The 121896-nt window shown below is 38.1% G+C and overlaps 5 protein-coding genes across 6 annotated transcripts in view; 3 read left to right on the top strand and 2 right to left on the bottom strand.

Annotated features, from left to right (window-relative positions):
- The first annotated feature begins 463 nt into the window (after positions 1–463).
- ak4 (adenylate kinase 4) lies at positions 464–10386 on the top strand. 2 transcript variants are annotated; one of them, XM_014992693.2, is made up of 6 exons: positions 464–829; positions 1016–1160; positions 1938–2057; positions 4541–4713; positions 6985–7103; positions 8596–10386. In XM_014992693.2, exons 2-6 carry the CDS (start codon positions 1019–1021, stop codon positions 8720–8722), a joined length of 681 nt encoding a protein of 226 aa, XP_014848179.1. In that variant the 5' UTR covers positions 464–829; positions 1016–1018; the 3' UTR covers positions 8723–10386. The 2 variants fall into 2 exon arrangements, with proteins under 2 accessions (XP_014848179.1, XP_014848177.1); XM_014992691.2 differs by having other exon boundaries at positions 465–829; positions 1013–1160.
- A 7251-nt stretch (positions 10387–17637) lies between these two features.
- On the top strand, positions 17638–48555 carry dnajc6 (DnaJ (Hsp40) homolog, subfamily C, member 6). Its single transcript, XM_014992695.2, has 18 exons — positions 17638–18262; positions 24156–24291; positions 30137–30186; positions 30443–30591; positions 32077–32199; positions 33296–33429; positions 33654–33848; positions 34072–34189; positions 34470–34549; positions 34682–34875; positions 36862–37227; positions 37899–38042; positions 38474–38575; positions 39296–39433; positions 39516–39851; positions 40354–40502; positions 40823–40999; positions 44083–48555. The coding sequence occupies exons 1-18, from the start codon at positions 18067–18069 to the stop codon at positions 44185–44187; spliced, it is 2892 nt and encodes a 963-aa protein (XP_014848181.2). The 5' UTR covers positions 17638–18066; the 3' UTR covers positions 44188–48555.
- Positions 41717–43428, bottom strand: LOC148159902 (endogenous retrovirus group PABLB member 1 Env polyprotein-like). The gene is made up of 2 exons (XM_088005227.1): positions 41951–43428; positions 41717–41758 (listed from the first exon to the last, which is right to left on the bottom strand). Exons 1-2 carry the CDS (start codon positions 43109–43111, stop codon positions 41717–41719), a joined length of 1203 nt encoding a protein of 400 aa, XP_087861353.1. The 5' UTR covers positions 43112–43428.
- An 18973-nt stretch (positions 48556–67528) lies between the features above and the next one.
- lepr (leptin receptor) lies at positions 67529–104280 on the top strand. The gene is made up of 20 exons (XM_088004826.1): positions 67529–67683; positions 72418–72470; positions 73972–74175; positions 76007–76133; positions 76517–76695; positions 81085–81245; positions 81319–81454; positions 83222–83382; positions 83520–83619; positions 90684–90783; positions 91340–91554; positions 92133–92278; positions 92986–93139; positions 94530–94612; positions 95216–95429; positions 98981–99184; positions 99272–99355; positions 99456–99549; positions 99884–99959; positions 102492–104280. The coding sequence occupies exons 2-20, from the start codon at positions 72431–72433 to the stop codon at positions 103362–103364; spliced, it is 3351 nt and encodes a 1116-aa protein (XP_087860952.1). The 5' UTR covers positions 67529–67683; positions 72418–72430; the 3' UTR covers positions 103365–104280.
- Positions 104281–114922: 10642 nt separating this feature from the next.
- lurap1 (leucine rich adaptor protein 1) overlaps positions 114923–121896 on the bottom strand; it is a 15444-nt gene continuing 8470 nt past the window's right edge. Inside the window, exon 2 of the mRNA XM_015005091.2 lies at positions 114923–120202. Within this exon, the coding sequence (XP_014860577.2) occupies positions 119345–120202 (858 nt within the window). The 3' untranslated portion in view covers positions 114923–119344. The remainder of the gene's footprint in view (positions 120203–121896) is intronic.

The following is a 121896-nucleotide window of genomic DNA, read 5'->3' as shown; positions in this document are numbered from 1 at the left end:
ACCACAAAATGGGAAACAAAATTACAAGACACAGAATGAGTTCAACTATCAAAGGGATTCTAATATTCAACATTTTAACAGTTTGATGCAGAAAGATGTGCATCAGTGTGATGGTTCTGCTGTTGATGTTCAGGGGGGAAATTTTACTCGACAAAAATCAATAACCTAGTGTTTGTCTCTATTATTGTGTCATTTCCTGATGTTGTTTTTATTCATTTTTCCCCCTGTAAACTATAATTTTATGAGTTGTTTTTAAAAAAAATAACTTTATTATTTTTCAAAAAAATTAAATTTATCATAAAATAAATGCTAGTTGAAACACCTGCGGTTACCTTCTGTATTACTTCCTGTTGCCAATACCGTGTGTGTTCCAGTGAGAGGAAGTGACACAGACAATACCGGAAATATTACAAAGTTGTTTTTTTTTCTGCCATTGTTTACATTTGATCTTCTCTCTATTTTGTCTTATTTGGAGCTTTCGCGTTCGATTTATTGTGTTGCTATGTTACATTCCCATAATTGATTAGTAAATATAATTCAATCACTTAACTCTCGTACTTACGTAAACTGTTTAAACTGTATTAAAAAACTACAGTAACCAGTTTGCCCAGCGAAGTAAACCCATCCGCATTTTTCCTGGATGATGCGAGCAAAAAAATAGGGCGTTGTGGAGACTCTCTCATTCATTCGCGGAGGACAACCTCTGTTCTTAAAGACGCAGGGAGCGACCCACGTCCACAGGAGTGAGAGAAGGAAAAGGAAAAAAAGGCGTTTTGACTTCGTTCCTGTCCAAAAGGGGAACAGTTCCGCTGCACGCAACGAGAAGGCAGTGCGTAAAGATCCACACGATTCCACTGACACGCTAAAATATAGTTCCAAACCGTTGTTTTTGTTGTTCAAGTGTGCAGCAGAATACAAATTACTGGTGCTTCTGCTGCAAACCTAAATCTGGAGCATCTCCTACACCTTAAATACCTTTTTTTTTTACATTGTGAACTCTTTGTTATTGTAGCAGGATATGGCCAAGCTTTTGCGTGCTGCTGTTTTGGGTCCACCGGGATCTGGAAAAGGCACGATCTGCAAGAGGATTGCACACAGCTTTGGCCTGCAGTACCTGTCCAGTGGCCACTTTCTACGCGAGGGTATAGCAGCCAACACAGGTAAGAAAGCCAAAACAACACTTAAGTGGTGACAACAGGAAGAGTCTACCCAAAATTAGCTATTTTCTCTGGTCTTTCGCAATGTGGGGGGGTTTCCACTACAATGATAACATAATTTGGGGAAAAATCGGGCAGATATTGTTAAAGAAAACTTCAAAAAAAAAAAAAAAAAAACTTTAAGGGGACATACTCGTTATTTGTTTTGCTAGTTTAAGAAGAAATGACTACTTGACTTAATAGCTGCAGCAAGTCTCTGGCACCACAGCAGCACTCAAAACAAGCACAAAAAAACCCCAAAACTGATCATTCTGGTGTTCACAAGACTTTATGGCAGTTTGTTAACTTATTTAAAAATGTATGCCTCTCTCATAATTTTCTCAAGTATATCAAATTAACTTTCCACCTATAAATGATTCAATTCCCAACAAGATATAAATAACATGACACAAAATTTTGGCATAAAGAACTTAAGAAAGCCCTGATCTTTTCTGTCCCCCCCCCACCCCCACCCAGTTCAGTTGAATGATGTTTTTGTTAAACTCTGGGACTCAGTGGAAGTATTTATGTAATAACCCACAGGAGACCCTGCAGCTTCCATCATAAACTTAAAAGGTTGCAGTGACAGTAACAGAAACTGGTGGTGATGACAAACCCAACAGGCTCCGCTCTATCTTTTCCTGCTTTTTTCCCCCATTTCTTTCTTTTTTGAAATCTTCAACATCAGGAAGCAGAAACAAACATGCTGTGCTCTATGTTTACTTGGCTGTCATGTGTCAGAGGCTGGCATGCTGGCGAAGACCTACATAGACAGAGGCATGCTGGTGCCTGACCAAGTGATGACCAGATTGATGTTGCCCAAACTGGAGCAGCTGCGGAACCACAGTTGGCTACTAGACGGTAAGAAAGCTTATGTTTTTGCCACTTTTGCTTCTGCTTACTCAATTCCACTGGTGCACAGGGGGGGGGGGGGGACAAAAGCAGAACTGTACATAACCGTTTCAGTTTTTAGTCATGATTCATTGTAATGGAAGATGTTTTCTGCCATGCACCCTGAAGGTTGTTGTGAGAACTGCCAGCTAACCCTTAAAGCTGATTGGCCCAACCAAATGCCACCCCTCAGAATCCTACAGTGAATTGCAAATTTATAAGCAGGACCACATGCAAACACTTCAAAAACAAGTCTGTCCATGGACATTACCACTGAATCTGAGTCATTGTGAGGAAAGGTTTATTCAAATTAAAATCTCAAAACCTTTAGCAGGTTTAATCATGTCTGTGCTTGTAAAAATAAGAGTAAACACTAACTGACTTAACTTAATTATGCATAGCCCCTCGTACCTTTGCTGTTTTGACAAAGCAGTAATCATTCACAGTGCTGGCTGGAAGAATATGTTTTAACAGAAAAAGTAGATCCATAGGAAAAGAAGAAAATAATGTTTGGCCAGTTTGATTTCAGCTGATATTTTATTTCCAAACCTTTTTTACTGAATTACTATTGAAATTAATTTGTCTCATATTGTACCCATTTGGTTGTTAATTTACTAGTTTTGGTTGTGTTGTTTCAGTCAGTTTTACCGGGTTATGGATTGCTGCACTTGTGACATTTTTTGAGCTGGATTTGAACTTCATGACCCCTCAGGAACTAAGCCAACCTTTAACTTTAATGGTTACTTTGCTGTCCTTCTCAGCTCAGATGAGGTTTTTCAGTAGACTTTGTTTCTGTTCTTTTTCTAACGGCTCTGCAACCTGCGGCTCTAGAGCCACATGTCCTTCACAGCAGCTCTTTGTAACTTTGCCCAATAATGTTATAAAGATTTGAGAAACGTTTTTAAGAAAGGCTAGTTCTAGAGGCATCGCTGTGTTTTCTCATGCTGTATATGTGAATAAGACTTACTAAATACACTAGAAGGACTTATTTTTAGTTTTTTTCATTTTGTCATCAGGTTGACAATAATATTATTCAAAAAATGATTTTGTTGTCTTCTTTTAAAGGTTTGAAAATATTCTTGTTGTAAAATCTAAAAGTAGATATAAAGTTGTAGTCATGAGCATATTAAATAATGTTACATATATATTAATAATATTCAGTACCGGTAAAATCCCTTTCTGTATCTGGTTCAGAGTTTTCATTTTTAGAGTCTGATTACTATTGAAATCCCATGAATCCATATTGACACTTTGTATTTATTCTTTTAAAATGGGCTAAAAAGAACAGTGTACTCTGGGAATTGTAGTCTGGAGAAGTATGGAACTTTGAATTTGGAAACCAACTCTGAAAGTATGTTAAGAAAACAAAGCAGATGCAACTCTTGAACTTACAGAACTTACTGACCTTAATTGTAACATCTAAATCCATGCAGCTTAAATAGATGTCAATAAATATATGTAAAAGATTTCTTGTTGATGTGTCACCATTCTTGTTAATTTGGGCTTGTCTGTAATGGCTGGGTGTGGCGGAACATCTGTCAACATGGCCATTGAGCATCAGTATTGGAGAAATAACTAGGCTCATTGTTTTTACATACTTTGCATGTGGAACCACACACACACACCCACACATAGACACAAAACACACCCAAAAGAAAAGAGGTTGCTGTGACATTTCCATTGTTAAACTTTACCCACTGTGGTGGAGAGACTTGATGAAATAAACTTGAATGTTGAAACATTGGATCTTGAATATAAACAAGTAAACAATTAGTCGAGAGACGACACAACTCCAAGTTAGAAAAGCAAAAATGAATTTTATTCATGAAGATGATCTGATTTCCAATGCCTGCAGGGCCATATCAGTATATTAGAACATCAAAGCAAAGTAAATGCATCTATATTTAAAAGCTCACAATATAAATTCAAAGCTATTCTTGTCATATGCACAGTAAGGAAAAATGTTTCCTTATAAAATAAAATTCTTACTTTCTTGACCACATTGGAAACCAAAAATATTACATTTAGGTATAAATTAGATAAGTAGTCAGATAAAATAGAAATATAAACTATGCAGAATGCACAGAGTGTACACACTTGTGCAGATAATGTGCTACGTAGATTAGTTTGAAACAGTGAGTAGTGCATTCACGAATTAGAGGTTTCTGTTGTTCTGGTTGATGGTCCATGAGCTTACAGGCCATTTCAGTGGAAATCAGCAAACATTGCAAGTTTCAAGTTTTGTTGGCAATAACAACCTATCATCATAGTTTGAAATAATAAAATTAGGAATTACTCGTACACAATTTGCCTGTTCAAATTGAAATCAGAAGTCAGAACTTGTCAAATGCATGTGTGTTTCGAGGGAAAATAAGCAAGGTGTGTGTAATCATAAAACACAGCTTGTAATGACAACTCAGGATTTCTTGCTTCTCCCTCTGAAATGTGTCCAGGTTTCCCCCGTACGCTGGCGCAGGCGCAGGCCCTCAACAGTCTCTACCAGATGGACCTGGTCATCAGCCTCAACATTCCCTATGAGACTCTGAAGGACAGGCTGAGTGACCGCTGGGTCCACCCTGCCAGTGGCAGAGTTTACAACATGGGATTCAACCCCCCTCTAGTTCAGGTACCAAACATGTGAAAGTGAGCCCTTGCTGGCAAAGATTCAAATCCTGAGCTCTAGATGTTGTGACAGCCTGTTGTTTCCTCACACAGATTGTACGGGCGTGTTTCAAAGCTGAAAAGAATTTAGGTATCATAGTGATTCAGCAAAAACGCTCAGTAAAGAGGGGTGTCGGGGGGGGAGGGGGGGGGGGGGGGGAGGAACACAGCCATAGTATCATTACTCCTGAAGTAATGCTCAAGCTTCTTTCTTTATATTGCAAAGAGAAATGGTTACTGTAAATCTATATTGCAAAGAGAAATGGTTACTGTAAATCTACAGGTGTTGATGGTCAGAAGTTTACAAGCTCATCATATTCTAACATGCATAAATATCTCGTTATTTGCGGGGCTTTGAATCCAGCGTTTGAGCATTTTGTTTTATTCAGAGTGGAAAGGTTGTGCAGCGTCTAATTTTAAAAGCAAGAATTAGTTACAAGGTTAAACTTTATGTGTCAAATATATTCATACCAACTCAAACATATACACATACCCACTAATAAAATTGAAATCAGATATTTGTATACACCCTACATAAGGACCCATTACCTTTGTTCCTCACAGTTTGAATATCTATATATATATATATATATATATATATATATATATATATATATATATATATATATATGGCAGGCCTCTGTTATATATATATATATATATATATATATATATATATATATATATATATATATATAAATAAAATACTTTTTTTTTTTTAAATAAAATAATAAAAAAATTTTTTTATTTTATTTATATATATATATATATATATATATATATATATATATATATATATATATATATATATATATATATATATATATATATATATATAAATAAAGCTAAACACCAGAGCAATAGAAGCTCAGATCTACCACACCAGACAAGACCCAAGGTGTAGGTTGTGCAAGGAGGCCTCTGAGACAGTCCAGCACATAACAGCAGGGTGCAAGATGCTGGCAGGGAAAGCGTACATGGAACGACATAACCAAGTGGCGGGCATAGTGTACAGGAACATCTGTGCAGAATATGGACTGGAAGCCCCGAGGTCAAAATGGGGGACACCCCCAAAGGTGGTGGAGAATGACCGAGCTAAGATCCTGTGGGACTTCCAGATCCAGACAGACAAGATGGTAATGTCGAACCAACCGGACATTGTGGTGGTGGATAAAGAACAGAGGAAAGCCGTTGTGGTGGATGTAGCAATACCAAGTGACCACAACATCAGGAAAAAGGAGCATGAGAAACTGGAGAAATACCAGGGCCTCAGAGAGGAACTGGAGAAGGCCTGGAAGGTGAAGACCACAGTGGTGCCTGTGGTCATCGGGGCCCTCGGGGCAGTCACCCCCAAACTGGAGCAGTGGCTCAAACAGATCCCAGGAACAACATCAGACATCTCAGTCCAGAAATGTGCAGTTCTAGGCACAGCCAAGATACTGCGCAGAACCCTCAAGCTCCCAGGCCTCTGGTAGAGGACCCGAGCTCAGAGGATGAAAGAGACCACCCACGGAGGGTGAGAGGGGAATTTTTATATATATATATATATATATATATATAAATAAAATACTTTTTTTTTTTTTTTTTTTTTAAATAAAATAATAAAAAATTTTTTTTATTTTATTTATATATATATATATATATATATATATATATATATATATATATATATATATATTTATTTATTTATTTATTTATTTGAGCCTGCATGTATAATTTTATCACGTATAAATCAGAGAAAATCCACAATAAATTTGAATTCTTACAGACACTTTTCAGGCTTTCAAGTACTAACATGTTTTTAATTTAAAGACACTCAAAATACACACAATAAATGCCAACTTTTTAAATAATATAAATCTAGCTGTCATGTAATTTAATGAGATTAGATTCAGCTATATACATATAGAAGGCGAAAGAGATTTGACTCAGAATCTTTTTATAAAACAACTTTTGGAAGTAAACGTAAAAAGTTATAAATAAAAAGGATTTATTTTGATGTTCAAAATTTGTCTTTTGGAATACAGAAATACCAACATTTCTGTTATGCAAATAACCTTGTAAATTTTAGTTAATAGATTTGTGATTATGGGATTTTTTCACTGGTTATATTTTGGTGTATAATGAGGAGCATTTTATGGGCAAATATTTTTCAATTTGACATAATTCTCTGCCATGGAGGATTTAATAGACTGTTGCAGCTTTAATTGTTGTGACCTTGGCTTGTCATCCTCAGGGTAAAGATGACATCACTGGGGAGCTGCTGATTCAGCACGATGACGATAAACCAGAGGCTCTGATGGCACGACTCCGACATTACAAGGAATTGGCAAAGCCTGTTATAGATCTGTACAAGTAGGTTAAAAGTTGCTTTTTATGCTGACCAATTTGAAATCAGAATATCTTTGATGCGAATTTTTTAAAGACACTCGTATTTTCTGAAAATACTTGTAAACTCTTGCTTTTCATATATCTAACTGATGGTGTCATTAACTTACAAGAATCCTTATCTTAAGTAAGAATTATGTGTTTATTCTACTTTTTTATCATATGATATAATTACAGGGAGTTAAAGTGGAAGTATTTTGTTTTCCAGATATATAGTGCCTTTTTCTAGCACACTCAAGTAATTATGTTAACACCAGTTGTTATAAAAATACCATATGAAATATGCCTTAAAATAAATGCAACTTCCTAATTTATCACCTTCAAACTGGGCCTCTGTCTCTTTAAAAACTTCTGCTCCTTCTGAGGCCATCCCAACATCGCTCCTTTATTAACTTTTTAACAATGTTTTTACCAGCATTTCACTGAGAAGTCGCTCGTATAATGAGCTCAGCTTATGCACAGTTCCACCAGGTGTTTTCTAATTGCTGCTGGCTGAAGGAGCTTAGTAGAGGAGACTCAGCAGAGGGCTGCTCTGCAAGGTGGAAGCTCGGTAGTTTGTAAACTGCAGCTCTGAGGAAGAGCTTTGTCTTCGACGGCAGTGCTATGTCCCCCCCAGGTGTTTTGAACAGCTGAAATGTTACTGTTTAGATTAAATGATTTCTCAAACATGCATGAAAGAATCAAGGTAATTTAACAATTTAACAAGATGTAAAGCTCAAAATAGTCAATTTTAGATAATACTGCCCCTTTTTAAGATGCATCAAGAAATCGACAGGTACCAAACGGATGATTTTCAAGGTGGTTCAGCCTGACCAGCAACTGGACAAAAACTTAAAAATATTATCCTTTCTGGATGAACAGTGAACGCACCACAGTAAGAATTACCAGGTCGGTCTGGCAACGACACTCTTCAGAATGAATGTTGTTACTGAGGGACGAAGACTCAACGTTAACAACTTAAAGTATTAGTAAGACGGTAGAAATGAAGTCAGGGGGAAAGACAAAGATGCAGAAAATGTTTAAAAAGGAAGATTTATTTGAGAAGTGGATATGTTTCTGCAATTTATTTAGGATGAATAGCAGACATATTTTAGCAGATAATGGTTCAATGGAGTCCAGCGAAGTTTTAATTTGTCACGCTTTCAGCTTCTGTCATAAAACATTCTGAAACATGCTAAAAGCATGCAAAGCTGGTTATGAGTCTTGACCAAGGAGACAACGGCTGAGACTGAGAAACCCACCGGTTACCGGACCAACTCCTACATTCCTGTTTTTTGTCTGTGTGTGTGTGTGTGTGTTTGTTTCATTTTAGATTTTAATGAGAAACCATAATTCCCATCTAAGTTTCTGTCAGTAAAAGTAAAAAGCTTAGATGTCAAGAAAATACTTTGTTTTTTTACTTCATCTGGAATATTTTGACAGCCATAACCAATTCTATTTTTTTTTAATCTTCACTCAGATCACAAGGAGTGCTGCACTCATTTTCTGGAACAGAGACTGACAAGATTTGGCCTTACATCAACTCTCTCCTCAGCACCAAGATGCACACACAGCCGTCAGGGGCCCATCCAATCCAAACGCCCTGAGAAGACACCACAGAGAAGAAAGAGGAAGGTTTTTTTTGTTATGTTCTTTAATTTTTTTACTACTTGCTCAAGTGAGATTCCAAGAAATGCACTAGGACACAAATCGACATGTTTGATTTTTATGAATGGTTGTACGTAAACATTTCCAAGGCTTTCTACTTAAGATTGCCATGATTTCCTAATTATCACTTTGAAAAATTTGGGTTTTGTCTCTATGGGTTTTGAGAGAACTGTCTTTTCTTTTCCCTATAGCTTGTGTGACTTTTTGTATTTTCAATCATACCTTTTGTAGAGACTTAAAAAGCAGAGCAAAAAAAGTCCATTTTTAATGGCAGCTCAAATATTTTCTAGAAACCAAAAATTGAGAGGTGTGATATACACAAGTTATATCAAACCCTCAAACAAAATGCTCTATCAAGGCAGATTTCCAAATTGAAAAAAACTGTTTCATTTCCTGATAGTTTTTAGTAACCAGGCTAATCACAATTCGCAAACTAAGCCAATAACTGCATATTCTTATTAAAACACTGTTGCAACATTTTTGCTGGCAGTTTAAAAAGAACTTTGTGGCTGATTTATTGAGGTACAGAAGCTGATACTGCAGCTCTCGCTGCCTTTCATTTGTTCAGCAGCCATATTGGATTTTGGGGTGATGACTTGGTGAGGCCCCTCTGACTTTCCAAGTAGGACTTCCATCTTCACTGAGCATTCCATATGATTGCTTCAAGCTTTAAACTGGAAAAATTATCTTCCATATTTGTGCCCCAACATGTGCCTGATGGCAGTTTGTTATGTAGCAAATTAGTTACAAGTGTACTGCCATGTTTTTCTGAAAGTTTTTGACCTAAATGAGCTCTGTGATTCTGTATGCAGTTGTTTCAGAGGTATTGGGAACTGGATGAACCTCTTTGGGTTGTTGATGAATTAGTTTCTCTGGAGGTGTTAAAACTAATGCCTTGAATGTTGTTACATTTCTTTAAATGTACTCTGGTGTTGCCTTACGATTTCTCTATAAAGTGTAACATTTCCCTGTTGGTGCATATATGAAAATGACTTTTTGTTATGATTCTGACACTGTTACAGTCTCTTCAGGGGCTCTTTTTTTTATTCTATATCAGTTGTCATTACAGAACATCTATCTTTGCTAGCTTTACTTTACAGCTGCTTGCCATAGAGAATAGCTTTGGTTCCATCAGTTACAGTTTGCCGTATGTAATAACTTGGTAAAGTATTCACCAATCTCTGCAGCTGACAAAGATAAGTTTGAATTGTTTCTTCAGTTCTGTGACCTTATGGTTCTGCTTTTAACCAAACTCTGAAGTTCCAGCTTGAAGCCTGTAAATAGCAGCTTTAAATCAATGACAGGCTGTAGCGGACACAAAATTTTACTATATGTTGTCTCTCTGTAGGTAGACCAAAGGAAAAGAAACTGTAGGATAAGAGCCACCATGGAGCAACTTACTTAAAGCATAGTTTTCATGCTTTAAGTAAGCATGCAAGCTATGGGATCTGAAATGAATGGTTGAGGAACTAAAGTGGTGAAACTACAACGCAGCGCTACACAGCTTTTATGTAAGGCCACAGAGACATTTCTGCCTTGTTTTCATATAACGTGGTTAAAACGAAGTTACATTCCAAGAACAATAAAACTATTGTCGAAAGCATGACTGCTTCTTGTGTGGTTAATCAAGTGAGTGTTGCAACTTGTGACATTGTTCCTTCCTTATGTACAGTCTGCACACCTAAGCTGATTGTATTCTCTAAGTAATACTCTACACACTCATTCATGCTGGAGTACAATAAGTGGAATTACGTAATTCTCATTCTTCAGTGTTGAAGAACCTGTTGATTTAGTTACAGTCCTATAAATTACAGTTAATTTGAATAATATATCAAATGTTGCTGTTCTGGTATGATTTGCATATCATTTGTGTCATTTAGCTACTATGTATTGGTAGAGAGGTTATACAAGATCAAAATCTTATAGATTATACGATTTCACAAAATTAACAGAGGTCCAGGGGAGTTATATTTCCCAGGTTCAAGGAATGGTTACCTGGTTCAGTTGCAGTATGTATCAAAAATAACTTTAAAAAGTTTTGGCTTTGCATCATAGCCATATTTGACATCTCAAAATCTAGAAAGATGAGGATGAAGAGGTCTTTCATATTTCAGTAATACATAGACTCCAAGCACACATCCCAGGGGTGCACCACTCCAGTGATCCAGATACTGTCCTTCAACTTTTAGATGCATACCTTTTCTCCATCTAATCAAATGAATGACTGGTTACCATTCCTCTTCAAAGTTGAATGACTGTAGAGGGAATTCAACCATTTGATTCAAGTGTGCCGGAAGAGGTATGCATCTAAAAGTTGCAGGATAGTAGCTCTCAAGGACTGGACTTGGGTACTGTTCATGTAAACAAACAAAAGAATGGCTGTGGCCAAGAAATTTCCTCATAATAGGATTGACTTTGTAAAACAAATGTGCAAGCTGGATTGGGCAATTCATGGAAAGACAATAAATTGATGCAAAAAAAGACAATATTAAAATTTCATCAAAAGCTGCTCCAACAAAACATTATTTTGGGGTGCACACGCTTTTGAAATCAGATTTTTGCAGCAGTTTTTACTTTTATTTTTCAGATTTGTCTGTTTTTCAGTTGAATTACCCATGAAGTAGGTCAGACTTAAGGTGGGAATAGTGTTTCTTCCTGAAGGCCTAACTGCCTGCCTGCCTGTCTGTCTGTTTGTCTGTCTGTTCCTCCTCTCCTAATCCTGGGGGATTTGTAAGTAAAGCCAATGTGCTTTAGAGCCTGGGTTAAACTCCACTCCACTGTCTGACACAGATTAAAGCTTCATCTTCTGTGTTTACCTTCCACATGAGGTGCAGCTCTGTTTGTGTTTGCAGGGCTCAGCTTTAGATGAACACTTTGCTCTAGCATGATGAATTTACTTCAATACATTCTTTCCAATGAATTCATCCATCTTTAGTGTTTGTTTCAGCCTGGAAATATGATGTATAGAAGTAAAAGACTCAACAGTTACAATGACAGTGAGCAATCAAAACAGCAAAGCCACACCAGCTAGCAAATCCTTTACTACACATAGTGGAGGAAAAGTGTTATTTCACTTAATAACAAACAATTATTAAAAAAAAGCAATTAAATAACAATTAAACAATAAAGAAAGCTATCACAATGGATCACAAGACAATCTGAACAAAAATATTACACATCAGTCAGACGTCTGACTTGCATTTATTGATGACATTCTTTCTATTTGAACATAATTTATCAAAAAATAGTTGTGTTAGTTTGGAAATGACCAAAAATAATACATTATTTTACTGAATTGTCTGCAGTTATGTTTTACAAAACTAGTCATCCCAGTTAAGCTTTATTTTGCTTAACACAGGCACAAACACAAAGCAGTCTGATTTGATGAAGTGAACTGGATAGTTGCAAGTCACAGATCTCCATCAAGAGTAAGTTTTATTTCAAATGTATGATGGAGCAACCAGAAGGTTGCGCTGGATTGTGTTTATGGGTATCAAGATACAAGGAGCTAAATACAAATGTATGCCATACTTGTCAGACTGCACAGCAATTTTTAAAAGATTTTTTTGCACTTCTCAAATATGCACTATTATGTGCTGGTCAGTCAAAATCTCATTAGACACACGACAAAACAATGGAAAAGTATCAGGGTATGAAAACTTCTGCGATTTGTCAGATTTTTTGTTTCTGTCACTAAAATCCACTCCATGTTTTCCTGCTCCAGTCAGGAAGCACAGAGCGCCGCTGCTGGACAGATCTATGAACACTCTAGCCAATGCTGCCCTCTTGCTTTCTCACATCCACATGCACTACAGATCTACCAATGGCAGTCCTGTTTTCTGGACCTACGCCAAAGACGCGTTTAGCGGTGTGATGATGCAGTAGCTCGGCACCTCCACGGCTTCACTGACAGGTGAAACTGGGATCTACCTGGAAATCCCTGCAGGGGTGCCCAGTTTTCACTGGGTTCTTGACGCCTTGACCCTTCAGCTGACAGTGAATGACAAAGCAAAGGTCAGTGCGTGTGCGCGCGCGCGCAGCCGGGATTCAAAGCGCATCTCCACAGCGGCACAAGACGGCGCTCCTGGGAGAATGATAGAAAGCGCTCTGAAAGGTAAAAGTCTCCTCTGGACTGTCAGTTTGTGGTCATCTCTTTGATTTTTCGATAGGTTTCTGTAAACCCCAGCTTTATTGTTTCGCATCATTTCAACAGAAAAGACGAGCACATCATGATCGGAACCTGGATGTTACATAATATTAAGCTACCCTTACAAATCGTGACCACTCACACTGAAAGCGCATCTTGCGCTCGCATGGCAGCCGCGTTATTTTAATGAACATGCACATATTTCAAGGTGACATTATGTTATTTTTCTCGAGGCATAGAAAAAAAAAAAAAAAAAAAGTTGGGTTACGTCGCCCGGGCCTGTTTGGGACGCACACAGCCGGGTTATGAATGACATCATTTGGGATATTTTTGTCACGAGTGTCGATCTTTCTAAACAAATAATCTATTCTCATAATTTTTGAACCCATTGTGCGGAAATTCCACATGATGTAATTTCAATCGATGACTTGGCTGAAAGAATAGTGGGAAGGCTGCTACTTCAGACAGTTGCATATTTTTGAACCCATTCGTGCAATCCATGTTTTCAGGGGAGAAATAACAATTATTCATACACCAGTTTCTATGAAAAATAACGACACGAAAGACGTCTATCTTTAATTAATCTTATCGTTACCGGGGAGATATACCAGTCGTTTTTCTGATTTATCAGAACCACCAGCCTTATTTATCAGGAAAAGCTTTATTCTAAGAGGACAGCTCCTCTTCCGCTGTCCAACTGCGCACCGTCACATCACTGCGCGTCACACACATCACGTGAACAGCTTAACAGCGCTTGGTTTAGCTCCATGTTATGATCATTACTCCGGGACGTGACAGGCTTTTTTTTTTTTTTTTTTTTTACAATAGTAATTACTTTCTTGTCAGAAACGAGGAGCTGAACTCCACTGAAGTACAATAAATCACAAAATGTTTAAATCTTTGAACATTTGACAAAAGTGCAGCAGTGAAACTATGAACAATTAGTTATAACTATAACTATATAAAAACTGCATGTATTTGTATTGATCCCCTTTAACCTGATACTCTATAGTTAAAATGTACAGAAAACACTGTCTATCATGAAGACTGCAATAACTCACCCATAATAGGAGTGTTTGACAGGCGTTGACCCTAAATGTACATCAAGAGGAAAAATGTAGTTTAGATCATTTAGCATTAGAATGGGACCAGACAAAAATTCAGCTGATTATCTATTGCAAAGCTTGCACTATTATGCACTACTTTTTATTAACCAGTCATGCAGAATCTCAGTGAAATACACTAATGATCATGGTTAAGAAACAAAATGTGAAAATGTTTTAATTCAATACTGCTTTATACTTTGACAGGACACTGTGGTGTCAATGCAAACTGTGAGTTAAAAAAAAAAAGATCCGAGAAGCTAATGCTACAGCTGCTCAGTTGAAGTTTATTCCTAATCCTTCAGCTGATCCAGCAGATTCCTTGATTTTGCTTTAACTGTTATGTGGATAATCATCAATCCTAAGTAAATACTAGAGGATGGTAGTAAAAACCAGTAAAGGCTGTGATGGATTCAGACTCATTCTCTGTCATGTGTCATAAAGCAATTTAAGTTTCTGCAGCATATTTAAAAGCACATAAAGATTTTATAATGCATGCCCACACTTCCAGGAATGTTGCACAAATAATTTGCAAATGATTTTCAGCACTTTCCTTAATAAAACAATGTTCTTTATGAAGGAGATGTGCAGAGAGAAAGACTTGATATTATGAAAGAAAAAAAAAACTAAGATCTAGAGCATGCTCTTTGTAAATTTGAGCCATAAAAACATATCTTAAAACATCTATCAGTGTGAAGAAAAGGCTTTTAAACACTGGAGAAGTTGCAAAATGTGCACAAATAAAGTTTAACATCCAATACTTGTTAGGATAACTTGCAGTGGACAAAGGATTATGATTAGCTATAAGAAAAAAAAGTAAAAGTAGTGACCTTACAACTAAAAATCTTAAAAGTGTGGTGTAAATTTGTATCCAACCCTTTATGAATGGTATGTAGTTTCCAGCTAAGATAAGACAGTGTTACTGTCCACAGTGTTGTTGTGTGAAAGCAGCTCAGAAACCAGTTTTTCTGTTTCTCTTACATGACAATAGGTCAGTAAAGTTGTGCCTTCTTATTGTTGACCGTCACCTTTTGTCACCCATGTTAGTAGCAAAGTTGTTGCTCATTCATTTGAGGGGACTTTTTTTATGTAGTGCCTTTCCTAAGTATTTATTCCCCTGCAACATTTTTCACAGCCACAAGCACTAATGTATTTAATTAAGATTTAGGATGAAAAGTCTGAAAATCTGAAAAGTTTGACACATTTTGTTGCAGTTCTACTGGAAGTCTTTGAGGCCTTTGTATTCAGCCCCTTTACTCTGTTACTACTAAATACAATACAGTGTAGCCAATTGGTTGCACTGGTTTACTATTAGCTGTCTGCTCCACAATAATTGTGTATTAACTTAAATACAGCATCTCCACAGTGAAGTACAGAGGTGGCAGCATTATGCTGTAGTGATTCCTAAGAAGAAACAGGGGAGCTGGTGGGAAAAAAGAAGGAACAAAATGCAGAGAAAGCCTGCTGAAGGCTGCAGAAAAGACTCCAAAAATTAAAAAAATGCACAAAGCACAAATCTAAAATAAATAAAATTACCTACATAACAAATGCATGTCTCCATCTATAATATACAAGCTCCATTCATGTCTAACAAAAACTAAATTTGGTAAAAGTAAAACATTATGCTAGCATTTTATTATTTAAAAAAAGTTACAACCTCAGGAATGAAAGATTTAAAGGGTATGATTACTTTTGTAAGATACAACAGCTGCTAAGTATTAGTTTATAAGACGTTTTCTAACCATTAGAAAAAATACCTCAAAAATTACTTTAATGCTTTTATCACAATTTGCACTTTACTTTACAGATATAAGTACACTCAAATACTTTTAGCTACAACAAAACTAAATGGTAACAATGCAACAGATGAAGGAAGGAAACTAATTATATTTTTCACCTTTCATAGAGCTGCTGCACATGTTTGTTGCCTGTTCCAAACATGCACAGTGGAAAAGAATAATGGCTACTGTTAGGCACGGTTAGTCACCGGACAGGAAGGTAATTTGCATCAGTGTAGTGGGAGCACGTAGCATCCGGTTATGGAGCGGGAATCCTCCGTTTTGCACATTCCGTTCCCGCTGTGCTTTGAGCCTCCCGTCCGCTCTCCTAAAAAGAGTTTCCCAGGCTCATGTCCTCTTTTCAGAACCATGCACGGTTTCTGTTGCCAGGGGACAGGGCACAGGAAGGAAGCATGCCATCTTTGGGCTCAGATTGGCTCTGAACTGACCTGGGGTCGGAATAGAAAGATGCACAAATTTACAGTGGCACGCTCTATTTTTCATTCTGATGCCTGACCACCAGAGATAAATTGTCTGTGGCTTAGATTTGAAATGTTCTTTTCTACTAATACAGCATATTGTTATTTTGCAATTTTATTCACAGAAGAAATGTTTTTTTTTTTTTTTAAGAAGTTCAGACTCAGAATTTTAATATATTAGAAATGACTACAAAAGAAATCTTGTTACCAGCTCATGGGCATTGCTGTAAATTATACAACCCACTGGCAAACTGTATAAAACAACAATTAGAGAAAGTTGTTCTGCAGTTTTTTTTCTACTTTAAAGAAAATATGAAAAACAAATAATGAACATAAAATACAGTCTATATTTCTGGCTTTGGAAAATTACTAAAAATATCAAATTTCATATTTGACATTGATTGCAAATTTCTTTTTAGATCAAGTAGAATAAACTATAGAAACATGAATATTGACAAAAAGATATTGTAATTTTTTTATTTTGTACTTTAGTGAATTTTATGACGCTTCAGTGGTCTGAACCTTTTAATGTTTGTTTTGCATAATGTACACCGGTGTGCCACTTGACCATGTCTCCCTTGAAAAAGAGATTTAATCTTTAGGGACTTTCTGGTTAAAATAAAAAAATACATCACATTTAGAACTTTTCTGGACCTTATTTTTCTGACAGCTTGCAGTTTTTATGACATTAGCATCACTAATAGGGGTACAGTTGGTAGAACTGTTGCCTTGCTACAGTCAGTTCTTGGATTCATATTGTGGTCTGGGGTCATTCTGCATGGAGTGTGCATGTTTTCGACAAGCACAAATGGGTTCTTTCAGCTTCCTCCCACAGTTCCAAAACATTACTGTTGTGTAAATTACCCCAAAGTTAATGTATGTTTGTCTTGTGACCTTCTATGTTGCTCTGTGATGGACTGGCGACTTCCAAGGATAAGTTAGTATAGATGATAAATAGATCAACTTCACTTTGGAAAAACAATATAGCAGCTTTGCATGGTGGAAGTTCGTATGTCAGTTTCCACAATACATTTTCAGTGTGAATGGATCTGAGTTTCCTGATTGAAGTTGCAATTTTTGCATCATCATCATTCTGGTACATTTAGGAAAACATACCTCTTGATAAAGTCCTTTTTAACCAAGTTTCTTTTTTAATTGGTGAAGTATTTTTAAATTTACATTCATGATTCCGTATTTTTTCTCAACTTTATCTGAGAAAAGATGGGAAATCGTTTAGCTGTCTAAAATATTATTTTCACAAGGTTGATATGCTGTAGCTGTTTTCTCTTATTGTTTTAATAAAAATAATAAAGCTTTGCATTGTTTGTTTGAAAATCAATCCGTAAAGCCACATGAAAAAGTGGGCTCATCCCAGCAGCTGATTGGGGGAATAACAAGTGCAGCGTTACCGTTAGGGGACCAGGAGCTGGGGTGGATTTCCCTTTAACTTGGAGAGCAGCAGCAGCAGCAGCAACAACAGCCGGAGCTGGGAGACGTAGTGAAATGCGGCGGTGAGAAATAGAAGAGGCGAAACAGAGAGAGGAGGGAGGAGAGGGAGCAGAGCTACCGATAGCATTTCATATTCTCAGAAAGCAGAGGAAACCGGTTGTCCTCCCATCCTCGGACATGTGCTGCACCCGGCAGCAGCAGCAGCAGGAGCAGCAGTAGCAACGCAGGCGGCGGCGGGGTGGTGTAGCAGCCTACTCGTCATTTTGAGGCTCCTCTGGTCTTTTTTTAAAATAATTTCCCCCGCCCCCATCCTTGCGTTCTTTTGTAATGAGCTTGTTGGGAGCTTACAAGAAAAAGACCAGTTACGATGGCTATGAATGTTTGCAGCTGGTCGATAGCGGCGGAGACAGCTTCGGCTTCGGCAGGGGCAGCAGCGGCGGCGGCGGCGGCTCCATCGCGGCCACCCTCGGACCGAAGGCAGGCCCACTGAGAGAGGAGGACTGCAGCACCATGGACAGCTCAGGTAGGAACCCTCGGCGGCCCCCCGGGCAGATTAGATGATGTACTCTGATATGAAGAAGGCTAGAGTAAAGATGTGATGACTTTACAGAGTGTTAATGCGGCCTGTCCCGGTGGAGAGCCAGCCGGGAACATTATTCTAGCTAACACTGAAGTACACACTGAAGCCAAATGTAGGCTTTTCAGTTGGCTGTCCTCTTGAAATTAACTTCACATTTTCATGATATCAAGATAATACATTGCAAGTGGAATTGACAATCTTTAAAAAAATAAAAATAAAAAAATAAAACTCTATAGGCTGAAAATCAAATTATGAATACACACTTTAAATAATATTTAGTTGACTTGTACTCATAAGAAATTATATGAATGTCAATATTAAGAATTGGTCTCAGGCTTCAGAATAGTATTTCAGGATGCAAATCGTTAGAAATTATAGATTGTTGTTCAATGAAGCAAATGAAAGCATCATCAGCTCTGAGAAATATGTAGGATTTAACTGTTTATATAATTATTAAAGTAAAAAATCTTTGATGTTTATGAGTGATACACTTTAGGAGTGTCTCTTATCTATTAGAGTGGATTCTCTGAGGTGGCAGGGAGAAGAGGTTATGCCAGTGGCCACACCAAATAAATTAGAGACGGACTGATCAGGCTTTTTGGCCTAATTACCCTTCTGATTTTCACTGATTTCCTTATTTTTTGATGGAAGGAACAGTTTAAAACATGAAAGATTTATCCTTAAGGTCATTCAAATTTTCACAATATTCAAAAACAAATCCATCACAGAATGTGTTGTTTATTTATGAATTTGTAGATAGCACATAGTGGTAGTTTGAGTTTAATTAATTTAATGATTAAGTATCTCCCCCCCAGATTTTCTAATGTTTTACCTGAACTGATTAAGGAAAAATCATCCAATTCTTATCTCTGGTCGATTGAGTGGTGCACCTTTACTAGAAATGTTGCCATTTGTACTTACAGGCAGTCTTTTATGCAAAAGTGTGATAGGACGAATTCAGAAAAGTAAATGACCAGTTTCAATTAGTATCTGTATATATTCAATTTATTTTATTTACATATTTGTCAATTTTAAATGTTCACCACCACCTGACTTTTTCACCTTACCCTTAATATGACAAAAGCAAAATTCTGCTATGGCTTTTAGTTTGGTGTACCACCTAAAAACTACTAATGACCCCCCGTCTGGACACCCCATTAAAGAACTAATCAGACAGGCACCCCGGATCTATTTGACTGACATTCTTTATTTGTAATTAAAATGCATGTAAACCTAAGTACTATCTATTGGTATTAGAAATGTGAATAAACTTTTCTTGTTTTTTTGTTGTATTCAGCAATTGCACAAATTGAAGTATGAATAATCATATGAAAATTGTACCAGATACATTATTTTTGAAATCAAAATGGGTTTAATTAACAATAATTCGAATCTAATGAGAATAACAATTGGAAAGAAAGTCTTTGCTTTAGCATCTGGTGTAGCATTTCTGCAGTGCTGTGTGCAGTGAGCCTGCCTCCAGGGAAAAATGTTTGTGTGAAACAAAAGAAGCTGCATGAGGAGAGTGGGAGGGTCAGTGTGGCGAGGGGAGTGGGAGTGGGGAGGGGGCAAAGGGGTCCCTCATGTCAGATGTGTGTTTGGCCTGGCGGGCCTTGCCCACTCACTTATACATAGTCGTTTTGATGTTTGTGTGCGCGTGTGTATGTGTGTGTGTTTCTGTATCCATCTGCCCCACTTTCACACAGTCGGATATTGAAAGCTAAAGGTTGGCTCTCTGGAAGGAGGGAAACACGTTCAAACAAGCCATTGATCTCTCTGGCAAAGCCAAGAGCTCTCAGCCGACCCACTCTCTTTCTGAGTGGACGGGCTTTTTTACCTGATCGAGTCGTTATCAGAGCCTGCTCCGGTGTCTGCATTAGCAGGCCTCGTCACTGTAAATGGCTCACCAGGCTGCAGACTCCCACATCCATCTGGACACAGAGGGGAAAAAAAAGGGACCAGCAAACAGAATAACAAGGAGCAGGCAGATTCAAACAGACGTGTCAGGAAATGATGTAGAGCAGAAAGAGATCAAGGTATAATTCCTTCACATTGCAGTCAGAAGGAGTTTATGTTATACTAAAGTTAGGGAAACAACACAGAGAAGACAGGGCATGTGGTTCAGATTCAAAATAATTCATACTATTTTTGAGCTTTTTGGTTTTTTTGTAGAGAATGGAAATCTTTCACAAATATAAGTGAATGTTTTTTGGTTATTTTTGGGCTTTACACCTCTAGACGAGGATAATTTTTTAAAACATGTACAAAATGTTCAAATTTGTGCATTAAAAACTATTTGCAATATGGAAAAATAAAAACTGAGCAGCTGGTTTGTGATGTTTTAAAATACTCTCATTGTATCTCCTTGCAGTTACAGTAACTCCTTAAAACTACTTAACTACTGCAACTCTTTAAAAAGCTGTTCTGACAGCTTTGGGATTAAGATTATTGGACAAAATGGCACAGTGAGCTGTGGTCTACACAGAAATCCTCCCTCAACATGATCCTGTCATGTTTCTGATAAGATGATGGAGCTACTGACATTTTCTCCTCCACAGCATGGCTGAAACTAACGGTGGAGGTGAAGAAACCTCATATATTTAGAGAGAAATCCTTCAGATTGTTATGGAACATCCTCGTGGAAGTTTTCCAAGTTAGCCATTAACAAGCGCCATTAGAATGGTTTTGAGTGTCCTCGATGTGGTCTGAATGTTGGCTGAAGTTTTTCTTTGGATTAGTGGAAGTACTGGAAGTACCCGAAGATCAGTATGTAGAGATACTGGAAAAACAATATATAGAATGTAGAATAACTTTAGACTTTTTCATGACATTGTATATGAACAGCTGCTATATTTTCTCTTTTCCTTGTTCAACAGAAGATAAAAATCATATGAAGGTGCAGAAAAGGGAACAAACTTTAATTAAATAAATCTCTGTATGCCAGACATACCGACAGCTTGGAGCTGCAGCTTATCAGATCTGTAATGCCGTTGTGTCATCCTTTCTGTAGCTTTTAATAACCAGGAAAGGAGAGCTATACCTCTGGTTAATCTGTACGGTGAATGACTAATAATGTGTCAACAGCATTATCTATAGTTAGGCCAATTACAATTTATTTGACAAGGCAGTCAAACAAAACCAGGCCTGGGAGTGTAGGAGCACTAAAATGCAATGAAGCTTTATTGTTTACCTCTGTTTGTGTCAATGACATTGGTCAGTATAATGAAACAAAAAAAATGGTTTGAGGCTTTCAGAAAAGGGCGATGCATTCAGAGAACCTGCTAATCTGACTAGAGACAACTAGTAACTTCTGTTTTCTTCTGTTTCACTTTTAATTTGAACTCCTCAGCCATTCAGTGATTTATATACTAAAAGAAGTATTTTAAAGACTATATTCTGAGCTAAAGGGAGACAGTGTAAGGACTTTACAACTGGGGTGATGTGCTCTATCGTCCTGGTTTTATTGAGAATGTGAGCAACAGCTTTCTGGATCAGCTGCAGCTGTCTGAGTTTTTACGCAGAGTTGTAAAGACACTGTTGCAGTAATCAATGTGTTTAAAGATAAACACATAGATGAGTTTGTCTAGATCTTGCAGGGACATTTCTCCTTTAATCCTGGAAACTGTTTTAGGTGATAGAAGGCTGACTTTGTAATTGTCTTTATGTGTATCTGAAGGTTCAGGTCTGAGACTTTCACTATACCCAGACTATGGGCTTGTTTATAGTGAGAGACTATACCCAGGCCTAACAATTACAGCTAGTTCCTAGTTTTAATAGTTGAATAACTTGGTCACTCTTCTTTAGGTCCAAAAATAATAACTTCAGTTTTGGTTTTGTTCAGCTGAAGAAAGTTATTTCACAACTACGCATTGATTTGTTCCATGCATCTGCTCAGTGCTTAAATGGGTTTGTAGTGACTTGATGACGTTAAATATAGAGCTGCGTATCATCTGCATAGCTGTGGGATTATTAATTGCTATAATCTGAGATAACAGGAGCTCATAGATATTAAATAAGAGGGGTATCTTGGGGTACCCTGAATGTGACTTCTGCCCGCTCTGACGAGAAGCTGCCTTTGGTCTGTTCTTTAGGTAAGACTTGAACCAGTCAAGTACTGTACCAGAGAATCTGACCCAGCTCCCTAGTTACTTCAGTAATACGTCATGGTCAACAGTGCTGAATGCTGCACTGAGGTCCAACAGAATCACTGCTGTGGTTCTTTCACAGTTGGAGCTTATTTGATGTATTTATGGTTGAGTTAGTAGAACAGGGTCATTTTGTTTTGCTTGGACATCACATTGATACTGGATTGGATTAACTCTCTACTATTTTGAATTTTCTCTGTAAAGCAGTTAGCAAATTTCTTACAGGTCATGATAGAGTGGAGTTCAGATGCTCCAATCAGAGGAGGGGCTGTTAGTCTGTCAGCCATCTTTGGTTACCCCACATATTTTAAGTCATCACCTACACAGTCAGACTGTCATCAGAAAATCCAATCCATGTTGTGCACTGATCATTCCAATCTGTCTTTTCTCTTGCTGTTTAAGAGAGTTGGCTCACACTTCCACAACAATAAACTGTAGCACTTGCTGAAGGCGATTTTTGCTGTTCAACAAGTTATTTTATTACGCTTGATGATGAGATGAGACCACCAGTTGTTAATTGTTAATATAAGTGGATTCCTTTCCACTGCCAGGATATAAGGAAAATTATGACATTGCTGTTGCTATGGTGCAGGTTGCAGATTGATGTAGGCAGGGACAGAAAGGAAAAGATGAGGGAGAGAAGCCCTCAGATCACCAGTCGGGTGCTGACTCAGATATAACAGTTGGATGTCTTCCAACATTCACCACAGATACACACAAGTGCAGATGGTGTGTAATTCATTGAGTGTCCTGTTTTTGTGCCCTTGTGGATCAATCCTTTACAAGCAGATGTATTTATGCTATGACTCATAGGCTCATCATTTCAAAGTGAAATGTTAGTGTATCTACAGGATATCGGCATGAAATAGGATGTAAAAATATAGACTATATTTGTACTGCATTTAATCTAGACAGTTTAACACTTTTATACATCTACACAACCTTTTGTAAAAACACAATATGTATACATGTTTACAAGAAAGAAAAAAAACTATATTTTCATTTATTTTATTTTCCCTCTTTATATACATTCACAATTAAATGTCTTTGTTGAGGACAAAGTGAAATCTAAATCAAATGTCTGTAATGTGTGGACAAACTTTATGGATAAAGCTGATTCTGAATAATTTATAAACACACAAAAACAAAAATGATCTGAGACATTAAATTCAATTCTATAAATAACATGTTTTTTTTCCATTGTTCACCTATACCCTTGCAGTAAAAAAAATGCAAATTAGCTAAGGCTATAAATATTTCATTGTTCAGTATTTGCTTATAGTTGACACTTCTACCAGTGCAAATAAATAAGTAAAGAAAAGAAATGAAAAAATAATCCGACTATCAAACAGCAGTAGACTTTAAGATGCATTTTGTTCAGAATTGTCTCTAGGCAAACCTTCAAGTTGATTAACAAGTCTAGTGGTTATAAATTAAACACTGTTAATTTCCTCTGTTGAAGGTTTGTAAAATGAGACACTTAATAAAAACTGGTTATTGCTGGTTGTCTCAAGTTTTTACCTTTAGACAAGATTAAGCTTTATTCTAATCAAGTTGTCGTTTAGATGTTTTGTTTTTCTCACAAACGGCCAGTGAGTTGCTTCTGAGCAAATTCACACCAGTTTGTGAGTCGGTCTGGGATTTATTTACTTTTACTGGATTCATGTTTGCTAAATGTTCTGTTTTTTCAGATATGGACGCTGGCTATGGAGGAGGGCTGTTGGACATGGTGAAGGGAGGAGCTGGCAAGTTCTTCAGCAACTTTAAGGACAACTTAAAAGACACTCTGAAGGACACCTCCACAAAGGTCATGCATCAGGTCGCCACGTAAGTGAACACATCACTCCTGATGTGGAGTAATTTTTCGACTCCCTGCATGAATATACAGATCTTCTGCCATTATTATAATCAAAGCATATATTTTCTCCTACTTTCAAGTCTTTCTGTTTTCATTCCGATTTTGTGTTATTTTTAGCTTTTGTGATGCTGCCGTACCACGCACCTAACAGAATACACAATCTATTTCAAGGAACTGAGGAAATTTCAAACTGAAAAGCCAATCTAGAAGACTTTTTGACCTGAAATTGTCTGAGGATTTTTGATAATCTTTGCTGTAGATTTCAGCTGGTTAGAATTAAATATTATTACATACATGAATAATGGGTTTCGTAGAAATCACTCTTGCTTAATTTCTACTCTTTATTTTGAAGACATTACTTTTCAGATTCATTACATCTGAAAATGCCTCTTTGTTTTCTAGATGAGGGAACATCCATCATGTTGGATATAAAATGATATAGTACAGCTGTAAATATCATTTAATACTGTTGATGTTGATTCTGGAAACTGTCTGAAGTTTTCAGTGAACAATGACATAAAAATACACATAGCTAAACTCTACTTTGCATGCATTGTTTAGTTGTTTACAGTAAGTGTCTGCGGGAGCTTTAAGAGTAGAAATGCTCAGTGTGGATGGAGCGGGGGAAACGAGAGGTTGACACGGCTGGGTTGTTCCAGTGTGTTTGTGCACAGGCATCTGCTCTGGGCAGCACAAAACAGCCTCTGTGTAATCACAAACATACACTCACATACACACGGATCCGTATGTGTCTTGACTCAGCACATTTTATGGTATTTATCCCCCTCTCGTGCTTCCCCTCCTCCAGTCATTCTGTCCTGTTTTCATCTCACCTCCATCTCTCTGCTTCTCTGTCTTTCTGCTGTCTTTTTCTCCTCTTCTGGCTGAATTATTCATGTGAGCCCATTGTGCCAAATGGCCTGTGCACTGCTGATACTAACGTATTCATTTCATTCAGGCCATGCGTGCAGCGGTGTGTGTTTGAGAGGAGTGTATAGGTATTTGTGAGTGGGCGGTCATAAAAATGGAGAGGCGGGTGCAGGAGAGACAGAGAACAGTTCAGAATATTACAGAAATTTAGAGTCACTTATCAGAATTGCTGTTGTTATTTTTGTCCCTTTGTGCATCTGAACGCAGGTTGTACACTTTGAATACCTGAGGACAAAATTTAATCCTGGACAAGACATCATGATGATGATGATGATGATGATGATGACTACGACGATGATGATAATGCACATTTTAACTCATTGGGAAGCCAAATGATACAGTCTTCAACTTTTGCACTTTTCTCAAGTTACAACAGCATTCTTTATGTGCTAGAGACCAACACAAAGCAGTCCATAAAGAAAAATGACACGTAGTTTTCTGCATTTTCTACAAGTAAAAATCTTTAAAGTGTGGTGTGCATTTCTATTCCCTCCCCCAGTGTTATTTGGGTCTACTGGTTTTCTGCAAGCATTTCTATTACACTTTGTGTATTATTGGCCAGTAACGTCAGTTTTGGTCTTCTCTGACCAGAACTACTTTCTTTCATGTCTGCTATGATCCATTCATGACTTGTGGCGATCTTTAATCAGGATGTACTTCTTTCATTAACAGCTTTCTTCTTGCCACAGTTCCACAGAGGATAGATTTCTGGAGGGCACGACTCGACAGGTTTTCTAAACCTGAGCCGTTAAACTCTGCCTCTTCTCTAGAACTACCATGACAAAACTGGTTTACAGTTTTATCATGCCGTTTCTTTTTTCACATTATGGATTCAACCATTTTATGTGAGATGTTCAAACCTTGGGATATTAGTCTAAGCCTGCTTTAAAATTCTAAACAGCTCCATCTCTTTCTGTCTGTGTTCATTGTCATTGTAATGCTGTTTGTTTACCAATGATCTAATATATATGACTTTACACTACATGACTCCTGAAGACAAATGGTGGCACTAGATTTTATTTTGGGGGTTGAGATTAAAGGGGGCTGAATACTAGCTTGCCACATTTTTCTGATTTTTACTAGTAAAAAAGTTTGAAAACCACTTATTGGTTTCCTTCCACTTCATAAATATACGCTATTTTGTGTTGTTATATTATATAATGTCCCAACAGAAAACATACAGTGTGCAGTTGCAACATGACAAAAGGTTGGGAATCACTACACAAATATACACAGCAATTCAAAACATTTCTGTGAAGTAAATGTTACAGAAATGTGAAAATTGTTTATACGTGAAAGGCATCAAAATCTAAACTGTAAATTTAAACCTGTTTCAAAATAAGAATATTGTTCTTGTACTTTCTAGAATTGTAATATTTGTATGAAATTAAGGAAGATAGTATCAACAACTGGACTATTACTGGACTGCATGGATAGTATTTGTTTTTAGTAGTAAATCCTCAAAGAGTTGACATTTGGTTTTAATTTCCCTTAGTTGTGTGCTGAAGATGTGTATTTTTAGAAGAAATTTCCCTTTGAATTCTGACTGAAAAGACATTCACTGGGAGGATCCATTCTCAGCGTGCCGTTTTTTTAAACCAAACTGTTTTGACGAAAAATGACATGTTCTGAAATAACCCAAGTCATTATATTGCTGCCTGTCTCCAGCAGCCATTGGGCAAATGGGAGGGTATACCCTGGACTGATGAATATTTAAACAAGTCTGAGAGAAAGCTAAACTAATCTGCACATTAAATATTCCTGTTCATATTTAAGCTGCACTGTGGGGACCTGTTTGAGACTCTTTCATAGTCCATCTACAAAGCAAAAAATCAATAATAAAAACAAAGACGGTAACTGACCGTCTGAATCTGAGTCCTAGTCTTCCTCTTTTTGCCCTGGATGCTCTTCTTCATGAATGACCTGCTGGCATCCAGGGTACTTCTTAGCAGTGCTTTTTATTTTTCAGTTTCTTCATGACGGTTGGCAAACTTATTGATGCATTAGCATCTCCCTTTGGTAACAGCTTTGCAATACAAGCCATTAAAATGTAGGACGTTTGCATACTGTTCCTAAAATTTTAATTTATAAAATAATTGGTCATCTTCTACTATGCAGAGTGTTTGTTACACTCCTGTAACATTATTGTGCATCTGCCTTGCTTGTGTACAATATATACCCGATAAATGACACTTCAGCATTGTCTCTCCTCTCATCTTACACTGTGGAGTATCGGCTGTATATGTAATATGATATTTCCTCCTGTATTTCTCATTAGGAATCATAAACCTGTTTTTTTGTTGATTGGCGCTCTATGGGTCTATGTGGCATCCTGTACAGACGCATTTAGTCGTCAATGCAGCTGAAAACACAGGAAATAAAAAAAAAAAACAATGCTGAAATGAAATGCAAATGAAATTCAAAAAAGCACAAGAAACCATAACTATTCATATAGCTGACTGTGTCACTAATTTTAGTAAAAGTTTAAAAACGTCTCTCTGGCAAGATATGCCCACACACCTCTGTTAGACATCTATCCTGTTTTTTCAGCGTTTGGGATTCTAGAAATATTTTCTAGTCACTGTCTGTCTCGGGTGCTTTTTTATTTTATTTTTGTACCTCCTCACGAACTCTGCCTGTGCCAATTTGCAAAAATAACATCCCTGCAACTGTTCAGAGAGAAGTCGTGAGCATATTTGAATAAAGTTAAACTTGTCAGGCTGCAGTCCTTACTCTGGCTCTCATTTGACGCCCCAGTGACGCTCTTTAGGTTGCTGTGGACCCCAGTCTCATCTATATTCAAAGCAACACAGCCTCTTTGTTTATGTACCTGCAAGAACAGAGACTCTGCTGTAGACTCAATCTGGGCCAAGTATTAAACAGTTTCATTTTGAGGAAACTTCAAATGAGTTGGGATGGAACACATTCATCCCACCAGACAGAAACGCATCAATCTTCCTCTAAATTCATGCCCGTTATTCTTTTATTTCGTTTTAACTTGTTTCTAATCATCCTGGTTTTATTGTCTTGTTTTTCTTTAACTCGTCCGACATAAACTGTTTGAATGCTTGGAGTTTTCAAAAAAGTGTGGTAAAACAGATTATTTGAAGCTAAAAATAGAACCGTGTTGACTTGAACCAAGGTTAGTTTTGAAAGAGAGGAGCTGTCTTTTTCTTTTGCACTCCATGTTTTGTAAATAGAAATTGGGTCACAGACTCGGAGTGCAAATATTCAAACAGTGTTTAGTTGTTAATGCATCACACTTGCAACAAAATAAAAAAAAAAAAGACAGACATTTTTGGAGCGGAGTAGAATGAAGGAACCCAGATCAAAGATGATATCTAACCCACTCTGTCTTAATTTGTGTTTCTCATCACTCTTTATAAGCAGCTTTCCAGATGTGCAATTTGTTCTAAAACTGTTTCATGCTTCAATGTTTACTTCCTAATCATAAAATACAAATTACAACTGCTGTATGAGTGGAATCATTTTTCAAATGGTGTCTTTGAGAAAGTTCACATCCATCCATCCTTCTGTACATACATCCATTCATACATACATAGATCCTTCCATCAATTCAGTCTTCGGACCATTTTTCCATTAGTCCATCAAAAATCATGTAATCTTTATGAGAAAAAGTTGAAACCTTGAATATACATCTGAAGTTTGAAAAAAAAAAGTTTTTAAAAGTGGAAATTCAATAATATAGATCTGAGTATATGATAATACAGCTTGTTGTGACATCATGCAGACATTTCCACTGGGTCCATATGTCAGCCCCATGAAATTAGAGAGGTGTTTGTTCGTGGTCATTCAGCTCCACAGGATTTTCTCATTATGCTACAAATGACTCAGTTATGCACATAGCTGGCACTCAAAATTTGTATTACTGTCCTCGTGTCATCTGCTGAAGTTAAAGCTCTATAATATCAAAGACATGTCAATCATGTCTCATTCATCATTATTGGGTCCATGCTGTTTACTGCAATTTCTCTAGTGCTGCAGTGGTAGATTATCTGTGTGTAAACAGTGCAGCTACTCCCAATTATAAAAAAAGAAATATTACATAGAAGAACTAAAATGAAAGGCAATGGTGTTTATTCAAAGAATTCCCTCATGGCGTCCCTTTGATGCTGAGTAGCCCGGTGAACTGTTGTAATACTAGAAAAAGTCAACTTTTATTCACCCAGACTCACATGTGCCTCTGCTGCTCATAAACCTATCGAATCTAAACGTTAAGATTTGAATTTCAGGCAACCCGATGCTCTGACAGTGATTAGCAGAAGCCCAGATAAACCTACTGAATGCTTAAAGTTTAATTCCTGACCTTGTCTTTGTGTACTTGCCAGTTTGTAGATGCGACATTTGACCTCCTCTATGGATTTATGGAATCGGTTACCATGTTTTATTATGACCATCTCACACTCAAAGTCTGATCATACCCAGAAACACAGGAATATAACATTTCATTCAATTAAGATGATGTAGAATGCAGGAATGTGCAAAATAATTCACACGCCATTTTTATGTTTTGTAATATTACAACCACAAACTTCAGTGTATTTTATTGGAATGTTATTTGGTAGACCAACACAAACAACAGAATTACTGTGAAAAATAATGGTCTATTGATGAAGAGGAGAACAATGCAATTTTAAAAAGTGTTTGCCATAAAAACACATTTATTTTAGGATTTGAAATCGGTTTTCAGGTAGGCTTTTGTCTTCCTATGAAGATTGTTTTTAACTGGACATCAGGTAGAACTGCATAACGTTTGCAATATTTATATTGCACACACATATATTGTGATGTCTATGTATATTCATTGTCCAATTCTAATTAGAAGTTTTAAAAAATGATTTTAAAGCCTTTTGTCTGTTTCAGGTACACTAAAGGAGAGCTGGACATTGCATATATTACATCAAGGATCATAGGTAAGATAAAACTGGTTTTTAATTAACTTACTCTTTGTCTTTGTTTGACCTTCCTTTGTAATAATGATTTACATAATCATTAATATGACGATGGAGTGCAGAACGAAGTCAGCAGAAAATGTATTGTGTCTAAACATGCATCAACATACCACTCATAATCATTCTCTAATGGTGACCTTTTTTATATTTTAAGTTTTAACCGTAATTATGCAAAATTGTAAAGTAAAAATTTTCTGAGCATCTCTTTTCCTTCCAGTCATGACGTATCCTGCTGAGTCAGTCCAGATTGGCTACCAAAACCATGTTGAGGACATCCGCTCATTCCTCGACAGTCGTCATGCCGACCACTACACAGTTTTCAACCTTTCGCAACGAAACTACCGTGGCGCCAAATTCTCGAACAGGGTTAGTGTGATTATGTCTCGTATGTTTTATATGCTTGTGTGTTTTGGTTATTGGTTGCTGTGGCACCGAGTTTCTTTGAATATAAACAGATTAATTTGCTTTCTGGATGGTGGCAGAGTGACACCAGCTGTTCAAGTCTGTTTATTTCTCCATATCAATACAGTTTCCTCACGATAATTGACACTTCAGGAAAGAAAGGTACAGAAACATTTGAATAAACAAAGAAATAAAAAGACAGTCTTTGCTGCAATTCCGCTTGTTAGACTCCCACTAAAGAGCAAAATGGCAAAAAGGTGTTACCAAGTTTTTAGTCTATATTTTCTTCCCAAAGTTTATGTATAAAATTTAAAATAACAATGAATACGTGTTACTGAAGTATAGAACATCCTTGTAACTTGTATTATTTTCGCAGATTATTTCTTAACATGAAACTTTTTTTCTAAACTTGATAAATATGCTGAAATTAAACACTGGATTTTTCTACATTTCTCAGTGCATTATTATGCTTCAACTATTAAATATGAATTTGTGGCAGTGGATATGTTTTTTTATATTTATGTTTTCCTGATTTATACTGTGATATATTAATATATTAGTATTATATATTGATATACTAATATTTCATATGTTACTAGAATCAAAGGACATGTGACAGCGCATTAGTTTTTTACACCTCTGAGGCGAGAACGTCGTCGTCTCCTTTCTTCTGATTTGTGAGACTGATGTTAAGATGACCAGCAAATGACCTGCTGTTACTGGGGACATGCTTTCTGCCTCCTAAAATGGAGCTGATTCAGGTCTCAATATGGGGAATGTTACCTGATTAATCCCTGTGCTATTGTCAGAGCACACTTTTAGTTAGATAAATTGACCTTTATTTGCATAAAGCTGTGCAAGATTCCTAAAAATGGCATTTGTTAATTAAAAAAACTTTGTATTTATACTTTCTGTTGCTTCATTGATAGTAATAAGAGAAGATTGTTGATTATTTTTTAAGGTGAATTCACCACAGCATTTTTTCTAAAGAACTTGTGTTATAGATGATATCCAAATATGACAACTGAGCCATTTTAATATGTTTTTTTTTTTTAGGTTTTTTCGTCTCTCCCCATGGGGTCTTTCCTAATGGCATGCAGCACTTTTGCACAGCTGGGTTTGAATTAAAAGTTAAAGTCTTCATGGGAGCTCTCTTAATAAAATACTGCCACCCTGCAGCAGATAAAAATCGAAATGCTGTGGAGCATAAATACTTGTAGCAGATGACTCATCATGGCAACTGTTGTGTTGTTTTGCTCTGTGCTGCAGTTTCTGACCTCCACCTCTCCCTTTCCCTCCCCCCATCTTTTCATTTTCCCAAACTGTTCATCTTCCTTCTGCCTCCCTTTTTGTTTTGCTTGATTTCATCAACCCTTTTTCTCCTTGTCTTCTAATCTCTCTCACTCTTTACTGCTCGTTTCACCCCCATTTTGTCAAACCCTTTTCCAGGTGTCAGAGTGCAACTGGCCTTCTCGCCAAGCTCCTAGCCTTCACAACCTGTTTGCTGTGTGCAAGAACATGCACAACTGGCTCAAACAGAACCCAAAGAATGTGTGTGTCATCACCTGTTCGGTAAGATGCTCAAATCTCTATGTACAACCAGACTTTCAGATGTAGTTTTGAGTAATACTAAATACAGTTTTTACTTCCATTGTGCACCAAAAGAGTAACTCTGAAAATCACTTTGGTTTTCTCATACCCTCACACACACACTGTGGTGTGTTTTGGTTCAGAGTGTGCAAACTGTCTCTGCTCTTATTTAGTGACAGAAACACTGGCATGTGGGGGGAGATGTTATTGCCAAGCTGCTGTGGTTTGGCAGTGGCTTGGCAAACTTCTCCCTCTTTGCATAATCTCCACCAAATTTGGTTCTCTTTGAAAACATTTCCCACTGCTTCTAGTCCCCAAGAGGTTTGTGCTTTACTGCGACCTAAAATAAACTGCAAACAAGTTATACTGGAAAGAAAAAAGTCAGGAATTTAAAACATATGTTAATATTTTATTAGGTGGGGATGTAATAATGCATTCAGCTTACAAGATGAGGCAATACAAAAGAGCCAAAACATTTTTTTACATAGATAAAATGTTTCATAATTACAAACTTTCTTAAAGAATCTCTGTCCAGTGTAGATTCAAAATATTTTTGGATTTTTAATTCGAGATAAACACACTCCAGACTCATCAAAAACTGTGAAATAGCCCTTTAACATTGCAACATCAGGAAGGCCAGCTCTGTCTTAGGAGACAGAAGAACTTTAGTTAAAATATGAAAACGTCTCCCACTTCATGCATCAAACTGTTGTAGAACTATAGAGATCCTTCAGTGACAGACTGCTGCATACTAAGTACACAAAGTAGGGTTATAAGAGATCCTTCCACCCATCAGCTGTAAGACTACATAACCAACAACACTATATTGTTTAACCTTCTTTATTCTAACTAAAAGTTAAATGTAAGGTAAGGTAATTTTATTTATATAGCACATTTTCAGCAACAAGGCAACACAAAGTGCTGAAACGTAGAAAAAAAGTGGCTCCAAATGATAGAGATGTACTGCTCTCCTTTCAGACTTCCTGTTATCTGCTAAAAGTCTTGCCCTCTCCAAATAAGTAAAAGTCAGTTGTAAAGGGCAATAATTGTGGAAGCTGTCTGCTTTGTGTGCACACAGGATGGCCGCGCTCCCTCCGGCGTTTTGGTCTGTGCCATGTTCTGCTTCTGCCACCTCTTCAGCCACCCAGTTCCTGCCATGCAGCTGCTCAGCGCCAAGAGACCAGGATCCGGACTCTGGCCCTCACACCGCAGGTTTGGATCCATGAGCTCTGAGACGGATATGAAATAAATCACTTTCAGTGTAATAAATCTGTGATTACATGAGTTTCACTTTTAAATTCAGTGGAAGGATATTGAAAGAGGTCACTGGAATCAAATTATTTAGGAACAAATAATTTGAATGAAATAAAGAATGATTTTAAGTTTTTACACTGTAAATCAAACTACATTTTTCTGTAACTTTTATTTCCATACAGGTACATAGGTTATGTATGTAGCATGGTATCAGAGAAGCCCACTCTGCCGCACTCCAAGCCCTTGGTGATCAAAGCCCTCACTATGAGTCCAATCCCCTGTTTCAACAAGCAGCGCAGCGGCTGTCGGCCCTTCTGTGACGTCCTGATTGGAGAGACAAAGATCTTTACCACAGCGCAGGAATACGAGAGGATGAGGTAAGAAAAAAAATAAAAATTCTTACTTTCTAAACAAGCTGACAAAAACAAAATTAAATCGTTTTTGGAAGAGTAATGTCATGACATGTAAGTGCTTTTGTGTCGTTGCTAAAAATTAATTTTATTTGACTCAGAATGGTTTTCACTGTCTAAAAATGTTCATCTATGCTATACTGTACCATCTATACTATCCCCAAACTGTTCCTGGTTCCTATTTCATCAGAGAGCACAGGATCCAGGAGGGGAAAGTTGTTTTCCCCCTCGGTGTGAGTGTTCAGGGAGATGTTGTGGTTTCTGTCTACCACATGAGGTCAACGATTGGAGGGCGTCTGCAGGCAAAGGTAATGTTCCTTAGATTCCTGCAGCAAGATCCATCATAGGAAACTAATAATCATAGTAAAGGACACTAAGGAGTGTAAAATCTTCAACAATCTAATCAGTTGTCAGTTCTGTTTTTAGGAGCAGTGTTTGTGTTTGTATGTCTGACTGCATGCAGTGACATACAGTAATAACCTTAAACTTATTTGCCAAAAGAGTCTGCAATGACTTTTTAAATTATTCTTGTTTCAACAATGTGGAGCCAGCTAAAAATTAATCCTTGTCTTGTTTTTTTTTTGTTAGGTGTCCAACACTCAGATCTTCCAGATCCAGTTCCACACTGGCTTTATTGCTCCTGGATTCACCATGTTAAAGTTTAACAAGTGAGAAAGAGGCTTCATATTTGTCCCACTTCTATGAGATAATCTAGTAAAAAAAAAAAAATCATTTTTATTATTTGGAAAAATAAGTGTGACCACTCATTTCCTTTGCACACGTCGTATAATTCTCCGTAGACCGGAGCTCGATGCCTGTGACTCCCCGGAGAAATATCCTCAGCTGTTCCATGTGATCCTTGATGTGGAGGTAGAAGGAGTGGACAAGCAGAAAGACTTGACGCCACCGTGGGAGCAGTTTCCCTGTAAAGACCTGAGTCCCAGTGTGCTCTTCTCCGGCCACCAGGAGCATCAGGACGCATTGGCTATTGCAGGTATTCAAATGCTAGTATTTAATCCATGCTACATGTGGATTAATAACAAAACTGAGACAACAATTACTCTGGCAACTAATTAATCTGACAACCTTTTAGAGCAGGAAAGTTGAAAAAAAAAGTAAAATGGTACTGTTTTTTTTTTTTATTTGAATTTATACAGTATCGTTTGTTCAGAAGTTGCTCTGTGTTCTTTAATATACTGCACACACTAAATAAATTGGATTTGATTGAAACAATTTTTTCTTCCTTTTTTTTCCTAATTTCTAATAATTATTTTGGTATCATTGGACATGATTTGAGTGCACTTTCAAATTAACTCATTTGTTTTGACTTTGAAATTACATAAAATTACAACCATTACCCCTGCTACAAAATAAAGCAACCTGTTCTATTTTACAAAGTCATATGAAAAGATTTGTCTAAAGCTGCAGCTTAAAATGAACACTGGGCTTGTTGCTAGTGTATCACATGCTTCTTTTAGCTTGTATTGTCAAAAGTCTATGGTGTACTTTTAAAGTAAATTCTTTTATGTTTTTGTCTTTTTCATTTCCATTTCTGTGTCGACTCAACTGTAACATCTGTTTATCTACGAGCAAAAATGCAAAAACAACTATCTTATATCACTACAGCTAATTAGTACCAATTTCTTATGTTAAGCTAATTTAATGCAAACCTGAATTTGATCCAGAAATTAGTGAAGAATGATTAGATAAAGTCTAAATCAATCTTCCAAAGTATTCTAAATTATCTCATTTTCAAAAATTCTACATTTGTTCTTTGCTGTGCACTTTCAACAACATATTAGTGCCTTCTTGTTTTAACAAAAATAAACTGATGTGGCCAATTTTTGTTCTTGCAAGATGAAATGGAGGGCTTGGATCTGGAGGGTAAGAAGGAAGCAGTTCGTGGATCTAGTTAAGGAAACACACAGTGGTCATAGTTAACGAGGGCCTGGTTCAATTCAATCCCACTCATCCAGGAACTAGATTAAAATATCGACACATACATTTTGTGCTAATGGAAACTCTGTTTGGCTCTTTACTTTTATGATGTGCATTGATTGAATTGAAATTAAGCCCATGTTGGTATTAAGCAATATATCACTTTGGTAGAAACGTTCAGCTACCTAAGGACTTAAATGGATAATGAAAAACAGTAAAACCCGTCCACTGAAAGCCTTTGTGACAACAGCAGACAGTATTTTTAGCTTGTATCCAAAGTCAGAAGCCCTAAAACTACATAAGTTCCCTCTAAAAGTCTCCTATGAAAGCAAAAAAAAAAAAATCTGTTTGTTATTCTACCAAGGTGAAATATTGCTCTTGGTTTACACTAGCTCAGGTCGACTTAATGTACGCCCCAAACCCAGCTAAAAGCAAATAGATTGAATACATTAAATTATTCCAAAGTAAAGCATGTTGTCTTCCTTTATTAGGTTAGCAGTTAGATAATCCTCAGTTGGTCCCCTTCTTTCCTCTTGTCAGAGTATTGGACTTGAGTGGTAACAGGTCCATGATAACGACGTGTTCTGGGCATCACAGAGGGTTTCAATGGGACCGAGCAATGGCTCTGCTCTAAGCGGAGGATAGAGCTCCTCGTCTTATCTCTAAGACTGAAATCTGCCTCCCTGTTATCCAGCAGCTTACTTCTACAGAAGAAACCTTAAGAGTCCTAAATCAGAATCTCTCCTCTATAAAACAACACTTTTTCCTACTGTTCAATCAGACCTTTTTGTACAACTGTTTAAGTGCACAGTAGATTAGCTGTTGCTTGTAGCAACTATAACCTTTGTAAGCTCCCATAGTTCTCCAGTTTATTTCTGCCTCAGTTCCTCTTAGCCTGCTTTTTGTCTCCGTCTGCTTTGTGTGGAGTTATTCCCCGTGTATCTGCTTCTATCTTGTCCACACGTTGCATTGTCTAACTTGAACAGATTTTCCTTAGGGCTTCCTACCTAAAGCGTTTTGTTTCTATCATATCCCACCGAAGAACCAAGTCGGCAACACGGAGAAGGTCGGGCCCATTGTGAGGAGAGTGAGCCTTCCGATGATGAAATGTTGTCGCTGTCGAGCCAGCGAAGCAGCATCAGCGCTGCCTCTCAGAAACCAGAACCTGCAGCTCCAGTTCCTGCCGCACCGGCACCCACTGAGGAAGTGGACCTTCTTGGCCTGAGTGGGGAAGCCATCAACCGCCCGTGTCCCTCTTCTCAGCCTGCAGCGGCTGCAGCCACTGACCTCCTGGGAGATTTGTTTGGGGCTCCGCCGCAGCCGGCCAGTGCGCCTTCATCCACCCAGTCCACTCCGCACAAAGTGGCCCCCAATTCTGCCTCACCGAGCCCGTCCCCTGCTCCACCAGGTGAAACACTTGAAAATACATTCAACTTAAAAACAAATTTTAGGGGGGAAAAAAAAACACATAAAAACCACAGTTATAATTTTTAATTTAGAAAATGTTTAGAAAACAGATTTGGATGTGAATGTTTTGATTCTGTTGGTAATTTGCCATTAATAACTTAATACATTTGTTCTTACTTGAACAAAGTAGGAAACTGAAACTTGATTTAACAATTTTCAAAGTCTGAATAAGTATGAATGAAAAATGTTGTAAGCAAACATTTTTAAGTTGCATCCTTTAAACATTTAACATTTTGTCTGGTTTAACATTTTGATCATTTTATTTTTGGACTTAATAAAACATGAAATGAAATACTCATCTTTTTGTTGGCCCATTGCTCCTCTTGAAAGAGTATTTCAAGCTGAATCCACTGATCTGGTTTAAATACTAATATAACTTTTGGATGATTCTAAATTTATTTGGTTTATCTAGTTTAGTCCGTCCAGTCATTCTAACTCTCCTTGATAACATGAAAACATGAAAAAAGTTTAGTTCTTATAATGTTTTGTTGTTTTTTAAATTACTTATTATTACTTTTTAAAAAGTTGCTTGAGTCCCAAAGGAACAGGTTATAACTTTAAAATAATCATTTGTCACAGAATTGGGTTAATGATTCGGGTTGTGTCCTGCAGCATTTCATCCTTTTGGAACAGCTCCTATCCCTAAGCCTCAGGAGATGATGGGCTCATTCCTCGGACCAGGTAATGTGGGGCAGCCAGACCCCTTTGTGCATGCTGCTCGTTCTCCATCACCCACCCTGCAGCCTACAAGCCTGGGTAAGGCATGCTTCTGCTGCTTTGCTGCCTTTTCACACACAAGTCATGTTAGGCATGTTTTATGGTATTGCTGTGCTGATTGCAATGTTATGCATTGTTCTGCTGCAACGCCTTTCTAGATTTTTTTTCTTGCATTATGCAAGAAATGTGGTGTCATTAGTTATGCAGTTTATGTTCTGCATTAAATAGTTTGCATGCTTACTTACAGTTCATATATTTAACTATTTTATTTCCAGCACTTTCCATTCTGCATAGCAACTCAACCTGAATGTATTTACATTTTGTGATATTGCTAATTATTAAATTAGATTACAAAAAAAATAAAAAAAATGTTTGCAAAAGCCTTATAGCAGCACATGTCATTTGACTCATTTTGTATTCTGGGTTCACTGTGTGCTCTTTCTACGGCCAACCTTTATGTGACCGTACAGGCAGAAGCTCCCCTGTCCCACCCGCCACACCTACCGTCAACATTCAGCAGCAAAATGCCATGGGAGGTTGGGACTGGAACAGACCTGCCACCACAAGCACAGGTACACACACAACCACTCAAAACACTGACGGACAAACCAGTTTTTTTGCTACTACTAAAATCCGTTGGCTAAGCAACTATCATATATGTGCACTGAGACATTTGTCTACATTTACATGAGACATCATGCTGAATTAGTGGAAAGTGTGCCTCTAAATATGTGAATTAAAGATGTAGCAAATGGCTTTTCAATCTCAAAGGGCAGCACTGTTTGCTGTCACCTGTTGAAACCACAATCTACGCCAGACAATTGTGGCGTAGATTGTCTGCTGAAAAATCTGGAATGTCAATCCTTTTTTCTTGAGGATTTTAATATTTCTCCAAACTGTACACTAAGCTGTCTGTTTAGTGTACTGTAAAGCAGTCTTGGGATCTTTGCTCTTCTATTTTAAATAATAAATCACTCATTGGTTTTGAAATAGCATCACAACATACTTTTTGAAGTCAAATGTTGATCGCTCCTCAAGTACTGGACAGTGGATTTCTGTTAATTCAAATATTTATTTTACCTCATTAATTGCTTCCACAATTCCTGTGCGTGAGTCTGAGAAGAAGAGATATGCAATCTGAGAAAAAACATTTGCAAAATATTTCCATCTGCTGGATTTGATTGGCATGTTCTGCATTGTTGAGTGCAACCTAAGAAATGGGAGGGAATTAAGGTTGCACAGTTTCATGAATTCTTTTTTTTTTTTTTTTTTTTTACAATTTTCTGATGTAGTGGGAGGTTTTGGTATTGGCAGTCGATCAGCCACTACCAGTCCGACAGGTTCAGTCCACAGCACGCCCACCCACCAAACTAAGCCAAACACCTTGGATCCATTCGCCGACATCGGAAACCTGTCTGGAAGCCTTGGAGGTCTGACTCCAAAGATTTGCTTTAAATTTTTTGTCACATTTTATACTGGCCAGTTTACCACCATTTCTGTCTTTACCCTCAGGTGCTTCTGGATTCTCCAGCAAGCCCACCACTCCAACAGGAACAACTCCGTCCTTCCCACCAATGGGTTCCCCGTCGCGGCCGCAGCCGTCCCCTCAGCACACAGGAGGCTGGCAGCCCCACACGGGAGCCAACTTCTCCTCCTGGCAGCCCAGCGCCGGAGGTGGCGGAGGCTGGCAAGCCCAAGGACAGGGTCCGACTGCCCAACCAAAGCCCAGCCCCAGCCACACCTCCATTCCTCACACATCGCCTCAGAATCGGCCCAACTACAATGTTAGCTTCTCGGCAATGGGAGGAGGCTCTCCGAGCGCGGGGGTCAAGCCACAGGCGGGAACGGGTAAATAAATCATGTTGACTCTTGAGCTGTACACGGTGTTGTTAGAGTGAGAGGTTGTAATCAAAGATTTATTTCTAGAAAACTTTCAAAATATAAGTTATAAAGGGTTTCGCTTGAAATGCAAAACAAAACCAAGCTGACAAAGAACTTTTCACCAGCTGGCATTTGAAATATATTTGACTGCTCTGTGTTATAATTACAAACACTGAGCCTTGTGGTACTCACAAAGTAAATGAGGTTTGTAATGAAAATGTATAATTATCCACTACCAGTCCCACAGGTTCACTCCACCTGACATGAGTGTTATTTTTAGTGTATTTTGACATTCATTAATTGTAATAAACTGAGACATGTTAGTCTTTGTGATGTTTTTAACATCTAGATTTCAGAGTTTTAATTAAATAAGATTCATATTTTTTACTTCTGGTTACTATATGACAACAGGTTGTGTTATTGTAATTGCAGGTGTTAAAAAGCTTTATTCCATGCTTTTGTGTTCCAGGTTGTAAGCCCAGAGCCTCGGATGCTAACTTTGATGACCTGCTGTCCGGTCAGGGATTTGCAGGGACCAAAGAGAAAAAAGGCCCCAGGACAATAGCAGAGATGAGGAAGGAGGAAATGGCCAAAGAGATGGACCCAGAGAAAATTAAGGTACGAACACCAACAAACATAAAAATATTCTTACTCCATCTTATTTCCTTTAAGGTCTGATATTTTAAACCCATTAACTTAGAAGTGAGTTGGTAAGTTTACAAAGCAATTGGCTGTCACAGCCTCAGAGTTTTTTCCAGAATTAATGAAGCAGTCAGTGTTGGTTTTCTGCTGCCAAACTTTGGTTCATCTAATTACTCCTTTTGAGATCCACCAGAGCCAGAACTGCTGAAAGAGGTTTTGTTAATAATTGTTTCAACTCTGGTCCTTACTGGCCAATGGCGCCTCCGTCTCTGCGCTCCCTTCAACTTGTGACCCAGATTTTGGACTGGATCGAGGGGAAGGAGCGTAACATCCGCGCCCTGCTGTCCACCATGCACACGGTGCTTTGGGAGGGGGAGACACGCTGGAAGCCAGTGGGCATGGCTGACCTGGTTACCCCGGAACAGGTCAAGAAGGTTTACCGCAAAGCAGTGCTGGTTGTTCACCCTGATAAGGTGAGGAACATGATTAACAGGAAAGAAAGACCCTGTGTGTGCATGAAAACCTTTTAAAATTTAGCTTAGGCCAAATTGTTTTCCTGTTAAGCTGTTTTACAATAATGTCTTATTTTGGATCTATGAAAAAAAATCAACTACTTTTACTTTCTTCAGATAAAATCAAGTTGACTTTTGGTCCTTTTTCAGCTTGATTTAATAAGACATCGCAAAATGAAGTGTTGGCATATTTTACTAAAAGTGGTTATTTTTGCAAATTAAAACATAAAATCTATTAGTTTTTTATACTAACAGCCGATTTTACAAACAAAAGTGGACATAGAATCATAATTTCATGGTGATACATGTTAATTTAGAAAAAGTAAAATCAGTTATTTCCATGTCCAGCAGAAAAAGCAACTTTAATTTGAAGATGTACTGCCAGTGGATTTTTATTAATATGTAATTTGCTGTTTTTCCGCTTTCTGCCTTGTACCTTGCTGAATATTTTATTGTGGATGACATTTTTCATATTTTACGTCATTAAAATACACACAGGAACCCATCAGAAAACCTGACTGACAAGTCAACTAAATATAAAAAGTAAAGCAATATAACTGTTGCAACTAAATTGCTATATACTTCAATCTTAATACAAATAAAAAGTGTAAATATTGAAAATTCACATGTTTAATTGTGATACTTATTAAACACCTTAAATAATTAAATTTTTCAGGATTATATGTCTCTAAACCTCAGAAGCAGAGGCCCCATCTCACCCTGTATGTGCAAGAGGAAGGATGGATTTTTTCATGATACTAAATATTTGGTGCTAAGACAAATTACCAGTTACTTCTTTTCACAAGACAGTGAGAATTTTATTATCCTTTTCCTTTACCTGCACAAACATTTTTTCATACATGACACAAAGAGTGACAACACGACAATACAAACAACCACAACAAGAAGTACCTGAATGACATTATGGCTGAGGGATTCAAATACTTGTTTTAAAAAGTCAAACATGGAGCTTCCTTCCTGATGGACGGATTTAGCTGTTTCTTGAAGGTGGTTGACTATTTCATGGATTGTGATGTTGTAATCAGGAACAAAAGTGCAGCATTCAGATCCGATGACAGCACAAGTTCCTCCCTGAGCGGCTAAAAGAAAGTCCAGGGCAGCTCGGTTTTGCAAAGCTAGAAGTCTAACGGAGGCGAGCTCATTCGACATGAGTGTGAGGGCCTTACCAGTTTCGTTAGCTATCACTTCTATAGCCTTGGACAGAGCAGCAATCTGATCTAAAGCAGACATGACTCCGTAAAAAGGAAGAAGTGTGCCAAGAGCATTTTTAAAAGGCGACTGATTGTGTGTTCCGAGAAAATCGGAAATTCCACGTCGTGCTCGCTTGAGAAAAGTTTTCTGTGGCAGGGAGCGCGTCACCCTCATTGCTGGGACCACATATCCCAGTCCGCAGCGTCCATTGTAGTCCACCGGAAGATAGGGGTAAGCGAGGGTCCCACACACCCAGTACATGCCAACAGGAGAGGAGATGGAGCAGGTGGCTGTGCGGGAGGCCAAAGCATTCATGTGAGTCGCTCCTGCTGCATCCAGACACTGATGGGGAGCGGCATTAAAAGCTTTCCAGTCAATTTCCCTCCGTCCTGAGCCCCACTTAAACGTGCGAAGGCAGTCCGATTGTCCCACTGGAACGTGGCCGTTGTTCTCCAAACACCAAGTGAACCTCTGAGGGAGGACAAAGATGGGAACCGGTTTGGGGGTTTGGAGACATCTGTTGCAGTTCCCACGTCCTTTTGCACAGTCAAGCGGTCTCATTTTCAAACTCGGGCAGTTGGGGTGAGAATAGGAGCTGGGCTGGTGAATGTGCATCAAGTGGCACGTGTCACAGTCCGAGGCGGGCAGGACCATGAGAGGTAAACCCTCGCCAGCAGTGTAGGGCATCAGGCCGCAGACGTAGCAGCTGGAGTTCGGGCGCAGGTGGTTGGCCACTTGCCACGCCATGGTCAGGAAAATGTTTCTGTCGTCTCTTTTTAAGTCTGGGAATTGTATGTGCTGCAGAGCTCTGGTGGGGGTTACCACCAGCATCAGTATCAGAAGCTCAAAGAAAAAATACATTTTTGTTGTGGAAGCAAAAGTCCTCCTCTGTTCATATAAAAGCAAGAACCTGGAGAAAGTCGAACATTAGTGCCACCAATAAAAGACAGATGATACCTGTAAGATAAAAAAAAAAAGAACAATTCACAGTTGGACTCTTGGAATAAACTGAGTTACATCTTAGGAATAAACAAAGTAAATGTACAGAAATTTGTCTTTACCTGCAGAGTCAGTCAGGATTTCTACTTTTGTTTCTGAAGCAACTGCTCCAGCATGCTTACATCGAGGAGAAAATGCAATACCTGCCTTTATCTTATCTGTCCTCTTTTTTTACTGGACAAAAGCAGAAACAAAAGACTAAGTGCTCCCAATCAGAGGGGGTAGTGAAGCAGTCACAAGACCCCTGATTGATCACTGGAAGAAATCGGGATATCAGGATTGTTCTAAAGGGTTAGTGACTGCTTCAGGCCAGATGGTATGAAAATGTCTGTTATACAACAGTCGTTCACAAACCCTTTCTATCATCTACCCACCAATTTTTACAACTGTTTTCCATTCTTTTGTCATAAAAAGAACAACAAAATATAATTCTTAGTGCACAATTAGTTGTAGGATATATATTTGTTCTATTTATGCGTAGAGGCTTAAAATGCCCGAGTTTGTGTGAATTGAAAGACATTTAAAGATAAACTTATTTTCCAAGCTCTGGAATAAATGGGAAAAATATATGAAGCAATATATGCCGGGAATGAATAAGATTAACAATAACACTTTAAATTGGAGTAAATGTAGAATTTATATGTGTAGTAAATTAAGTAAGATGAGAAGATGAGGTGGTGCTTCCCCGTCTTGCTCACCTTTTAGATTTATCTTGTGTCCAAGCTTTCATATTTAATATTAAAGCACCATGTTTGTGTGCCAAAAAAAAGAAAAGTAGTAGTAATACAGACTTTAAGATGTAACAGCTATATTCCTTTTCTCCTGCTTCACAGGCAACAGGACAACCTTATGAACAATATGCCAAGATGATTTTCATGGAACTGAACGATGCCTGGTCAGAATTTGAGAGCCAAGGACAAAAGCCTCTCTACTCCTAAAAGCAAGTGAAAAGAAGTGAGCAACGTCAGGATGCTCCTTCCAGTTCTGTGTTCTAACCCCTAAAAGTGTCACCACCTCTGAAATGACTCACCATGTAACATCATCTGCCTTTATACCTGCGCTTTCAGTCAGATTGCTCCTTTTGCCCAAAACTCCTAACATCGGTGACAGCAACAGACGACCAAACAGACAAAAGAAGCGTCGCTGAACACAGACGTATGCTCTCTGTACGTACAGTATGTGGTGCAACAGCAACAAAGCTCAATGACCCCTTCCCTGACCCCTCAGATCAATTCAATCAAACCAACAGAGACGTCTGGGACATGGAGCTGTTTGAAAACAGGATACCGCAGGATAAGAGAAAAACAAATCAGGGAGCACATTCAGCAAACATTTCATCGACTGCTCCTTGTCAGAGCTACAGAGATAGCAGATGCTCTTACAGTAAGGCACAACAAGCATTTATATACATTTATGTTAGCTAGAATGTAGAGTTTGCTCTGTGATCTGTGTGAAAATGCATTCAGGGTCTGTTGTGAAATCCAATCCATAGGAAGGATAAATTAAAAGGCAGCAACATCAAGTTACTGTAAAATTATCTGAAGGTAGGTTTTTATTCCACCAAACATTTTTTGTTCGTTGAAATACCATCAATATGTGTTCAGCAGAATTAAGATTTGATGAGTTTTCTGAGATTTTATTTTATTATTATTTTTTTTATCACTTTTGCCTTGTCAAGGTGTAAAGACATTCCTGGAGGATGTGTTGATGCCATTCTTTATTTCATGATGGTGTTCCCAGGCGAAACTGTGAGTGGACTAGAGAGAACCCCATCCATGAATGCTTTACTTAAAGCAGCTACCACCATGTCTTTTTGGAAAAGTTACTTTTCCAGATGTCTCAAGCAGTTTTAAATGAGGCTTCAGTCGATAAAATAACTTTACTTAATTCCTCCAGCCCATTCCCGGTACTTCATGTAAAACGTTGGTCTTTCCTTGATGTTTGTGTTCGCCTCCCATGGGAAAACACCCACACATCCCTGCTGCCATCCCTGAGTGAGCTCTGCTCTCATGGCAATTTCTTCTCCTTGAATTTGTTGATGATTTGACACATTGCTTGTTTGTGTGCATCCTTAATATGTGAGGCTATTCACATGCAAACCAATGATGATGGCCTGTGCTTCCGTGGAGATGATAATGACTGAAAAAATAAGATTTAGAGCTACACTCACTTTTAAAGAAACTATTGTGTTTTTCTAATTCAATCAGAGCCGTCAGCTGCCCCGTCCTTTGCTCTGAGCTGATTATAAAATCACTGAATCATTTTTGTGGCAGAACTAAAACACATCATGAGTTCGTTTTTTTTATTTTTTTATTTTATTATTATTAAATTTGCAGTAATTGGTTTTAATCTAATAAGAAGCAACTTTGAGACAGTAGCTGTCTACTTAGTGAAAACAACTTCTCTGAGCTTTTTGGCTGATTCCTGATGGGCTTTCATTTCTGCTAATTACATGATAATGGGTGTGTATGTTTAAAATAATTGGTTCTTAGATCAAAAAAATGTGAAAAGAAATAACACTTTTTTCTGACTACTGATTCTTTCTGTAAGCTGGGATTTGTACATTGTAGGACTGTAAAGCACCTCATGCGTAGCCTCATAAAGTAATATCAATTTGCAATTGAAAACCTGTGAAAGCACAAACATTTTTAATGTACTTAAAAAAGCAGCTGATGCACATGTTTGATCAAATTACAAAGCAATACGCCTGAATGACATAAATACATCTGTATGTTTGCTAAATGAGTTGTGCAACAATTAATCTTAGTTTTATAGCTTAATCATATCAGCCATGCTGTTTGAGTTCAGTTTGTCTTCAGCCAGACAGGCAAAATAAAAAAAAAACAATTTGCTCATATCAACACAACACATATTTGTTTCACTCAACTGATAATCCCACACAATGACTGCATTTACCTAGAAAAAGCCATGTGAGCAACCAGACGTTAATCAGGAGAAAGAAGCAAACCTAAATAGATTTTATTGGATAAATCTTGATTTATTGCACCATCCGTCAAAAAATTAAAGCAAAGATGTAAAACATTTTACACATTTTTACTGATTTTGTTTGTTTCGTTCATTATTTTGATATTACTCCATCACCTCTTGAAATTGGATTTTACCCTTAATAACTCATATCTTCAAAATAACGAGGAACTGAATTTTAAGAATTTTATTGTTTTCACTTCTTATGTGTTGTTTACTTTGATGAGACATTTGTTTCCATTTTGCACAGTTTCATATCAACGGTAAAGTGCAGGAGGCTTGACTTAGGGAAGTGTTTGAAATTGTTTCATTCCAACCTAACTTGTGTGAGATTTGTTCCATTAATATCAGCTACAATTGTTCTTCAGTTTGTTTTGGAGCTGTTTTTACTTATGATACTGTTTCCTCATATGGAAATTGTTTAATAATTATAATAATGTATATGAAAACTTAAAACACTGTAAGGCAGATTTAGACCAGGGTAAACCCGAACTTTTGGCCAAGCTGAGGTGTGACCTGATGGAGTTGGATGGACACGGCACCACAGAGATGTTGAGTTGGATTTAGGTGAGGTGTGTTTGGGCTCCAGGAACTGTCTGGATACTCTTGCCACATGAGGCCTGGCAATTTCGCACCCCAGGAGAAACCCAGGACCCAATGCACCAGTGTACATTCTTCAACTGATACCTGATGGTCATCTGATAGAGGTCAGAGTACCATCAGTGGATCTTCTACAGCCCCGCTCAGCTCTCTAATGACTACACCAGGAGTCTCCAACCGTAGTCCTCAAGAGCTACCATCCTCCAGGTTTTGGATGCATCAATTCTCCACACACATGAATCAAATGAATGACTCATTACCAGGCCTTTTCCAAACTTGATTACCACTCTGAAGAGGTAATTCAATCATTTGTTTCAAATGTGTTGGGTCAGGGATCTATCTAAAACCTGCAGGACAGCAGCTTTCAAGGACTAAAACCGGAGATTCCTGGAATCAGCTCCATGCTTTTGAGACGCAGCAAACCTTTTGTGCTGAGTTTCAACCTCTGCATGGTCCAGTTATTACTTCATTCAACCAGGAGCACAGCAACACTGTTTTTGCATTTGGTTTTTACACATTGGAACGCTTAACAAATCCAATGAAATGTCAATAAATTCCTGCACTATTTGACGTTTAACATTCTTAAAATGTGTTAATATTAGGATTTGGGTTTCTTTGTATTTTCCAGGTAGGGAAGAAAGAACATATGTACTTCAATTCTGATCCCAGATTGAATTTCCTTCTACGGGTTTTACAGTTTACATTTACAGTCTGACTGTTGCAGAAAAAAAATCTCTAATGCAGCGCTGGCCAAAGTCGGTCCTCGAGGGCCGGCATCCTACATGTTTTAGTTCTCTCCCTGGTTTAGCGCACCTGGATAAAACAATGGCTCATCAGAGGCCTAAGAAGAACATTGACATGCTGAAAACGTTGTTATTACCAGCAGGGAGAGAAGTAAAACATGCAGGATGCCGGCCCTCAAGGACCGACTTTGGGTACCACTGCTCTAATGGGTTCACAGTAAAGTTTTTTTTTCTTCCAATTTATGCAAACAACATTAACTGCAAATGTCTGGAAAAGTATGGTTTTTGACATGCATAGTGTGGAGGAATTGTTTTGCTTATGTAAAACAAGCTGTAAGTTTTATTTTATTCCCAGGTTAACTACCCGATAATTGGAAATCATGCTACTGTTTTACATTGCTCAAAAATACTTGGAAAAACAACAGATGCACCCAAATTAAGCATTACATTTGCATTCATGTCCTCATAAATAGATACCATTCTTGACGCTCATGTTGTCTTAATGTAATTGAGCGGTTAGATGAGAATTATACTTTACTTTGTGCTTTCCAGTCAGTTTCACCCATAGATAACTTTCATTCAGGAGGAAAGGTTTTGTTTGGAGTCCTTGGAAGACAGCAGGTCTCAGACTGAAACTAAACTTGAAGCTGATGTTTTGTGTTTTCTTTTATTTGAGTGTACCTGATGAAGAGGACCTAAATGTGAAACGACCCTTGCTAACCCCACCGCTGACTGATAGTGCAATCTTACAGCTAACCTCCGTACTGTAACCAGTCCATGTGTGTTGTTTGAAGCTGTGGTATGTCTGAGTCAGATTTGACTACTTTATGTCACGTGTTTGCCTGTCTGCTGTTCAAGTATTAATTAATTGTGTAAAATTTTTGTTCATGTATTTTCTTTTTAGGTTCTGTTTACTGTTACAGGATGTATATAATGAACATGTGCAGTGCACAAAAATAAACAGTAAACAGAGTGAAATATCAGTGTTTTCCTCGTATTTCCCCCCCCCCTGCCCCCCCGATTGCAATTCTAATTTTTAAACGCAAGATGGCAGCAAAACCAACACAAACTGTTTGTGCTGTGCATTGTACCTCCTATTTAAAATTACTTTAAAAAGAAACTATTGAAATTAATAAAAATCACAGAAAAATAATAATAAAAAATGTAATCCAGATCCTACATGCAAGTAATTTGTTTAAAACAGAACAATGCAGTAGCCATAAACATGGCAAATATAATATTTTATCATATTCATATGTTTTTTTTACATGAATTTGTATATCAGTTCATGAACATAAATGTATCTGACAACAAAGATAAAAAATAAGACATGATGGATTTAAGCTTTGCAACATACTGTTTGTATTATGAAATTAATATTTATAGGGCATTTTACCTACCTGAAATTAAAAGTTAACCTGTCATTCACAGGTTGTCATTCACAATGAGGACCCAAATTTGGGTCCTCTCGTGAATGACAGGTTTAATGCACAGTGCAGATGCTGCTGTAAACTAAAGCAACCTGCTGCATTTCAGTTCTGCTGCTTACTTTTTGTGAGCCATATGATGAGTAACAGGTGGAAAAGTTTCTCCTTGGGGCATCACGTCTGGGAGAAACAGGACTTTGACGCTGCCGTCTCAAGGAAATTGGGTATAATTGGAAAATGACTGCATCATTGTAAAAAAAAAGATCAGTGATGCACAGCTCAGTTCAGTTTTTCCTTCTTTCTTTTCCATTCTACTCTCTCCTGGCAGCGCTGACGCACTTCTTGTGCTGGGTAAGTGCTTATGGACGTTAACAATTAGCAAAAGCTGATATTTTATGTCCTGCATCCCAAGAGATGTGAGGGTAATTCTGGCACACGAATTTAAATGCCCCTCTTTGTTTCCTCTGCAGTCATTAAGTGAGATTCAACACACAGTTACACTTCCACAATCTGGCCATAAATACTGAAAATGTTTATCTGAATATTTAAGTAGTACAATTCATAAAACTACAATCAACTCTATAACCATAAAGTATGCAACACCAAATTCTAAAGGGTTGCTTGGATGTTTTCTCTGTTTATGCAGAGTAGAGGGAAAAAATTAGGGGGATGTCCCAAAATTAGGACAACCTAATTTGCCCCACATGTTTAGGGAGGGAACCCCCTCCCCTCAAACATGTGTTGGTACGGGTAAACCAAGTCGCATAAACATGTAAAACTGTTAAGCAGGTGTTCTCGTAAAATTCCCCAGACATTTAAAACCTAATAAATTACATTATGTTAATCTTGTTACTAAATTACCTCAAAATTCACTCTACAAGGGTTCATTTTGCTTTGATTTTAGTTTATATGGTAAAAGGATATCAACACTTAAATGTTTCTGTTTTCACACATTGGTTCTACTGCTGTCATATCTGAGAAACAATGTTGCTATCTGATTTTTTTTATTTTTTTTTTCCCAGAAGACATAAGTATAACGTAAACAGCTACAGCATGCAGACAACATTTACTGTTGCAGTTCTCTCAGCTGGGAAATGTTCAAGTCTCAAGAGATGCTTCTGCTTCAGTCTAGGAACTCATTAGGAGCCCAGAAAGTCTGTTTTCACATGGCCTCTTGACTGAATGGTCATTAAAATAAATACCTGCAGATTTTTAATGAAAACGTTTTGTTCCATTAGACATAATTGTTGGATGTAGATTCAAAGTCTGTCACCTTGATAATGAATGTTGACATTTGTAAATACGTGTAGAACAGAACTGGAAAAAAAACATCATTAAACATGTTGCTTTTTGTCTTATCTGTCATGGGTGTATGGGAAAAAAAAACAAACAAAACTCCTGAGAATGTTATTTTTAGCCATCCAGATCTGAAGTTGTTTCTGGAAATGGTCTGTTGTTTTTCTTATCAGTTTGCTTGCATTCAGAGAAAATTCTTGACCAGAACATAAGGAAATAAATGTATACATTTTTAAAAGCATCCCTCAGGGAGTGTATTTTAAGAGTGGAGATAAAACTTTGCCCCCCAAAAAATATCTGTTTTTCTGGGTTTGTTCCCAATTTTTATTTTTATTTCCTTTCAATATTTTAAGTGGTCAAGTTGAAACTCTTTGGCTTCCTTCACTTCTTTATGACTTTGTGTTTAACGATCCATAAGTCAATTTATTTCTGGTGATTAAAATTCAGACATCAGATCCAAAATATTAAAGTTAATCTACTGATTTTATTCCCATTAGTAAGTATTCATCACAGGATTTTGGAAGAACAGCTGCTAAATCAAATTTGTCAACCTTTGAAATGTTTATGTTTGGTGCATTAAACAGCTACATGTGCACATTGTTATACAGTCATGTGCATATATATATTACAAGTATGTTTGTGGATTAAAATCCCAATGTAACACCATATTATATCTTTACTATCTGCCAGTGATATTGACTTTAACAGATTTTTGGCTGATTTCTGACCATGCAAACTCCAGACCTGGATTCAAACCCAGGACCTTCCTGCTGTAAGTAAACAGTGCTACCCACTGTGCCACTGTACAGCCCACAGTACATCCATTAAACATCAGACATATCTAAGTGAGCTAAACTACTGGGAGGCCAGTAGTTGAGCTCACACCCTAACCCCAAAAGGAACCTTGAAATGGTGTAATCATTCAAAGTGGTGCGTGCCATCTAAACCAGTCAACCACCTCTGTAGGGAATTTTATTGAATACTTAAAAAAAAACTTATCCCCAAATCTGTCTCAGTGTTTTTCAGAGAACCCGTTTAAATAAATAGTTGCTCGTTGTTTGAATGGGCAGATAAGACTGACACTGTCTCCTGTTAACCTCAATTTGTAATAGGCGCCTTACTTGATTGAATCTGACTAATATTTTCTACTTTGAAAGGTTCAAATTCTCCTCACTACATGCATTCACATGTTCAGAAATTGCAACATGTTCTGGATGATTCAAGACAAATGTGTGGCCTCTGTGTGTGTGTGTGTGTGTGTGTGTGTGTGTGTGTGTGTGTGTGTGTGTGTGTCTACAGGAAGGCGTAGTTAGCATTCCATAGTGCAGAGATGTTTCAACAGGAGTGTACAGTTTCCTCAGAATCAGAATTGTTTTCATTTCTTGACCTCCTCTTACTGCTCTGAAACGGAATAACATGTGACAGAAAACATGCACTCTGTCTATGTGAGGCCACAGTCTTAAAACAATCCCCACAATGTCCAGGAAGTTCCTGTTTTCTAACACCTTACTCAGCAGTTTACAGTTGTGAACTTGGTGTGTTGCACGTATTGTACTTCTAAGCAGAATGAACCATTAATATTCAATCAAATTTTAAAAACATGTTCTAGTGAAACATGCTGTTTACAGATTATGCCTTTGTGTTCCAGATTTCAGGAACAAAGGAACAAACCTTTCACCCCTGCTGTGGTCAGCAGAGTTTTGGTACCTTACTGGCAGTTTAAAAATAGCACGTTCCTTTTTGGCGTTGCTGCCTCGCAATCATGGATTGAAAACAGCTGCACCTGTGATGGGAGGCAAAAACAATGGAACTATAACAATGCCTTTACCAATGACACAACACTGTTTTAAAACAGCAGACTGTTGTTGGGGCTTGCAGCTTTTTGGCCTGCTGGTTATTTCTTGGGGTCAATCTAATTATGAAAGTACAGGCTGCTGTAACCATGAGTGACTTTCTGGAAAGTCTGATGGACAATGACCTTTAGCGCTTATTAGTCACTAAAGAACTAGATAATCATGGATGAAAATAAATAACTTTTTTAACAAAATCCCACGTTAACTCATTGTATTAGGAAATAATTATTGTTTTGAAACAAAAACATTGGCACTGCATTAATTTCCACCCCTAAAACTATAGATTAGGTTGTAACTGAAGCCTTTTGAAGTCTTTACTTTTAAGGCTGATGGGAATGTTTAGGAACTTTTGATTAATCCAGCAGAGCTGACCAAAGTACTGCACACCATTACCATAACATTAAAAGCAAACAATACAAATACAATGACAATTACTGTAAAAGCCAACACTCCAGACTGAGTTAAAAACCATTGATAAGAAGTTAGCCTTAAGCAAAGGACTTAAAAACATGACGAGACTGGATTTGTCTGATATGAAAAGGTAAATCATTCCACAGCTTCGGGGAAGCAACTGAGAGGGAGCAGTCGCCTCTCAACTTCCTCTTCATTTTGAGGACGACTAACAACAACAGGTCAGCAACTGAAGCAGGTCAGACAGATACCATGGGGCAAGGTCATGAAAAACATTTGAAAACAAACAAGGATTTTAAAATCTATTCTAAAACGTACTGGTGATGCTAAAACAGAAGCAATATTCTCTTGCCTTTAAAACCAACTGGAATCTAGAAAGTGTCTTGTGACTGAGGTGACCAACAGTAATCTAAACACTTTGCATTAACATTTCAAAGTGGTGCAAAGAAAGAAAGGCTTTATTCTGGATAGTTGTCTCAGGTAACCTGTGTATCACATTTAAGACTGCAGTCCAGCCTTGCATGGAGGTACAGGCAGGCCGATGACAGCCAAAAACAATAGAGCAGATGTGGAGACCGTGGACTGAACAAACATCAGACGATGACTGACTCAAAGGTTTCTGGAGGAAAAATCTGGAGTTTGGTGAGAGAACACACAGCAGCGACTTCACCCTGGAAGGTACAGAGTGTATGACGAATGAGTCAAAGAAAGGTAAGCCAGAAGACTTTCAGACTTAATAGCTTTCTTAAAAATACTCATGGTTAACCTCTACCAGAAAGGTTCGCCATCAGATAATGACAGATCCTTAAGAAAAACATTGACTCACATTAATGAAGTTTGGCAGTATACAGATACAAACCGCTTTGATTTGACTGATAAAATAATATTTAAGCACACATTCCTCTTTGAAGGTTCCTTTTAGTCTCTAAAGAGTCACACAAAAAGATTTGACCCCCAGGACATGTGTTTGACACATGGTTTAGATTAACATCCCCAAATATTTGGTGAAAAAGAATCAAATTTCCTGACAGCAGGCAACTGAATTGGGAAGATCATATCAGAAAATATCTGGGATTCCTGCACACTAAGAAAAATAACCAAAAATTACTCCATAGCAGGAGGCAGGATAACAGGTTCTGGACAAGTTATCATGCCGATCTCTGGAAGAATACTTAAAAGTAGCTTTACAGACCATGAATCATAAGACTGGAGACCTTTACTGTTTAACACATATATTCTCTGGTAGCGAAATCACTTCATTAGTACCATTTCTTAATTTGGATGGGATTTATTGAACATTTTTTGAAAACACTAAAGCAACATGTTTATATGTAGATGTAAGAAAGCATTATTTTAATTTAATGCAAAGATGATTCATAACAAACAGAAGGATTTTTATCACTTAGATTCAGTCAGAGATCCTGCTGATAAATAAAGTTGGGTTATTTCCAGACGATTTTTCTGTTCTGACTCGGTGTGAATCAATTAGAGTTCTACTTTAAATGACCTGGCATCACAATTCACCGGGAGCCTTTACCGGACAAGGCTGGAAAAATAACGGGGTCGAGTATCACTTTTAACATGATGTTAAAATAGCATTGGGATTGATGTGGAGAGGAAATTCTGAGTGGGACGCTAACGGTAAGCTCTTCTGGATCCAGAATATGTCTCCGTAAAACCCCCTTTGTACCCATCAGCATGGGCAGAGAGTGACACACGTGACTGTCACCCAGTAAAATCTGATATCCGTGCCATCCAAAATGGCCACGCATAGTAAACGCATGCCATGTGTGTGGCGAGTATTTTGACACCACATCAAAAATAGACCCTGATGCCCAGAGACACACAAACTGCTCCTTGTTTGTCTCTTCAATATAATCATGACAGGTGTGGGGCTTCAAACACTGAAGATGCCGTCTGGAAGGAAACTTGCTCGTTCATGAAATACTGCAGCACTTCTGCAGACCTAAGGCAGCAGGTTAGTGTCTTTCACACATGATTTTCAATGCATGTCGTCGTCAGAGTCACAGGAGTTCATACTGTGTTATAGCTCAGTGACTGAACAGCGATTTAGTTTGTTTCACCAGTGTGTAATATTACTGTTGTTACAAAGCAGAGAAAGTGATGAAAAATGAGTTTTTGTCTCATTCTCTAGATGTTTAGGTTTTGGCTTTAGTTTATTTTTGATCATTAATTTATTTGCCCTTTCCTTCAGGGCTAGTTTGGTGGTTTATTCTCCTGTTCTGCTTCCTGTATTTTTTTTTATTTTTCCCTTTAGATTCTTAAAACAATCCTCAAGTGTTTGTGTTTTTCTTTCTTCAGTTTATTATTTTTGAAATATTTTCTGGGGTCATTTTTGCCATTTCGGTTTGCTGTATGCTGTTCATCGTGTCCATTATTTTTTACAGTATTTTTTTTTTTGCCACATTTGTTAATTCCTTAACCTTTGTTTCTTAGTTTATGTTTCTTACATTTAATTTTCTCCTTTTGCTTCCTCATGCTCTTCTGTGTTATGCTCATATTGTCACTCTGCTCCTTCTGCCAAGTTTTTTTTTTTTTTTTTTTTTTTTTTGCTCTTCAGCTTAATTGCAACCACCTGTGTCCAGCATGGTTGTCTTCCTCTCTCACCTGTTTTCTGCAGTATTTAAGACTCTTACTCTCAGTCATTCTTCTGTCTTGCTTGTTGTTTTTTGTTTTACTGGTTTTTGGCCTTGTTGCATGTCTAAGTATTCCAGGACAATTTTTATTTAATAAATTGTCCTGCATCTTTTTTTCCCAAATGTACTCTGTGATTATATTTCAATAATAAGGGATTTTATGTGACATTCACACAAAGTAGCTCATAACAACAAAGCAAGAAAGTGAATGTGATGCATTGTTTCCAATTTTTGCATATGTTTGTATTTTGTCCTCTTTGATGTTCTGACATAAAATCTAGGCCAATTAATTTAGTAAGCAATCTAGTTAGTGTCGCTGTCTCGCCAGGTCTCTCTTGAAAAAGAGATTCTCAATCAAAATTATTATTATTTTAATTTTTTTATAGTTTCAGTTAATAGTCATGTGAAGACCTCAAATATATGTTTATTTAAAGATATGAAATGGCATAACAATGACCAATGGCCATAGCAAAGAGGTGAAAGATGAAGTTGTGGTAAGGTTTACATAAAAACAAAAACATTTGTGGACCCCAATCAACCAGTAATAGCCTAGACCTAACTCCATTGGAGAATCTGTGGTAAAACAGGCCCATTTATAACATCCAGTCAGAATTTGAGCTGCTTTGCAAAGAAAAATGGGCAGAAACATCTCCACACGAACCTCAGATGGACATATACTTTCAGTTTTACATATATATCAGATTTCTTCCACTTTACACTCTGGTCTATCACATAATTACAAATAAACACTGTTTGTTAATTGTAAGTAAGAAAAGTTAAGAAAGTTCAGTGGGTATGCCTAATACTCCGTGGTGCTGCAATATATATTTTTTTGTACTCATGTCAAATTCCTCCTTGAAAAATAACAATCAAACCTTACAAGGTTGGCACAGGTTTTTGTTCTAACTCTCCTCCTCCTCAGTCTCTCAGCGTCTTCTCTCCATGTTCGTTTCTGCCTCCTCTGTTTCTTAGTAACTTGCTCAAACTTTTAGTTGTGGGGAAATTTCTCTTAAGCTCCTTGCCTCCACATTGTTGATTTGAATACATGAAACAGAGACTTGATGAGTTCATCATGGATCTCTTTCAATTGATTCTTTTGTCCACACATTTTCTAGTCAAGAAGACCAGGAACTGAAACAACAGTTCTGTCATATTTTCAGGTTTGTTGTGGCATTTTAAGCAGCTGCAGCAGCTCACGGATGTTTTCAGGGTTGGACATTTACTTTCTATTGTCTCAATGCTTTGTTTGAGTTACTGACATCACACCAAGTGATTCAGCCTGTCTGCAAATACTGGATTTTAGTGTGTCTTTAAAGTATTCTTGTTTTAGAATTTTAAAGTTTTAAATTTTTAAAACAATTTGAGTCTGAGGATTTATTGTTTTTCTTTTTCTTTTGCGTTCAGACAGCTTTCATTTTTAGATGTAGTTATGTATGGCTCTGTCATACATAGTTATTTCCAAAGACAAACAGAACTCTCTTTTAGATGAGACTGCAGCAGAAACAACTCTACTTTGATTTACATCGTTCTCTCTGCCACTCAAGACACTTTGAGTTTTACTTCAAGTGTCACAGCAAACAGCATGATTATTAGTCTCTATTGTATTATTTTACATTGAACATGCTGTGTATGTCATCAGATTGTAGTCACAGGTTTTAATGAGGGCTTATTTACATTTTCATTTGGCAGATGGGTTTCAACCATTAACATAGCCGTACAAAATACAAATGCTTAAAAGCACCAAAGATAGTAAGCAGTGATTACAGCTGAAACGAGAAGTTTACATGCGTTGTACAAAACAAAAAGAAAAACAATTCTTGCTGTCTGATATTGATATTAGATCACACTAAACATTTCTTGTTTTCGCTCAGTTGGGATGACCACATTAAATTATTTCTATTTACTACAGGTTTTCCAACGTTTTTTCCAATTTACCAAAATATGTTCACTACAGTTTGCTGGAATTTTAGCTCAAGTCCTCCTGCCGGAACTGAGTCGGGCTTGTTGGCCCATACACACTTATTCAGACCTGCCCACATTCTTAAAAGTTCTTTGAGATTATTCAGACCATGGAAGCCTGTAATGAAGCCACTTTCAGCACATTGAGTGACATTCCCACGTGTCTAAGCACTTTTTTGTAGTTCAGTATAACAAGAACACTGTGGCTACTAACTACAAGGTCCTTTTTTATGCTTCTGCTTCTCCTTGTTGGGTTTCTTGGCCTTAGCTATTTGCTTTATTGGCTTGGTCTCCTGCTCTCATTTCTTCTCTTCACATTTTGAAGCTAAATTTTCAACCTGGTTATGATGCAGTAGTGTGATTTTGACCAGGAGGTTAATTAGTATTGTTTTATGAAGTATGTATGCTCATTTTTATATTAGGGGACATACTTTTGTGATTATTTATGATCAGACATGAATGTTTTGTGTTGAAGTTTCCTTTTAAATTCATAAGTTTTTTTTTTTTGTCTTCTCGGTTGTGAGTCATCAGCTTCATCCTTCATATACTGACTATCATAAATATCTAACCTAACTATTTTTTTCTGTATACTCAAAAAGCGTAATTCCTTTAGGTAATCTGTTTCAATAAGTATTTTGGGAAGGAAGGCAGGACCCAATTTACAGTTTTGGGAAAATTTGACTTCTGGTAGAAAAAAAAGAAATCACCATTTTGTTTCCTCTATTTTTTTTTTGCTGTCATTGCTTTCTGTTTTATTGTTCTGTGTTTCTGCCAATTCATTTCAAATGGTTCCTGTTCCTCTCATTCTAAATCATCCACTCTCTACCTGTAGGTGCATTTGTTTTGTTGTGTAGTTTGTCTTTTCTTCACCTTATTTTTTGATAAAGCACACAATCTATTCCAGGAACACACACTTGCCTGCTTAGATGAAAAAGCAGGTAAAAATCACTGCTAAACTGATGGATTATAAAATAACTAAAGGTTACCTATTGCTTAAGGCTGAAGCAATTTATAGTTACAGCAGCTTTCATTCTAAGGGGGAAATGAAATACAAGACAGAAGTCAGTTTTAATAATGTAGAATTTCCATGAAAGCCAAACTTCCCAGAAGCCAAACAGGTGATGGACTCTAAACTGTAGATAGAACAAATTAAAGTAGGGATGACTCAAGCGCTGAGTCACTTTTGCAACAGTAGAGGCAGAGAAAAAAGCCCAAAAGTCAAGAGTGACTGTTTTTGGGGTGGGGGCAATATTACATAAATGGGTATGAAACCTATTTCACCTGCTCAATGGGTCCCAAACTGGCGGTTTCCAACCTGCTGTGAAGATGCTGGAAGACATTAAAGCTCAGCTCAGATGACTCCAACCCAGAACCACCTGTGTGTGTGTGTGTGTGTGTGTGTGTGTGTGTGTGTGTGTGTGTGTGTGTGTGTGTGTGTGTGTGTGTGTGTGCGTGTGTGTGTGTGTGTAATATCCCCTGCTGCTTGGATAATGCTGCTTTGTAGGACCTAGAAGCAAAAGTGCATCAACCAAAAACAGTTTCATCATTACAGAGTTTGTGTATGGTACATTTACAGTTTACATTTAGAAATTTAGAAATGGAATTAGATACTTAGCAACCCTGAACAGAAGCACTTAGTTTACATACTTTAGAACAACATTAGTTTTCTTTCCTCTTTTTTTCTATCCTTTGGTATGTTATTTTGTTTGTATTTCCTTTTAACTCATGTAAAGCACTTTGAATTGCCTTGTTGCTGAAAAAGTGCTATATAAATAAAATTACCTTACAGTTAAAACTAGAGGTTTACAGGCACTGTGAAAGGACACATGAATTTTTTCACGCTGCCTGATGTGAAATCAGAATAAACTTTTCATGTTTTACAATCATATTTTCTATTTGCCAACTGCCAGAATAATGACGGGGATAATTTTTTAAGGTAATTTTTACTTTCTTCAAAGTCAAAAGTTTAACTGGACCTCATTAGTATTTGGTATCATTGCCTTAAGTTGTATGAAACGTTTTGGGTTTCCTTCCACAAGCTTCTCACAATAGTTGGCAGGAATTTTGGTCCATTCATCCTGACAGAACTGGTGTATCTGAGCAATGTTTGCAAGTCCACTCATTCGCTTAATGTTTGGTAGGGTAGGATTGAGATCAGGTATTTTGTGACAGCCACTCCAAAACATTGACTTTTCTATCCTTGAGCCACTTTGTAACCATTTTGGTATTCAGTTCTAGCACTTTGGGTCATTGTCCATTTGGAAGACCCATTTGCGCTCAAGCTTTAACTTCCTGGTTGATATCTTGAGTTGTTGCAGATGTAAACAGTTTATTGGGGAAGCAGTGTTATGATGGTGTGCAGAAGGCAGAGTGTTGGAAAGAGTAGATGTTTCTTAAAGAGACAGAGACCAATTTTAAGGTCCAAATTGTGAAGTCAAATTTCTTCTAGGGATGTATACAACATTTTATAAAAATTGAAGTTAAGAAAAGTACTTAATTGTGTTATAAAATGGCACTGGGGCAAGATGAGGCATTTTCCATATTTAGAATCATTACATAAAGACAGTCTTAGTTTGGTCATTAACTTATATACCTGCATATATTTCTGGATGTTTTGCATCCCTTCAAACAATCACAATGATACTAAACATAACTTCTAGCACAAATGGCACAACTTACCCTGTGTATGGGGTTAGCTGAGCTTAGGTGTGGGCCTTATACCTGAACACACACACATACATACACACACCCACACACACACATACACACACACTCCGTCCTCCGTCCAACTCAACCCCACCCCTCACTTGATCTTCTCCTTCCCTAAATAAGCCTCTTTTTCCCATTGAAGTCTTTTTGTTTTACACAATTCATTGAGTACAATAACTTTTTTACTGTTATTGTAATGCTAAACAGGTGTTTAGTTAAAAAGAAAACCGGATGTTTTTAGTGGGCTTGGAAGCCACCATTAACATTTGGAAAGAAAGTGCTAGAACTGAATACTTGTTCCAGAATCATAGTTTATTTCTTCAAATGGTTGGAAAGGTAAGACTCCAAGACATCTGAGAAAATCTCTTTAACTTTTGCTTGTTCATCATAGCCTGTCTTTTTCAAAAGTACATTTTCTGTTATGAGAAATGTTAATGTCATTCTGTATATTCTTTCATTCTTTGCTGCTGGTCCATCTATCTGTTGCTCTTTCTTCAGTGGTGGTTCTACGTTTTTGTGCTCATGTATACAAGACTTGATGTCAACTCTGCAATCAAATACAGATTCATTCAATACATTGAAATACTACTGAAAAGCCCATTTATTTTGAAGTGAAACATATTATGTAGATTATACACAGATGGACGTCTGAAAGCCTTTATTCTGTTAATTTAGAGGTTTTTACACACAGATGGCACAATTGATAGAGAACAAATGTGTAAATATCTACAGGTATGTTGGTCTAAACACAATTCTTGTTAAATTTATGATAGAACAATTTAACTTTCAAATGTTAAGTGAAAATTACACCAGAATACAGTTTACCACTTTAAATTTAGAGTAGAAATAATTAGAAATCAACATTTGAAAGAATAAACAAAAACTTTCTAAAAACATCTGTTGGAATTATGAATTTCTGAGACTGAAAATTCAAGCAGCAGAAATTAAATAAGCCACATAAACCTTTTTCAATTTAAAATGCAGCTACAAATGCTACTTGGAGCGGCAATATCAATATATAATCTCATTTTCAATTATTTGGTTGTCTTTATTGGCTTGGTTGAAAAGGGACATTTCACCAGGTTTAACACAATAAAATCTGGTGACGCACAAGCTTTGCACTGTTTCACCTCCTATTTCTCCCCCCCAACAGGCTTCAACAAAAACAACAAAAAATGATATGCACTTTTTCATAATCTTGCTTGTCTCTCAGAGGATAGCATCTAATCTGCTTAGTGCAGAATATGTGACGGAGAAGCTGGATGTGTCAGCATGTGTGGGTGAGTAAACCAGAGGTGGGCACTAGGCCAGTGGGAAAGAGTGTGGTTTTATTAGTAGCTCAATCAGGCTGTGATGAAACGGTTGTAGTAGTGCAGGGTACAAGGTGAGAGTATATACGGTTCTGCTCTGTCGAAACAACAGAATGATGGGCTGGGAGGGCTGCAAGACAGAGAGCCGAGCCACACAGCATTAGAGAAATCACATCATCCCCCTCAGGCCCTTTGCTGTGGTGTGTAAATTCTCCTGGTGTCCCAGCCAGAATTATCCACAAAAATCTGGAAGAAATTTGTTTTTCACAAAACACACAGAAGAATCCCAACAACATGGCTCTTAGTATCCTCTAGATCGGTGTTTGTGTCCTCTGATGAATGCTTCATCTAATACTACTCGTAAACTGAATTATTTGCAGACATGTCCTTCATTCCTGTGAGATCTGAATGCTGTTCTCTCACTATGTTTCCCTCTGTACAAACACAGTATGTGGACACATTACTTTGCTGTTCTATCTCATTAAAAATTGTCTGTGCTGTTCCAACTTTGTTGCAACACAGAAAAATCTTCTTATTGCCCTCTTTGTTACCAAAAGATACCAAAAAGATCCCTAAATCCTTCTTAAATTGTCTTTATGCAGTTATGAATCCTTACTGTAAAACTATAGATTAATGCACTTTCTATAACGCAGGAGTAAATGTTTTTCATAGTATCTTCTTTGAGTTTGTTGCATTTCTGTGTCTTTAGAAATAATTCACATTTAGACATTAATGTGCAGAATTATTGCTGCAGTTCAGGTCTTCTGTGTGCGTCTCTGAAATTTGTTGGGACATTTCATCTCTTCTCTGCTGATCCTGGGGTTAACTGTGATTGTCATTGAACAACATTTGCAAATTTAATAATAGAGTTTGAAATGTAGGTTGTAGTGCAGTTGTGGGTGTACAAGGTGGGCAGAGTACATACTATTGGGGGACACCAGTAAGATGTGATTACACAGACTGACATAGTGACATTTATTTGGGAGGGAATCCTTGACCCAGAGACAAAAATATGCACCGTTTGTCAACCAGCCTATTTATACTGCTGTAGTCAGAGGCTGAGCTAAAAGCAACATCCAGTATCCCAACATGTTGGTGTTGGTTTTTCTAGGAGACTGAGAGCTGCTTGTAGTGGTACAGGGATGGTATAATCTGTACATATAATGGTTTTGGTTAAAACCAGGAGAAATGCAGGTTCCAATTTGTGTCATCACCAGCCTCCAGAAGGCGGCTCATGTTTTAAGTGGACAGCCTGTGGAACACCATCTGGCACTGCTGCCTTATTACTGTTGAAGATGTGAAGTATTTGCTCAACTTGGTAGGACTGGAGAGTGAGTATTCAATGGTTGTAGTGCTGCTCTTTCATCCTCAAGCTAGGCAAATAATACTCTGCCTGGCAAAGAACATTAACCATACAACTGCACAACTTGAAATTCAGACAATAAATCTGATTAACTTGAACACGTCAATTTAGAAGAAACATTTTTTGGTAGCATGAGGTGGTTTTTCAGAAATATTGAAATAGATTTATTTCATAAAACTGCAATGGAATCACTTTTTTTTTCCTAATCAAGTCACATGATCAACAACCAGATGGTGCTGCTAGTGAAAATAACAAAGACCAATAAAGTAGTAGGAGAATTTTTAATATATGCTTTTCAGACAATGTGCAGCTGGCTCCACCAGAGCTCTCACAGCATCACACAGGTCATAAAGTTGTCTGTCATTTGAACGTGTTTGATCCGAAGGTCTTCTGTACAATCAACTTACAGGTTCCACAAACCACTGCATATGCAGCCGCTCCTCAGTATGAAGGGTTTGTAAATCCAACACCTGAATAAGTTGTCAACGTCTCCTATGACGACTGATAGATACTGAGTGGTGGAGCAATGGCTGAATTATAAATATACCTTATGTAACTGTTTATGTTAGTCACCGCCATGATTTTTGATGGCTTATTCACATGTGATTTTAATTTCATTCCTTATTTAATGGAAACACCGCTAATGCAATTTTTTATTTATTCTTTTACATTAGCAAAATATAGACAAAGATTTGAGCACATTTATAATGAAGATGCAGGTTTCTACCTTGATCCTTTCATGTAGGCAGTACCTTGACTCATGCACTCAATTTTCATTTGCTTTGTTGCCATTTTTAAATGTATCTTGTCTCTTGTATGATGGTAATTTCTGACAATGCATTTAACATAGGACCTTTGGGATTGCATTCAGTGTTGGTTATATTTCTTGACTTGATTCAGCATAAGTCTGTCAGCGGCACCAGGAAAAGCACTGTGCTGATGTTTTAAAGAGCTGCCAGTTGAACTTTTGGCACAAAAACGACTTTGTTTTCACATAAAACAACATTGCATCTGTCAATTTTACATCATCAAGATGTGTTTCCTAGATGACAGCTCTGAACTACTGGCCTATTTCATATTATAGAAAATGGATGCATTATACAGAACACTTAACTACAGCAAAAGCATTGAATTCCAGATGTAAGACGCTGCATTCCTGGGAGCACATAGTTGGTCACATTGTCACATTGATTTTAGTCACTATACAAAGCTTTCTGTTGTGGCGAACATGTTAACACATGCTAACAGTTAGTGTGATTGCAAACAGAAGCTTTTACAATTGCTTTTCAAAGCACAAAAATGACCCAAGGAAAACTGACCCAGCTTTCCTGGGTCAGCTATTCTGACCCAGGAAAGCTGGGTAGCAATGTCAGTGTGGCAAATGAAAGCGACTTCTGCAGACAGACCAAGGTTAGTCTGAGAACTCTCATTCTCAGAGGAGAAACCAAATCCATACTTAGAAAGAGAAGGGTTTGCTGTTTGTGCTGTCTCTGTACCCATTGTAAACTTTTATTTCTTTAGGTTGGAAGCTGAAAGGTTTGGGGACCACGGATCTGTTATAATGATAATCACAATAAAAGACATTTTACTTTGTAGTTATAATGAAACAAAATGTGTAAATTCTGTTGAGATCTCAAAATGATGTCATAATTAGCATCTGTTAAATATTTATAAAATGTTTTGGAATACTGTGTACAAGATGTGACCCAGGCAGGAAAATAACAAATCAATAGCTTATCAGTCTTGTAAACAAATAATTAGTGTTGTAAACAGTTCTGCTGCCTAGTCCAGCCTTTTTCTCCTGCTGACTGTATTATGCAGCCCCTGAAACATGATATCTAGCAAAACAACCCCCATCATTTAACATCAGCAGAACAGTGTGTGCATACTTCTGTGTGGTTATTATGAAAGAACAGCACATTTAGAAGCTCCATGTGGAGTTTTTTTGTTTTTTGTTCTCTAATTTTTTGTATTTATCAACTTATCTACAGGTCACACTTCAAAAACAGTTTACATATGGATGATCCCACCTTACCAGTTGACCCAAAATATAATTTTTGATAAATATTAGAGAAATAAAAATGTTAGAGTAGCAAAACATTTATATTTCTTACTATCTATATTTGAATTTAAATTACATACAAAATTAACCAGAATTTCTGATGCTGTGGGATTGTCTAAAAATAAGAGAATGTCAAAATCACATCCCAGCAGAGCCATTGAAAGGAGATGACATCATCACGCCTTAGTGTTGACATTCAAGCTTGAGATCATGATCTCAGTGTGTGGATGATGTCAGTGTGTAAGCCCCTCTGAAGGTGTTTCCTCTCCATCGTGTGCTTTAATTATTCAACAGTTGGCTCTCCTATTTGAGTCATGGCTCATTTACTTTTAATTTAGACATGGGCAACTCAGCAGTCCAGTCATTTTGATGTTAGAAAGTGAAAAGCAGCATGTGACCAAGGAAAAAGGAGCCTCTGAAAGCACAGTGTCATTTCTACTGACTATTTTAAACAATTAATAAAAGAAAATGTGTTTAATTTGAGACAAACTATAAAGTAATGAGCTGTGGTTGCTGATGTGTATCATACGGTGCAACTAATGAGAGTGTACCAACAGTAAACTGTTTGAATAAACCAGTTTGAGTTACTTAAGATGGTAATTCCAACACAGCAGTGAAAACAATGTTTTCTAAAGAGATGGATAAGACAATATTCTAGCTGCTTTATTGTTTGAACCTCAAAACATTATTAGGTTTCATACAAAATGTGGAATGAGATGACAACATTTTTTGTGTTCTGAGACATCTCTCAGAAAACTGATGTTTTCTCCCTGAGGATTTAATTTGTGTCGAAACGATGAGGTCATCCTGTTCACAGGTTGGAATGATGTCAGCATAGAGGAGAGTCTCCTCAATTTAAGTTCAGGCTTCTGTTGTAGCACTGTCTTTGTTTTGCTCACACTGGTCAGTGAACCTGAAAACTTGACCTAAATTCAAAATGTATGTAGCAGGGGTGTAAGTCTCAAATCGCTCCTCTTTTAATGTTGTGAGGTGAAATGACTGCAGAAGAGGAAGACTTTACAGCTTGTGTAGGATTTCATGTGGACAGCTTTCTAAAATGCACCATCCTTGCTTTTCAATAACTTTAATTATCCAGTTATCCATTTTGAATGCCACCCTAATCCTGTTGTGAGTTGGCTGGTGGCCATGTTCAGCAATCAACAGGTGAGACATGGGGTGAATGTAGCTTAGACTTTTGCCTTCCACAGCCACAAAAATAAAAAATATTAATTTGTTTTAAATGTGTGTAAAAGCATAGGCTGCCAGGCTCTGACTGTCACTGCAGTTTTCAATCATTTGAGAGATGTGGGGGCACTGAAAACAGATGAGGCAAATCTATTCAAATAAAGATAAGTGGGTTGGAAAATGGATGTGATGCCCTTCGTTGTGAGGCAGACAGATTAAATCCACTTGCAAATGACTCTCCTCCCCTTCACTGAGGCACACAATGACGCATTCTTTTCTACGTCACATAGTCAGATAGTGACTGCAGTCACTATTTCATTCTGACGCACACACCCAGATTAAACACACATACAAAGAGCTTAGCTCACTTTCAAATCATACCAAATGATAATTATTAAAATGTTTCACTTTATTTCTTTACTTTTTAAATACCCTTTTATGAAATCCTCAAAAGAGTCAATTGTATGCAAACCCTGTTGTTGTGTAGCTCTACAAACATCTGCTAGTGTCTAACAAAACCCAACAATGAATCTAAAAAAGAATCACTTGGTACATTCCTAAAAGTTCCAGTTCTTGGATATTATGAATAATACTAAAACAAATTTGCATATCTCCAGAAGTCATTGGGTGTGAGACGGTGTACAGACAACTGATTATAGAAATTTGTTTGTATTGCACAGTCTATGCTCTCAAACAACAAGAATTTTTAATAGCAACCATCTGCAACACAGAGATCCGGTTCTGCATGTGTTTGTAAAAGCTCCAAGTTTTCACAGTCAGAAGAAAATAAATGTAGAGAGAGTATAAGACAGAATAGGAACTTTGATGGATTTAGCATCACAGTAGCCACCAGACTACTTTTCAACACACTCATGCTGCGGCACCACCTCTTTAGAAATGTATGTAGAACTTTAAGGGACAAAACGACATAAATAAATACATCATTAAATAATTAAATGTACCATGAAGTAAGTAAATGTCTCTAAATGTTCAAATACTTTATTTAACCCTCCTGCAGTCCCAGATTGACACTCAGGAAAAGTGAGGCAGATAGGAAGGTGACAGGATTGTCCCATTATTACAGCAGTTTCCAATACCATAAAATTTAAATAAATGAAAACGTCTAAAAGTGCACGCATGGTCAGTTTGAATCCCAGCAATCAAATAAAGGTTTCACAAATCGCAAACTCAGTGCCAAATATTTTGCATTTAGTATAGAATGATCTAATCCAGGTTTGAAATATCTATGATGTTGTGGTTTTTAAAGTAGAGTTTCTTAAAGATGCTCAAAGTAGTTAAAAATGAAGTGTGATTGCCTTTCAGCCATATTTTTGCAGATCGGAAGCTACAACTAGAAGCCTCAGGTTCAGGGATTTGTGATTAATAACAAAAACTGACCCAAGCCATAGACTGGCATGATGAATCAAGAGATCACTTATAGAACCTGTCTGACAACATGAAGTAGGCCAAACATAGTATTTCCCTTATTCTAAGTAATTTAAAGACAGATGCTTTTTTGCGATTTGATTAAAATTAAACACATGCTTCATAGATGTAGTTCGGAGTCCTCCCAAGAAATATTGTGTGCTCGGTTTATGTACATCCCATAAAATTAGTGTAATTTCGGAGGCTTCCTGAACGCACCACGGGATAACAGGATCCGCTCTCGCTCTTCCTCCTCCCCTCAGTGCTCCACTCTTCAGTCCCTCTACAAAACGTCAACCAAGCAGCAGCTGCTGCGTGGTACCTTTTCTCGCACTGAGCTCCTTATCTGTCAGCGGGGCGTGAGCTGTGGCAGCAGCGCGGCGGATTTAACTCACCCGGCTGATCTTGGCAAAAAGAAAACCTTCATGAAGCTTCCCGGCAATTAAAACGTAAGAACCCGGACTATTTAACATGTAATTACAGTTGGAGTTTATTCTGTCTCCCTGCTGTTTCTGGAGCCACACTCTTTCTTTTTTCGTCCGTTTTTTTTAAACTTCACACTTCGTGCATAAATCACAGTGTATTTTTTTTAATTATTACATACTTATATTTACGTGTTTATTAGTATTGGTGAATTTCATAAATCATATTGTTTGAGCTATCACTTTTGAGTCTGTTTGCGATATGTGCTTTGAAATTGCCCCTTGTGGGACAAATAAAGTCATTTGAAGTTATACATTTTATGCAATTTAAAAATTCTCATAACTTTTCGGTATATTTCAACATTTTTATACTGCTTTATTGTTCCAAATCAGCCTAGCCTATCAGTTTAACTTCCTTTCCGTTGAATTCCCCCTGATTTCGTCTTGTTACATGTGAAACGAATCAGCGGACTGTCAAAAAGCTCACTCTGGGTGCCAGGCGTCAGAGAGACTCGGAGTGTAGATGAGAAATGGCGGCACACACCAGGGGGCCCAGCCTCTTGTGAAACTGGAGAATAGTTACTGTTTTGGTTGTAAAAAGCATGTTGGTCTGCATTTGTTATGGAGGAGAAAATTAATTGTGTGTTGTTTTGTGACAACTGAGCAGTTGGAGCTGCCACACTGCATTCGAAACCGCATGTGATCAGCAGTGCGTGGTCTGCAATAGTTGGATGCACACAGATGCTTTTATTTAAACGCAGTGACAGGCCCTTCAACTTGCAGAGGAAATTGTGTTATAACAGCACTTCCCCAACACACATTTATGTTCTTAGACATACCTGTAACAATAAGCTGGTTGCCTGCATCTGCAAGGGCAACTTTGTTCTACAATGAAGGTGTCTTAGTTGCCTCATTCCCTTTAATAAACTAGGATTGAATCTGGTATCAAAGTAGAGTGGTTACTTTGAGATAAGAACCTGTGCTTGTATTCAACCTGTGCTTGTATTTTACTTTTCAACCGGTTTGTAAATGTGAATGAGTGTGTGCTTGTATTTTATTTCTAAAGAACTACCTGACTCAACGACTACAGCTTCAACAGTCATGAATAAATGCAGATCTTTATCTATTGTGGAGCTCTGCACAAAGAGAGGGTTTACTGAGATGGTAGGATAAAATCAACACACTCCATTCTGTTGTGATATGACTTGTTGATAATGTGACTCATTAGTTAGTCATAGGTGGAGAAAACTGACAAAGGATTGCCGTCCTGTTTCATAAACTAAGCACATCACTTTGAACATTTCATTTTTTTGTAAGAACAGCATCTGACCAAAGTGTTGTACAATAAAGACATGACTAGGAGAGGACTGGTCAAATAAACAAACAAACAAAAGAGTAAAAATAAAAATGCATAAATTCACCTGTAACTCAAGTAGTGTCATATACCTGAAAGTAAATGTTGGTTTTTAAATGAGATCCTCACCTCCTGTAATCTGAATTTCTAAAAAAAATAGTAATAATAATCTATAATAACAATAACAACTATTGCATTCTAACAGAGTGTCAGAGTTTGTACATCTGCTCTCTTAAAAAGCTGTTTTTCTTATTACTCACATACGTTTCTTAACCAAATATATACACTAAATTCAACCTGCAGTTATGTCCCAGAAATGATATTCTGTTACTTAATTAAGACACAGTGGTATTTGATCTGTTTGGCAGGAATTTTGTACTTCTGTTTATACCGTGACTCTTACTGTGATCAGATTAAACCTGTGTAGGAAGTGTTGAAAATCAGCTAGGAATGTTATAACACCAGAGTCAAATTCCAACCTCAACAGTGTGAAAAAGTTTACCAGTCTGTTTTAGGATGAGTCGTATGAATTATGATGTTTACGTAAGCCTCTGAGTAGATTCCTGCACAAGTTCATATCTATTGGGTCAAATTCAATTGACCCAAACCAAAATTAATAGGAAAAGTCAATAAACCATTTGGAGGCACCCAAACGTTAACCTATCAGAACAATATGGGTTGGAAATACTTTAAAAATGTTCTCCAGACCTAACTGTCTGCTGGCTCCACATTGATCTATGTAAATTGTCTCTATAAAGTGAAGCTTGTTACCCTAATTAAGTTCCCGTCTTTTATGTTATGACAAGCTGTGGACATCTCAAAGAGCTCTGTCTAATCCATCGTCTAAAAATAGCAAAAGTAGAGTGCAACTGCAAACCTGCCAAGATATGATCATCCACCTAACCTGACAGGGTGTGCAAGGAAATTATTAATCAGTAATGCATCCAGGAGTCCAGTAGAGATCCTTAGCTCAGACTGAAGAGTCTGTTGACACAACTGTTAGTCAAGCAAGCCATAAATCTGACTTATGACAGAGTGACAAGACGACGCTTAAGTTTGACCAAAGTGTTGTACAGAGAATAGGAAAGGACAGATTTTTCAAGTTGTTAATGAACCTTTATTTGTTTGTTTGTTTGCCATAAGCCATGTAAAGGACACAGTAAACATGCTAAAAGGTCATCTGGTTAGATGAGACCAAAATGTAACTTCATGGCTTGGATGCTATGTGTGACGGAGAGCTAATACTGCACTTCACCCTGAACACACCGTCCCCCTAAAAACTGGGGTGGTTAATGGTCCCACAAATGCATTTTAGGACCAAAGAAAATTAATCCTTTTGAACTGTGACCTCCAGATTGTTTCCTTCAGCTGAAGATTCTTTAAATACAGACAGGCTTTTTGCTAGCTTTAGGCAACAGAACGTTACGCTTGCTGTTTCATCTTTTCTTTTAGTGTTTTTTGTGCTTGTTTTTATTGTAAAGCTTTGTGGTTTTTGACATGTGAAAGGTTCTGCATAAAGTTTTCACACTTGCTTAGTTTCCCCAGCGAGGACAGGAAATCTGGACAGAGTTTATAGGAGGATCAAAAGAACTAAATACAGGGCAATGTTGAAAAATAGCTTGTTATAGACTGGGGTGGAGGTTCTCTTTCCAAGATTACAGCAACCCCAAACTAACAGCCAGAGCTATGATGAAACCGTATAAATTAAAGCATTTTCACGTCGTGGCCCAGTCAAAGAACTTCTAGCGAGTCCAGTTTTGAATCTGGCATCCAACCTGACTGAATGTAAGCAGTTTTACAAACTGCTGTAAAAAATGACAGCTTTCAGAAGTTCAAAGGTTAAGACATACCCCATAGTTGTAATTGTAAAGGATTTCATCATATTTTTATTTCTAAAAACAAAATGGAAAACCATGATGTAATGTGAAAAAATGTATTGCGTTTGGCACAACCGCTTAAACGTGCATTGAATTGTGTTATTTTCACACAATTCAAAATAATTATACATACACATACTTGTGTATGTGGAGCTTTCTCTCATTTAATACATTGTGTATAGTTTTTATCTGGATTATGCTTTCTGATGCATCACGTCTATCAGAAATTAACGCTATGACATCAGAAATTAGAGCCCTGCTGGTTCTCTGCTTTGAATGCTTCTCTGATTGGTGCTTGAGATGTGGCATAGACATTATCAAAAATTCAGATTTTCTGTGGCAACTTTGACCAGAAAGATTAAGCTTCAAAAAAGTACGTGTTTCTCATTTCTGGTCCTCAGAAATCATTTGCCTGACTGTTTTAGGTGTGTCTCGTCTACAAACACACCTTAGTTGAATAAGTGGGTGGTTAACACCCATGCTACCAAGTGCTCACGCACTTGGTAGTATGTGCAGGAAATGATGCAATCATTTGAATGAGATGTTCTGGAATGATGCTCTGATCACTAGATTATATTCTTTCCTACAAAGTTATGGCACTTGAAATTTAAACTTGGAAATAAAAAACATGACAGGTACGAACATGCTGTCTTCACTTCTGAACAGAACACATATTTTTCTGCAGCATATAACTCCAGGAATTTGAATGCCGATAAGTTGACCAGACACATTTTAATTTGGGGGGGAAAAAATTAATAATTCACCTTCCTAAAGCCATAAAGCGTCACACTCCAAAATTACAGCTTATCCACTCAGCCAACTCTTTCCTGCTCCAACTTCTTTATGATGCTGGGTTTTCTTTTAGCCATGTCAAGATACCAAGTTTGCATTTGAGATCAATGTTAATAATAAGCTGTTGGCTCAACACATGTTGGCAAAACATGTGTTTTCTTGTCATAAAAACACAGTGAAATTCAGAGGTCTACAAAAACAAAACAAAACATGCAAGTTGTGTCTCAGTTGGTGGTCCTTAAATGAACAAGACTTGTCTTAAATGTTGTAATTTCAAAGTTTACTGAAGTGTTGTGATAAGTTCCTTCCATGCAGCATCATGAGCTGAACATGCTAGGCAGGCATCTCTTCAGCTGAAGAAGAAACATAACTGAATCTGTTTTGAAGTCTTGTGATACTTTCCTCATAAAGGAAGTTGAATTGTAAAGACTGCGGTGAATTTATTTATTTTTTTTTTTGTGGTCAGCCTTGATTTCTAATTGTACCGAAGTCTGAAGATGACTGAACTTGGCATCGTCTTTCTTGGCACCGGAGCACAGAGGAATCTTACACTTTAAATTACTGCCTGTATTAGCAGGAGTTTACAAGCATATACTTGACTTAAAATGAATCATTACAATACCTGGAAAAATGCAGGTTCCCTGGTACAATGTTGATCACAGTGGCACACCTGTTTGTCTGTTTTACTGTTAAGGATTGTTGTTTAGTAACCGTTCCAGCTTGTGTGTGTTTTTCCAGGACTTGGTCCGTAATGTTGACAGTCCTGGTTCACGTCCTCCTGATGCTGCTTGGTGAGTTTCCAGTTTCCAGTGTTGTGTTGTTGGATGTTTTCTGAAATCTTATTTGTGTTTTTTGAATGCAGAACTCTGGTCTTATATGTGGAGAACAGAAGTCAGAACCAGCATTCACCATTTTTAAGATGAAAATCTTATATTGAAACATCGTGTCTAAAATAACCATGTGTTTTTTGCATCCAGTCACATCAGAACCCTTAGTAACAGGGTCCTACCTCTGCTACATCTCATAATGATGTGGTCTTATGGTTAAAGTTCGGTAAGAGGCTGGATTTTAGCAATCATTCATTGTCAGGTAAAATAGAACAATTTCTTATGTTGCACCATTTTTCATCTCAATTATTTTCTTATAAAATGAATCATGTTTTACATCTTAAATTCTTCAAACTTGGCTGTTTGAAGAATTTAAGACGTTCTTCAAACACCCAAGTGACAAACTATGGCATCCTGTTTACATGCTTTCTGTCTTTCTAAGATGTTTGGACGCATGGATTTTAATAGCAACTTTTAACAATACTGGGGGGAAAAAAATCTAGCACCGTAAATACTCTCAAAGCTAAATAAAAAACCTAAACTCATAAGAAGTTAAAATGTTGTAAAGAGTCAAATTGAAGCAGGTTAATGGCTGAAAACATAAACGTGTTAGAATGGCCTAGTCAAAGTGAGACTGGGGGAAAAAAAAAAAAAAAACTTCACAGATTTCCTCTGTTCAGTCTGACTGAATTTGGGCTTTTTTGTAAAGAACGGACAATAATTTTATTCTGCAGATGTGCAAAACTACCTGATACCTAAATGGATATGCTAACATACATATGAAACTGAACTCTAAAAAAATGTATTATACCTTTTTATACCATGAAAAATTGAAGAATCAACTTGAACTTTAAACAAGATTTCAGTCCTATTCTGTGAGAAGTTAATGTAGAACCACTTTGTGGTCAACAGTGAGACATGAGTGAGTGGTAATAATGTTTTTTTATTAAATTGTCAGGATGAAAAAAAGCATCACACTCTGTTCTTCAAAATAAGGACTCATCTTGCAACCTGTGTTTTGTCGGTTTGAATCCTCTTGCTGTACGACTCAGTCCTTGGACTAGACACTTCTCACTCTGTGGCTACAATTTATCTTCCCAACATCAGCGTGTGAATGACTGAATGGAGCTTAAAGTCCTCTGGACTGGATAAAACGCTCTAAAAATACAAGCCACTCCCCAATTATTTAGAATGCAAACTTATATGTATGGCATGACAGAAATACAATGTTTGGAAATATGTAAGAGATGGAATGAAAAGAAGTATACAGACAAAGTCTAAAACTGTCTTTGACTTCGGTTTATGTATTCATTTACTAGTAGAATTTGACATAGGCTATACAATATATAAAAATATATACCTTGACCTTTCGAAATGACCTAATCTTTTAAAATATAAAAAGCCACCAACTATTATTCTTTTGAAACTGTTGACCCTTTCTACTCTCCTTTCTCTCTGTGTTTAGCTGTTCAGTGTTTGCGACCTGGAGCTCCCGTTCATTCAGTCGCCCTGGACGTCCCCTGGCAAGATGAGGTGTGCTGTGACTCACCTACTGCTTACACTTATATAGAAGAAGGGACAAGCCAGTCTGATGTAAACCTCCCACAGTCTCCACGCTGCAAATTTAGGAGCTCCTCAGCTGAATCAAAACCTCCAGTGTCTCTAGGCGGTAAGAGTTTACGTTCAAAATATTGTCTGTTTGTGTGGCAGTGAGTGAAACGTTCCAGTAAGAGGTTATGATGCCATGCACTCACGGCATCAGGGTCTCAACTGTGCATAACAGTAGGCTGGAAGTATTTTTTTTATTGACTGTTCAACACCAAACCTACCTCAGGTGTTATTTTAATCTCATCTGGCCAGAGCACAGTTGTAGGTACACTCCTCCGTGAACAGAAACACAAATAACCACAAGTAATGTTAACCTCTCCTTTTCTACACATTCATTCTTTATTCAAGTCAAACTCTCATAAAATTACTAAAAAGCTCAATTTTAATCTGATCTTACCAAAGAATATGTTTCAGTTAAAGCCCCAGTAGCATTTAATACATTCCACATCTTTCTATTTGTGATAGTACGACAAAAAAAGGCATGCCTCCCAAACAACTTGTCAGCAAAAATATTCTCAGTGGAACATTTTACCAATTAAACAATTAAAGCCTCCCATTGTGTATCTAAAAACGCATTTATTGCAAAGTTTGTACCAAGGCTGTAAGAAAGTGCAGAAAATGCTGAAAGTGAGTTCACAATTTGAAAAGAACTTATCTTATGAAGAGAAACTATCTTGTTGTTCTGTTTTTGACTGCAACATCAAAGTCTGGTGTGATCAACATGTGTGCTGGCAGGCACAGGCAGGTTTTGGATGATTATATGTTGAATGGACTTAACTACCAAGTCAAATGAGTCTTTTTTTTGTCTTTGATTGAAATGTTCCAAACATCAACCTGACATGACCTCTCTGGAGGATTACTTTTTCTTTCTTTAGGTCTGTAGTAAAAATAAATAAATAAAAAATAAGTAAAATAAAATAAATAAATTTACACTGCAAGCACTGTTTGATTGCTTGCAGTATAGAAGAGATAGGAAGGTTCAGTGAGTGAGACAGGAATCCATTCAGTTGAGTCATTATGAAATACTCAGCTCATTTTGCACATGTGGTGGTGGAGAAGCTTGTGGGTTTTCTTTAAATCGATCTGTAAAAAGCTGTGATGCACAAGAGCTCGGAGTTTAATGGCGAACAATTAAAGCCTCCCATTGTGTATCTAACTGCTTCCTCAGACCCGTAAACAGTTTGGGCTTAACAGCTGATCTGACACACCAGGAACAGGGATCACAGGAGAGGATTTACTAGGAGTCAAGATCCCATGTTTACGTAATTTAAATCTAGGCAGCTATAAAATCTCAGACGTGATCAATGTTACAGCTGGTTAAAAGTTGAACATTCCCATCTGTTTCCTGGAGAATGTAGATCCTTTCCAATGTTCCCAAATCCTGCATGTTTAATGACAGAGGTTAAAAGCTGAAAAGAAAAACATTTCTGTGTTCCAGCATGTCTTGACATCTCTTTGCTTTTAAGCACTTCATTCAAAGGAGTTGACTTTATCTTGGTTACAATGTTAGTGTCCCAACTGCACTAGATGAAAGACTTGTACTTACGTTTAGTGTGAGAAAAGACCCATATTTATATCTAAATTTCAGATGTATTGCAAATTGGACAAATACACCAATTTTTATCAGGATAGGATTACCATGCACAGCTTGTTATTGTAACTGTGCAAATATTTTTGGCTTAAAATCAGTCAAAGCATCATAGTATTGAGTCACCACCCGACTGAGCCTCCACTTGGATCTTTGCTGAATCTGCAATTATCATTCAGCTGCCAACAAGTTATTTAACCTCAGCTGGTACATTGAGTAGCTTCTCATTTCTTCTGATTTCAAGATCTGAGACCTTCAGCTGCAGGTCCCAAAGGGGTAATATGCAAATGTGGTTTCTTGTCAGGCACCTGTTTGGACGTTCTGTGCGGATTTGATGAATCCTGGTCAAATTTAACTTGTGATCTTAAGTCCAGTGGCCTGTCATCTGGTATGATGAAGCCCATTCGTGTGGCAGTCAGCCTCCAGCAGATGTAAGTATAAACTTGTGTTCTGGTTTTTGAAAGTGCCTGAATGTGTACTTGTTTGTGGTTGAGTGTTTCCTGACCTCTCACAGCTGTTTACTTTGGTCAGTGGTGGGGAAAATGTGAGGTATAACAGTTAACCAACCTGATACAGCGTGGAATATGATGCACAGCTGCTAAGAGTGCATTTATTTATTTATTTATTTTTCATTTTTAGAACATTTCAAATTATTCACAGCAAGAAAACTATTTTTGTTGTCACATGATTTGAAATGTTCCTGTCAAAAGTAACTTTTTTTCACATGTTTGCAGGCTTACGAGAACATTTAGTTTGTAACACGTTCAACGTCTTCGATCAAAGTCCTTATAATAAAATTTGCTCCTCTCTCCAGCTCTCCGGAAAACGACACAGATTACCATGCGTCTGAACATCAGGTTGTGTGTGATGCAGAGGATTCACTCATGTGCTCAATTCATCTCAATTCAACAAGAATCTCTGCCGTTCGGCTAACGGTCAATGTCTCCAATGTTTTGGCTCCACCGGTTTTGCTGAGAATTTCTCCCAGATCTGGTAAGAAAGAATGATACAAAAAGTGTGTTGTATCATTTGTTTGACAGATAAATGTTATATAACTAATATTACTTTAGATCCAGTGAATGGGATAAGTTTAATTTATTTGAATCGGTAAACAAATTGATACACTAAACCTCACCAATGAGGTAAACATTATGACCCCTAGCTTAATATTTCGATAGTCCACTGTTTTGCTGCCAGAATAGCACCAACTCATCAACGGATGGACTCCACTTCTTTGGCATTTTGGGCTACAGCAGCTTGTCTTTTTGATCAGGTCACACCTTCGATCCTGAGGACTGAAATGAGCCGCAGCTATTTTTTCTTGCTTCTAACACATCAACTTTGAGAACAAAAACAATCAATCAGACTTAAGTTCTTCCACTTGAAGAAGGGATAATCAGTGTTATTCACAGTAAAGTTTCAGGGACTTCAGAAGATGACAAGAAGCCTGGTAATCTAAGTATGTGGATTCTGTATTTTATCTCTTTACCATTTAGCCATACATCATACATAATAGTTTTAATCAAGGGGAGCTGCACAGTGCTTGTGTGTTTGTCTAACCTGACAATTGCAAAATTTGAATCACTTCACCAATTGGTAATTAGTAAGGTTTTCACGGGACTTATTTTATCTGAAGGGTTTGATGTACTGAATAGACTCTCTTTGTATAATGGATGAGTTGAGAAATCGTGCCTTGAAGCAGAAACATACTTAAAAACACTAAAGCTCATTCCAGCTACTTTGAATGTACAACCATGTTTCTTTATGTTCATTACTGTAAAGGATCAAAGCGGGATGTTCCCAGCAATGATCCTTTTTCAAAGGTCAAGAGCTTCGAGTTTATGTAACCTTCTGTGTTTGGACTGCTGATGTTTGTTCTTGTGGAGCATTCACCCTATACACGCTGAATCTGGACAGATAAAGTTGCAGGCGTGAATGGAATACAGCTTAGAGCTGCCTGGTGAAAGCCTTGGGCATTTCCAAGTGCATGGCCACAATGAAGCGGTGAGAACTACACAGTGATAAACAAAGACTTAACATGCACTGTTTGTTCAAGCAGTCAGCTTCAATCTTATATATCAATTACTTATATATATATATATATATATATATATATATTAGGGCTGTTGTAAACGAATATTTTAGTAATCGAGTAATCTATCGATTATTCTTACGATTAATCGAGTAATCGGATAAAAAAAAATTATAAAATGAAATATTGGTAAATCTGGCATAATACCGGTGTTACTATCAGATATCAATATCAGTCCAATTGTTCACATTTGAGCATCCCTAACAGTTTCTTTCTTGTAGTTTAGAAAACTAACCTGTAACAATAATAGCTCACTTTCTAAGTTAACCAAAAGAAAAGTTATAGAAAAATCTGAAATTATATTGAATTTAATAACAAAGAGGCAGGCTCACAAATATGCTTATAAAAAATGTCTACAATCCAGCTTTTAGTTTATGTATTCATCTTCAGTGAGTTTAATAGATTAATTAAACTCACCTTGCCACCTAACCTGTCACGCTTTGGGTTTGAAAATACGGGAAATGCCGCCTGGAGTGGGAGGAGAGGGCGAATGAACGAACATGGGGTGGAGGGGAGGAAATAGACCAGCGGACTGACGAACCGTTAGACCGGGGGACGAACACGGGGGGAAGCAATACGGGATATTTACGACACCTTCACTGGTCACACTCAGAAACTCATCTACCAGCCATGTACGATGCGCTCCGCCACCCGTTTCTTCAGACCGGGATATGAAATTTATTGTGCGGTTCGTCGGTAAAGCTACATTTACACGGTAAGCATCAGCTACTCAGCCGCCCGCCCTGTTCAGTCTATCCGCTCACCTCAGCGCTCTTCCCGCCGTTCGCTTTCAACCAGCAGCCCCGGAGGAGAAATGCTGCCGTACTCCAGGGATTCCCCCAGTCATTTTAAGGATGCTTATCGGTTCCCCAAAAACGATAAAAAGTCGGGCATTATCATCAATCAATAAAATCCCCACGGGCCAATCTTGCAGATTGGACTTTATGCCGCTGAGACTTAGCTTTTGTCAACAACTCAGAGGCGGAAGTGAGAGCTCCGCGCAACGCAAATGAAGTCCCGGCCGGAACACGGTGCGCTAACTAATAAAACATAAATTAACGAAGCTTCGAGGCAGGTAAATTTTCCTCGAGGAATTTTAGTAATCGAGGTACTCGAATCATTCGAGGAATCGTTTCAGCCCTAATATATATATATATATATATATACTTTTTTTGATAAATAAACCAAAGTTGTGCATTTTGTTAAACCTGACATACCACTGACGAAAGCAGCAAGTCTTAGTTCAACAGTCAACTACCTTATAGGTAGTTGATGCGCCAAACACTAATTCAGTCTGGACTGAGTATCACAATACAACCTTCATCTTTCTACTCTATAATTTAAGTATTTGCAGCTGCAGTAAACTAGATTGAGAATTAAAAAAAATCTGGATGTCTATCCATCCAGGTGCTGTTGTCTATCTCAATCTGGATATCTTTACCTATAAAAAGAAGAATGGCATGTCTGTATGTTTTTGAACAAGTTGGGATACTTTGCTTTCAGTATTGCATATTGCATGTTTTGCTAATGTTTTGCAGACCTGTGTGTGTATTTTACTGCCGCTGTGATCTTTGACTACTTCTTATTATTGTCTGTGACAATTCTTTTCTTCAGCTTTCTAATAAATATCACTTGATTAAAGTGCAGAATATGACCATCAGTAAACAAAACACATTTCTCACTCCCACCATTTTACCACTTTTGTTTTTATCAACATGCCCTCTGCTGAAAACCCCCATCATGCCTTTTAAATATATGTGAAATGTTGTCATGGAAACAAATGCTTAGCTTAGGCCTATGTGTGAGTGATTATTGTTTTTTTCCCTATGCCTTATGAAAAGCCTGTTGAATTAGCTATTACTACAGCAGAATAAATGAGACAAACAACTGCTGCATAGCACACAGCATGCAGATTCTGAGACATTAAGATTATTAGAATATGAGGGACAAAGACATGTTTAATAAGTCTCGTGGAGCTGAATGATCCTGCATTTGAGAAGGCAATAATATCACATCTACTAAGATTCCATATAAAAATGAACATGTTGGGTGGAAAAGGGCTTTCCCATCACTAATGCTTGAGTTGTCTGGAGAAGACACACTAGTTATGTGTTAAGCTCAAGGTCCATGTCGATATACAGTGAGTCTCAAATGTGTAAACACTTAGCAACAATTTATTGCTAGGTTTTTTTGATGTGAAACATTTTTTACTATGAATGTGACAACTATCCTTTATAATCAACTAAAAATGTATAAAAAATATGTGGAAAAACAAATTAAATAAATATGAGCAGCAAATATATACTGTGAAAAGTAGTTTAGGCTTTGAATAGGATTATATGTGTTAAGGCAAAAAAAACTTTATATTGGGGTGAGGCTATGTTTAATAGCAAGGTGTCAGGAATATGTTGATTTAAATGTAACTGATAATGTTAATGCAGTATTCAGCAATGTTTTTTCTGTTGAATGTTTGAATATTTTTGATGTTGTGCACGTCTGCTCTGTGTGACTATGAGATTTTTATTTATTTATGTCAGCGTACGCAGAACTGTGAGTGTGGAAATACGAGGCACTTGTTGTTCTCCAAATTCCAACCTAACCTTTGAATAATGTGATGCTGAATTATTCGGCCTCGTTATTTTGTTTATTCAAAGCACTGTGTTTAGCGTGCGTGCACTGATTCTTAAATGCTAGAAGATAATAGCAAGTCTTTACTGTTAGCACAGCAGCATTTTTGGTTGGATTTCAAAACGCCACTTGTTTGACTTTATCTAGCCCTACATAACTATACATCAACATTTAACAATTTGAATTTATGCAAAGTTCATCAAGCCTTGCATAAAACATATTTGTGTATTGCTTCAGCATTATTGTTTTCTAGGCTTCTGACTTTTTCTTTATATTTACATTTTCAGAACCATCTTTTAACTAAACATAATTAACTGTAACCTACATTACTTAAATTTTAGATAAAACTACATTCTTTACAGATGCTTTCATCTTTATTTTACAAGGACCGCTTTTACTACAAATAAGATATTTTTCACTGTGCATGAATAACCATAAACACCTGTAATTAGTAGAGATTATTCAGTGTTTTTATACTTTATTCTGCTTTTCAAATCTTAAAAGAAAATTTAATGCTCTTGTTCTTTTTTCTATATTGTCAAATATAATTATAAATGTAAGTTGGCAACAATTATGACATCTGTGTACAGACACTCTTTCGTAGAGTTTTCAACATTATGTTCTTTATATGTTATTTGTTTATTTATGTATTTATTTTACAGTGAAACCAAGTCCTCCATTCAACCTGTCACACGTTCAGACTGTGGAGGGAGATCTCATTGTCAGCTGGAAAGAGCCATTAGACTTTAGTGATGATTTGCTGGCCTATGAAATCCGATATTCCCACGAAAATACCAACAAGAACACCCATAAAAACTGGCAGGTGGGTAGTCATTTGGTGAAATCTAGTTTTACATGGATGTATATCCGTGATCATCCTCTCTACTTTTTTCCAGGTGGTGTCTGCACTTGAAAAGCCCAATGTGTCACTGGATTTGAAACCCTTACTGAAATACGCCATCCAGGTTCGCTGCACCACCCAAACTCAGCTGTGGAGCGACTGGAGCGACCCCTACTATATCACCCTGAACAGTGAGGACTGCTAGTTTTTTTCTGTAGATTAATTTCATTTTAAAATATTTTTTATATTTTTTTTTTCTTTAAGCATTCATACTCCTTGAACTTTTTGAGTTATGTTGGAACCAAAACTAGTAATTCTGACTGTTGGGGTCTGAAATGCCTGCACTTTGTTTCCAATTCTGTTTTTGTCATTTAAAGAAATAACCTTTAGGTACAGGCAAGAGACTAAGGGCTTTTGGTGTGACTTGAACTTGCTTTTTAAAACTAAAAAAAAAAAAGATGGGGTCCAGCAGTTTCTGGGGATGTTGAGAAGGAGTCAAAATGCATCAACTGACCATATGCCATCATTTATTATGTAATTTCTGAACTATTGATTATCACCTGGAGCATTTTAAGAAAGATTTAAATCATTCAGAAGCATTTCACAGTATCATGCACTCTACACCATGTATAATAGATCTATCTTGGCATTTGTATTTATGTTGCATCAATGTTGCAGTGCACATACCTGGTTTATGTTGTGCAATCAATTGAATTACTGCAAGTGGAGACAGGTAGGTAAAATGGTGAATGCAACTGTTGAACTCAGTGGCTCAAGAGCCATAAACATAAAACACACCAGTACTGTATACGTTTTAACTAGAGGAAAACTACTGCCTTGTACTTCAGTGCAGTAAATGAACTTGTTTCATGTAGACACAGAACTCTATGCACCCCATGTTGAGTTGCTGTGCAACAGAGTTATGCTTTGCATCATTATTTCATGTTTACTGCCACTCGGCTCAACAAATGTTTGACAAGACTTAAAGAACATCAACACAAACAACAGGTGTTTCATGCAAATCATAAGTCTCATTCAGTACAAAACAGAAGTCTGACAATGTGATGACAGATCGGTATCAGTTGCCTATAGAACAACAACCACAGGCAGGTGTGACAGGGAATCCAGTACATCACCAATTACCAGGCCAACCTAGCAGCTGCAGCCTGCCTACGCTGAACATCTTCTTTAACTTTTTCTGAGGAAAAGCTAACAAAGGCTACACAACATCGAACAACCCACAGCAACTGGACCCTCGTTGTAGGAGAGCATGAGATGAGGTCTACCTTGAAGGCCATGTCAGTGGTCTGTGTTTCAGGCATGAGTAATGCCTGAAATCCCACTCTGATCCCTTACCTAAGAAACTAAGCATTTCTGGATTCAACGACTACAAATCAGAGGCGATGAAGTGTTTTAAAAAACTGGTCTGGGATCGTATTACAGCAAGTCCTCCCCAAACTCTGTTCATCCTTACAACGACTGCAGAAGCTCAGTTTGTTCCCACTAGAACCACTGACAGGAGATATGAGCGAATTAAGCTCTTATGTTATCAACTGGATGTAACTGAATCTCATGCATTTGGAGTTAATTAGACCCTTTGCCTTTCTTATAAAGTGTCCTGACATTTGTCAAAAGTTCTCTGGGGTGATGTGGTGGCACAGGGGTTAAGCACAACCCACGAGGCCTTAGTTCTTGACGTGGTTGTTGCAGGTTTGATTCCCGGCCTGGTGTCCGTTGCCCCATGTCCTCCCCCTTCTCTCATTAGCCACTTTCCTGTCAATTCACTATCAAATAAAGGTCACTAGAACCAATAAAACCTTTAAAAAAGTTCTCTAACCTATGTAGTTCTTGAATTCACCAATTAATCCTTATTGCATCTTGTATTAGTTCACATTTTCAGGGCAAAATTTCATGTGTAAAAAGCTTAAAAAATATTTCACATGTTTCCCTGTGTGCAGAAGTGAGCTACATCCCTCAAATGGTAGTGGCGCGAGCCGGCGATAATGTAACGGTTTATTGTGTGCTAAACGGCCAGAGCGCCAACGCAAATACGGCCATGTGGTCCCTCAACCGAAGGGTGCCGCTTGATCCCAGTTTGTATCATCCTGTCAACCAGCGGGTAAGAAAAAGCACTCTATCAAATTCTTTAAGGGTTGGATTTATTTATTTGTATTTTGCTATTTAAACAACACAGTCTAGACATGACATGTATCTCTCTGGACATTTATTGTTTTACATATTTTAAATCTAACATAGGTCAGCCAGATCACATTCACAGCTTCAGAGACTGGGTTGTCTGACCTGCTGACCTGCACACAGGAGTGGAATATTCCTTATAGCAAGATCTACGTGGAAGGTGAGTTTTGTTACCGCAATAACAAGCTGAACTGAATGATATTTACTTATTGACCCTAAATCATGGGTGTCTTGTTCCAGTCTTCAAAAAGTTAGGGTTAATGTCCTGCCATCTTTAGATGTGTCTCTGCTCCAGTTAGGGCTGTTGTAAACGAATATTTTAGTAATCGAGTAATCTATCGATTATTCTTACGATTAATCGAGTAATCGGATAAAAAAAATTATAAAATGAAATATTGGTAAATCTGGCATAATACCGGTGTTACTATCAGATATCAATATCAGTCCAATTTTTCATATTTGAGCATCCCTAACAGTTGCTTTTTTGTAGTTTAGAAAACTAGCCTGTAACAATAATAGCTCACTTTCTAAGTTAACCAGAAGAAAAGTTATAGAAAAATCTGAAATTATATTGAATTTAATAACAAAGAGGCAGGCTCACAAATATGCTTGTAAAAAATGTCTACAATCCAGCTTTTAGTTTATGTATTCATCTTCAGTGAGTTTAATAGATTAATTAAACTCACCTTGCCACCTAACCTGTCACGCTTTGGGTTTGAAAATACGGGAAATGCCGCCTGGAGTGGGAGGAGAGGGCGAATGAACGAACGTAAGATGGGGTGGAGGGGAAGAAATAGACCAGCGGACTGACGAACCGTTAGACCGGGGGACGAACACGGGGGGAAGCAATACGGGATATTTACGACACCTTCACTGGTCACACTCAGAAACTCATCTACCAGCCATGTACGATGCGCTCCGCCACCCGTTTCTTCAGACCGGGATATGAAATTTATTGTGCGGTTCGTCGGTAAAGCTACATTTACACGGTAAGCATCAGCTACTCAGCCGCCCGCCCTGTTCAGGCTATCCGCTCACCTCAGCGCTCTTCCCGCCGTTCGCTTTCAACCAGCAGCCCCGGAGGAGAAATGCTGCCGTACTCCAGGCATTCCCCCAGTCATTTTAAGGATGCTTATTGGTTCCCCAAAAACGATAAAAAGTCGGGCATTATCATCAATCAATAAAATCCCCACGGGCCAATCTTGAAGATTGGACTTTATGCCGCTGAGACTTGGCTTTTGTCAACAACTCAGAGGCGGAAGTGAGAGCTCCGCGCAACACAAATGAAGTCCCGGCCGGAACACGGTGCGCTAACTAATAAAACATAAATTAACGAAGCTTCGAGGCAGGTAAATTTTCCTCGAGGAATTTTAGTAATCGAGGTACTCGAATCATTCGAGGAATCGTTTCAGCCCTAAAGGTAACGCTGTGGGGTAGTTCTGAGAGTTTCCGGATGGTAATGCACCACATTATTTTGTGTCTTGGTTAGTGATTCTGGCTAATTTGATTCACGCAACATGTTTTTACCAATACTGAGATGTGAAATTAGCTGTAAATTTAACCACACTTGGACTGACAGATATTTATTTTAGCACATCCAAATTCAAAACTACTGGGCTTTATTTGCAACGAGTGCATCAGTGTCTTTGATTTTAAGAACACATGGTCTATTATTTACGTTAGCATAATTGGGACATTGTTAAAAAGAAAATTAAAAAAATAAAACCGACTCGAAATGACTGTGGGACTGTGGGACTCGCTTAATAGCGAGTCCCACAGGACTCGCTATGAAGCCCTAGAGGTCAGCCCGCAGACCAATAGGACTCGATATGAGCCCTAGAGGTCAGCCCGGAGACAAACAGGACTCGCTATGAAGCCCTAGAGGTCAGCCCGTAGACCAACAGGACTCGCTATGAAGCCCTAGAGGTCAGCCCGCAGACCAATAGGACTCGCTATAAACCCTACAGGTCAGCCCGGAGACAAACAGGACTCGCTATGAAGCCCTAGAGGTCAGCCCGTAGACCAACAGGACTCGCTATGAAGCCCTAGAGGTCAGCCCGCAGACCAATAGGACTCGCTATAAACCCTACAGGTCAGCCCGGAGACAAACAGGACTCGCTATGAAGCCCTAGAGGTCAGCCCGTAGACCAACAGGACTCGCTATGAAGCCCTAGAGGTCAGCCCGTAGACCAACAGGACTCGCTATGAAGCCCTAGAGGTCAGCCCGTAGACCAATTGGACTCGCTATGAGCCCTAGAGGTCAGCCAGTAGACAAACTGGACTCGCTATCAACCCTTGAGGTCAGCCCGTAGACCAACAGGACTCGCTATGAGCCCTAGAGGTCAGCCCGTAGACCAACAGGACTCGCTAAGAAGACTAGAGGTCAGCCCGTAGACCAACAGGACTCGCTAGGAACACTAGAGGTCAGCCCGGAGACCAACAAGACTCGCTATGAACCCTAGAGGAAAGCCCGGAGACCAACAAGACTCGCTATGAAGCCCTAGAGGTCAGCCCGTAGACCAACAAGCCTCGCTATGAAGCCCTAGAGGTCAGCCCGTAGACCAACAGGACTCGCTATGAGCCCTAGAGGTCAGCCCGTAGACCAACAGGAGTTGCTATGAGCCCTAGAGGTCAGCCGGTAGACCAACAGGACTCGCTATGAAGCCCTAGAGGTCAGCCCGTAGACCAACAGGACTCACGATGAGCCCTAGAGGTCAGACCGTAGACCAACAGGACTCACTATGAAGCCCTAGAGGTCAGCCCATAGACCAACAGGAGTTGCTATGAGCCCTAGAGGTCAGCCGTTAGACCAACAGGACTCGCCATGAAGCCCTAGAGGTCAGCCCGTAGACCAACAGGACTCACGATGAGCCCTAGAGGTCAGACTGTAGACCAACAGGACTCACGATGAGCCCTAGAGGTCAGACCGTAGACCAACAGGACTCACGATGAGCCCTAGAGGTCAGACTGTAGACCAACAGGACTCACTATGAAGCCCTAGAGGTCAGACCGTAGACCAACAGGACTCACGATGAGCCCTAGAGGTCAGACCGTAGACCAACAGGACTCACTATGAAGCCCTAGAGGTCAGCCCGTAGACCAACAGGACTCACGATGAGCCCTAGACGTCAGACCGTAGACCAACAGGACTCGCTATGAAGCCCTAGAGGTCAGCCCGTAGACCAACAGGACTCAGGATGAGCCCTAGACGTCAGACCGTAGACCAACAGGACTCGCTATGAAGCCCTACAGGTTCACTTTATTTAGAAGTACCATCTTTCAACCCAATACCTTAGAGTTCCTGTTTGGTACATTTTCAGAAGTGTGTTGCAGACGCCTCCTATCACACGTCTGAATGGATGTGGCTTCTTTTGTGGGTGGTCTGAAACCCACTGGCTGTCGTTGTGGGTTTCCTCTTCAGATGGCTGCTGGTTTTGTTGTTCCACTATGTCCCTCAGCCTTTTGTTCAGCTCTTCCTTGTCATGCTCCATGTTTGCATTTTCCTTCTCTAAGAAGGAGTTTAACTGCTCAAAGACAGAGTTTTTCTGCTGCAGGACGCTGTATTTCTCCTCCAAGGTGGTGTTTTTCTCCTCCAAGTTGGTGTTTTTCCCCTCCAGGGCGGCGTTTTCCTCCTTCAGGGCGTTGTTTGTCTCTTCCAGATTGTTGATTTCCAGCTTCAGGTTGATGTTCTCTTCCTCCAGAACCCTGAATTTCTGCTTCAGTGTGGTAATTTCTTTGTCATAGTCGGTGTTTTTTTTGTCCATGGATGTGTTTATCTGCTGCAGTGTGGCGTTATTTTCTTCTAAAGTTCTGTTTCTGTCAATCAATTTTTTTAATTCTTGGTCTTTATCCTTAACAAGCTTTTCTTTTTGAAGTGCTGCTTGTTGTAAATGCATGACTTCAAATTTTAACTCCTCATTTACTTTAGTTAGTGCGTGTGTCTCGGTGGCCATCCTGCCGACATCTTCTAAGATGTTACGGAGTTTCTGTGTCTCTCTCGCTAACATCTGCTGTGTTTCATCTTCCTTGGAATCAAAAGACGACATCTTACTGCTCTGACTCATGTTTAATGCTCTGTCTGGACAAATCGTTTTCAATCTCTTGTTGGGATACAATCCTTCTTCTTCCTCTCAAGGTTCTGCAATGGTTATGACAGTAGAATTCAAGAGTGCAGCTTTTTGTCACTCTTTGTGACATCATATTGCGTGATGTCACAAATTGATGTCACTACCTCAGCAGAACAACTAGAAAACTGCTGAAGTTTGAATAAAAACAAACTTTACGGCTGAATGCAGCTCAGTTAAGCTGATGGCCATTGGAGACAGTTCAGCTGGTAAAATATCACCAAAGCTGAAATCCACACTTGGGAGACAGCGGCTCTTGAGGACAATGGACTGGCACAGCAGGGTGCCAGAACCAACTGTCAAAAGAAAAGTTTGAGCCCGAAAACAGAAAAAGGGGAAACGGGCGAGCGTGTTACCCAACTGGTGCCTATGAAGCCACCAATTCTGACTCTCTTTCTGGCTAATGTCCGCTCACTGGATAAGATATTGGATTTGTTACATCTGAGGGTGAGAGTTTCTGCAGAGATGGACTGTGCCATTCTTTGCCTAACGTAAACCTGGCTTAACAGCAACATGCCGTTGAGCCTTCCAGATTAACAGTATTCAGTTATTCCAAGCGGACCGCGACCAACACTCAGAAAAAACAATGTATGTCAGAAGGAGCAGGACAATGTATGTAAGTGAATGCAGATTGGTGTGCGAACTGTGGACTGGTTAACAGCTGTCAGTAGGGCTGCTGTAAACGAATATTTTAGTAATCGAGTAATCTATTGATTATTCTTACGATTAATCGAGTAATCGGATAAAAAAAATTACAAAATGAAATATTGGTAAATCTGGCATAATACCGGTGTTACTATCAGATATCAATATCAATCCAATTTTTCATATTTGAGCATCCCTAACAGTTGCTTTTTTGTAGTTTAGAAAACTAACCTGTAACAATAATAGCTCACTTTCTAAGTTAACCAGAAGAAAAGTTATAGAAAAATCTGAAATTATATTGAATTTAATAACAAAGAGGCAGGCTCACAAATATGCTTATAAAAAATATCTACAATCCAGCTTTTAGTTTATGTATTCATCTTCAGTGAGTTTAATAGATTAATTAAACTCACCTTGCCACCTAACCTGTCACGCTTTGGGTTTGAAAATACGGGAAATGCCGCCTGGAGTGGGAGGAGAGGGCGAATGAACGAACGTAAGATGGGGTGGAGGGGAGGAAATAGACCAGCGGACTGATGAACCGTTAGACCGGGGGACGAACACGGGGGGGGGAAGCAATGGGCTCTTTGCACCTAAGGCGTTGACGTCACATCTCCAGGAGCTAATGCGGCTCACTTTTTTCCGCTTTGAGTTACCATGACTGGTAGAAAAGACTAAGTCGTATTTCAGATGCAAAAAAACAATACTATTAACATTGTTGTCTTCCTAATATAATGGGCTTTTAAGTTTTCGTTAATTTCCAAGCGATCCTGAATTAAGAAGATGGCTTGTAAATATCTGTCGCTACCAGCTAACGCCGCACAGCAAAGTTTGCAGCCTTCACTTCACTCCGGATCAGCCTAAAACTACCGGGGATACGGATGGTAAATAAAGGAGCCTCCCTGAGTTATTTCCATGGAATCACTTCTATATTCAGCCTGAAAGAGTTTATGGGAACGAGAGAGCAGACCAGAGCCAGACAGCCGAGCAACTGATCCGCCTGTACATACTGCTGTAAACACCGTCCTATCTGAGCTCTTCACAAGAAACATGCAAAGGTAATAAAACGAAATAACACGGAGACATGAAGCAACACGGTCATATTTTTCTAAAAGCAGCAACTTTGAACCTGAACAGCTGAACCAGATCTCTGACACCAGAGCTGCGCTACTGTTAAGCTATGAGGCTTGTTGAGCTTCGTCAGGCTTCGGAAGCTAAAAGCCCGAACCGTAACCTCCCCGTTAGTCTGTGACACTAACGACAATAAACACACATAATATACTTGAAAATAAGATAAATACATTGTCCGTTAGAATGTTTAGATACTTAAATAGCACATTTTACAAGAACAATGTCCGAGAATATTGCCTACTAGCATAAGCTAACGTTAATGTTAGCCACAAAGTTTAAGTAAAACTCACCTTTGTGTCAGTGAATGTATAACGAGGCGAACATCTTAAAACCTTTCTTCAGCTGACTTGTTGGGGCTTCGGATCGATGTACAAACCTTGGCCAAGCACTGCAAGCACCTAATGTAAATGATATTTGTATTGGATCAAACAATCGAGCCGCTTTACCCCGAATGCGGAAGCTGAGGTGCAAAGAGCCCATACGGGATATTTACGACACCTTCACTGGTCACACTCAGAAACTCATCTACCAGCCATGTACGATGCGCTCCGCCACCCGTTTCTTCAGACCGGGATATGAAATTTATTGTGCGGTTCGTCGGTAAAGCTACATTTACACGGTAAGCATCAGCTACTCAGCCGCCCGCCCTGTTCAGTCTATCCGCTCACCTCAGCGCTCTTCCCGCCGTTCGCTTTCAACCAGCAGCCCCGGAGGAGAAATGCTGCCGTACTCCAGGCATTCCCCCAGTCATTTTAAGGATGCTTATTGGTTCCCCAAAAACGATAAAAAGTCGGGCATTATCATCAATCAATAAAATCCCCACGGGCCAATCTTGAAGATTGGACTTTATGCCGCTGAGTCTTAGCTTTTGTCAACAACTCAGAGGCGGAAGTGAGAGCTCCGCGCAACGCAAATGAAGTCCCGGCCGGAACACGGTGCGCTAACTAATAAAACATAAATTAACGAAGCTTCGAGGCAGGTAAATTTTCCTCGAGGAATTTTAGTAATCGAGGTACTCGAATCATTCGAGGAATCGTTTCAGCCCTAGCTCCAGTACAGCTGACTTAAATGGTCCTTCTCATCATGTGATAAATTTCAGAGGTCTGCTAATGAAACATCATTTGATTCAGATGTTTAACCAGAGAAAGAACTGAAACATGCAGGATAGAGGCCCTTAAGGACTGACTTTGGACACTGCTAGTAACCTGTTACTAGAAGGCAGTGATCTGCAGAAGCACAAAGAAAGCATTTGGTAGTTGAACAACCTAATTAATCTAATTGCAGCACATTTGTCTGTGAATTAATCTGCTGTTGTGTGTTTCAGGAGGATTCATCAGCATCACGTGTGTAACCAACGGTGACATTGACACTATGACCTGCAGATGGGAGAACAAAGAGTGGGAAATAGTCAAATTCCGGTCCAAGTACTGATGCATTTTAAAACACTCCATGTTCTTTGCAGTGACCTTTGTTTTTACAAGTGGCAGTGGTGGACAGAGGCAGTCCTAACCTGTTTGGCGCCCTAGTTGTTGATCCACCACCACATGTGGAATAAATAGTCTAATTGGAATCAGACTTTTTTTAGACATAGAATTTATAGCACAGAATTTTTATCCCATGCAAATATGTTATTATTTTACTTTGAAATTTCCTGCAAAAATTTAAGCGTAAAATTCAACCTTTAAAAGTTCACACTTCAAATTTGCCTGCAAATGAGGTGACCTTCTCATGATACAAGCCAGCGCAGAGAGAGGCTTTTAATCTGTCAAATTACAATCCTTTCATCATGCCATAGTCAGCTGGTTAGCACAGCTAACTGTTAACAGTCACACCTCTGGCCCATTGCACTGGTGTCACTTGCAGTCCATCTTGCTGCTCTTGTACTAATAAAGTTTGCTTATAAACAAAATCAGATCACTAGGCTGCATGAAATAAAGTTAAGCCTTATTTCTCTGTTGTGTGTCTTTGTTTATTGCACAGGAGTGCCGAGATGTCATGTGACGAGATGGAGGAAAGGGTGAGAGGTGGCGAGGACGTTGGTGAGATGGGACATGAATGCATGCCAATCAAAACTACAGAGAAAGTCTGCACATTCCACCCTTTGAAGATGAATTGCTACAAACTGTGGCTTGAATTGCATACCCGCCTAGGTGTCATCAGGTGCAAACCTGTTTATGTATCACCCATAAATCATGGTAAGGGAGAAGTGTTGAAATCTGTATTTTGTAAAGGCCTATTCAATATCATTGTAAAGTTGTGAGCTTGTAATAATGAAATATTTTACATCACAACATTTTAGTTATATTTTAGAATAATTACATTATCTATTACAGCAGTTTGCTCTCGGCAACAAATTGCCAAACCAGCAAAAAGGAGGAGCTGAATATGAAACGCATCCATCCCTCCCTCCCTGGACTTGACATTGTTCCTAATTCAAAGCCTGACTACTGCCACACATTGATGGTGGACTTTTGCCATCAGTGCCTATTAAATTGGCAAATTGAAATTACTAAGCACTTCAAAATTTTAAATAAAGAAAGGCATGGCATTTTGACATGAAAAATATGAATGAAAACACCTGTTTGAGCTATAAAATTTCCATTGTAAAATGAACATAAATAGCTTAATGGTTTTACATTTTCACTTTGATTTTATGCAAAGCTGGTTGTATTTGATAATTTGTTCTGCTTATCCTACAATATAAATTTATGATTTTTTTTTTTCAGTTTTACAAGATTGAGTATCTGTGTGCTTCTTCCCACTCGATCTGCAGTAAAACCTCACCCTCCCACTGATGTGACGGCGGTGAGCCGGAGCGGAGGGATCCTGAGGGTAACTTGGAAACAGCCTTCTCTGCCGGTCGAAGGCCTGCAGTGTCAGTTTCGGTACTACTTACTCGACGTTTTAGAGAAATGGAAGGTGAGCTTTTCATACTGTTTCACCAACAAAACCTCTGCATAATATTTGATATGGAGTCTTGCTGTTTACAGTTCTTAAAAATGTATTATTATTAAAGTAATAATAATCAGGTGGTTAGAGACACCTGATTGGAAAAAGCTTGTTACCCCTTTTTTGCTGTGAAAGCAAATTTTAGATCCAACCAAAAGCTGGGGAAAAAAAATAAACAAAAGTATCAAATAATCCCTAAATTTCATCAAATGACAAAGCATAATGCTTTGGCGTTCTTCAGTTATTTGTCACCATCATGTTGATGAAACCTCTTTCCAGTTAAGTGATTGAAAATTCTTCCTGGAAATTGGACACATGCCATGAATTGTGCTCTCTTCCTGATTTACACTCATTTCCTCTCATACCTTTGGGAAACAGAAGGAGTACGTAGAAGAACCAGATGACAACTTTCAATTGAAAATTTCATTCCTAAGACCAGAGCAGCTAAAGCAATTACATTTTGTTTGTCCAGCAGTCAGTCCGCAGGCTTACAGCTCAGAAAGACATGATGGATCTTTGTGGGATTGTACAAAAATCCTTTTGGTACTGATTTGTATAACCTGTTTAACTGACATAAATTTAATCAATGAGCAAGCACCTTTTCCAGTTGTTAGAAATGTTTCTGGTTTTCCCCTATGAAAATATATATATATACATATTTATATAAATCTGTGCAGTTTGAGAAGCCTGTGTGGGTTCCCTGGGCCGAGGTTGAGGTACCAGACATGTGCCAGATCTACGTGGTTCAAGTACGCTGCATGCACACCAGTGGGATCGGATACTGGAGTGAATGGAGTGAGTCTGTCCACTCCACCGCTCAAAACAGCAGAGGTAAACCCGCTTCACTGCTGAACTCAACTCTACGTAACATTTCCGTTTTTATATAATAGCATTTGAAGATAAAACAGAATCAAATTAATCAGCACAAGCAAAGGACTGAACAACAAAAAGAGACAAAAACTGCAATCAGATATTTTGATCAGGTTTGTAAACATCTGGTCTGCTATTGCTATTGTAGGCGATTCTCCAGAAGCAACAAGAGTATCTTTATTTTCTGGATAAACAGAAAATCTACAAACACAGTAAAGTCCTCCAGAAACTACTGTATTTCCAATTTACTCATTTTTAAAGCCTAATTATAGCTCTAACTTTTTTTCTTCACTTTATTTTGCCCAACTGGAAAAAACAGTGTGGCATAAAACAAAATTCAATTGTTTTCTAAGAGTAAGGTGTAACTCTAAGTTTCAGTTTGTGTGTTCCTACTCTATGCAGATCAGATACTTAAAAACTCCATAATTAAATCCACAGTCGGAAAGCTGTGGCGAAGGTCATACACAGGCTCCAAATGTTGTTATATTTAAGAGAATTTGACAGGAATCTGTGTTTCCTGTCCTGTTTAAAATGTCCTTAGCCTCTTATATTACCATTCAGAATGATTAGTGCACTGAATGTTGTTTTGTTACAAAGTATGTTTACTTTACCTGTGAGGTTTCCAATGGCCGGTCAACATCTCCACATCCAGAATTAAAACAGTTATGGTTTGTGATGTGCAGTGTAACTCGGCTGGGCTCAATCATCTCATTATGAGTCACCCTTTCCATTAGTGTTTATATCCTCATCAGTCTCTCCTCAAGTATCAGATTGTCTTATTTACCTTGCCAAGGTCGTTCCAACAGTATTTCCATGACAGAGTAAAGTATATGACCCAATCTCTTTCAACTTTGATTTCTGCTTGCCCCTCGTCAGATCAAGTTTGCTGTTGTGTTCCCGATCCTGGATCTCTTGTCCCCTCATACTTCCTTTTTTAGTCCCCAAGTGCATTCCCTGCCCTGTCTTCTCTATGTATGACAAATAGAGAATAGAGCTCTATTCAAACTTTTGTATTCCGCCTCTCGGCACCAATCTTCCCACTGCATCATCAATAAACTCTCTGACCACATTCTAACCCTGAGAGAACCAGAGTTTCGGACCTCCCACAGGCTAAGGAGAGATTTTGCAAGAGAGAAGAAGACCTTTCTGGCTAATAACTTTTTATTCAATAAGATTATTCTAAGAAATGCGGCTTGGCTATTGATGTTCTCATTTTTGAATGAATGTCAGAGTCTGGTTGAGAGTGGAGAGACAGCTTGCCAGTGACTGGAAAAGTCCAATTCCAGTCTAATTTCTTGGTGCATCTAAAGTAAAAAGTGTCTCATGTTAGGCTGATGCTTCTCTTCCTCAGCTCCTGAACGTGGGCCTGATTTCTGGAGAATACGTCAAGATGACCCAGACAGAAACCAGTCCAACATCACTCTGCTGTTTGAGGTAAACAAAGCATACAGAATGGGATGTAAACATGCATTCAGCTCATGAGACAGGATGGTATACAATACTGGCTTAAGACTAGACCAGAAGAGATTTGAGCAATGATTTGGGGAAAATTAAAAGCATAGTTTAAAATAAAGGGGCTTGATTGTTTATGTATAAAACCTGATATTAACCTGTCTTATTGTGAGCTTTGCTGTTTTACTTTCTAAATTTGGCTCACATAGTAAGAAGAAAGGCTTACTTTTTTTTTTTTCAACATTTGAATAATCTTTTTTATTCTTTTGTTTGTAAATAGATCTCAAAACCCCTCCCTCATTATTATTATTGGGCAATCATTTTCTGGAATCACAGTTAATAGCTTTCCTGCCTGGTATAGTTTTATCAAACATCTCTGTTGTTTAGGCCAACAAAGGCCACAATTGTTGATTTTACGACTGTAGGATTGGAGAACGTTGCTGCACATAGTTTTGCCTATGAAGGTATTGCTAATCATTGACAAGGTCAGAAAGTTTGAGGCCTCAGATGTTTGAGCTTCTCATTAAAATATTGATTAGAGTGTAATAGTGAGCAGCAGAATGAATCTTTTACTTTGTTTTCCAGTCTTTCTCAGCAAATTGGAATACCTACTGTGTGGATGGATTTATTGTCCAGCACCAGGCATCGAATGGATCTGTGCTGAGGAGGCAGATCGATATGGTGTCCTCCTACAGCTTTGAGTGGAATCAGGAGCTCCACATTGTGACTGTGGAAGCCTACAATAGTCTGGGGAGCTCTGTTAACAACGTCAACATGACGCTGGAGAAACAACCTAAACGTAAGAAAAAAGGAATTAACAGGACATTTCAGCAATCCCTGAGGGAATGCAATCTACTTAGTATACAACAATGAGAGGCTGAACTGTTGTGACGTTTGTCTGTTCTTGAGAAATATTTAGTCACTGTTTCACTGGAACTACTGGAACAATACAAATTCTAATTTTGTTTTTAGATGAGATCATATCAGATGATCATGTTGACTGCATTTCCAGTAAGGCTTTTGAAAATGATTTACATAATGGCTGGGCTTCATGTTCTTCTGTAGTTTATGAATTAACTACAAATTTCAAGGTTAGTTTAATATGTGATCAGGATGTGGTGTGAAAAAAGACTTTATCGTGTGAGTCTGTGCTGGTGAACACAATACTCGGATGCTGAAATGCGAATGATTTAAATAATTGAATGACATGAATGCATCATAAATACAGATTAAATATAAACTGAATCTAAAGGCACCTTTAGATATATGTATGTTACATCTGTACCTTGCATAAGGCTTTATGACAGCTGATTTATTTATGGAATCCAAAATTTCCTGTTTAGATTTTCATTTTTCTGAATTCTAAACACATTATTTCACCAAAAAAATACTCTATAGGGTTAGTACAAACAATTTCAAAAGTTTATTGAAGTAAAAACATTTAAAGAGAATATTTCTAACTTAATGTCTTTTTGAAGCCGTTAAAGCTTTCATTCCCCAATTTTATGCTAAAAAATAAACAGTCAAAACAGTAGCTCTTGTTTCATGAAACTAAAGAAAGTCTTTAAAGAACATGTACTTAGAAGTTAAAATTCTAAAGTCTTCTCATATCACTTCAGCTAAAATATGTAGCTTTACCATGTATTTTTAAAGGAATTCTCACTGGACACATATACCTGAGGTTTTCTGTGAATGCACATCTTGCTTTGATTGAGGATCTTAGCAGAAGGAGTTGCAAATGCTAGCTTTCTTCCTCTTTGTTGTGATGTGACTTGTTGATGATTTTGATATGCAACATGTTTTCTTGCGGTTCCTGTTACTTGTATGTTAGAACACCTTGGTTGAGGTAGTTCTCGTGCTTTTGAGACTACAAAAGACCAATTGTGGTCTGTAGGAGACCTGAACCTTTAGTGAGCATGCTGGATCGCAGACAAACAAGAAGATGCAGATGGCCAGTATGGTCCTTGTTTTACTGCTGTTTCACTGTCGACATCTGCGTAAAAGCGGAAAGATTCAAAAATGGACGAGGACTCTTCCTCCATCATGTCCACCCAGCTCTTAGAGGCTCGCGGTTGATGCTTATCACCCGCCGCAACAGCTGAAAGTGATGAGAGACACGGGTGGTCCTGGCTGTTAGCTACAGCTACTCTTAGCGGCCTTTCCAGGATTTTTTCTGGCGTGCTGGCACCCCTGAGGGTCGGCCATCGACGCCTGAGCGTGTTTAGCGCCCATACAAACGATGCAGATAGGGTGCGGGTCCCTGCCCGAAATAGAGGCCCCGCATGACGCAGGGCACGAGCGGGATACACCCTCTTTAACCGTCGGTTCCGACCCTTTGGTGGGGGCGGGAGCCGTAGCCATGCCGAAAGCTTATTATGGCTCGTCGTAACACGTTAGATATAAAGCTGAAGATAAAGTCCGCTCGCCACGACACGTTAGCTGAACTTTACCAACTGTTTATGCTAGCGATGTACCGCTAAGCAGCTACCAAGCCCGCCTTGACGCGTTAGCTTAGCCAACAGTTACTCTGTTAATTAAAAGAGTAGCTATAAAAGCAGCCCGCCTTGACGCGATAGCTGCTTCAAACGAATAAGAAAATGCTTCTTTGGAAGGGTTAGACCAGGACAGTCGAGACCTGTCCTGGTCTCGACTGTGACCAGGACAGGTCACAGTCGAGACCTGTCCTGGTACTGCGTTCAGCGGCGTCTTCCTTTACGGAACGCCTAAGAACGGTTAAGCAGAGCCAAGCTAGCCTGAATGTGCTGAGGGAGCTTTGTTGTAGTTCTTAACACGGGGAGAAAGCGAGAATGAGTTGAGAGGGGTAGGTTGGCCGTGATATTGGATGGTGAGTGGAGCCGCAGTCACGGCTCAACCTGTCTGTCGCGGACAGACATGATGTCATTGGAGCTTCCGTAGTTGGGTCACGCTGAGGCGATTCCTATAGTGAAACAGCGAGCGAAGTTAGAAAAAGAACATGTTCTGTGGTTTTGAAATGATCTTTTGAGTAACATAGCCGGCCTGAACATTTCCAGTTAATGATAAACAGAATAGTGGGATTTCATTTATGTTGAAAATCCTGTTACATTAACAAATATGTTTTTATCTGTTTCTCTATAACATATTTACATCACTCCTACCTTTAGAAGTACATAGCAGAAAAAAAATGTACTAATACAACAAAAACAGCATCAAAATATTTACCTGTACGGATCCCATTCATAAGCCTTTATTGATGCCAAGCAGCTAATGGCATTAGCAATGTCAGTACTTTAGGTAATATTACAGAGGTGAAGTACCAGGGTGCATTTTAATAAGAGTCTACTGTGTCAGTTCCCTCCATGACGAATGGTAGTAAGTGCTTGCTGCATAGAAATAATTTTTCATTTTCCCTGAAAATGACGAAATTATTGGAAACACTGTTAAAAATGAGTCCATTAGCAACAGGTCCCAAAGAACACATGTTCCCTGTTTGTTTAATAAACCAATGTGCCTTTAGTCATACAGCACTTTTCTTTCAAAAAGCCAAAAGATAAAGCTTTACATAAGATAAAAACAGGAAGCAATTAAAAATAATGAGTGGAGGGCAGGGCTAAAAACAGAAATGTAAAGAAGACAAAAAAAGTGTTTTTGAAGAACTAAGGAAATGCAGTTTTGGACATGAAAGTGATAAAACACTAGTGGTAGACTAAAAAATTGCTACATAGATTAGATTCTAAACTCCTGGGAAGATGGTTAAGTAAATCAATACCATAAGTAATAGATCTGGACAAAGTACAGAATCACAATTGTCTTCTAAATGTCACTGTGTGCAATATTGCTATTACAAAGATAGAATCAGGCATTCATGCTCTGTACATCAATAATATTAACAAGTCAGATGGATTCTAACAGCCATTAATGCTCACACCTGATGTGTATCTGTAGTGGCTGAGATGCTAAAGCTCATGAAAAGGGGTGGGATGTTTGTAAAAGAAAATTGTCAGGAAAATGTACTTAAATCATAATTTATATAGTTCTTTTAATTTCCAACAATAGTAAATTTTTTTCTGATATTAAGCTGCCCTTATGAATAATAATCAGAGGGATAAAAGAGTGAAATGAAACTAAAATTTGCATTTGACTCAACTGTTGTAAAAATTATTATTTTACTACAACAAAACAAACTAAGAAAACTTACTTCTGACTTTAAATGGCAATCCTCAAGTAAGCCTGAGTCAATTTACAAGAATTGACCCAAGTTTACCAGATCAAGTCAACCTTAACAGAAATAAACTATCTGAAGCTCCCCTTCCCTTGTTGAATGTGTCCACGAGTGTCATATGAACGTATTGTTTCCTTCCTCTACTGCAGGCCGCTGTCTCCATTCATTCCACGTTTTGGTTATAAACAGCACTTGTGTATCTCTGTCCTGGAGCCTGTTGCATATCAGCTCTGTCCCTCTCTTCATGGTGGTTCAGTGGTTCCCAAGGAAGCAGCAGGACTTTGAAGACTTTGGTCTTAGTAAAAAAACGTGGGCCAAACTGTCCTACAGCGAACCTCCTACCCAGTTACGAGGTAACCCATTGTCTGAAATCTGTGACAGTCGGCTCTCTTTGCTAACTGACCTGTAATCAATCTGCTGTTTTAATGTTTGATTTAAAGGAGATTTCTTTAGCTCAGTGGAGTACGCCTTCCACTTGTACCCTGTGTTTGCTGATGGAGAAGGAGAACCAGTTGTTACAATAGGTATATTCTTTGTTTCCACTTCGGTATTGAATGCAACATCAAATGCCTGCATGGAAATTTTATTATTTAGTAACTGATATAAGTTTTCATTTTACCACAGTTAAGACAGGAAATCCTCCAGCTTACATGATGCTGATGTTCATCTCCCTCCTCTGCATTGCCGTGTTTGTGACCCTGGTTCTCTCCCAAAACCAGTAAGATCTTGTTTTAGTAACAATGATCTTTGAAAATATTTATGTTCTGATGTGGGTGTTAATTGCAGATCAGTGTAAACAGAATCTCTCTCTGGCAGTCACCTGTAAGAAATGATAAATGATGTTAATCTGCGCTGTGTGGTCTAATTGAGGTCCCCGACAGACTGTCTAGGAAAATTTAGAAGCGTGACATTTAAGTGGTTAAGGGGTGTAATTACATTTGATGTTTACTGATCAGAGGAGAAGGAGTCAGGCAGGTGAGTGGAATGGAGAAGAAGTCCATTGATGCAGGAATCCACCTAAATGTTTTTTTTGTTTTTTTTTGTGTTTGCAGGATGAAAAAATTTGTGTGGAAAGATGTTCCAAACCCGAACAAGTGCTCATGGGCAAAAGGAGTAGACTTTAAAACGGTAAAGGAACCATCTGAGGAAGGAAATCTCTTGCCTTACCAGATTCTACAAAGTTTTGCAGTGATTATAAAGAATTCTAAAAAAAAAACTGCACAAAATGGCTGAATAAGATTTAATTTGTGCATGTTTTAGATGTCTAGATAAGGTTAAATCATCAGAACAACATGACAACTGCTGTCAAATGATGAATCCATTCCCACTTTCCAAGATTAGCCACTTAATCCTGTGTAAGTGTCAGCATATTTTAATAATTAAGACATGACTTAATCCAATTCTGGTCAATCATTCTCCTTCCAGCTCCTCTGAAAAGGTCACCAAACATGGTCTCCTTTGCCAGCAGCAGCATAAAAAGAGATCTGCTTGGACTTGGCAGACTGAACCCCTTTAAAAATCACATCCTTTTGTGCACTTGCTGATAAGTGGCTTATAAAGATAAAACACTTTTAAATCATATCATTATCATCACTGTTATCATTAATATCAGTGTTGATTTAGATGATTTAGAGTCCTAGAATAAGTTGCACAGGGTGAGCAGCTCTACCATATTCCTTGCAGTTTATTTATTTCTTAGTTTCTTCATTCCTGCAGCTGAAACAGCTGCTAAAATGACGTTTTTTATTTTGTTTTGTTTTTTGTTTGTTTGTTTTTTTATTTTATGCTGTCCAGCTGGAGGAATTTTTGCAGTTACTTTTGGGCAGTTGTTCTGATTCATTACCATAGTAATGAGGTATGTTTTATAACAGGAGGATACTTAATGACATCTTAAAAGTTTAGACAGACAAAGTATCAGGAAAGCAGCAGTAGATGGTTGATGATCATATCCCTGTCTCTCGACGGCTGAAGAGTGGTAGTAAAAGCAAAGGACTGGTATTAGCAATGCTTGTCAACAACAAGTTGTGAAATCTACTGTATAATATTGTTTATGCAGGACAGATATTGAATTGTTAATTTTTGATTTTCATCAATTATGAAATTCCAAGTGCATTTGCTAGGATTGTGTTAGCAACAGTATACAGTGCCAGTTCTGCTTGTAATGTCATTAACTCTGGGTTTTTAAGAAAGAGACACAACACCCTCATGCATTCGTAACAATATCTGAAGATTTGAACTATTGCTTGCTCTCTGTTGACACTTTAACTGCTCTAGTAGGGAAAACTAAACGAATTTGCTCTTTCATCATTTTCATGATCCTTATGTCTTGGTTGAAAAATGGCTTATTGATAAAGCATTCCATAAACTCGTGTTTCTAAGCTTGATGAATAAACCTCTCATTTAGATTTTTGTCATTTTTTCACTTCCCATGAAAAGATCATCAAAGGAAGTTGACAAAATCCTGCTTAGTTGTTTTGATGCCACAAACTAGGATGTGTTCTGCCAGCCACATGGAGCCAATGCTGTGACTGGGTGTGCTTGTAAACTCCTCTGTGGACAATGTCATCCCTACAGTAATGGAAAATTTAACTTTGTAGTTCCTTATATGCACTTAAAAGTTAATTACTAGGTAAAATAGAACAGAGTGTGTCTGCTAGACATTACCAAAGTGGTGTAACTTGGAGCCTTGCTTCAGCTGTTGGTATGTTGAGGTCATCTTAAGGAGTGGGAAAATGATGAGTGGTTTCAAAAACAGAGTATAAATTTTGTGTCTGCCTGTAAGCAGCCAGAGCTCTGCAGAACATTCTTTGTTATAACAAGATTTAATGAAACTCTCAAAGACAAAAGGATTCAGTTCTCCTCGCCCTATTTAACATAAAACTCCATAACGCATAGCTAAACATTGAGATGCTTCCTCAGTAGCAAACCTTGGGCCACCAGTGAAGGAATCGGTTACCAAGGGAGGGAGGCGGGGAATATTTGAAGAGCTTTCAAAAGCAAATTATGACAAAAATTAGAGATAGCATGCATGGAGGAGCATTTCCATCAAAACAATATACAAGATGTGTGGTCAGAGGTGAAGAAGAAGCTGCAAGCAGAGAGAAAATCAGCTTGACAGAAGTCTGGACAGACTGACGCATTCTTTAAAAGGTTCAGTTTAGGAACAGAGTCACCATCTCTCACCCGGCACCACCAAAACAGACGTCCCACACTGACTTGACCAACAATGTTTTTGTCACAATTCAAATGATTTATCTTTATGAAACCTGCTTCTTCACCATTGTTGTGAGTGAGAAAGAGAGAGAGAAATAAGCATTTATATTTTTGCATTTCTAAGTATTTCTTCTTTATTCCTACCAAAAATACTTATAATTGACAATTTTATATCTTCCTTACTGGTTAGAATGTGTCTCCAAATTTTTATTGCATGTCTTTATGTGTGTCCAGGTTTTAATGCAACTGTTCCTATCATTGGGGAGAACAGTGTGATAGAAAACACACATTGTTCTCAGTTGCTGAAGCTTACCACACCCAAGTAGCATGGATTTTAACCCTGTGTTTTCTTTTTATTTGTTGTAATACTGTTTACATCTCAAACAAGTTTAGTTATGAAATGTAAAATATCTTTCTCTTCCTAAAGTGCATTTCTTACTTCTCCAGATTGACGGCTTTGAGTACCTGTTCCGACCTCCAGAGGGTCTTCAAGCCTCTCCGCTGCCTCCTGAGAAGATCTCAAAAGTTACTGTTGTGAATAAAACTCTGACAAAGGCCTTTGTCCAAACCCCAACACTCTTGGCTCCTCCCTCTGTTGTTGCTTCAACTAACTCCTTCCTGCCTTGTTTGAACCCAAGGACTGGCCAGTTGCTGGAGTGTGAAATGGCCCTTGGTGGCAACACTAGTCCAGATCCCTTAACTACTTCAGACATAACCATAAATAAGCTACAACCAGCCAATGCCTTGGTGGAGCAGAGTTCAGCAACCACTAACAGCTCAGCCCAGTCTTCGGTCACATACTCCAAAGTCCTGCACACTGATACAAATCCAGATCATCCACCTCTTGATCTCCACTACAAGGAGGGAAGTAGGAGCAGCTACAGTGACGAGGGAAACTTCTCAGCCAACAACTCAGATACCTCTGAAACTTTCCCTGGTGGACTGTGGGAAGTTGACAGCTATCATGGTACAGAATCGGATGATCCAAAGCGATCCTACTCCTACAACTCTGAAAAAGAGCTTTCTGAAGTGTCAGAGCAAGAAGACGACTTAGATGTGGGTCAAAAGAAGGCCTTGCACTATCTCGACATTGGACATCCACCAGAGGATGAGGAAAATGAGGAGGAGGAGTCACAGACTGAGCTTCTGAAAAGCGCACATTTGATCAGAGAGGACTGTTCTGCAGAGTTGTATCCTTTGCTCAATCCAGATGACTCAACGGATCCCAAGACGCTGGTGCAAGTGTCGACTTGTAGTTTTTCCTCTCTGTATATGCCTCAGTATAGGAAGCCTGACGTAAATCACATCCCACACACATGACAGCAAACGTTAGCTCTCATCAAAACATGTGCCATTGTGAAAGAGTCGTGCTTTGCCATTTAACACAGGGTTTCTGCTCTGCAACAGCCTGTGAAAAATGAGTAGGAACCCTGTTACCAAAGTCAGTCATTCATCCTGTGTGCACTTTGTAAGCAAAGAAAGTTGATATTTGTGGTGCAACAAAAGATGCCAAAACGGCACACTTCTCATGGAAAAAAAGAATTTCTTCATCTATTTCATTCTCTACTGGGGTTTAAATTGGATATTCCTGTCTGTAAATCAAAGTTGATCAATATTGGTGACTGATACAGAAGTTTTTCTTTAAAAAAATCTTAAGTTTAAGATTGCAAAAGAAAGGTTTCAGATAGAAGGGGTTTACGTTTAGTAAAAAGTTTACAGTCATTTAATAACGGTCTGAAATAAAGTCTGTGTTGATTTTTTTTCTTATCCTTTTCAATTTGTTCAACTTAAAGTTTGCTTCAGAGAGAGCTGCACAGAGCCATAGAAAGCCCATGTTGTGCCTCTTTTGGCTTCCTTAAAGCACATTTGACACCGAAAAGGAGAAAAACATCCAAAATCTTGAAAATGTGAGTTACTACAGGTCATTTTTGTGGCCATTTTTGTTCAGTTATTGGCAGCTTATGCATTTATTCCCCATATTGACTGAACCACATGCTAAGTTTAACTATTTGTGTATTTTGTGTCGTAATGTATTTGGGGTTTGGTTTAAATATGTGAACAATGTAATATTTTTCTTGAACGTTGAAATTTGTTAAAGACAAACGAATGTTTTGATCTACTTAAGATGGATATAAAAATATTGTAAATATAGAAAATTGAATCACTGTAAATCTTTATGGAGATGTTCTGTCTATTTTTCATTGTGACAATAAAGAATGTATTGCGCATCTGTTCAGCAGAGACTAAAGTAAACTTTTTTTTTTTAAGTTTTGAGGGGAAACTATACTTATGGGTCTCCTCAACTTATTTGAGCTAAAAAAAAAGACACTTAAAATACTGTCAACTCAAAAAAGTGTAAAACTGATTTAAAAACATCTTCTAGAGACAGCCAAGTATAAATCTGATGCATAAAACGTGAGACAATCCCAGAGTTTGGCTTTTATAAATCCATTTGGGTTTCTACTGATTCTAAAAAAGCCAAAGCTCTTAAAAAAACACCCAGGTATTTTTTGGCAATAAGGTAACATTTTTTTTGGTGTCTGGAAATGACCCATTTCAAAAACTCACAAAACGTAATGTCACAAATAATCAGGCACTGCCCCTCACCTAGCAACACTAATGAAGCCTAGGATGTCACCCAGCAACCGCTGCAAAGCCCAGTCTGTCACCCAGCAACCCAAGCTGAGCCACAGGATGCTTGGCCAGCTGCTTTTACAACTGTATGCGCTGTACAACGACTGCTGGAAAGGACAAGTGTTTTGTTGACTTATCATTCAGAAACTACTTCCTGCATTCTTGTTGGTTGTGGAGGAGGTTCTTCTGCTTTTCAAAGATGTACGGCTGTATAATTGAGCATCTGTTTGCAGCCATTTTCAAGTGGGAGCGTAAATGTTGAGTTGGACAAGCAGCAACTTATTTGGATTTAAAGGAACAAGGGGCCCCAAACAGCTCGCTCTGGAAGGAGCTCAAAGAAGGTAGAACTGAGCAGACTAAAATCTCATTAGCTAGGAGTGATTTTGTGCAAAAAATGTAATGAACATGTTTTATAGACTTGTTCAAGGAAGCATCATAGGTCACCTTCAAAACAGGGGTGTTCAAAGTTGGTCCTCAAGAGCAGACGTTCAGCGTGTTTTAGTTGTCAGCCCTGGTGGTAGTCACTACCTTCTCAGAATGTCAATGTTCTGCAAAATCCTGCGAACGAGCCATCATTTGATCCAGGTGTGTTGAACCAGGGAGAGAACTAAAACATGCATGGCTCTGGCCTTTGAGGACCCTTCTATTACTAATACTAATCCATTACAAGTAGGAAGTGCTGGGCTGACCCCTGTCATACATCTGTCCTAGATGTGGGGAGAAAAGGACAAACTATGATGATTATATACAAGAAATGTTACCGAAGAAATGTTTCACCAGAAATAGAACTTTAACAGAAGACATTTTCAAATTAACTGATGATTCAGAGTGTTAAATTTAAAGAAAATATATGCTTGGACTTAAACTGTAACAAAATGCTATCACAAGCAGCAACCCAGGGATATTTTGTGCAGCAAATTTATAGTTGCAATTATGAACAATTATAAAATTAGATAGAATGAATTATGAATATGTTTAAGGAACAAGTGGTGAAAAAATACATACTCAACCATTTCATCACATTGCTTGTACCAAGAAAGTATTTTATCCTGAACACCTGACAGTGCTGAGTTAATTAGAAATTGTGATAAAATTCACTAAAGCTTGAAATGACTTAAAATTACATATTCATTTGCATATTAATTTGTTAGAATGATCACAAAATAATTGCAGAAGGTTTGAACGTGTTCAGAGCAAAACAACTATAATCATTACCGCAGCAAGTTTCTTCCAGCAGCAATAATGTACCGCCACCTTGTGGCTGCAGTTAGTTAATATACCTTAAAGGCATCAGTATCTGTGCAAGGCGTGTTGTTCAGCAAAATACACACTAAATCATATATCTAAATTATAAACACCCTTTTAGCATCCATTTTTGAATCAAAGTTCCACAAAACAAAACCACACAGACGGCAATAAATTATAATTTATGGAGCTATGTTTGGGTTTGTATTTTATTTTTGTTTGTTTCAAAGAATTTGTTGAACTTAGACAATCAACAACTTAAAAATGAAACTTAAAATCTTGGCATTGAGTGGCAAGATAATGACACTCCCCAAAGTTTTACATTTCATTTCAATTCAGGTTTCTGATCCCCATTTAGCTTCACATAAGGGTGATGCAGTGGAAATGTTAAGCGTCATCAAACATAGAGAAATTATAAAAATTATCTGGGAAATCATTTTTAAAAAATTAAAGTTTATTTGAGCAACAAGGTAGTTTAGTGCTTTACACCATAAAAAGTCATAAAGTTACCAATTGTGAAACAAACAATAAACATTACATTTTATCAATGAAGTTAATCAAATTACATCATAAAAACATCATATTTACCATTTGTAACCATTTCTATATACCATTTGAGACCTACAAATAAACACCCACAAAAGGACCCTAAGAATGGTAGTTATTTAAAGCACTATTAACTAGCAATATTAAATTAAATGTCTGTAATTTATAAACCGTTTTCAGACGTTTCTCAGCAGTTAGAATAAAGAAATCACAAAAAGAAGTGAAACAGTGAATGATTTCAATTTTGATCATATTTTTTTATTTACAAAAATTGCAAAAGAGCAGCAGAAACAAAGATTTCCAAATGTAAAATCTATTAGCCACAACAGATAACGTGACTTCGTTTGCAGTCTTCAGCCACAAGGGGGCAGAAAAGCATCACCAGCCGAGTTTGTAAGCGTCATTTCAATGATGTCAGGGGAGAACGTGGTTCCAGGCTGTCTTGTGTTTGCCATAGAAGGACATGGTGGTGAGAAGTGTTGCTGCCTTTGGCAAAGAGAAGCTACAAATCACAGAGGCTGGATGCCTGACAGAAAGCTGCAGAATCAGATACAACAGAGAAAAACGGAGGTTATGTTTTTGCTAATGTGCTGAAATGTCATCCATGATGAGGACATTTTAGTATTGTTGTTTTTAGTTCAAGATTTAATGATCGAAAAAGTCACTTCAGGCCATATTCCCTGAAGAGGCCAGGGATGGTATCTCATGACTAACCTGGCAAAGAAACATTTAGTGGACATCTGTCCTCCTTTGGGATTTCTGTTCACTCTGAGATCTATCCATAAAGTGACATTTTGCAGAATAGTTCAAGTTCCATCAGATTTGATGGAGGATAAAAGCTGCAGCCATTTCAGTAATTGCAGTAGCATGTGTGTGTTTACTTATCCATTTCTTTAACATGTGTAACATTTTGGTTTTGTTTAGTACCCTCCTTTTCTGTTTATGATGTTTTTGTTTCCTTATTCAAAGTTTTCCTTTATAAATCCATTTTTTCTTTTCCCTCAAGAGGCAATGCCTATTACCACGTTGTAAATTAATTTCTTCTGCCTGGTTAGGCAAATACTTCACAAATAAAAAAAAAATAAAACATACATTTTCAAGTCTTGCTACAGCTGTACATATTGCATCTAAAGTTGTAGTTACAGATCTGAATAATTGAATTCACTGCTGCAAACAGCAAAAGAGCAAATTCCTCTTGTAATTGTCTGTTTGGTCTTCACAGACTTAGTGTGTGAGTGCTAATAAAGCAATCAAAACATTTGAAAGGCAATCAAAGCATTGAGCTGAAGGATGCTTAGAAATATTTTTGTAAGATGCTGTATGTACATTTGTATTTGATCAGACTTGTACTAAGAAATTGCTTGTATGGACTCATAGTGAAGTGCAGAACAAAGGGTAAATGGGTAAATGTTCTCAAGAAAATTGTTTATGGCAATATTATGAATATTATCCAAAGGTAATTTCAAGTATTCTGGCGGATGAATTTAATGGTTAAATGTTTTTTATTTTTGTAAACAAATCCACATGGCTGGATGAAGTAAAACTCACCAATTCAGTTTAAAATGAATCAGAATTATAATCTGAAACTCTTTCCATGGAGCCTCACTCATCAAGCCAAAAAAAAGGAAAACAAACAAGAAGCTTGATGCTGCTGATCCCTCACTGATCTCCTGGCATTAACGGTGCAGCAGCCATGGGGGGGGGAGGGGTCACAGCTACAGATGCTGCTCCATGTTGGCTTTGAAGGCCTTAACAACTGGGGTCAAGGTCAGGTTGTGTGCTTGTTCACTCCAAACCTCAAGCAAAGGGAAATGAGAAAAAACTCCTTGAGCTCAATTCAGATTCATACCTGGATTTATGCTACAGTCAAAAGCAGAGGAGAGGGGTGAGGAGGGTGAGTGAGAATTGCTCTCCTGACACGAGTGTCAAAAGAGAACCGATTCCTGTCAGCGAGACCCGCCGCCACCTGGTGTCAGGACGGAGCACCGCTGCCACCTGGTGTCAGGAGGGAGAGCCACCGCCACCTAGTGTCAAGAGCGAAACCAGCAGCCACCTGGTATCAGGATAGAGAGCCACTGCCACCTAGTGTCAGGAGGGAGAGCCGCCGCCACCTGGTGTCAGGATGGACAGCCTCCGCCACCTGGTGTCAGGATGACAAGCCTCCGCCACCTGGTGTCAGGATGACAAGCCTCCGCCACCTGGTGTCAGGATGGAGAGCCGCTGCCACCTGGTGTCAGGAGCGAGAGCCGCTGCCACCTGGTGTCAGGATGGAGAGCCGCTGCCACCTGGTGTCAGGAGTGAGAGCCGCTGCCACCTGGTGTCAGGAGCGAGAGCCGCTGCCACCTGGTGTCAGGATGGAGAGCCGCTGCCACCTGGTGTCAGGATGGAGAGCCGCTGCCACCTGGTGTCAGGAGCGAGAGCCGCTGCCACCTGGTGTCAGGATGGAGAGCCGCTGCCACCTGGTGTCAGGATGGAGAGCCGCTGCCACCTGGTGTCAGGGGGCGGGTTTGGCTTGTACTTGGTTATATTTAGGTTTTACAGGAATGTGATCTTCCTGTAATTTGTAATTCTTGGTCAGCTTAGTTGAAGGAGCATTTATCATTTAAGGGAGAGTTTAGTGCAAGAAGAGAGAAAAATCTGAATCCACAGTAAAAAAAAATAAATAAAAGTATTATTTACTGCAGGTGGAGCAGAGCTGAGTAAACAGAGCAACAGGGTTCAAGGTCTTTTACTGGATAAAAACTGGATATCAACAGAGCTTCTACTGACCTGTGAGACCTTTTCCTGGGGCCGTTTCTCTACTGGGGGCTACCCAGTTTTTAACTTTTTTATTTATTTATTTATTTTTTGTATTTTTTAATAGAATTCCATGTTGTCATCTCACTCTACAACTCTGAGAGGATTGTAAATATACTACCTGTGTCTCCTGAATAGTTCCCTTTTTATTTAAGTTTTTTTCTAGAGGAATCTCCCAATATAAAACTGCATTATTCCTCAAGCAATCCAATATCCTGAATGCATTTACCTCTATATTGACCTGATCCAAGGTCATTATAAGGTTTTCAAACTAGAACAAGTGATTGAGTGCATTGTTATACTTTCTAAGCATCTTAGTGATTGCATTGCACAAATATCAAGAAAAACATTGCAATGCATAAATGACATTCCTGAAATCGTTAATGTTGCAACAGTGAATGTTTCTTATTAAAGGTCATCTTTGACCTTCATCTTTTCTGCATATCTGCAAGAGTGAGAATTTCCCTCAGCCCTCATGGAAAACCTGATTTGTCCATTTGTTCTTAGAGAAAATGTGAGAGTCTTTTAAAACAACCCAGGGCAGCCTAGTTAGTTGTTAGTGGGTCAAATGTATGAAATGCCTCCGGATCAGTCAGTATGTGTGCCACAAAGCTCACTTGTCTCCGGCTAACACAGTGAAAGGCGGTCAGCTGAATGCCCACCCTGTTTACTCTGACACTCAGTTAAGCCTAATTGGTATGGGGTCCACTGCTAAAATGTGGCAAAGCAACAGCCCAGCCCTCTGTGCACTCCTGCGGCATTTTCTGGCTGCTGCTTCAGGATGTATTCCATTGATCCTGACAACCAAAGTAGCTTTAATGCCAAGAGGCTGATCGTTTTTTTATCTATTTGAAGATAATCATTTGATTTACTCTTCATCTAACATGTACAAGCCTATTGCTAATGTCCCATGGGACAGAGGAGAGTGGTGGTATGGATCCATCACCATGAGAACTATGGATCCACATATGTGCAAATGGAAGGAAAAAACATTCCCATACGCTGTGTAGGCAGTATTAGAGACCAGAAGGTTGTTTGTGAAGCATTAGCAGTGATCCCTGGAGTCCCATACAGTTGTCTTCAGTAAAACCAGATAAATTCCTCTAAACAAAGTTTCCAAAGAATGTAAAACTTGAATGTCTAGAAGCAAGAAAAAAATCTAATCCTGTAAGCTCCTGTGGTATCTTATATTTTGAGATGAGTTTGCCATAAAACTGTAATCAGATTTATTCATTATAATTTAGTTTTGTAAAAATAGGCTACATTTTTTTCTGCTTTGTATTTACGGTTTGTGCCTCCATTTTGAGTGGTAAACGAGATTATGCAACACTGACCTTATAGAGGAAACCAGTCAAATATAGCAAAAGAGGTAGTGTCACCCACTGCTCTCACTGTTGTTACCGATCCCCCTTCTGGACAGATTTGTCTGTTTACCTTAACTTTCCAGCGTTTTTCCATTCATAAATGTCTCAAAGAAGTTGGCACTAAATAGTAGCAATGCCAACAACCTGTAGGGTCGATGTCATTGCAACAACCCTGCAATTCTGAACACAGTCACAATGGCACAAAACAGATGGCTTCATTTAGACCCCACCACTGTGTCGCCGTATAGGAGCTAAATCAACATTTCCCGAAATGCTGACCTCTACTGACCTTGACCCACACTGGATCATATCACTTGGTGGGAACGCTGCGGCCCAGTTCTGCCCTTTTTGTTTGTTTCTCTATGCATCCCACAGTCTGAAGACCTCTGCAGCGAAAACACTCGGTGCTATCGACGACATGGAATGCTCCGTCCTCTGGGAAGGTTTTGATAGACTGTTGGAGGATTCATGTTGTTGTTGATGTAAGGAGAAAGATGAGATATCAGGGAATCCATAAGGAGCCTTGAAAATTCAAAAAAGGCTAAAATAATAAATTAACAAGTGATTTAAAAAAAAAAAATCCAAATTCTATTTATCTGCTTCAGTAACATTAAAAATCTTCACCTGATCTATTCAACCACTCGAAACAGAAAAAAACTGACTTTCTCTATTTGTTTCTCTGGGATGGACCGCCAAGCATAAGCAGGAAAAATAAAGCAACACAAAAGACATTAAGGTAAAAGACAGCTCAAGTGCATTGGCACTGCAGCCTGTGGTGGTTTCCTGTGCAATTTTAGAAGACCCAAAGTATTTTGAGCAGCTGCTGTCATGATATGGAGCAGTACTAAAACACATTAGTGGTGCAGTGTGGCTGGAGTCTGTGGTTCATTATAGCCAGGAACCATAACGTGACTGGATGGCTGACAAAACAGCCGTCAGTGGCTATGTTTTCACTGGACACAAACAGAGACTAGCAGTCTAAATGTGAGAGCTTCATGTTCAGAGTAAGTCAAGGGCTTCTTTAAATGGGAACATTTGTTACCTCACTCAATTCTCCAAACAATATTTTCTGTCTAACCTAATATTTGTTGTTGATGTACTGTTAGCATCTTGAATCCAAAATCCTTCACCACATGTCAACATGCAAATGGACAGCCGTAAAGTTCCGTTATTTCATGAAGCTCATTTGTATTCCTCTCTTTTTATTTACTGCCTGCACACATTAATGAATTTTGGGCATCTAGATGCAGACTGACATTAAAAGCTCATTAAAAAGCATTTGAAAGTTCAAATGACTTTACTTAGAATATTGCATTGTGCAAGTTAGTCATGTTTTGACCAGGCTTTGCACACAATGCCTGGTTTAGTGTTTGAAAGTTCATCTTCTCCCTCTGGCCACCAGTTCAGGCCAGATGTCTGAACCACTAAATCTTTAATCCAGGAGCAGAACGACTATACCTGAACAAATCTCTGTACTTTTCACATCTGGGACTTAGAAACCCAGTTTTTTTTTTTCTACTCTGCTGTGTGGATGTATCGCATCTAGTGGGAGACTCGTATGAATGAACCTAAATACAAATGCAAACGTTTCCCTCCGTTTCACAATAATGTCCTTTTATGTTCAATCACATAAATTATGAAAAGTTCAAGCATTATGAATACATTTGAAAGACATTAAGTATCAAGTTTTCTTCTGTCAGAACAAGATGACAATCATTAACATCAGGTTTACTGGTTTATTATTGTAAATAAATATTACCTAACTACGTTGAAACTGGACTGAATTCATGGTTGCTTACTCCACACACAGAAAATGAGTACAGAGCCATTTTACCAAGGCTCTGAATATAACAGGTGAAAACACTGAAATCCACAAAAAAGGTCAACTAGTGTTAAGAAATTGCTGCTTCCATCCCGCCTGTGTGTGGAGGCTCCGCATGGATTCTGATTGTAAAGAGAAAATGTTTGCTGACTCAGGCGTGTTCAGCAGCTGCAAACACTTTTCCTGGTTCATTTAACAGAGATGTGCGCTGCTACAGAAAACTCCCCATGGCATTTAAACGAGTACGTCTCCCACTTTGCAGAACAGAGCATTGTTCAGGCTCTCAAATATTTCAGTTTTTATTCGTCTATAACTGTTTTAAAACAAACCCAGTAGTTTTAAGATTTTGTTAATGAGTTTGCTTTGGTTGTATAAACCAGTTTCAATCAAATTTACACCAATGTTTGAAACTGCAAGAGCGGTTTAATACTTTAAATTTATTTGACCTACATACTCATGATTCTTGCTCTGGGGTTGTTGTTGGGAATAATCATATTTTAATCATAGCAAGCAAACATAGTTTTACAGTAAGGTTGTGTAACCATTTCATCTGATTCTGACATCCATGCTCTGGCTCCAGCAGACCTCCAGGGCGTCTTCACTCCCATCTTCTTCTGACACACCAATAATTTTGCTGAAAAAAAATCAACACTTCCTCCTCTTCAAAATATGTTTTAAGCAAAGAAAATCACTTTTGGGAAAAAATAACTTGGGCCATTATTTTAGGAAGGTGGTAATATTTAATACAATATTTGAAATTTCTATTTATGTTGAGATTTTTTCCCCCGTCCTTTTCTGTAAGCACATCTAATTCCTAAATTCAGTTAGTCAGAAAACAATTTTATACTATCAAAAAGTATTTATATACATTACAGTATATCTCTTCAATTGCTTTTTTATTCAATTTAGCTTTGGCCAGTTTACTGTTCAATCAAACCTGGTGTTGCCATGGTGATTAAACCAAGCGTTGGTGGTTTTGTCTGTGTGGACAGTATTTGTCCATCCCAGTTCCAGCTCCATAAAATGGCTCAAGTGGTGAATGTGGTAGCTCTTCCCAAGCTTTGTGAACTTCCTCAAAAATCTGAATGGCGGTTGTCTACAAACTTAAGTCTGCACAATATTTAAATTTTTTCTTTGCCAAACTTTTTCTTTCCATTCAAATGTCCATTATTTAAGCTTGTATAGAGCAATCTGTGAACATCCGCTTCTCTAGAATTGATTTTTTTGTGACTTACTTTGTGGAGTAAAACTGTCTCGACAACAGTCTTTACGATGATTGTGTAGTCCACAACATGACCATACTGTCAGTATAATTTTCTGGGAAGCCCAACCTTTGGTTTTCATTAGCTTTGTAAAAACTGTACTATGCCTATGTTAACACTGACAAAGTACAACAGAGTGTGTGCGTGTGTGTGTGTGTGAATGACCATTGATTGCCCTGATCGATAACGGATCCGTTTCGCTAAACATTTGTGGAAAGGCCAAATATTGATCAGGAATCTCAATGAAAGTGTTCAAAGTAATTTGCATTAAGAGAAGGAAAACATCTTGAGTTGGCAAAGTTGTGATCTTCAGCTTCAGAAAGCCTGTTTCAGTGATCAACTCTAGACAAAAAATCACAGGAGTCTTCTTAAACTGAGCCTGAAAATTAAGAAGTAAGAATAAACAGGATACTTACATGACAGGATCAAAGTTAAAATACATAAATGTCTTTAATTGTTGGATAAGCTTGTATTATTTACATTCTGAATATATATATTCTGCACATCAACAAAGTCAATGATTGAATACTTCTAGTTTACAAATGTAAAATCAACTTTTTCCATTGCATAACAAGGACAAAAAAAAATATATGATGACAGAAATTCACTGAATAAATCAACATAAATATTCAGCAGCTCCAGATAACTATGTCATAGTGGGCTTTTATTTATTTATTTTTTTCATTTTCTTTTCTCAGATTTGGCAAAGTTTAGTTTTGGATCCATCTCAGACCTCATTGTGCAGTCAGTGGGGTTCACTTCCATTTCTTTTTGCAGTCTGACATGTGAACAAAGATGAACAGACGCATAAAATATAAATGAGATGCCAGAAAAAAAAATTGAGTCATCTTAGAGGAAGGAACCACAGTCAGACACATGGAGTTTAACTTCCTTTTGACTTTTCTTATTTCAGTCCGTACCATATAAACCCTGCGCCTGTCCAATTTAAAATATTACAGTAATGTTTTAAAGCATGCTCCTTCACATGCGGGGAAATTATACACTTAGGTTCAACAAAGTGCACATATTTTAACAACTGTCAAGATAAGCAGAGATAAGGAATGACAGGACATGTGTGTACATATATATATATATATATATATATATATATATATATATATATATATATATATATATATTATTTATTTAATTAATTATTTCACTTTATTAATGTTTAATACCTGTTTTTCAAAGGTAAATTCCAAAATCTTTTGTTTACATGCACAGGAGTATTGTAGCTTAAATACTACTACACAAAATAAGACACTGCCATAGCTTTCTATGCTTTCTGGGATTTTGTTGTTCTCCATCCAATTAAATCAATAAAGTAGTGGAAAAATAATTAGACTAATATCTGAAAAGTATCTTGTTCCAACACAAAACAGGGACTTGTGTTTACTATGTTTATTTTCAGCTTTTCTAAATTAACAAAATGACATCACTCCATTTGAGCTTTCTACTGCTTTCAGAAATTGAGCATGATAGCAACTATAAAAACAAACAACTATAGAAAATAGCAAGTGCCAGGAAACCAGTAAGTTCTGGAAGTTCTGAATCTCCTATGTTTGTTATTGTGCCAAGGATATGCTTCTGGGATTTTTTACTTAAAAATAAATATGTTGAGTGGATTTCTGAAAAAGGACATGGTGAGCACTTTTGCAATAAAAAATGTCTGAGCTGGAAACCTGGATGAGCTAAAAGTGAAACAATTAGCTATACTGATACATTCAAACAAAATAGGCACGTTTAGGAGTGATTTTCAGGTCTCTTCAAATTTTCTTTTATATAAAAAGGGATTAAATGATCATATTAATCTTCACTTTATACATTTGAGCAGGAGATTTTGCTATCACTAATTAAGTTGATAATTTCTTCATTTTCCCTTGGGTTTAGCTTTCCTAATTTAACAACATGACTCTGGCAAATTTTGACTGTGTTCTCAGCTGTCTTTTGTTTCACTTTTAATTTATCTTTTACATATTTCTTAATGTTGGGTATGGAAATGGATATGGTTACACTGAGCTAAAAAACTGAATACAACTTAACATGAGTACCTCAGTTGTAGAAATGCCAGTGATTTTAGGTTAAAAGAAAATCAAAGAATAATAAAAATACTTAACATTCATTATGCATATGATCAAGCTATCATGCTTAAATGAGCAGCATTCACCAGTTTCACAATCTATTTATGTAGTGACACTTATGAGTGATATTTCGTGTTAATCTTTAAGCGTGTTAAACTGAATGTGGTTGGGTCTCTTTTAATGGAATTGTCTGACCTCTCAAAACTTATTTTAAAATAAATTTATCTTGATTTATGTGTCATCTTTAAAATGGCACATTAAAAACTTCATTCCAACTTTGAGTCAGTAAATCTCTTATGCAATCTGGTATCCAAAGCATACTGCTCCATTGCTCCTGCCTCTGCTGTACACTGTGTTTTTATATAGACACTCGAGCGGCAGTCTGCTCGGCCTCATTGTCATGGCAACCGTGTTTCTGTGCACATCAACTCATCTACGTAATCGTGCTATTTATCTTGTTCCCAGAATAGCCTGAGGGTGCTGGTACCTGGAGCCTGGTCAGATCCATGAAAGTGAGCATTTAAAAAATCCACAACACTTAGACAGCGATAATATATTCTAAAAGAAATAAGATCTCAGATTTATTTCAGATTTGCCTGAAGAAACAACTCTCAGCAGTCATTTTCCCTCCTAAAATAACAGAGCACAAGTAGCTCCTCCTTGCATCATTTGAACTCATTAAATCTCTGCCATGAGTTGAACTAAAATGATGCCAATTTTTCAAATCTAAACTGGATCTGACTAGAGAAAACACATTAAACCCATCGTGGGCTGCAGTGTATCCACTAAAAGACACACTATGTAGTGATGTAATGAGTTTTACAGCTTGGTTCACTGTGCTTTTTTTTTTTTTTTTTTTTTTTTTTAACTCAAACCTCAGCTCATATGGAAACAAAACCACAAAGAAATCGCAGGCATCCCTTCTTTTTACTGCTTTTCATCCAGCACATATGTTAAAAGGAACTAACGTTTCATACGACTTCATCTTTGTAATGTGAAGAAAAACATCACCAGGGTTGTAGTTGTGTGTATTGTATTTAGAGAGAAAAGAGGGGGAAGTGGGGTTCTTTCAGGCTTATTTGTTTAAGAGTTCAGGGTCAAGTTTGAGCACACTTTTCTTACTTGTCTCTAGTGGCTTTATGGAGCTGTCTCCAATGAGAGACCATTGTTTGTACATAATGTTTGTTGGCACAGACTAAACATTTCCATCCTACTACTATGGGTAGGGGGGAAAGTGGGACAAACAGAAAGTGAGGAGGAGAGAAAACACTCCATTGGTTCAGATGAAAAGATTATAAGTTACTAAGTATTACAACAACATTTTTAAAACATTTGCCAAATGATTTTATTCTTATCACAGTGACAACTTTGGAATGTTGTTGCTGGATGATACTTCTTAGATGACACCTTTGTTCTAGTCTTTTTAAGCAAAGGTTGCTGAATGTGGTATACACCCTGGACAGCTCAATGGTCCATCAGAATTTCAATAGTGATATTTCAGAGACGCAGAATTAAGTCCAGTAACTCCCAGAAGTATATAAGAACAATTCCAAAGAACAGTTGACTGTAGATGTGAATATTTTAGCTTTCATTCCTGCCACCAGATGTTTAAAATATGGATTTTAGGGCTACATAGGTTGTGGGAACTATAAGTACTGAAGCAGATACTCAATAAACAGAAAACAGAGAAACTGCCATTGCATGGTTTACTAATATAACATGGGGTTTTTCAGTGATTCAGTTGTTGGGAGAAAAACATCCTCTTATTTCGGGGAGAAGAGTAACAACGCTGGAGTTAGAGCTTTCCTTGTCTTGAGTGGTCTTATTTTACATTTATCTTATTAAAAAAAAAACTATCACGAGCTTTCAGCCTTCCAGCAATAAGGTATTGGTTTCAAATCCCATCCTGGGTTTTTTTTAGCAACCGTTTGCATGTCCCCAGTGAATGTGTGGGTTCTCGCTAGGTACTCCAGCTTCCTCCGACAGTATATTAAAAAAAGGACTTTAGGTTAACTGATTACCAAGTGGGCAGTGTGGTAAAATATTTTTACTGATTAGACTAAATGTTATGTTTACATAATGAAAGATGCCCAGCTCTGTCCACCAACCCTGTAGCATCAGGATGTTTAACTGCTGACTGACTGGAGGAATAGCAACAATGTGTTGGATGGATCAAAAAGCTTTTTCAAAACTTTGCGACTCATCGGTTTCCTTCTGGCTCATAAGTAACATTGCCATCCAAGAAAGATTGTGTTATTGGATTTCTTTTGCTGAATAAGAGTTTAAAAATATATTGCTTCTCTTGATTGTTCGATCTTCCACATCATCCCCACAAATCAACTACTAAAGCTTTCAGCACCTGGCATGCAACATCTATGCGGTCGGCATAACACATTCACCAATCGACACTCAAAAGCACAGACTCCTGGTCTAGCTACAGTATATCTGGACACACTAGCAGAGGCAAAGGCGTGGTTAAAGAAACAAAACGAACCAAGGCATTCAAGCTGTCATGACGACAGTGCAATCATCTTAGGAAAAATACAGGATTTTGCTGTTAAACTTCACACTAAAGAGGCACAACTTCTTCATTGCATAAAACTGAAAAAAGGCTATATTCAGGATTTTCACAGAGACAGACACCACTAATAACAGATGCGCAGAGAAGCTGTACTGTGAATTTACATTATTGTAGATAGTTGCACTGAAGCAAGACTGTACAATGACAAAACTATTTGTGGTATATTATTTTCTTTAAACTTTTTCAAACCTTGGTAAATTTTTTTTAACATTAAAAGTTACTGTTGGTTAGAGGAATGTTTTAGGTAGTAACATGCGCACAAATTTCATAACAATCACTTGCACTGCACATTTTGGTAAAATGCACTAATGTGGTATATAATTACTGGACAAGGCCAGTTATGCATAAATACGTTTGTACAGCAAATTTTGTGTAAATCTACTGTATGAAAAGGGGCCAATTTATGTTGGATTTTTATCTTTTTTAAATCTAGTACATTTAACTCTGCTACTTGTTTTGAAATGTCCAGTCTCAAGTTATTGGATCCCGGCAAATGGTCATGTGAAGAATCTGAAGAGAGATTTTCATGACTCGCAACCTAAATCTGGTTAAAAACAGAAAAACAATATCAAGGTCAGCAATTGAGTCTCAATAACATTATTGAAGAAGAATTAAAGGGAGACAAATTTAGAAACCACTGCCATATCACAGAATCTGCAATAATGTTTCAGCTCTCTGGCAAATCATGTCACTGTGCTTTTTTTTTTCTACAGAAAAATTAAAAATATACATCTCAAATTAAAATTAGGGCCTGGTAAAAATATCCTGAGACAGACTATGGTACTGAATTTTCAAAGTAATTTTCCTATATTTGAGTGAGGCATCCCCTCTGTCAAAAAAAATTTTAAAAAATGGGCCAAATCCTGTAAAATGGTGACATCAATGTTTTCTATAAAAGTCAGTGCAGAGGGAAGAATGTTATTGTCATTTAATATGGTTGTTCACCCTCAATGTGATGGTCCTTTTTTACAAAAACGTCACATCTTCCTGTGACTGCACCCATCGCCAGTGAGCATCGTACTCCAGGTGCATTTTGCCATTCATTTTGCATGTATCCAAGTCAATCTTCCCGTTTTTGTACTGTTTGGCTTTGGGGCTCTGTCTGGTTCCCAGTTTGTCAGGGACGCCTTTGCGAGTCGGGCTGCCTGTCTGTGTTGCTGTTTTTTCCAGAACACCATTGACCTTAAGCATTTGTGTTTTGGCATCGTCTTTAAAAACAGGGCTGCCCTTATCCATTTCTGCAGGCTTGGTTCGGACTGGAGAGTTTTCCTTGGACCTGTTTGACTTGACTTGGGGAAACTTGACGGGAGCTCCTAATATTCCAGCTTCACTGCCTCCAGGCCCAGTGACGGCACTGCTAACCCCAAGTGCCCCTAACATTTCTTTGTCACTTGTCCCAGTTCGAATCTGATTCCCATCTCCATTACTCGACCTAGCTCCCACAGCAGCTCCTGCTCCACACACTCTCGGGGCTCCGGTTGTGTCGCTCTCGGGTGCAGCTTCTGAAACCAGTGGCGTGGTGGAGCAAATGACAGACTCTGAGCTGGAGGGGCAGTACTCATCCATGTCATCAGCCAGAGTGTCCAGGTAGCTGCCTATAGAGATGTTGTCTAGCTTGTCATTAGTGGGGTCCTGCAGGCTGCTCCAGGAACCCCTCCAAGACGTGTCGGGGCCCTCACCCAAACTGTACTGACTGCTGGTCAGGCTGCTGCAGTGACTGGTTAGTGTGCTGCGCTCCTCCATCAGCCATTTCACTGCCTCGATGCCCTCATGGACCGCCAGTAACTGTTGCAAAATCTTGACATCCACTGAGCGAAGATAAGCCTGTGAACATAGCAAAGGAGACATCTTCAAAATACTGCAGACGGCTGTGAATTTTAATTATTAGTTTTACATTAGTCGAGCACTATTAAATCTTTTTGCAATTTTTCCTTCTAAAATTGACTTCATACTCTTTTCCCATGTTTCCCATGCATGTCTTTAAGTCATATCTTTAATATTGATGAAAAAGTACTAGTTCCATCAGCAGATTATTTCACATATAACTAGTTCTTTTTCATCAATATTAATTAATTATTCACTTAAAACAATAATTTTTGTTTTAGTTTTGTCATATTGCAAGTGAACCAAGACATTTGCACTAGAAATTAGACCAAAAATACTTTGTATAATTTAGTGTTTTTGCATTGTAGGAAACTTGTATCAGTATTGGACATATTTTTCTCTTTAATCTTTAGTCAGCTGTTTTCCAAATTTATTGCTTCAATAGATAAAAGGTATCTTGCTTTATTTGTAGTTTTTACTCCCTGGAAAGAGAATTCATTTTAACATTAATTAACTTTACTGGAAAGCTGTGAGGTGGGTTAGAGTTTGAGAAACATGCATTACTGTTTTATTCACATTAAAAACTTTAAACGTAAATCGTTGGTTAGATCCACTAAATAATTATTACGTCAGCACCAAAAAAGGAGAAAGTTTACTGACACCAAAAGGAAAAAAAAAATCTTCTATAAGGGGAATCCACAGGATATGCCTGGAAAGCATTTAAAACAGTCAGCCATTGGCTCAAGACACATGTGCTAACACTATTATAAGGCTATTAAAGTTTTACAGATTACCATAATTGGAAGAAATGTTTAACAGACACAAGCAGGTGGAGGTCTGATACTATAAATGGGAAACAAATTAGGGAAGAAACAGGAAAGTAAAAGGAAAATATGACTAAAACTGGCCCTGTAGAAGAAGCTCAGATCAAAATTGCACAGAGTGGAAAATGTGGCACATTTGTGGTCTTGAATAGCTTTGTTTTGGTTAAAAAAGCAATAATTGCACAAAATTACACACTGTAGTCAACTGCAAAATGTCCAGCTAACTTCAGAAGAAGTAATGGTTTTTGTGGTCATGGAAAAATTGTTCCTTATAGATTTTCAGAGGTCTGTCAGCGAGGAGCACACCAGCAGGTGATATATGGCACCAATATTTAAAGCTGAGCCAAATTATATTCTCATCTGTTCCCTCACCGCTAGGCAATCATTTTTCATTTCATTTGAATGAGAGCCATCAGTATTATCACAAGATCATAAGACAAAGGAAGCTAAGAAAAAATAAAAAGAGTACCATTAATAGCAATGCCCTTTTGTGGAGCATCTACTGCAGTTTCTGCAGGAATGTCTGTTTGGATGCGTAGCTGGAACCAGGTGTGATTGTGATTATGATGCATTTCAGTGATGCACACATTTTATCAAACTTTTGTGTAAAATATGAGGATAGGGATCAAAGCTCAACTAGTCTTAATTAGATCACATGGTATCTTGGTGTTTTCTTGGACACAGATCTAAATTTTAACAACCGCATAAAGTCTGTTACTTCATAATCAGCTGGCTATCATCATAGAAATATTTCCAAATTAATGGGTATTATGTTAAACCAGGCACCGTAAACCTCTTGCATGCTTTCCAGTTTTAGTAAGTTGGATGGTTATAATAGTTTATTCAGAGTTTTTTTTTTAAATTCAGACA

Source organism: Poecilia mexicana, unplaced genomic scaffold, assembly GCF_051168715.1.
Source record: "Poecilia mexicana isolate PSO_F unplaced genomic scaffold, ASM5116871v1 scaffold_4, whole genome shotgun sequence".
NCBI classification, from domain to species: Eukaryota; Metazoa; Chordata; class Actinopteri; order Cyprinodontiformes; family Poeciliidae; genus Poecilia; species Poecilia mexicana.
The sequence above is the reverse complement of the archived record's forward strand: the minus strand, read 5'-3'. Positions and strand labels throughout refer to the sequence as shown.

Coding starts and splice junctions, on each gene's coding strand:
- ak4 (XM_014992693.2), top strand. CDS start 1,019: ATGGCCAAGCTTTTGCGTGCTGCTGTTTTGGGTCCACCGGGATCTGGA. Junction 2,058..4,540: donor CCACAGTTGGCTACTAGACG/GTAAGAAAGCTT, acceptor AAATGTGTCCAG/GTTTCCCCCGTACGCTGGCG. Junction 7,104..8,595: donor CCTGTTATAGATCTGTACAA/GTAGGTTAAAAG, acceptor ATCTTCACTCAG/ATCACAAGGAGTGCTGCACT.
- dnajc6 (XM_014992695.2), top strand. CDS start 18,067: ATGAGCTTGTTGGGAGCTTACAAGAAAAAGACCAGTTACGATGGCTAT. Junction 37,228..37,898: donor CCCGTCCCCTGCTCCACCAG/GTGAAACACTTG, acceptor TGTGTCCTGCAG/CATTTCATCCTTTTGGAACA. Junction 41,000..44,082: donor TGGTTGTTCACCCTGATAAG/GTGAGGAACATG, acceptor CCTGCTTCACAG/GCAACAGGACAACCTTATGA.
- LOC148159902 (XM_088005227.1), bottom strand. CDS start 43,111: ATGTATTTTTTCTTTGAGCTTCTGATACTGATGCTGGTGGTAACCCCC. Junction 41,759..41,950: donor TCAGCCATAATGTCATTCAG/GTACTTCTTGTT, acceptor TTGCACATACAG/GGTGAGATGGGGCCTCTGCT.
- lepr (XM_088004826.1), top strand. CDS start 72,431: ATGTTGACAGTCCTGGTTCACGTCCTCCTGATGCTGCTTG. Junction 76,134..76,516: donor GCAGTCAGCCTCCAGCAGAT/GTAAGTATAAAC, acceptor TCCTCTCTCCAG/CTCTCCGGAAAACGACACAG. Junction 76,696..81,084: donor GAGAATTTCTCCCAGATCTG/GTAAGAAAGAAT, acceptor TTTATTTTACAG/TGAAACCAAGTCCTCCATTC.